We start from the raw sequence: 142980 nt of genomic DNA, 5'->3' as shown, positions 1-142980 counted from the left end.
TATTTTTAACTTGTATATATAATATGCATAATAACATAGATACATGATTTTATAAATATAAATTATATTTATATATATTACATATATAAACACACATATAAATATATATGTGTATGTATATATAAATATACATACACATATATATATGTATTTATATACATATACATATATATATGTATATATAAACACACATACACACTCTGAAAAAGGACTCAGAGAGAGAAAGTTTCTCTTCCTCCTGCCCTCACTTGTTTCTAATTGTGGATGATGGATTGCATTTATATGGTTTCCTCTAATCTCTTTTCTTTAATACAAATATATCTCTGTGAGAATTCCTTGGGAAGGACTGTGGGCAGAAAGCTAATTTAGCCTCGGTACTGATTCATATTCTCTCCGTGCCACAGACGTAACAGTGATGGGCTTGTGGAAGTCGGTGTTTGCAGAAAACCCCCACCTGTTTGAGGGAGCAGCTCTGGGGTGTCCCCTGAACCCCTGCCTTTCCCTGTTATCAGCAGGAGGGTGGATGTAAGAATAGAGCCTGTGTAACAGCCCGGGAACGGGGAACGAGGCGCAGCAGCCAAAACGGGAATGAAAGTCTCTTTTTAGCTGCTGAACAGAAGATAGGAGTTAAAATATGCAAGCCCATGACAGAGCCAGAAAAATGTGTGCTTTGTTAAAATTAACTGGTGAGGGCTGTTCTCCATCCTTCCTCCTCGGCCGAGGAGTAAACACCACGGCTCCTCTCCAAACAGGAGCTTATTTTTGGGATCACCCTGTGAGCTTCCACCCTTGTGTTGGAGGCACTGGGTGCTGCAAGCTGTAAAAAATCTAAAAACGTCCCCAAATATCCAGCCTGGTGTGATGTACATATCTATATATGTGTGTGTGCATACACATATATAAATATATATATGTGTGTGTGTGTACACGTATATAAAAATATATGTATGTATATACATATTTACAAGTCCTTAGCTGCTCTGTTTGCAAAATAAAGTTTGAGTCTAACTAAAAAAAGAAAAGCAGAAAAATCAACAGTGAGTAAACCTCGAGTTGTTTGGAGTGAAGTGGTGCTGCCTGTAAAATCAATATGATTTTAGGGCTCCCTTTGCTGGTACAGGTACAAGTCATGTCATGAATCACCTGCAGCACTCGTGGCAAATTCACTCTGTTGATTTAGACTGAGCTTACAGGGAGCCCAAGAGAGTAGCCCTGAATTTTAACCTGGTTCCTGCCACTGCTGCTTTAAAGAGGAGAATTGTTAACTATGACTTAGCTCATTAAAACAGGGATGAAAGGAGAGGGCAGCTCAGAGGGAGGGGAATTAACCCAGCAGGGAGCAAGGCAGGGGATGGAGATGAAGGGGGATGCAAAATCCAACACCAGGAGCTGGTTGGTATGAGACATTTACTGGTAGCCCTTAAAATTTTGGGAGATGTTTTTTCTACCCAGGCAGTGAGATTTTCGGGGGGGGGGGGCAGAGGCGGGGGATGGGGGATACCTGAGAGTAATTTGGGATAAGCTTCGTGCCACACAAGCCGCAAATCCCAATGGATTTCTTTCAAGCTCTTCACCAACTCTGGCACTAAATCTCCAGTAGTTATACTGGTTAATCTGGTGGTCTTGTAGAGACACGGAGCAGGCAGATAAGGATAAGGTGTTCCCTTTCCCTTTTGCATCCTTGAAGTCAAACTCCTGTAAGAAAGTATCCTCAGCTTTTGGGGCAGGAAAGGAGCAAGATCCATGCCTGTCCTACGAAACCAGGTCTGATTCCTGTCTGCTTTGGATGGGAGCAGGAGGGGGATTAGAGGATGCATGTAATGTAGTTATGTGATCAAAGTGAACATTTAGGTTTGCTGCACTGGGGTGTGACACACAGGGTGCTGTTTATCCCCCCACTGGGTTAAATCAGCATCATCACCCCTTTATGAGTGAATGGATATTACCCTGCTGCCTCTTAAAAAAAAAAAAAGCAATTACTGTGTCCATTGGGCAGTACATTAAATGACACCATTTAATTACAGCCTCATTTATCTCTGAATGAAATATATTTGATATTTCCATCCAGTATATTATTCCATTCAATTACTGCAAATCTCTGTCCGTTCCCTGCCACACATGAGCTCGTTTGGAAAGCTGGGCACACACACCACTGAGCACTTGGCTTTTTCCCTCCCATGCCTGGTGAATCAGCTCCAAACTCAGCCCCAGCAGCCTGATTCTGGCCTTTCCAAGCTTTAGTGAAGGTGAAATGTTTTCCAATCATCCCCAAATATCCAGTGCTGAGCTCAGCATCGCTGCTGAAGGTGCATTTCCTCAGGTGTCAGAGCCCTTTGGAAAGCTCATCCCAAATGGGATGCCTCACCCTTGGAAAAGCTGCCGTTGTATTTCCATAGTAGGTTTGGGGCTGTCAAAGGGCATCTCAAATCAAGCTGATATAGGATTTGGGAAGAGGTTGGAACATCTTTAAGGGATATGGGATGACATCCCGGCCCTACTGAGGTCAAAGAGGAGTTGATGACCACATCCCCGGGTTTAGGGTTTCTCCTGGAGCCTCTGGTGAGGTTTCCAAGCAAACCTGGAGAGAAGCCAAGCTGAAACTCAGCAGTGGCCTATCCTTTTAGTCCTTCCAGCAGAGCTGCATCATGGAATCCCAGAACTGTTTGGGTTGGAAGAGACCTTACAGCCCATCTCGTTCCAACCCCCTGCCACAGGGAGGGACATCTTCCACTAGGTGAGGTTACTCCAAGCCCCATTCTACCTGGCCTTGCCCCAAAAGCTTATGTTTCACAGAATTTCTTGTGTTTTCAGCCACAGAAGCTCAACAAATGAAATAATCACAGGGAGATTTGCCAATTTGGCATAAATTTGGGCAGAAAGAGCTGCTGCTGCTGGCCAAGGACAGACAATTTGCTGTCCGTTCTGCTAACCAGTCACAAGAAAACTGCCTGTTTTATGAGTGTGTGACTAATGGACCATTCAAATAGGGCTTCAAAATAAATAAATAAAATAGCTGCACCTCTGGCCATGTGCTCTTAAAGCCCATCTCGTTCCAACTTCCCTGTTGTGAGCAGGGACACCTTCCACTTGGAGGTTGCTCCAAGTCCTGTCCAACCTGGTCTTAAGCACTTCCAGGATGGGTCATCCACAGCTTCCTGGGTTTGTGGCTCACCCTTGGCTCTCCCTCTGCCTTGCCATAGCCCAGCAGAGGGGGAAAGTGCCTGCAGAGCACTTTTCCACCAGCTTTAGGGGCTGGCAGCAGAGCTAAGTGCCCTGATGACGGGATATTTGTGGCTGTCCTCCTGTTTGCACAGAGTGGTGGGAAGCGGGAGAAGAGGATTCCGTGGCTTTGGGAATACAAAGGGCAAACACTGTTGAAAGAATAACATTTCTGTGCAGCAAACCAGAAGACATACAGCTGCCCCCTGGAAGCCTTTTAAATATATGATGGCCATGGAACATACAGTCACAGCCTTGCAAAGTGCAGTGTGAGAGGGAGGTTACTCCTGTTATTATTATTTTCTGGCATTTTCTGAGCAGCCCAAAATTGGGCAGGGAAGGCTGGGAGGTGACACAGGCAGCATTCCCGCTGCTTTTGCCTTTAGCTACAAACCTGCCTGTGTTAAAGATGTTTTCTTTAAACACAGGTGCCCTCCCTTATTCATCCCGGGGCTATGAAATACTCAGGCATTGTGTTGTGAAGGGAAGGAAGACAATCCCCTTTCCAGGGACTCTCCAGCTCTGAGGCAGTGCAAGCTCCAGTTCCAGAGCATGGATTGGAGCACATACTGAAGTCCCAGAGATTTCAGTGCTTGAGAGCTTTGCTGAACAGATTTGCCTTAAATATATGTTTCAGGTTTGGCATTTTCCAGCCCTGGACCTGGCTGGTCACATCAGCACCTGGCAAAGGGCTTTTCTCGCCAGGGTCTCACAGTGCTTTGCAGAGGGGAATGAGATGCTGATCTGCTTCTAACAAAGGATGAAGAAAAGAAGAAAAAGCAAAAGAGAAAGGAGAAGGGTAAGATAAAAAAAAAAAATAGAAGAAAAAGTAAAGGTGAAAGTAAAAGAAGAAAGAGAAAAAGAAAAAAGAAAAAAGAAGAAGAAAAAGTAACAGTAAAAGAAAAACAAGAAAAAGGAAGAATGATGGTAAACCATACCCTTTTGCATGATGCTGCTTTCATGGTTAGTTGGCAGATATGAGAGGAGATGGTGATGCTGGTGATCAGACCCAAAGCCTTAGGGCTCATTTGACCTTACAAGCCAACTGGGAGTGTGGTCAGGTGGGAATCAGGAGCCCAGAAGCACACTCAGCTATTCAGAAACAGCCTGGAAATGCTCTTCTGGACCCCCAGTCCTTCTCCTGCTGCTGACATGATGTTGTACAGCCCCATGTGGGCTGAGGTCTGGTACCAACATCTCTGAAACATAGAATCCCAGGATGGTCTGAGTCGGAAGGAAGCTTACAGACCATCTCATTCCAACCCCCTGCTGTGGGCAGGGACACCTTCCACTATTCCAGGTTGCTCCAAGCCCCATCCAACCTGGCCTTGGACACTTCCAAGGATCCAGGGGCAGCCAGAGCTTCTCTGGGCAACCTGTGCCAGTGGCTCACCACCCTCACAGCCAAGAATTTCTTCCTAACATCTAATTTATTTGAACTACTCACCAAGTGCGCTTCCTTGCAAGGAAAAAATCACTTTTCTTTCTAGATTAAAGAACATTGTTCCTTTTTCTTCAGCCTCACAGTTTCTTTTTCATTATGTCTTGGGAGAAAGGAACACAAATAGAGACACGGGAGAAACCTGACAGGATTCAGCTTAATAGGGAATATGGGACAGTATTTTGCTTTTAGATCTGTGCTGCACCTCTCATCTTTATTAGAGAAGTTGACAACTGAGCTTATTTCTCTGTGTGATAAATCTACTGTAGTAAAAGGCTGTTCCCAGATGGCAATAGCTGGCACATGGGAGTACACACAGATATGAGCAAAACATCAGCACTCCCACCAGAAACCGTCGGCTGGTCAAAAATTCTTCAGTTTTAATGGTGTGTGAAACGCCACGTGAAACACATTCCCTCCGTAAAAATCATGGGGGATGTTATTTTCAAATGAACTCTTTAATTAAGAGGTTTTTTTTCTTTAGTCTTAAAGTTTCACTTGGTTCTGGAACAGCAAAAGAAACCAACGTGGCCAGTTCTTAGCAGGATGCCACGGGAGTATTGGAAAACTGTGGGGGGGGGGGAGTGTAAGAGATAATTTAGGTTGTAAAATGCTAATTAACTACTGGGATTGCCAGACCATTTGTTGGCTGCAAATACCTTTACTATGAGGACACACAACTGCATTCAGCCCTGGGGGACACCAGGCTGGCTGCAGAGGTTGTGCCTGTGGAGGAGGCGGGGTGGGAATAAGCTCTTTGCCCCCAAGGCACAGACACGAAGCTGTCACAGCTGTAACATGTCTTTCAAAGCAGGTTAAATCTCCTGCTCTCCATTACCTTATTATCTAGAGCCCATTTGTTTCCCACTGGGATGGTGTGGCTCCCATTCCCACCCTGGATGGGAGGTGGGCAGGGCCGGGGAAGTTGAGCTGTGTCTTCCCCTCCTTCCCTCTTGCCACGACTTTCTCCTGTTTCTGGCTGCAAATCTAATAAAACACAAACCCTGTGCATTTTGCAAAGCCTATAATTTAAAATGCTATCCATAAATCAAGTCAGCTTTACTTTGCCACAGATGTTTTTTTAGCTCTATTTGCTCTTTTGCCTTTTTTTTTTTTTTCCCCTGGGTTCTCCGCTCTCAATCCTCTTGGACCTGTGGTCAGGGTTTGCCCTGGGGAACATCTGCCCTCTCCCTCCTGCCTTGATACTCCTTCCCTCTGTAAATCCTTCCACCCAGCCACAGAAATGTGCTATATATTGTTTATGTGCTATATATTGTTTATGTGCTATATATTGTTTATGTGCTACATATGGCCTGTGTGTTATAAATGGTCTGCCTGCTATATATGATCTACATGCTGTATAGCTATATATTAGCATCCCAAATACATTTACATACCATAACTGTTATATAGAATCCCAGAATGGTTTGGGTTGGAAGGGAATTCAAAGACCATCTCATTCCAACATCCAGCCATGGGCAGGGACACCTTCGACTAGACCAGGTTGCTCCCAGCCCCATCCAACCTGGCCTGGAACAGTTCCAGGGATGCACCAGCTGTTTTTGCCCGGAATCCCCCAGTTTGCTTTGTTTTACAGAGGCAGCTCCCTCAGCAGGTCCTTTGGGATGCCCCAATCTCCTGCCTGCAGAGAGGCGAGTTGTTTTTCCGAGGGAAACAGCCCGATACCCGCGCTGGCTCCCGCTCAGAGCGTATTAGTGTATGGATTACATGTAATGCAACACATTATGCAAGGCAGCCGGGATTACAGCCCGATAACTCCGTGTAAGCGCCGGGCTTTGCGGATCCGACGCCGTCTTCAGCAGCCCTGGAGCGGGAGCTGCCGACGTGGGGCCGCTCACACGCGGCGTTCGACGCCTCGGGATCGAGCTTCCGCTTCAAACACCGGGAGGAACCGAGCCTCCAGCGTTCCCTCCCTGGGAACACCCCTCAGCAAAGGGTGTCCGAAACGCTGGAGAAGGCATTTGTGGTCTTTCCACTCCTGGGGCACATCCCAGCGGGGGTGGATGGGGGATGCATCCCCGCCGCGGGGTGCGATGCCTTTTCACAGCATCCTCAGGTCCTGGATGAATCCTCCCTCCACTCAGTCCAGAAGTACAGCTGGGACAGGGTTTGCTGTAAGGTTGTGATGCCTGTGTGACCTTTTTTCCCCATCCAATCCAAATCCACTGACTGTTTTTATCCCTGAGCTATCACAGCTCTGTCCTTTGCCTTTTTGGAGTATCATGCTAATTGGGTTGGAACAGAGGCTTTCATTACCAAAAGCAGTAGGTCACAGAGTGGCACCAATTATTTCCCTACCAAATGCAGGATTATTTAATCTGAGGCTGGATTTTGAAGCCGGTGGTACGGGGGGATGGGGATGCCCCAATGGCATGGCTACAGGGGCACAGGGATGGTGATAATCATCTGGGAGAGGGACATGGGCAGGGCATCCACTGCTTTTCTGGCAGGATTTTGGCAGATGAGGAGGTGTCAGATCTGATAAAAGGTGACCCACTGCAGCATCCAGCCAATGCATATATTTCCTGAGGCTGAGATATAACCTGTTCAAACCTGTGTGAGTCTGTCATGGAAAATGAGGGAGCCTAGAATTGCAATGGTCATAGGCAACAGAAGAGCTGGTGGGGATATAATCTTCCTGCTTTCATAGAATCAGAGAATCATGGAATGGTTTGGGTTGAAAGGGACATTAAAGATTATCCAGTTCCACCCCCTGCCACAGGCAGGGACACCTTCCACTAGACCACGGTGCTCCAAGCCCCATCCAACTTGGCCTTGGACACTTCCAGGGATGGGGCAGCCACAGCTTCTCTGGGCAACCTGTGCCGGGGCCTCACCACCCTCACAGCCAAGATTTTCCTCCCAACATCCCATCTAACCCTGCCCTCTAACAGTTAAGCCATTCCCCCTTTTTCTGTCTTTCCAGGCCCTTGTCCAAAATCCCTCTCCAGCTCTCTTGGAGCTTCTTAAGGCACTGGAAGGGCCTCTAAGATTTCCCTGGAGCCTTCTCCAGGCTGAACAAAGCCAGCTGTCCCAGCCTGTCTCCAGAGCAGAGGTGCTCCATCCCTCAGAACATCTTCATGGCCTCCTTTGGACTCACTCCAGCGGGTCCACATCCTTCTTATGTTTAGGGCCATGGAGTTAATTTTAGATTAAGCTTAATTAATCTCTCACTATTAGACTCCAGGATGAATCCTCTCAGGAAGGACAGAACACCTGTGGGTTGCCAGTTTCCACAGCTTCCAGCAACAGGGAATTTTCCCAGCCCTACCTACCCAGTCAGCCCAGCAACATTTGGGATCTCTGTCTTCCTTTTTCGAGTTGGACCAAAGGATGCAAATGGTAAAGCCACTGATGTGTATAGGAAAACCAAAATATCCTGGGGGTGGGGGAATGATTTGGTTGCCAGCATCTCTCCAGGTGGGCATGGAAGAGTGGAAGCTGCAGAGGACATGTAGAAAATGTGCTTGGTCCTGGAGAAACACTGCTCTGAGCTGTTGTAGGGTATTAGGACCACACAAAGGCAGGCTGTGGGATAGGGATGGAAGCCTCCAGGCTGCAGGACCTTTGCTAATCCCTGAGCTCCATGCAGCTCATGCAGAGGGTCAGGGCAGTGGGGACAGATGCTCCACTCCTGCAGGGACACCCAACACGGATGCTGTGCCACACGACTGGTTCTGTCCTCCTGGAGAGCTGCTGTTGGAGCTGGGGAGAGAGGGAAAGCAGCAAGGAATCGTCTCTGATTAATCAAATCAGAGCACACATGTCCACAGGGATCAGATCAGCCCCGGGTGGGAATGCTGAGTGCCGCTGTGCAGGATTAAGCCCTGTCTGTCTCCTTCGGTGTCTGGCACTGATACTGGACATCACCAGATGTTTCTGGGGAAGGTGTAAGAAGTCTGGAAGCAGTCAGACACCCCCCACCCCAATGTTTTCCCTCCTGTGGTGGAGGGGACTGTGGTGGGTGCTGTGCTCTGGGCTGAGGGGTGGGTTCCATGTGTGCTGGAGGATTTCTTTATCTCTTTTTGGTTTGGAGTTGCAAGTGGCAGAAGATGCTGCGTTTGCGGCTGGTGGCTGAGGTCACAATGTGACCCACGAGACCAGGGACATGGTGGGGACACAGCTGCCTGGGCTGTGCTCTGGGCTGTACTGCTCACTCCTGGGGACACCACCATGCCCCAGCCTCTTGTCCAGGAGCATGGACACAGAAAGTCCAACCAGCTCAGGGAAGGGAGCGAGGCAAGGGGTGGAAGCACTTTGCTGTGTTTATTTTGTATTTGAGGTTCTCCCTGTCCCCTGCCAGCTCATCCTCAGCAGGTTAAATCCCTTTCTCTCTTTCTCCCAGCACTAATCCTGCCGGAGGCAGAGCTGCAACACCAGCTCTGTCCCCAGCCATGGTCTCAGAGGACACGGACATGGATTTTTCCGAGCCGTTCCCTCCAGCAAAGGCAAATGACGGGTGAAGTCCAGGAGTGGGCAGCTGAGGACAGGCACTGTCTGCAATATGTGCTCCTGCCTTGGATAATTTCCACCCCTTCCCAGCATCAGGGCAGGATCTTGTCTGCCCTTGCCCTCCCTTTACTGCCTTCCTTGGCACCCGGATCCCTCTTTGCAGGGTGAAGGGCTGGTTGTTGAGCCTCCATGAGCACAAACGTGCTGTGGAGATGCTGATTTTTTTTTTTTTAATGGTCTAGAAATAAGATCCATCTTTTCTTAGATCTGCAAGGCTAATTGAGCGGAGGAATTGATTACCACGGGCATGAAAAATGTCTCATCTGTTTAAGTCCGTAAACGACTCGTGCTGATGGAGTTATGAAATCCCTGTGAAGCCCCTGAGGTGCGTTCTGCCAGGGAGCACAAATGCTCGTGGGGTCCCTTCCCTTGAGAAATGTGAAATCCAAGGAGCCATGCCCCATCTCCTGATGCCTCTCCAGCAGGAAGCTGTGATTTCTGCCTCAGCTGGCTCCATGTTTCTCCAATCAGCAGGATTTTCCCTTGGCCATAGCGATGGAGACCATGCAGGCAGCTTTCCATTTCCATCTCTGTTCACCAGTGCTGTTCATCCTTGCTTCACCACTACCCACTGGCCTGGAGCACAGGGAACTTGCCAATCCTAAATGTGCTGGAAGCACCGAGATACTTAGAATCACGGAGTGGTTTGGGTTGGAAGGGATCTTTAAAAGTCATCTCATTCCAACCCCCTCTGTCATGGGCAGGGACACCTTCCATTGGACCAGGTTGCTCCAAGCCCTGTCCAAGCTGGCCTGGAACACTTCCAGGGATGGGGCAACCACAGCTCCCCTTCTTCTTACAGGCATCAAGTGTTACAGTTCAAGCCAGACTTTGGGACACTCTCTGTGTTTGGGAGGAATCCTGAGCCATTAGCAATTGCTCCTTTATTTTTTTTTTTCCCTAGGATAATATCAGCAGCCCAAGTGGATGCTTTCTCTTTTTCTTTTTAGTGTATTCTCTGTGGTGAGAACCAAATAGTGAGCAATCTGTGTGCTCCAAACAAGATAATGTGGAGATGCAGCAGACCCCCTGCTTGGCTGGAGATTGCTGGATAATATATGGCATTCTGGTGAGATAATAACCCGAAATGGAGTGAGTATTTCTCCCTGCAGCGTTCACATGAAATACTTAAGGTAGCCCTTTGTGGACAGAGAAGTCAGAGGTGGCATCATCTGACTGGAGAACAGAAAAGACTTGAAAAAGGGGGATAAAAAGACCTAGTCATTGAGATGATTTTATTTTCTTGAGCTTGCAAGGCTTGGGAGGCTGTGGGATGAAAGAGGGATGGAGGGAATAATTGGAGTTATGAAGTGTGGGCAGCAAGCTTGCTGCTGGGTGAGTTAATGAGCTATATGAAAATTAAATCCCTGGCACAAGAACCCAGCATGGAGATGCTTTCCCTTGGGTTTTTTTCCTGCTGGCTGCCAGCAGGTACTAGAAAACGGGATGCAGGGCGGCATAGATTTTGCCATAGAGGATGCCAGGCCAACCTGCTGTCACCCAGTTTCTTTCTTTGTGAAAGGAGCAGACTTTCTAGGCCAGGAAAATACAGGAACTGCTGTCTGTCTGCCTCCCCTTAAGCATCAGCCGTGTGCTGACAGGAGATTACAGTGGGAGTTTGAGGGTCAGGGTGGCTCTTGTGGCCTGGGGAAGGGCTGTGAAGGCAAGGGCAGGGGTTAGAGGTGATATAAAATCAGGGCAAAATGGTGTACTGCAGAGGGTGAGCTCATGAATTTGGAAAATGAAGCAGATTTCCTGCTGAACTGTGGGCTCATGAGTGGAAACTAAAAAGGAGGAGAAAGACCTTGGTGCATTCCCTGTGTGCCATTTATATGTGATGCTGCTGGGGGAAAAGGAAAATGCGACCCTAAAGCGTAATAAGCAAAATAAAGATGAGGAAATATTTAAGCACCCTGTGAAATCTCTTTGGGAATGTGCCACGGAGCTCTGGTCTTTGCCCCCAAAAGTTTAAATCCAGCAGGTGCAGCAAAGGGTTGCCGGGAAGGGATGGGGAAAAGGGCCTATTTTAGGCCAGGAGCTGAAAAATATCATCTCTGTTTGGCCAAGGAGGTTGGGAGAGGACGTGATGCCTGTCTATAAATACAGCAGGAATGTAAACACCAGGGAGGGAAGCAAACTGATTTGACTGGAAGGGCCGTGTCAGCAGAAAAACAAATCACTGTGAGCTGGGCAGGAACAAATCTGAGAGGAGATCAGCACACGGCTGCAGGATCCTGGGACGGCTGGGGTAATAGGATTGTTGGGGGGGGAAAGGCCTCAAAACTAATTTTGAGGCAGAGCTTGTTAACCTGATGAAAGAGCTGACAGGGCCGTTTCTGCCAGCAGCAAACTGGGAGCTGAGCTGGGAAATCCCTTTGGGGGAGCATTACTGTGAGCTCCCTGACTTGCATCCACAACACCCCGGTGACCCTGAGCTTATGGTAATAGGAGTAGTGACTATTAATAGCACCACAACGATTCTTTATTTTTATTTATTTTCCGTGCCTGTCCCGTCATATTTGCAAAAAAATAATAATAAAAGGAATATTTGAAATTAGTATTGGAATATCTGAAAATGCCTCCTTGCATTGGAGGGGTGGAACTCAGGATTAGCACGGGGTCCTCCAGCAAGGTCTGTGCCATAAGTACAAAGGAGGGGCAGCAGTGCAAAGCCCCCCTAAATGAGCTCGTGAGGGTCCTGTGCTGAGCAGCAGAAGTGCTGTTAATAGTCCCTGAGTGCTCAGGGAAGTTAAGGAGCCTGTGCATAGGTCGGATGTTGTGCCTGAGCTGGCCCTTTCAGCGGGGCTGGGGAGATAAGCTGTGCCTAGTGACGCTGGGAGGTCCCAGGGCTGGTTTTAGGAGCGTGTAGAGGGGTGTTAAAACCAGCACAGCTTCACCTGGTGAGGCAGCACAGACTGATGAGGTCTGGACAGAGCAAAAGTGGGGCAAGTAGTGATGCAGGGAAAAATGAGGCAGCAGGAGCTCTGAGGGACCGGGATGAAGGATGCTCGTGGTGAGGGATGCTCAGAGAAGGGAGTGTGGGCACCGCAAAGCCACTCTGAGCTGCTGTGTGCTACTCCTGCACCACAGCATTGCATTGCTTCATATTGCAGGAGTGCTTCATGGCAGCAGCCCAGAAATAGGCAAAATTTACTTTTTTTCTCACTCAGTTTGAATACTTCCTGCAAGCTGAGAGATGCATCATAAAGCCCTCTTGCTGTTTTTTTGGGATAGGCCCCCACAGGGAGGTCTGTGGGCTACCAGCCGTGCTTGAGATTTTGGAAAGGGTCACAAGAGGGAAGCAGGAGAGGCTTCCCAGCAGGGGAAGGGTGTTTGTTCTGCAGCAGGAAGAGACCTAGGAATGATTTCCCTATCTTTTTTTTTTTTCCCCTAGGCATTTCAATTTTATTAATCAGACGGAGCCCACAGATCTGTTAATTTGTTGGACTGGAATATGCTTAACCTCGTGATGAGGGTGTCTGGATAAAGCATTTGGGAGGCTGTGCTGTTTGGGACACAAAGGGGTTTGAGGGAGCTTATGTGGGGTCACAGTGACCTAATTAGGATTTAGGGGAAATGGTGTTTTTGTAAAGGGACTGGGGTCTGGGTAAGGGAAGGAGGGAGCTGGAACATGCCGTCAGATGTGGAGTAAAGCGTTAAATGAGCATGGAAATTAGATGGCTCTCATTATAAAAGGGCAAGTTTGATGAACAGTTCCTGAGAGCTTTCCCCAGAACGATGCCTTTGACTTCTGCCACTTGCTTTATTACGGCAGGATGAGGAGGTTGGGTGGGTGGGAGGGATAATGAACTGCTGATAACGCTGTGCACTGGAAGAGCATGGCTTTGATGCTGGAAACAAAGAGTGATCATGTCCTCTCTGAGCCCAGCACTGGGAAATCTGAGCATTATCATAAAGTTTAGCTGCTCAGGAACACACCAAAATCACTGTCAGGCACAGAGGGATGAGGTTTGATGTCAATGTCAATGATGATGGAGGTTTTTGGCAGGACTCATGTCTGGTGTCCTGCTGGGGCTGGCATGGGCAGGTGAGTCTCTCCTGGGTGTATTTATGGTCAAGCCCAAGGTTGCATGTGAACTTCTTCTCAAGATCTCCCAAAATTCTCCCCAGAAGCATCCCAGCACGCAGGACTGCCACAAACCATGGCAGAGAACAAGTCAAGAGTCATCTCCTGCTCTTGGATAAGCCCTCAGGATGAAGCAGTGGTGGGTTTTACCTGCCTAAAATAATGTTGACTATTAAACATGAAGCCCCAGACCTTCTCAGCCCAACAATAGCACTTCAGAGGCACGAGATAATTCCCCCTGAGCTTTCTACTTGCTGAAACAACCTGTGTTTCACCTCAGCCTGTGTGTGCTGGCTGTGTGCTCCAGCCCAGCCGAGTGCAAAGGCTCCAGGGATGTAAACAAAATCCCATTTATCTTTCCTGAATGCGAACAGTTGGAGGATCAGAGATGTCCATCCCACTTAGAAGCAGGTTAGAGCAATTTTGAGGTGCAGGGGACAGATTTTGCTGAATAAGATAGTTTTTGTTGCCACTCTTGCAATTGAAGATGAAAATCCTGCTTCTCATCGGCTGCCTTCCCAAATTTGGTGATCACCTCCTTTGGTTTATTTGCAATAGAGTAACAGCCATGGGGAGAGGCTTGGAGGTTGATGGAGTGGACCTGTCTTTGTGGAATCTGTGCTGGATCCTCCCAAGTGAGGCTGCAAAGGGTTTCTGAACTCCTCAGCTCTCCTGAAGGAGGTGTTAGGTTCTGAGACACATCTCCAGTCAAATATCCCCAAGTGATGTAGATGTTCATGGTTCTCCTGGATAAGTTTTCTCAGAGACAAGGAGACTACCAGTCGGAGCATCTGTGAGTGCATCAGACTCCAAGAATTTTCCTTTGGGGCTCATGTTCTCCTGGACCAGAAGTGAAAGCTGCCCCATGCTCTCTCCATGCCGCTTTTCCTCATCCCTCCTGCACCTTTACCTATGGGTTTGTCAGGGCCAGGATTACCCCTCACAGTCAGGGTGGGTTTAGGCAACGAGGTCCTGGTGTTGGTTACACCCCTCAGCAGGAATTGACATTCCCTTACTCTGGAAACTCCACAAATCCACCCTTAAGTTGCAGCAGCCCCCGCGCTGCTTCCCCGACTGCGACTGCAGCCGCCGGCGGCCCTGGAATTGTCACTGTAATTGTAGGGGACTTTGAAACCCTGAGCCCTGCCAGGAACATAACTAAATCTTTTCTGAGCTGTAGCTTTTGAGGGCTGAGCGTGGGGATTTGCTCTCCTCGTGGTGGCAGGGGATCAGCCCTGAGCCCAGCACGGACAGGGAGGGTCTGGGTGTTGCTGCGCCCTCCCAGTGCATAACAAAGAGCCCAGGTAAGGGCAGCACATAAGCTCGTTACAGGGGCTTATTCAGCAGATGGACGAGCTGTTCCCAGGTAGATCTGATTGTTCATTAATATGCCATTGGCCTCCTTTGTGTGCCCTGCTCACCTCTGGCTGTGTCATTGTCTGGCACAGAGATTGTGTTTCCAGCCCAGCCTGCCCTTGGCATCCCGTTCCCGTCACTCCTCACCTTCCCAGCTGAAAATAAGCAGTGAGGGAGCTCAAATCACCTGGATACGGCCCTGCCAGCCTGCCTGAGGGTAGAGAGGGGTCTTGAATGTGGTACTGTGTCACGGTCCCAAGGCCATGGGGAAATGATGCCCCATCCTTGGAAGTGTTCAAGGCCAGGTTGGACGGGGCTGGGAGCAACCTGGTCTAGTGGAAGGTGTCCCTGCCCATGGCAGGGGGGTTGGAACAAGATTGTCTTGAAGGGACCTTCCAACTCAAACTATTCTGTGATTCCATGATTCTTGATTCTTGCACTTATCCCAGTGCAAGGCCATGGCTCTGCTGTCCCTCTCCCTGCATGAGCAGTGCCAGTGATATGCCATGGGGTAAGGAGAGACTCTGCACCAGAAGGGGCAAAGGATCTAGGGACAATCACCTCTTTCTTGCTTCCCCCACAGCTGAAATCAGTAGGTGACAAGGAGAGAGCGTAAAACCATCATTAAAAATGAACTGACTACATTGCCCAAAGGTGTGGTGGATGCCCTGTCCCTGGAAACATTCAAGGGCAGGTTGGACGGGGCTTGGAGCGACCTGGTCTATTGGAAGGTGTCCTTGCCCATGGCAGGGGGGTGGAACGAGATGAGCTTTAAGGTCCCTTCCAAGCCAAACCATCCTATGAATGTATGATTTGACTGCAAGAGGTGCCAAAGGTTTCTGCATCTTCTCCAGGTGCACTCCCCCAGCATTACAAAAACAACTGGGACCTCAGAGCCCCTGGGAGGGGTGTATTTGTGAGCTTCACGGAGTGTTGACACGAGGACAGGTGGGTGACACAAAACACCTCGACCTGCACCACAGCGGAGAGCGATTTAGGGCTGGGGACCCGCTGGGTTCGTCTGTAGCATCCATCAAACTCCTCTGAAAAACCAAAGCCTGGCAAAATCCCCCCTCCTGTGTCATTCTTTCTTAAGTGTTTGCTGTCAGTACATTTGGTTCTCCATTTTCCTGGGTATGTACTGAAGTGAGAGATTTTATAATGATTCACACTGTGTTCCGCCGAGCAGCTTCAAGCAGCAACTGGGGAGTCTGTTAAATAGGCATCCAGCCCGGAATATTTTGTACACTATCTAAATGCAGCTCTGTAATTAAAAGACATGCTTGAAATAAATGACAGAGGACTCGGGGTTTGGGGTTTGTTTTTTTTCCCCTCCTCTTTTTTTCCTTCCCCAAGGGAGACAGGAAGGCAGGTTGAAGTTGCACCGAGGTACCAAAAGGCACAACAAGCGTATTTGAACAAACAATATTCAACAATGTGGGCCGGCACAATCCCTTTCAAATGCTACATGTTCAGTTATCACCCAGGGAACTTTCTGTCTTATTAAAAATAATTATTGCTGGCATTAAATCTGTTTAGAATTACTCGGTGCAATTCATCTCCTCTCGCACGCCGCTACCATATGCCTCGTCTGTTGAGTGAAAAATGTCTCTTTCATTCGGATAAATAATGCTTTGTAAATATTTAGAGATGAATGTTCTGGATCAGTGAGCGGCTATTTTTTTCTGATGATAAATATGTGCAAATGAGCTCGTTTTTGGCGGCAGCTCCATTCGAGGCAGGCACTGTATGGGGCCAGATTAGTCCCTGTGCGAGCGTGCAGGGGCCATGCCAAGATGACTTACCCACGGGGACAGCAGAAGGGTCATGGAATCATGGAACTGTTTGGTTAAAGGTCATGTAGTCCAAAACCACTGTAATTACCAGAAACACCTTCCACTATCCCAGGTTGCTCCAAGCGCCGTCCAACCTGGCCTCGAACACTTCCAGGGATGGAGCAGCTGCAGCTTCTCTGGGCAGCCTGTGCCACGGCCTCACCACCCTCACAGCCAAGAATTTCTTCCCAATATCCCATCTAACCCTGCCCTCTGACAGTTTGAACCCATTCCTCCTTGTCCTGTCACTCCAGGCCCTTGTCCAAAGTCCCTCTCCAGCTCTCTGGGAGCCCCTTTAGGCACTGGAAGGGGCTCTAAGATCTCCTCGGAGCCTTCTCTTCTCCAGGCTGAACAACCTCAGCTCTCTCAGCCTGTCTCCACAGCAGAGGTGCTCCAGCCTCCTGAGCACCTCTGTGGCCTCCTCTGGATGCTCTCCAACAGGTCCATGTCCTTCTGACATTATGGGCCCGAGAGCTGGATGCAGCACTGGCAGCTGGGATCTCACCAGAGCCGAGTACAGGGGGACATTCCCTCTCTTGACTTGCTGCCCACTCTGCGTTTCATGCAGCCCAGGATGTGATTTGCTTTCTGGGCTGCCAGTGCACATTGCCAGGTCAGGTCCAGCCCCTCATCCACCAGCAACCCCAAGTCCTTCTTGGCTTCTCGACCCCTTCATCCCCCAACTTGTATCAAAATTGGGGTTGCCCCAGGGCAGGTGAAGAACCTTACACTTGGTCGCTGCTGAGCAAGTGAGGTGAAAACGACTTTAAAAGATTTAAAATCTATTAAGATATCCACAATGCCCTCCAGCCAGCCATAGTTGCAGGTACTCAGATGTTGGGGAAATCCCAGGGATTTCCCTTGTTCCTGCTGCCTAGTCCCAAGAGGACCTGAGGGACACGAGCGAGGGCACAGAGCTGGATTTTGCATTGTGTCTGGATCTGACCTTGTTACCCAGTGCCTGGAAGGAGAGTTTGCTCAAGAAGGGGGACATGTGAACCCCTTGGCATGCCCAGATCCCCCTCAGCTGCCCACACACACTCGTGGGACTGGATGGGATCGTGGGTTCTTGCTCCTGAATCCGTGTGACGGCAGCGGAGCTGACACTTTGCATCTTTCCCCTTTTGCACTTCAGAAGTGCTGCAAGGGAACTGCTCAGCTCGGTGCCAAAAAGTCTATTTACTGAACATATATAACCTCCAGGACATCTGCTCTTGGTGATTCACGGAGAGGGAATACGGCTGTCAGAGGGTGCACGGAATATTTAAAGAAATACAGTTTTCACATGTAGTGTTTTGTCCAGAGGCGTTAAATGAGATGAAATCTCTCCTCCCCGGTGAGACAACAGGCTCTGCAGGGATGGGAGTTCACCCAGACACATCCCTCCACTCCTGCAGTGCTTCCCATGGAGTAGAGGTGTCAGAGAGCCCGTCCAAAAGATGAATTTCTTTCCCTCAGGATATACACAGGAGGGGAGATGCAAGTCCCAAGCCTCCAGTCGTCTTCACCGAGGTCCTGCAGTCTCTTCATCTCCTCTTTCTCCCAGGCAAATTAAAAGTGGCAGGAGATCCTGGTCCAGCCTGACTCGTGCTGATGAACACTCCTCGGATGTATTTGCTTTGCATTCCATTAAAACACGGAGGCAAACAACGGGCATTAATGAATTCCATGGTTTATGATGACAATACGTTTTTGAGTCCTCCTATTGATTTGCAGAGCAAGCTGATAAAAAGAGCAAACCTTGCACTATTTACCAGCCCGAGTCCAAGAGCAATGTCTGAATCAACAGAGCCTGTCTGCTTCTTAAAATCCAAGTGAGGACAAAAATAATCTCCTTTTCTTGAGCCTGGCTGTCCCCTGCAGGAGGGGTTTTACCAGCCTCTCTAAAAAAAGGTGTTACAGCTTGAGGCCAACCTGGACGATCTGGTCGGTGTAACTGGGATTTCCCTGAGCTTCCAGGGGGCAGATGAAAGGTCAAGCTGTGGAAATGGGAAAGCAGAGCCAAAAAGCTTTTGACAGTCAGCTGAGTCATCAGCTCCTTACGGTTAATTAGGCATAGTTCCTAATCAAAGTCATTATTTACCTTGGAAAGAGGGAGACTGGGCTGCTCCAGCCCCTGCTGAGTGCAGGGGTTGGCTTTGATGTGTTTTCTAGGGATGATGAGGGAGGACGAGTGGGAAGCGGAGTCACACAGTTCCTCTGGGTGCAGGGAGACATGAAAAAACCCAAGAAATTAGGAAAATAGGACCCATGGAGAGGGTCAGTGTCACCTCTGGTGCTCTGGGGTTTCTTCCACACTGTCCCATGTGCAGTGGCAGCTGCAGGATGGAGGGGGATGAGTGGTAAGAGTCTGGTTGACCACAGGCTGGATCAAAACCACCCCTGCTCAGATTAATTAAAAAAAATAATAAAAAAGGAGGATTAAAGGCATTCCTTTCTTTCTCTGGAATATTGGAGACCACAGGCCATGCCTCTGCCTCCATGCTTGCCTTGAGAGTGGGTGGAGCAAACCCATCCTCTGCTTCCCACTCCAAAATGCAACAACGTGTTCAAGCCTTGACTGAAGGGACCATTACAAAAGCAAGTCAAAACCTTGATTTAAACCAGCTTGTTTAAATATTTTCATGCTCCCTGTGGTTAGATTCCAGACTTTTACTCCCTGACTACTTTAGCCTGGGAAAAAAAAGTGATATACAGAAGGGAGAAAAGAAAGGCCTGATTCACTGATGAGGGCAGGGTGCTACAGCTTCCCTGGGAATTCTTTCAGGACTTAAAATGCCCTGCAGTAAACAAAAACAACCAAAGTTTGCCAAGGAGTGGGGGAGATAATTTTGCTGGACCTATAGGATGTTTTTTGGGAGAGTGACACTTGGGGGATGCTTCATGGACACTATTAAGAGTTGTGGTTACTAATGAACAACCCAGGCTCTTGGCACCATCAGATTGCTTCTGTTCAGGATCCTGAAGGGACTTTGGGTTTCTGGACATCCCCTTCCCCACATGCCCATGGAGGGGGGTCGTTAGGACCCTTCCCACCCTGTTTGTCCCTCTGAAGTGGCAGCTGCAGGAGTGCTTTGGGGCTGTCTCCATGATCAGCTCCAGCTTCACTCACAAATTATTTACGGTCATTACTGGCTTCTCACTGCTGGTGTCTTCAGGGCATCTGGTGTCATGGAAATGCTTAGCAAGAAGAAACCTCCCAGTGTGCTCATCTTGATGTCCAGACCCATATTGTTTTTCTGTTTTTCCTGTGCTTGCAGGATCTCCTTCAAAAGCCACAAGCTCTGATATCCAGGGAAGAGACTGGAGAGGTCTCCCCCACACCCCACATGTGACAGGCACTTGTGTCCCCTTCCTCTTGATGTTGGAGACATCAGGCCTGGCTGAAAGCCCATCATGGGCATGGACCAGGCACAGGATCAATGTTTTCTTGCAGGAGATGATTTTTAAGGAGGAAGGAGGCAGCTGATGGTGGCGTGTGCTCTTCCCAAACAAAGATAAACAAGGGTGCTCCAAATAACTCCGTTCTTGCTGGCAAGGGGTATTTTTAACCAGCAACACAACACAAAAATAACACAGACAGCTGGAAAAAGAAGGAAAGGCTGCTCTGCTGGGAGAGGATTTTGCTGTGTTTCACAGGGAAAGCAAGAAACATCTTTTCTGCAGCCCTGTCCCAGCTCTCCATTAGCCACACCATTCCCAGGAGGTGTTACCCATGGTGTTTTCATGGACATGGTGGATGTTTATAAATGGCTACTATAAAGTACTTAAGGTTAAAAGGTCAGGCTTGGGTATAAACAGCCCCCAGGAGCCTGTTTTTACACCCTGGCCATGCCCTAAACCAAGAAAGAACTGGCCAACTTTATGGGTACCTTCCTCCAGAGATACCCTGGGCATCTGGGTGTTCTGGTTAACGGTGTCAGAAGGCAGAAAATGCAGCTCTGACTCAGTGCCAAAGCAAGAAATGACCTTTCTTCCAACACTCCTGCCTGCAGCCTGCCTTCCCCACTGTGTTGCACAGCCAAGGCTCCCCCGGACTGTGCTGGGAGCAGGGCTGAGCCTGCCCAAGGAAGGGAGAGAGCTCTGGTGTGTCCTTTAGGGTGCCTGGGGTTTTCTATCTGTGATAAGAGCCTTCATGGCTTTGGGGCAATTTATGTACATGCTTGACAGCTGGCTTTTCCCTTAGAAAAGAGCAGGAAATGAGCTGGGGTAAGGATGGGATGTGCAGTGTGTGGGGGAAGTTTTGGAAAGAGGCTTGGACCCCCAGGCTACGTGAGGCATGTGGAGACTGCCAGGGATGTTGATATCCAGGTGGAAAAGAAGGAGGATTCCCTTACAGGTACATGCACACACATGCAGGTGGGAAATTAGGGTTCTCTCGTGCTTGTCAGAGTTTAATTTGAGGAGAAAAAGTCGGGGAAAAAAGAGCAGTTATGGAGGAAAATCACAGTCTGTGCTCATACAGCAGCCCTGTGCCGGGGGAAAATCAGGGCTCCGGTCCTGCCAGCCCCTCTCCGTGTTGCCGTGATATGAGTCAGCTGCTTCCCTCTGCCTTCCCCTCCAGGATGAGTAACGGAGCCGTGATAACCTTTAAGGAGTCCTGGGGACTCTCCCAGCTCCTTATTTAAATGCAGCCTCGTGTTTTATTAGCACAGACCAGGATGGAGTAAGAGTGCCGGTGTGTGAAAGGTGGAGGTGCCTGCTGGGGGTTCCGAGGAGACCCCCCCAAGAAACGCTTCCAGTTCCTACAGCAGCATCTGCACTCCGTGGGGAGGAAGCCCAGAAACTCGGCCTTGCTGAAATTGCAGCAGCTCCCAGTAAATCTTGTTTGTGTTTGAACACTCAAAGGCTCCAGCAGCTCCGGGAGCTGCTGCCGCAGCGTTGCAGCACCTTGGAGCAAAGGCTCTGCCCAGCTGATCCTGATCCTTGCAGTGCCAAGGCTGTGCCTGGAAGGGGAAGGGGGTCTGGCTGCAGCCTGGCCCTGGAGCGACCCAAAGAAATTCAGTCAGAGTGGGGACCAAAATGCAGCTTTCTGACTCATAAGTGGCCCCTCGCTTTTCTCAGGCTGTGGGTGCTTTTGCAGGACAGGTTGCTTGCACAGAGCCATAGAATCATTTGGGTTGGAAAAGACCCTCAAGATCATCAAGTCAGCTGTTAACTCAGCATTGCCAACCCCACCACTCACCCATGACCCCAAGTGCCACGTTTCTGGCTCCATTTATTTGCACAATGGTTTGGAGAGGTGAGTCCTGGCCCATGAGTGGGACATTTTTTCCTTCTGAGGTGCAAGTAATGACCTCAATAATGGGCTGAGTCTGGTGGGTGTTGAGGGCAATGTCACTCATACCAAGCCCTCTCAGGCTCGCACATAAATCACATGGTGTGATTTTTGGGGGGCGTCCTGTGCAGAGCCAGGAGTTGGACTCGATGACCCTTGAGGGTCCCTTCCATCTCAGGGCATTTGAGGATTCTGTGATAAAGAATCTACTTCCCATAGCTGAGGTGCCATAATTGCACTCGGGTCGGTGAATCAGAGACAAGCAATTTATGTCAAGATTTCCCTCCGCTTGCAAATTATAATGTACTATATTGTCATTATAGGATTATGATTATGGCTAATAAGTAGGAATTTTGTGTGGTGGCAGCTCTTTAAACTTTACTGCAGCGATTTCTTTGCCTGTCCTGAGGCAGAGACAGGCAGCAAAGTCACGAGGACAGAGAGGGCTGTGTGGCCTCCCAAAATGAGATGGGTTTTGGAGGTCAGGATGAAAGGGGCCATTGTGAGTGCATGTCTGCTGTCTGGCACGGGGAGGGCTTGGTGGTCAGCAGGGCTCATCATGTGTCAGCTCTGAGCGCAGTTGCTGCCCTCTGATTTTGGGATTGAGGGGTTTGATCCCCTGGGGAAACGCTCAGCCCATCAAACAGCCCAGGGATGCTTCGGGCTTTGAAGTCATGGGGTTTTTCAGAGGAGTGTGATCAGTCAAGACAGTGCATTCCTGTGTCAGGGGAGGTTTAGGTTGGATGTTAGGGAAAGGTCCTTCATCCAGAGGGTGGTTGAGCACTGGAACAGGCTTCCCAGGGAAATGATCTGGCAGAGCTCAAGAAGTGTTTGTACAACACTCTGCTGATTTTTCTAGTGTCTGTCTAAAGATTTTGGGGGCCATGGCCTATACTTGAACAATTGCAGTTGTTAAGACTGGATTTGAAGGGCTGTTATCAGTATATTAAGTCTCTGGTATTCAGTTATGTGTCATTTGTATGAAAATTGAAGCCACCTTCCCCCTCAGATCTCCTGCTAATAGTGTTGTTTTAATTTAGCCTTGCTAATGGGCCGTGTAATTTAAGGACAAACCCCTGTGTTTGAAGCATTCCCAATCACTTCAAGTCACTCATCAGCACTCAGGACTTTCCTGCCTTTGCAGAATGAGGCAGCTGGAAAACACAGGGATCTCCAGAGGCAAACTGTAAGTGGATATCTCCACCTCAGTGAAAAGGTTATTTATGTGTACATTTGAGTGTCCAAGATATCAGGGGGCTGTTCTTGGCCCATCCCTGGAAGTGTTCAAGGACAGCTTGGATGGGGCTTAGAGCAACCTGGTCTAGTGTAAGGTGTCCCTGCCTATGGCAAGGGGGTGGAACTAGATGAACTTTAAAGTCACTTCCAACTCAAACCATTATGGGATTCTACGAAGACATGACATGTCTTTGGGAAGGTTCATCTTCTTTCTGGAACAGCCCTCAGAACCCACAGTGTTGGGGTAAATTGCTGGGACAAGGGATCAAGTTAGTCATGCCTAGTTCAGCACCTGATGCTCCAGGTAGGATTTCTTCCCTGAAGATCTCATCTCCTGGGCTTTTCCTTCCGTGCCTCCCTGATGGTCTGCTGGGCTCCTTTGGCAGCAGCAGGAGGAGGAGGAGGAAGGCTGTGGCACAGAGGGCTTGCTCTTCTGGGGATTTCACAGCACCTGTGTCTGCTCCCTAATCTTCCTACAACGTTCCCTTCTCCTCTGCAGAAGGATCTCGTGCTCCCTGCTGCTGTCCAGTCTCATTTTACCCCTTTGGCTCCCACCTCACTCCTGGAAGAAAGGCCCTACATCTCCCACAGCTTTAATTCACCCATCTCTCACCGTGCAAGACACAAGAGCACCGTTAAGCACATGAACACATCTCTGCTAATTTATGGCCCAGCTTGGGAACTCCCTGACTTCTGGATGTTGCTGAGCGGTTTTACAAGGGAAACAAATACCATCCCTCCAGGATTCTGGCCAATAGCTTTATTTTAATCATTTTTCCCAAGGGGAAAATGCAGAATCTATCCTTTAATTCTTTGCTGGTACCTGTTCCTTCTGAAAAATGTCATTCAGCTGAGTCACGGGGAGAAGAAATACGTCCAGTGGCAGAGTCAGTTCCTACCACTTGGGATTTATGTCGTGGAAAACATCATTCCATCAGGACATAGCTGCTGTGGGCACCTCATCAGCGTGATAGGAAGTTGCATTCATCCTCTTGTGAGGGTGCAGAACGGGTGTCTTCACGATAAATCCAGCGCCAGTGCCTCACTGGAGAATTTAGTTTCTGTGGTGGGAGGAATCTCATTAACACGAACTTCAGAGAGATCTGGCCCTGCCAGCCAGAAGACAAATGCAGCAGCGCTATCATCATCTATCAAATGGAGAATGACCTTTGCTATCCATTAGGATGAAACAAAAAGCTTTGGGCTTTAACTTTGTTAAAATGCACACGGCTGTCTTTTTAGATCTCGGAGCCGGCGCGTTGCTGAGATTAATCAAATTGTGCATTTTGCAAGTGCTTAAACAGTATTGTTATATAATTCGATCTCTGCGTGGTTTCAGGACAGCAGGCAGAATAATTACACTGCAAAATCATCCTGCTGTGGTCAACGGCTGAGGAGGCAGAAGGGGTTTGGAGCCAAGTGCCAACCTAATGTTCTTAAATCACGTCTCTCGAGTTCAGCTTTCTTTTGGTGAGAATTAAATACACGGGTCTGTAAAGCTTTGTGTGTGTGCTTGGGAGAGCTCAGCTAAAGGACATGGGTTCACCTCACTCTCGTCTGCTGTAAATCTCCCCAGGGGAAGGGGGTGTAGGGGTGGGTTTTTCTTGTATTTCACTCTGAAAAATGCCGGTGTGCCAAGGAAATGTGGCCACGCTGAAAAGAGGGAGAAGAGGGCATTGCTTTACTCACACTGGCCACCAGGGAGGGGGCCCACAGAGGGAAGCAGGGCAGGGTGTCTGTGCCTCTGTGCCCCTTCCACTCTCAGGCTGGGGAAGGGGCTGGCACACCAGTGCAGCACATGCCTGGAAAATCCTCTTTCCACCAGCTACTTAAATTAGATGTCTCAGGACATGGGGCCCTCCTCAAAGGCACTCATAGGTCCCTCTAAGTCATCTATTAAAACAAACTCAGCTGTTCCCTAGGAGAAGGAATTGCCCAGCCAACCATATCCAAAGTGTTGCAGTCAGTGGCTCAGTGTCCAAATGGAGATCATTTGGCGGTGTCCTCAAGGGACAATATTGGGACTGACTGGAACTAGATGGTCTTTAAAGGTCCCTCACAACTCAAACCATTCTTGATTCTAAACCCTCACAAATCCTCCTGAGCTCCTTGGCCACCATTGCATGTGGCCTGCACCCCACAGCTCCTTGTGTGAGTCTGGCAGCAATTCCTCTCTTTTCTCCCCACAAGCTCTCCCCTGCTTTTCTTCTGGCCAAAGTGAAGCCCACCTCCAGCCTGGTGGTCAAGTGGGCTGATAATTTGGGACCATCTGTGTCGAGGAAAACTCTTGGTGGTCTCACACCAAAGACAAATCTATTTTTATGCACAACCTCTCCAGTATTTCTGTTTTCTTGGCAATTCATAAGCTGAAGGCACTTCTGCCAAGAAATGCAGGCAAGGCAATCAGATGGTGGCTGATACCTTCTTGTCTTCACCGAGGAACTGCACCCAACTCTGCATCCCTGGATTTTCAGCCATTGTGCTCCTTGGGAAGTTGGATCCTGCCATACAGCCAAGTCCCATTCTCAGCTGACTTGAGCAAAATCAGGAAATGCTTGGAGCAAACAAAACAAACCCCAAAAGTCCACACAGCTGTGGGAAGGAGGTCTGGTAGAATCAGTCTGAGGTCTCACCTTACAGGCTTCTCCATGTGGTGGAACTAAAAGACTATGATTCGCTCTCTGGTTATAAAAACTATCATATTTATAGGTTGTAACCCAATCTGTATATATTTCAGCGTCAGTCTGAGCAGATGCTTCATGTAAGCCTATAAATACATTTTTTTCCCCCTGCTTAAAGTATCTGCTTATTTACAAACAGAAATTAAATCCAGTTTAGAGGATATGATGTAACAGGGTCTTGTATTGGAATAACGACAAGCTCTGGGCTCCAGCTGGTGTAGCTCAGCTGGCAGATAAGACCATAATACTTTTGCATATAGACAAGCCCAGAAGCAGAGACACATATACTTGTAGCTTCAATGCAAAAGGCAAGAAAAAGCAATGACAAGGAGTGCTGGAGCCTTGTTAATCAACTGAGCACCATTGGCTGCTCTGACAGCAGTTGAACAAAGAGGGGCTGATACCTCAGTGGAAATCAATCCATTAATGGACAGGTTCCCGTGTCTGTTCCTGGAGTTAATGAAGGTCTCTGAGAGGATCTAAAACGATTAGTTGGAAATACATCCTTGTTTGAGCAGTGTCTTTGGGAACGGCCTCTTTAACCAAAGTTATGTGAACTTCCAGTCTGATGGTGACATCGGAAAAATCACCTCTGAAGTTGACTCAGTCCTGGACTTTTGTTATACAAAATACGGAGGAATTTCTTCATGGAAAGGGTTGTTAGACACTGAAATGGGCTGCCAACGGAGGTGGTGGAATCACCACCCCTGGAGGTGTTCAGGAAAAGACTGGATGTGGCACTCAGTGCTCTGGTCCGGTTGACACGGTGGTGATCGGTCACAGGGTGGGCTCGATGATCTTGGAGGTCTTTTCCAACCTCAGTGACTCTGAGGTTGGAACCTCAGAGTCTGTGATTCCTCAGTGACTCTGTGGTTCCATGATATAGGATGCGGTGTTTATTTCTGGGTGCTCGTAATTAGCAAGTTTGCGTCGCTCAATTACAAACCCACATGTAAAAGCCATTTCCAGTGTGGACCGTGAATACCTGGAGGAGCTGCGTGGCACCGGATCCACGTCCTGCTCAGACCCTGGGAATGTCTCTGCTCTGAGAAACTGAGCTAGGAGGCTTGAACCAGGAACAAGTGACTAAATATTAACTCAGAAAAAACAAAGACCCCTTTTAGATGTAAATGGAAAATGAGCTGGGGGAAGGAGAAGGAGGAAGGAAACAGAAACACATAAAATAAGAGTCTACAAGCGGAATTATTTTGTTGCAGAATCCGTTTTCCAGACTTCCCTTGGTGAGTTATCGGCAACACTCCACATATTTGTGCAGCCCAATAGCTGTGAGGCACAAGCACATTCTCCAGTAGCAAATAATTCCCTTTCCTGATAACATCTTCAGCAGGGCTTGGCTGCCACGGCAAGGGTTTCGCTCTGAAGGTGGGTGGGATCCAGTGTGCTGCTTGTCAGGCCACTCAAATTCAAAGCAAAAGCAATAGATACACCCAGGAGGGGAAGCTGTCCAAGGCACTGAAGTTTTCCCATGAAAGACAGGCACATGGATGGCTGGGGGACCTGTAAACACCAGGTTTTATTCTTTCTATCTGTGTTAAAACAGCAAACATGACAACCAAGAGGTGACAGGAGTGTTTTGGTGCTTGGCAGGATGGTGACAGGGGACCAGCTCCAGACTCAGATTATTCTCTGTGAGGGTGGTGGGACAATGGTAAAGTTTGCCCAGAGAAGCTGTGGCTGCCCTACCCCTGGAAGTGTTCCAGGTCAGGTTGGACAGGGCTTGGAGCAACCTGGGCTAGTGGAAGGTGTCCCTGCCCATGGCAGGGGGTGGAACTGGATGATCTTTGTGGCCTCTTCCAACCCAAACCATCCTGTGATTTTGGGTTAGAGCAATGGGAGGGGAAACCCTGTGAATTTACCAGAGCAGTTTCTTCTTTGCCAATAACATGAGATACACCTTGCTGCGAAGTGTCAACACTTCAGCATTTGCAAAACAGGGTCTGTCAGCCCTCTCTGCACAAACACTAACTGCTTAAATGTGGTGAGGCTGCACAGCCCAACAGACAGACCTGTCTCAGGCCTCTGTGACCATCCAGTGTTTGAAAGGCAGGTTGCCCATCTCCTTTACTTTGGATGGGGAGTTGTCACCCCTGAGTCTTAGGAAAGGCTGCAGCAAGATAGAGATCAGACCTGGAAAGGCAGAGCTCATTTGCCTCTCTGACCAGCAGAATGAGCGCTCAGGATGTGCAAAATTAGGTTAAAACAATGTAATATTCATTGGTTCAGATTTTTTTTCCCCTCTTCTGTTGGTGTCACTGACAGGAACCGACCAAGACCAAGCAGAGAACTCAGAGAGAAGAGTAACTGTGCTCTCAAGGTCAGTGGTTTTTCTGAGCTCCAGCAGGATAATAGGGAGCAGAAGTCAAATCTCTGCTACAAAACCCCGAGCCCATGTTGCAAATTTACGCCACTAACAGAGGTTCCTCCACTGCTGCTCACATCAGTCAGAGTGTTGGCATCATGGCATCAAGCCCTGCGTGGACGTGCTTGCCCACATTGGCTTGGTTGCAGGCGTGAGGGGTTACCTGTGTCCTACCCTTGTCCAGCAGAAACACCTCTTTTCTCTTCTTTTAGTTTTCCTACTTGCTGGGAAAACGGGGGAAAATCCAAGAGACTGTCATCCAGGTATATGGGATTGAACAACTGCTCCACACTGGAGGCTCCACCACAGCAAAAACAGTGCAAAAGCTCTACTGAGGGACCCTGCTTTGTAAGGGCTCCCAGCAAACCTTGTTTATTCCTGCCTCGGATTTTCCTGCGGGCGAAGAGCGCGTTATCCTTGGAGACACAACCCAGAGCTGTGCTTGCAAGTTGAAATCTTGGGCCCCACACGCTTCCTGGGCGTCACATCAGCGGTGAACACTCTCAGCATGTTGTCCTTCACAGGGGCACAGCTCCAGGGGCTTCGCTGCTTGCGAAGGTTTCCCGCTCCACAGCGGGGAAAAACGTGATTTTCCTCTGCTGCTTTGTTATTTCTTTTTCGTGAAAGGCTTTACAGGCTGGGATTTGGAAGCTTTCCCAGTTTTTGCAAATAAAACCGTGAGTCTGTCTGTGGAGCGTTGGAAGAGGAATCTCAGGAACGTGGGAGCGTTCTCCCTGGAGCCGCTCCGGAGTTTCTCCTCTCCTTGCTTCAAAATATTCCTAAGGCAGTGGTTGTTCTGCACATCTCCAGGTGCTGGAAACAAAGGAAAAGTGGGACCTTACAGCAAGTGTGTTTGGCAGAAAATATAGGCAAAAAATAAAAGCAGGATTAGGCCCTGCTGTTACAGAACCAAAAGAAATAAATATCAAGCTCAGATTCTGCACGAGAGAGGCCAAGGTTGGAACAGGTCACCCAGAGAAGCTGTGGCTGCCCCATCCCTGGAAGTGTTCAAGGCCAGCTTGGATGGGGCTTGGAGTGACCTGGTCTAGTGGAAAGTGTCCCTGCCCATGACAGGGGTTTGGAATGAGATGATCCTTAAGGTTCCTTCCAAGCCAAACCATTCTGTTATTCTATGACAAAATACCAGCAGTGGTCCCTGCGTCAGTGACTGCAGTTTGTAAAAGACCTCAGTGCATCCTTGTGCCCCGTTTTTCATGTCCCCAACAGCTTCCAAGCTCTGATGGGACTTAAAGAAGCCAACAAATATTCAAGGAGCTGAGATAAAAGTTGTCTCCCAGGCTGTCTGTATTAAAACGAGGGATGTTCCTTGCTCATTGTTCCCCATCTACATGAAGAATATGATGACTAATCATAAAATTTTATGGAACAAAACTTACAGGCATTTTATTCCCTATTTTGTGAGTCAGAAGTTACAGGCAGTTCAGGAATGTGATGAACCCTGAAAAGAAGTAGTTTTATCTTCTTAACCAAGGACTGGAGCCACAGAGTACCACTGGTGGGATAATCTGTTTCCTCCAGGCTGCTGCCATAAAAATGTCAAAAAGTTAAAGGGATTTGAGTAAAAATAGAAAACAACATCCTGGATGATGGGGGAAGGCTTTGTGTCCAGTGGGAAGCCAGGGAAGGCAGGAAGTCACCAGTCAAGGCCCAGCACTGTCAGGGAGCCCAGCTCGCATAAGGACATGTGGGCTGGGGTGGGAAGGGAAAGGAAGGAAGAAACCCTGTGGAAAGTCAAAAATCCAATCTGGCTCTTGTTCTGGGGCAAAAATGTGGTTGTTCCTGCTTGCTCTTGCTACTTTGGCGTGCACATGGGACCAAAATGGGTACCAGGGCTTGACTGGCTCTTGGGGCTGGTGGGGTGGAGGTGGGGGATGAAACACCTTCTGCTTCCCATGGTGTGAATGGAAAACCCTGGGATCTATTGCACGTGGGCCATCCCAGCAAACAGGAGCTCCTGAAAATTCCTTTAGAGCAGCAGTGGATGGGATGGAGATGTGGAGTCATGGAGAGCTGAGCAGTGGCTTCTTTCCAGGGCTTGGTGCTGAAATATCATCTCGGTATAATGGAGTGAAGAAGATTCAGTCTGTCCTCTAACAGCAAATTAAACACAACGTTGTGGGTTTGGTGGTTTGCTGCCAAGGGCCAATGCAGCTCCATATTAATGGCTTATGACAGGATTATTCTCCCTGTTTTTGGCAGGAAGGAGCTCTTTGGCCTTAATCCTGCTTGTGGCTAAGGGAAGAAGCCCAGAGCATCCCACGTATTTACCCACATTGTAACTTTTCACTCCCAAATTTTCAGAGAGGAGCAGAGCAGAATGACCCTGCATCAATACAAAAATGCTCTGGGAGATAGAAGAGGTGAATACACATCCTATCATGAAGCTCAATCTTTTCCATGAACATGAATTACTCTGTGTGACTGTGGGCATCCATCTTCCCAATAAAAAATAATATATAAGCATTACAATAAATATAAAAGTATACAATATTTTATATCTATATAAATATAATATGTAAAAAATTATGTGTCAGGTTGCTAGATCAAGAGCTCTTTAAAAAAATTTTAATACCAGTAGTGAACTCAGTATTTAAATGCCTGAAAGGGGTTAAAAAACCCAAACCAATGGGGTTGGAAATAGAAAAGCAATAGGGATTTGAAGCAGTAGGTTTAGGAGGGCAAAGTACTCAGCACACAACCAGGTCAAAACCTCTTTGGGGGGCATCTGGATGAAGGCTCCCACAGCACTAATCCTTTTTAAAAATCACAGACTCCAGCCAGGGACCTCAGTGGTCACAGAGAATATATTTAAGTGAGAATCTCTAAATTACACATCCAGCATCCCACCCTTCCCTTTGCCTGCAGTGGTGAGGGACTGGCCAGAGAGGCTTCAAGGGCTTGATTTTGGGAAAAGCTGAGTTGTCAGAGCTGGCAACTGAGATTTGTTGAACTGAACTGGCAGCATCCCTGGAAATAAAAGCAAGGTTTTCTTCCAAGGAAGAACTTTCAAAATTTGTCCTTAATTGTCAAATTTTTGACTGGGTATGTCAGGATTTGCTGGTGTGGGCAGCAGGGCTGGGCTGTTGGACTGGCCAGCACTGGGGATGAGGGGAGGAGGACAAAGATACGTGTGTGCAAGCCACCAAAACCTCCAGGGAAAATGAGGACAGGCTTGAATTTTTATAAGGAGGTCAGCACAGCCATCGCTTTGTGCTTCCCACGGACCTGAGGACAATGTCCCTTCTCACTGTTACACATTTGCAAAGAGGAGGAGGGGAAAAAAACAAGAGTCAAACTTTGTCTCCTTCGCCTTGACCGTGTCAGCCAAGCCCTGTGGGCACAGAGGAGGTGACAGGGTGGCTGGGGTGGAGGTGACACCCTGCAGCACCAAGCTGCCATTGCTGCATCCATCAGTGAGGCACAGGGATGATGCAAATTTTGGGAGGTAGAAACTGGAAACTGTGTGGAGTAACCAGGAGTCAGAGCACGAAAAAATAACTACAGGGAGGAAAAAAAAAGAGAAACCCAAAGCCCCCAAGATGCTTGAGCCTGCTTTAAAGTTCTCATGTGGCATGAAACAGAGACATCTGCACTTTTTCTGTGTTTTTTTATCTCCCCCAAAACAGAGGAGCATTTACACAACATTTCTGAGGGGACCCAGGCAAGGACACGCTGAAATATTTAAATGTAGCACCACGCTCAGTCAACGACCTTTGCATAATTAGCAACTCTTTCTCTTTCTGATCATGGAAATGGCCCGTGGCTTCTGCCTTTGTGCTGCTTGCTATAGCCTCCATGTGCTCCATTTGCATCCTGGAATCATCGATCGGCCGCGGGCGTCTCAAATGTAAAGATTTATAAGCGGCCGTGGCAGGGTTAGGGGTCCCAGGTGGGGGGGTTGAGGTCACCGAGGCCTTGGCTGCTGCAGATGGGACAAGCAGAGGGTTTAGCTGTGTAGGGCCTCGCTAATGAGCTGCAAGTTGGGCCAGCTCTTGAACGAGGAGGCTTCCTATGGCTCCGTTCCCATCTGTTCCTGAAAACCAGGCGAACAAAACCCAGGATAACTTCCCGCTCTCGCGCAGGGCTGTCACAGCCTGTTCTTCCTCATAAAGATGTCAGCGTGTTCCTACCATGGGCTTCACCATGTGCCTGGACACCAGTGGGTTGAACAGCCCACGGAGAAGAACATGGGATGGGTCTCTTTGGGATGTTTGTTGTACGATCTAGCTTGGCAGGGGGGGTGAATGTGGTCACTGGACCACCTTGCTCTGCTTTCACCCTGTGGAGAACTGGAGTTGTAAGACCCTAAACCTCACCTATGGAGTCAATGAGGGTCGTGAGGCCCTGGCACAGGTTGCCCAGAGAAGCTGTGGCTGCCCCAAATCCCTGGAAGTGTTCAAGGCCAGGTTGGATGGGGCTTAGAGCAACCTGGGATAGTGGAAGGTGTCCCTGCCCATGGCAGGGGGTGGAACTGGGTGATCTTTAATGTCCCTTCCAACCCAAACCATTCTGTGATCCTGTGATTTTGCCACCAGCTCTACAGTTCCAGATGTGGATTTATAAGGTTGCATTTGCTTTCCCGGACGCTTTGATTTGACTAAAACATCTGAACCAAGGAGTCCTTCATTCCAGAAGGCAGATGATGATTTTTATTAGCAAGTGGTTTCCTGTCCTTTCTATTCCTTCAATAATGCATTTTCTGTTGCTGGAGTTGGATGTACACTATATACATGATACCTAACCCTTAGCAATGAATTCATGTTGATTTTCTTTCAGCTCAAAGGCTTTCCTCATTCATCTTCTCTCTTAATGGCAACAGCAGGTATGTGCGTGCTCTTTCTGTTCAAAAAAATGCCTCACAATCTTTTCGTAGATTCTCCTCGTGTTTCCACGCAAAATCTTGCCTCCTTTAACATAACTCAGCAGCATGAGTGCCTTTTCCCTGTCCAAAAAAGCAGAGAGCTCTCAACCTCTTCCAAGATAACTCGGCTCCTTTGTTAAGGAAAGACATTATCTGATGAGGTACAAGCCTTCTCCATCTCCTAACGATTCCAGCAGCAATGAGGGGCCCACCAGAACTGTGTTTCTCAGCCATTACCTTATTGCTGTGAAATACAGTTTGAGCCAGTCCATCTGCTAAAGAGCCCATAAGAATGACAACGGGACGGGAATCTCAGCCGATCCAGACAATAGAGAGCCTTTCAGCTCGCAGAGATAACGACTTACTAATTACCCAGAGCGAGCAGGCGGAGGAGAAGTGACCATCTGAAACCATCTATAAAGCAAATGCTCCCACGGCCCGGCAGGAAGGCAGCGCTCGGGATTTTAGGGATTTCGGGAGCTGCCGTTGCACGTTCATTTAACAGGATGTCACAGGATGTTGCTCCTTTTGCTACATCCTGCTGACATCTGTGCACGGATGGTGGTCGCTGGTTTTTGTTGTGGCTTTCCCTTCCCCCCCCCCCCATTTTTTTCCTCTTGCTCAGATTTCAAGGTTTCAGGGGCAGCAACAGCCTTTTTTTTTTTTCTCTTTTTTTTTTTTCCTGAGTTTATCCATATTCTGGCTGAAGGCAGCCTGGAAAGCTGCCAGGAGCACCTGGCAATGCATTTAGTAAATTATAGCAGTGAAAAGAATGTCAAATGCTAGGAGGTGGTTATAAGGCTTTACTGGTGTGTGTATACTTTGGAAGCCAAATGGTGCTTTTAACTTATCCAGATATGACCTGGCACCTTCTTACCCCAAGAAGAGGAACAAACTAATGAATTGCCAGGTCCTGCTGACCCTGAAGTCTGAACTCCCAAGCTGTTATTAACCACAGACCAGAATCACAGAATAGAATCATAGAGTAGTTTGGGTTTGGAGGGAGGTTTAAAGGTCACCTATCCAACCCCCCTGCAATAAGCATGACATTTTCAATTAGATTGGGTTGCCCAGAGCCCTGTCCAACCTGGTCTTGAATGTTTCCAGTGATGGGTCATCTACCACCTCTCTGGTCAACCTGTTCAGTGTTCCACCACCCTCATTGTAAAAAACCTCCTAAAAGAACACAAGGTCACACCGAAATCCCACAGTCCTTGGCAAAACAGCGTTTTCCTTCTCTTCCAAAATCATATGTATCAGTCCTGCAAAGATTGCAAAAGGCAGTGATGAGGAATTTGGGGAGACAAGGTGATGGGCCTCCACTGACTTTTGGCCATGGAGCTGAATCCTGCTTGGGAACAGCACAGGCTGGATCATGCTGGAGACGTGGGAGAAGTTTCTGTAACCTGCTGATTATCTGCTGCTTGAATGGGAGCCAGGGGACCATCCCTCACTTCTATTATGCAATAATTTCCAAAATTTCATTCTCTGTAGTGGAGAGATGTGAAAGTGATGTTTGAATTTAAGTGGCTTTGTGGGTGTTCACGCTTTGCTGGTGGGTGAAATATTTTGGCGCCTGCAAATTGGGGATGTTTTGGGACTGAGGTTCGCGCTGCTCAAACAGTGGGACTCCCATCATCCTGAAGTTCCTCGAGCATTCCCTAAAAAGTGGAATCCATTGTTAATAAATATTGGTTGTGTGATGCCAGCAGCTAGAGGAGGCTTTCAGGGACTGGTGCAATTAAGAGACAAAGTGACAAGCCCTTGCCATGGGAGCCTTTCACACCAGAGCCAGGCTGAGACCAGGGACCGGGGCTTTTCCAGAGCTTCAGTGCTCAGAAATCAGAGCTCCTTTCATATCCTGCAGTGATTTGGGTGTTTTCATTATGTTTGACTGGGGGAAGTCTGGTTGATTTATGGGATGGCTGGATATCTCTTTGTGGATGGGGACCCAGCCATCTGCTCTCAGAGCTGCTCTCCTGGGGGATGGGGACCATCACTGCCATGGATAGTTCCTGTAGTGAGATAATGTGGTCCAAGCCCGGGGAATCAGTCTCATCAGCTTTGTCTGCTGGAATAAAGGTCAGACTAACAGGATTTCCCCTAAATTAGGTGTAAGTAAATTACTGAAATTGTCCCCATCCTCTGCCTCCCACCACTGTGTTAGTGTTAACTTTCAAATGGAGACAAAATTTATGAGGAAAAAGGGATGAGCCTTGGGGAGAGAAATTCCATTCCCAGATGAGCAACTGGGGCAGGAGAGAGGAATCTGCAAAGAGGGATATGGTGATTTGAGAGGGGACTTGGCTGTGGGCTGCAGGACCCTGGCAGGGGTTGGAACTGTGGATGGACCTGGATCCTCCTGGGAAGAGTGCAATAAAGGCAACACTGAGGTTTGGGATGCCAGTGCTTCTGATTTTGGCAGACACATACAAAAGGTGTTTATTCCCCCTTAGCTCTCACAAGTCCTTCAGGAATCAAGCTGTGAAGTGAGTGCAAAGTGCTGGTGTTCCAGGGAAGGTGGGTGAGGTATGGGGCATAGAAAAAGCGATACAGACCATCCATCTGGGATAACTCATGTTGCTGGAAAAGACACACAGAAACATCTTGGCACATTTTACTTGTGTTTTACACTTAGATTGTTCTCTGAGCTGATCTTTGAAGAGAAGGACCTATAGTGCCTGTGAAACCTCAGGATGCCTTTCTGGAAGGATAATGGCTCAATTAGAGCCAGCCATTAGACAGATATGGCTAAGGTCATCTTGTATGTACTTGGACATTTTCTTGCTGGGTCCTTGCAGTCAGCTTAAAATTTTTGGCTAGTCAGCAAACTTTCCCATTAGAATTCAGCAGCCTGGCCAGGGCTCCACGACACCACAAAACCCCCAGCAACAGCCTCTCCCCGCTGTGAAAATGAGAACTTACCTCTAGCCTTTGGTTTCTCTTGCACTCAGCTGCTAATCCATGAAGGCCTCTCTTTATCTCATGCTACTTTTATCTCTTTGACAGCTCTTACAGTGGCAAAGCTTTCCTGAACCCCAGAAATGTGATACACATGCAATCACCTTCTCCAAGGTATTCATTGACTGCTTCAGGGGGTGTGAATGTGTTATAAACTTTGGCTTCTTTCTGCAAAAGCCTCCTATTGCACTTTCCCTGCTGTATCAGATCTTCCCAGTGCATTCCAGGGATCCATATTTACCTGAACTTGATTGTATTTTACACTCAAAGTCTTAAAGTTGAAGCTCTTAGACTTGTTTCTTCAGTGGCAAGTTTGTTATTTCTCATCCTGCAGACAAATACAATCCTTTATATAATTATACAAATAGATAATAATATATTTATACAAATACAATGTTTTGTAAAATATAATTATACAGATACAATTATTAATATATCTGAATCTCTTTCCAAGACTCGGGCCAGTGACATCTCACCCTGGAAATTTGCTCCTCTCTCAATTTAAATTTACCTGTTTATTCCAAAATCTTTTTTGGTGACACTTGTATTTAAGAAGCTTATCAGAGTCATTGCAGATAATGAGGGTTTTGTTGTGGGAATCTCCACCTCCAGCTCCTGGTGCAGACACATGTGGAGCTCATTTATTGAGCCACCAGCATTTTATTTCACCCAAAACTTCTTCCTCACTTTCACTCTTTGCTGGTCCCAGTGAGTCCCTGGTTGACTTTCTGTCTCTTCTGTGTTTTTATGTGCTTTTTTTATGCCTCTGGCAAACTGCTCTGCAATATTCTTTCCACTTGCCTTATTGTGGTTTTATATTTGCCAGTGTTTATGCTATATTCTATTTTCCTCATTTTTGACAGCTATCTTTTTTGTTCCTAATACCCTTCCTCACTCTGCTGCTTAACTTCTTTGTTTTTAAAAAATCCTTTAGGGTCTTTATTAAGGAGTGTTATGTGTTAAGCTGGAGCCTGTACCATATCTTTAAGCTGCTACTGGGGTATTTGGAAGTATTTTATGCTTTTAGCTCTTCCACTTATTTTTTAATGCAATTCTCCTTTCTAAATTTTAGATGTTACTGGGAATCAAGACAATCATACTCCATGGTGGAAAATTAGGCAACAGGAGGTTCAAATGATTCCCAAATGGTGTAAGAAAAAGCAAATCTCTTTCAGTCTGATCTATTTTAGGCACTGAACCTCTGAAACACAGGACTGAGAGGGTCCCTACACATATTATTATGAGCAATCACATCTTATTTTTCCTGTAGTTTATTTATCAAATCTAATTTTAAAACAGCTTTTTTTTTTTTTTTTTAAAACACAGCTCTTTCTTCTGCTGTTTCCACTCAGTGGCTGCTCGAGAGCCTCACTCACCTGCCAGCTGGAGACTTTCCAACCAGAAAGGTTTGCACTCACCCAGGTCATACCCCCTTAATCCTAACCTTGGAGCTGAGACAGTTTTGCTCCTTTCCTGGGGTTTATTCCCCTCCTGGAGTACCAAATCCAGGCTGCTGCAACCCCAGAGATCAACTTTCCAACCATCCACACCAATGGCTGAACACAGACTTGATCCCACTCCTGGAAACCTTTCTATGAACAGCAATAATACAGGGCTGGGAATGGAAACATTTATCCCTATTTCTGTGCTGATCCACACGAGTTCCATGTGCAGTGGAAGCTGCAGGTGTGATTCAGGGGCTATTAAGGCCCATAGAATCCCAGAATGGTTTGGGTTGGAAGGGACTTTAAAGATCATCCAGTTCCAACCCCCTGCCATGGGCAGGGACACCTTCCACTATCCCAAGTTGCTCCAAGCCCTGTCCAACCTGGCCTTGAACACTTCCAGGGATGGGGCAGCCACAACTTCTCTGGGCAACCTGTGCCAGGGCCTCACCACCCTCTTCCCAAAATCCAATCTCAACCTGCCCTCTTTTAGTTTAAAACCCTCTTTCAATACGTTCTCTGCATTTTAAGCCCCTTCCTTAAGCCCTGATTCATAAAGGCACTGAAGTACACCCGGAGTCCAGCACATCTGGAAGTACTTTGCTGAATTAGAGCCTTATTAATCTTCCTGCATTTAAAATAACTTTTTATTACATTTTAAAAATAAATGGGCATGCACTGTTTCTTCATGTTTGGGATTTTTTTCCAAACATTGATTTTAATGTTCGTCTGGCTTGGCTGGACAGCCCTCCATCCATCCAGGCAGCTGCTCCTGCTAAACCTGGGAGCAAACTCCCTCTCACAGCACTGATGCTGCTTGGAAGGTGATCCAAGCTATCTGTGATTCTCACTTCCAGTGGAAAACTACCAAACCTCCCTTCACAGCCCTCAAAAGCCACGCTGAGCCATCCTGAATCCGAAAGCACAAGATACTTTGAGCTGAAAAACAGCAGAATGCAGCTGTGGGGATATTTCTCAATTATTTCAATGGGGTTGGGGAAAAATGCCAGCCAAGTGTTGCTCGCACCAGTTGCAAAAGGAATGTTTGGAGCTGGAGGGAATAGCAGTGCTGGGATTTGGGGCTGTGGTCTGTGTGGGTCAGTGAGCTGTGCAACGTTCAGCAAAGCTGCTCCCTCCTCCTGGCTCTGCTTCATCAGCCAAAAATTTAAAAAATTTAAAAATCAAACAATTAAAAGCATGTTTCCAGCGCTGGGAGCAATTGGTCCTGTTGGAATTGAAATGAGAAAAGCTACGATTTGGGAGGAAAAGACCAGAAGTCCTTAAAACACCTTGTGGGGCTCATCTTCCCTCTTCACTTGTCAGCCTAAAACACCTCGTGGGGAGGTACAGAACGAAGGGGTTGGGCATGAACAAATGAAGCACTTTTCCAAGGAAAAAAACAGTGGATCAGCCCAGGCTCAGGGGTTATTTCACAGTCTCCCACCACAGGTACATGACAGGTGTGTGACTCCTTATCCCAGCACAGCTCATCCACCTCCTATGAATAAATCAGATGCAAATATTCCCCAGTGAATCCCGCTGGGCTCTTTTCCCTGCACATTTATTTTTCAGCAATGCAAAGAAGAGCATCTTCCCTATTTAATTTTTTTCCTCAGATTGCAAACGAGCACATTTTCGGAATTTATCTTTTTTTTCAGCAAAGCAAACCAGTGCATTTGCTGTATTTAATAATTTCTGCATTTCTGTGTTTAATGACAGCAAACATACTGGTTTGTGTGCAGAAAAAAGTAGCTTTGGCCAAAGGGTGCAGAACCTTGTGGTTGTGAACTTGGTGTGTAAAATTCTGTGCAGCTTTCCCCTCTTCTACAAAAAGCTCAATGTTAAAAAAATGAAAAAGTGGGAGAGAGAAGCAAAATCAGATCTTCCAGGTCCTTCCTCATCCCTCCATCCCCACACGGGGCCGGGGGAGCAGCAGAAGATGCTCCAAATCCAGCCACGTTTGACTTATGGAAGCCCAGCTGAGCTGTTTGGGAGCAGTTTTTGGAACAGTATTGGAAGTTTGTTTATGCCACGTGAAGGCCAAGCTACTCTGAAGGTCTTGCTTTCAGGGGAGAAATGGAGAAGTCGAAGAGGATGCAGCCAGGAGGTTTGTTTTTCACACTGTTTTCGGGGATGTATTTGTGTTCTCTGACAGTGACTTACAGCCCGGCTTTCTTTTCTATTTTGTTAGAGCAATAAAGAAGATAAATCTGCAATAATTCAGGTCCCTGTCTTTAATAAAATCTTGTCTTCTTCACACAGCCCCTGGGAAGATCTCCATCGTGTGGCCCTGCGAGATTGGTTGGGTTTTTCCATTTCACCTCTTCACCAGAACGACAGAAAAATAACATTACTGGGGAAAATTAATAGCTAAATACAATTTCGAGCGGAGGGAAAGCTTTCAGCAGGAGGAATGGGACTTGATCCTGGGTCTGACTGTGCCAGCTCAGACAATGCTCCTTGGGAAAGGCCAGGAGCAGCGTGGTGGATGCTGAGATTACTTTTGTCTTTGTTAGTGGCTTGGAGACCCCCAATACTGGCTAAAGAGGATTTCTATCCTCGACTTTGATCAATGTCAAGCCAATCTTTGTTGGTTTGGGGCTTTAGTCTGGTACAGAGGACAAAGGAGGAGAGAAGGGAGTGCTGGGGGAGACACTGGGGGGAGAAAATCCTTGGAAATCATAGAACGGTTTGGGTTGGAAAGAACCTTCAAGACCACTGAAGAACAAAGGGAGTGGGGGCATTTCTGTACCCCCAGAAGGAGACAGTGGACAGAAGGGGTTGGAAGGTGGGCTCTGTGGGTCCTGCCACATCCAGGGATGGGAGACAGGGTAGTGGCCCTTCCCCAGCCACAAGTGCAGAAGCTGATGGTGCCCCATTGCTGGAGACCACAGGGAAGGCACAGGAGATGGGGATGGTCCGAGCCCCCTCCCGCTGGGGCAGGAGGTGACCCAGGAGCTCCCCGGGGGAACCCAGAGCACCACAGATCTCCAAAGGCGCGGGGAGCTGATGTAGAACCCGCGGCACAGACGAGAAGAGACCCAGCCCGCAGGTGACCTAAACCCGGGTTAGGTGGGGGGGCTGGAGACACCCCTGGGATCTGGACACCCCCAGGTGATGTGGAACGTCACAGGTGATGTGGAACACATCGTGAGGTGACCTAGAACCCCCTCCATCCTCCGTCGGTGATCAGAGCCCCCGGTCCCGCCGGTCCCGCGGGTGCGCGGCCCCTTTAAGAGCGGCCGGGTCCCCTTTACTCTATGTTTACATAACACGGCCGGGCCGTACCACCGCTCGCTGTGCCGAGGGGGGGGGAGGCGCGCGGGAAGGGGGCGGTGCTCCGCGTGGTTCGCTCCGCCCCCTCCACCGGCCATTAATAGGCGTGAGGAGGGCGGGGCCACTCCCCGTGCCCCCCCCGCCTCCCCCGGCGCGGCGGGTTGGTCCGTGCCCGCGCTGGCCCCGCCCCCGTCCCCCCCGCGGTGTAGTGGCCGTTGCTGGCGGCCGCGGGCGCAGAGCGGAGCGGAGCCCGCTCGGGACGCGGCCCCGCGGCGGCGGCGGCTGCCTGGACGGGACGCGAAACGCGACGCGCGGTGGGGGGGCGGCCGTCGGTGCGACCGCAGCGGCGGCGGCCCCATGTTTTCGCCCAGCCAGGAGGAGCTGTGCGCGCTGAACAAGGAGCCCGTCAAGTACGGGGAGCTGGTGGTGCTGGGGTGAGCGCTGGGCAGGGGAGCCGGGGTTGCGGGAGCGGGGGGGGGATGGAGGGGCGAGCGCGGCGGTCCCGGGGCGGGGGGAGCGGCGGGGGCTTCCCCCCCTCTTTTCTCTCAGTGTCTCCCCCCCGCTCTTTCCCCTCGGGTGTCTCGGCGCTGTGAGGGAGCGCTCGGAGGTGGAAGGGTGGCGGGGGGTGGGAACGAGGGGGTGATTCCCGCCTTCCCACCGCCCGAGCGCGCGGAGCCGCCGTTGGGGGGCGAGGGGGGTCCCGCTGTGTGCGGGGAGCGGTCAGAGGAGGGGGGGGATCCCAGTGCCTAAGGGGATCGGGGAGGGATGAAGGGGGGGGGTCCAGGCTGCTGAGGGGATCGCGGGGGGATTGAGGGGGACTCGCGGTGCCCGAGGAGAGAAGGGGGTGTCCCGGTGCCCGAGGGCAGCGCGCGGCGCGGCCGTTGCCGGTCCCGGTGCCCGAGGGCGGAACGGGCGGAGCGGGGACCGGCGGCTCCCGGGGAGGGGGGGGGGGGGATGTCGCGGCGGGTCTGGGGAAGAAGAAGAAGAAGAAGAAACTTGGTGCGGGGCTCCGCGTTAAGACACACAGACACCCCCCCTCTCCCCGGCGCTGCCGCCGTGTGAGCTCGCCCGGCTCCGGGAGACGGCGTCCTCCTTGCAGATGGCAGGGGAGAGATGACTTTGGAACGAGGGGGAGAGGCGGGGGGGGAGGAGGAGGAGGAGGGTGAAGTGCTTATATTCAGATTCGTAGTGGAAATGTTTATTTTCTCGGCTTGATATGGATCTTAAAGTAATCCGCTTGGCATTACGCTGTTGCCCCGCTGTTATAGCTCGCCGAGCGCCGCGGAAGCAGATGAGGGAGAAGCGTCTAAGCCGCGCTGGCTGAGAGCCCTTCTGAACCCTTAGAAGAGAATCTTAATTCTGATACTTTAACGCGTGGAAACGTATGGTTAATGGGATAATTTTTATACATAAACACAGCAGAGAGGTTTCGAGCCAGCCGTGGAGGCAGAACAACCTCAGCCTTCCCCCCTCGCCCCCCCCCCCCAGAATCTGGTACATGTTTGCTGCAAGGTCGTGGGAAACCCTGTTCTGGCTTCTTAGGGATTTTTGTTTTGTTTTGGTCGAGTCGTTTCAAAAAGAGCTGCGTTCACCTCTGCGGAACAACTGTTTGGGAAAGAGCAGCCCAGGATAGGTACTCGTATCCAGCAGTGCACCTTTTTTTCCTTAAGGGATGCTGAATGTTTCCTGTCACGAGACTGGGTCAAGATGCAGTTACCGGGGAATAAAATACAGCTGCTCCCATGAACGTGGCGTAGCTGGTACTCGAAATCCTTGAATTTAAGTCACTCGATTCGTGAGAAATAACCATATCGCACTAAATTTAATAAAGAAATGTTCTTAGTGTTTCGGCTGTGGAAATGGAGGGGTGAGCTCAGCTGTGCAACACTGTCTCTGACAATAAAGTCATAGTATAATGCTGAATCTTTAATTAAATTAGAGTGCATAAATTGATGTTGTGCTGCAGAGGCTCTTTGTGCACAGCTGGAAGCATTTTCCTTTCTGTTGCCCTACTATTTTTAGCAGCAGTTGAAAGTACAGAAGTATGAAATGTTTTGGCTCTGATCTTAACCTGGCAAAGTCTGGTGTGCTCTGCCTTTAATATGGGAACCCATTGATCTCTGCTTATCGGTTCTCCCGGGGTCTTGATCTTCACTGTGTGTGTTGAAACATGCCAGTGAAATTTAAATAAACTTCATATGGCTGAGTTTAGGTCGTGTTTGTGTTTCAGCTGTTCTGTGGAACTGCTGAGGTTACATCTCCTGAGGTGTAACATGTCCTGGAAAAGCAAACAGACCCTCCTGTCCCTGCAGTGCAGTCGGGAACAAGAAGTCTGTGAACGGGGAGCTGAGTCTCTCTGGTCACTGCGCTGAAACAATGGGGCATTTGCTGTCACTGCTCGCACAACGTGCTTGGGAGCCGGGATGTGGGAATAGGGAGACATGATGGAAGCAGTCCAGGAAATTCCATGACTTCGGGAACGGTATTTTTTTCATTTTTGAACCGAAGACTTGGGATTTAAGATCCATTTGCCACTTCAGGAGCTGATTAGTGCGTGTCCTATCGGAGATATCTTGAATGTTGTCTGTAGTGCCATAAATAATGCAAACGTATCTCTCTCTCTTTGGTGACTCAACATTTGTGACTAGGAACTCTTGGAACGGCTTAAGCATCTGTTCGGCGCGCTAAAAAAACCTCTTAATACCTGTTTTGTATTAAAATCTTGTAATCTGGAGCTTGATTTAAATAAGACAGTGTAAGTCTGCTCTCCTCCCCGTAGTGAAACCGAGACCTGGGGACTGGCAGAGGCGAAGCAGCTCCTCTTACAACTGCCTGATTAAAATTGATAGCGCAGCCTCGCAGCTAGATTTGAAAAGAGGAGGGGGGGAAAAAAAGCTGTTTTGAGACACTGTGTGGGTTGTTGTTTTTCTGAAAAAAGCCTTGATTGTGATGTTGATGAATAACTTGTGTCTCGAGCTGCGAGACTTTTAAATTAGGTGGTGAAAAGGGTGACGAACAAAGGAATTGGCACACCTGGCAAGCTGCTGAGAGTCCTGTTTTTAAGATGACAAAACTTTCCCTTTATCTTTTGCTCTTACTCTGTCTCAGCAGTATTAAAGCGAGGTTGTTGACCTTTAAATCAAGGGGGGAGGCGTTTTTGGCTTTTTTTTTTGGCAGTAGGTGGTTCTCCCACCAGGACACGTTGCTGTGTTGTCTCGCAATAGTTGTGATTGCTCGTCTGCACCTTAACGTGAGCCCAAGTGAAGCCCAGGGCGTTTCACGCCGGTCCTTGCTGCAAACACATTTCCAACAACCTTCTCCCAGCAGCGCGTTGCGTGTCTGCCCCTCCAGTGATGTGGCGCTGCGTGTTTGGTCAAGATTTTGCCGAGTTTTACATAATCAATGTTGTAGTGAATAGACACAGTTTATGTAAATCGAGCCAGGCAGGTCAAGATGGCTGGTAAAGAAGAGATCATCTGCTCGATTGTGAATCTGCTTGTAGTACATCTGCTCGTAGCATCATCTGCTCACAAAAGGCTCTGGATTTCTTGGTGGAGCAGAAGCATTCATATTCTAATTTTTTTTTTGGGGGGGGGGAGAAAAAAAAAAGGCAGCTTTGTTTGAAGTCCTGTCAAAGTAATGGCTCATTATGTATTTCTTGGAACGCGTGGCTGGAGGGAGCTGAGGAGATGCTGAATGCGGTAACAAGTACCTGAACAGTGTCTCAGTGTCAGTGCATTGTTTGTCAGTAGCTTTTGTTTGACTTGTCTGGTATCTTGTTGACTTCTTGAGGTGTGTCCTGTCCCCTTCCTCCCGGTGCCCCTTTGTCCCCAGCTCTGAACTGTGCTATGATGACTTTATTCCACGTGTCCTTCAGGCCTGGCTTTGTTCCTGTGTGGAAGCTGGTCCCTGGTGCAGAAGGTGCTGTCACTGAAGGCAGGTGTCAGTGGCCTGGTGCCCTTAAATCCCCCTTCCTTTGGGACTGGGTGATGTCCGTGGGCAGCTGTGGCCTCACAGAAAACTCACTTGATTAAAAAGATGTAAGTTGAAGGAGGAACACCAAAGACATGAGTGTTTGCCAATGGCTGAGTTCTCCAGCACTGAAAGATTTCGTACCTGACATTGGATATTTTGACTGTTGTATTGCAGCCAGTTTTGAGGGGTTTGGATGGGGGTTCTAATAGCTGTGTGCACATAAATGGAATGTTCCTTACTAATCAAAGATTTCTGTTTGCTGCTCATTAGCAAGGAGGTGCAGCCTGATGCATCCTCAGCTGAGGAGCCCTCTGTCTTACAGGCTTAATGGGTTTTGCAATATATAATACTTTTTTTTATCTAACTAGACAAAATTCTAAAAGCTGTCCCTTAGTGTTGTTACAGTGGTCACTTTGGGATTGCTGTCAACATTTTGTATGTAAATTTTCCGTTGTCAACCATTAAAATAAATGAATTGGTAAACTGGGAGGCCTCAGGCCCAAAGGAGCTGCTGTGAATTATGTGAGTTTTGTTTAATGTGGACTGTTGAACAACCTCAAATAAACAGGCTGTAGTTCTGCTTAAATTTAACCTTTTGAGAAAAGCAGAATAAAAGGTTGGAGCTTGGAGCCATCTGGTCTAGTGGAAGATGTCCCTGCCCATGGCAGGGGAGTTGGAACTGGATGCTCTTTAATGTCCCAATGTTCCAACCCAACCCATTCAGGGATTCTATGAAAATTCTCACCTGTGTTTACAGTGATAAATTCTGTGGTAATTTTTGGGAAGCTGTTCTGATGGATGGACCACTTTATACTTGAAGCAATTTTAGATTTGAAACAGTCATTCTGTGTTAACCTGAAAGGACCTGAATTACTAAATTCCTGTTTCTAGTAGTGGCTTTTCTGACTGATTGAAGTTACTCCTTCACCATTACCTCCCTGACAGGGTAAACAAAGTTTCTGAAGAGTTTTCTGTTCATAAGCACATTTCCATTTTTTTTAAACTTACCTGTTTGGCTTTTCAGGTAACTGTTGTTGCTCTTTTGCTGTGCAGTTCACGAGGAAGCTGATGCAGCTTTGCAGTGGTGTTGACAAATGCAGACATAATGTGGTGTCTCTGCTTGTCCTTGACAGCTCTTTGCTGCTTCTTATGAACTGAAGGCAGAGGGATCCTGGCTGTGGAATTAAATTGGGGTCCTAGTTTGCACATGGATGGATTTGTTGCCTGATAGCAAGCTGAGGCTTTGCTTAACGATTTTTAAATTTTTATGCACTTAATGGTGTGGGTATATTGGTGAAGCTGCTTGGGTGACTCAGGTTCTGCTTTTAAGCCTTATTTAAAAATGTACTTTAGTTTCATTTAAAGGAGCAGCTGTAGAGATAAGGGGAGACACCCGTTAAATACCTTCAAGGTCAAGATTCTCTTGGAGAATCACTGGCTCCAGCAGTTGCTGCTGTTCTGGAGAAATGGATTTTTTTATTATTATTTGATATTGGCAATGGCTTCTTGGAGACCTTTATGCCTTGTGCTCAGTTTATGGTGGGTCTTACATGCTGCACATTGAGACTGTGTGGTCAGGGGCAGTTCAGAACTTGCAAGTAGATTAATCAAACACCAGAAGTATTGTGTCTGAATAGAACATTAACTGCAGTGTAGAAAAACATAGCAGAAAGGATTATATTTGAGGAAAGATTTGTGGATTTTTCAGTGAAAGCTTGTGCATGGCTGGATAGAGCAAAGGTTTTGCTTTTTTTAAGCTGAGAAAGAAAACATACTCAAGTTGGTTTTCTGCAACTCTCCTATTCCTTGGAGTACTTTTGACTTTCTCTGAGTGCAGATTTGTATCCAGCTGTAGGCTTTATTCACAGCATCTCAGTACCCATGTAGAATCAAGAGAGCAGAAACGTCAGACTCCAGAAGCTAAAATCTATATTTGTTGAAGCAAATCAGAGCATCAAACATCTGCATGTTTAATGTTTGTTCTAAAAAGGAAACTGAGTGCCTTCTGGAAGTTAAACTAATCCCCTTGGTGTGTACAGGCAGGAGGTCACACATGTGGAAATGGAAGACTAAGGGGATTTTTTTCTTAATATATGGAAAACAGACAGTTTACTCTGAGTAAACAAGTCTGAGAAATGTAAGACTTTGTTGCCTTTGATGCAGTTGTTGTGTAGAACCAAGTAGCTGCTCCTTTCCCATCGTGGCAGAATCAGGGATTCATAGTTTTCCATTTTCAGCTGAAATTTATAAGTGGGTAAATACTGTGGAAAGTCCACTTGGCTCTGCTTTAAAATATGCGTATAAACCTAGAAATGACTTTCTAGGCTGCTGAGATTTGTTTTTTGTTGCTGAAAGCAGTATCTTCCTTAAGCTATTTCACGCTCCTTCTTAACAACAAGCTGTTTTACAACTGTGATTACAAGGTTGCTTGGGAACAGATTTTCCCTAAGAATTCAGGAACTTTTTATTATCCAGTTCAAAACCAAGTTATGGCTGGTTTATTCCCATTTATTGTGGAGCTAATGCTGCTCTCTAACTTGCTCAGTGGTGATAACAGGTATCAGTGCAGTTTTGAGAAGATACAACCTTCTCCTGTACTCTCAGCTAACGGGGAGGTGTGTGAGTGTGGTACAGCTCTGAGCCTGGGTGCCTTGCTGAAGGTGTAGGGTTTGTTCACAAGTTCAAAGTGCCAGCAGAGAAGTTTTACAGCTGTTTGCAAAATACTACAGAGGTGCCTGTAGGCACCTGCTGTTTAGGGAGGCTTGTCTTGTGTTGTATTTCCTGTTGGTGTTGTCTGCACGTGCTTTGGCTCTGAGTTTGTCCTGGGTGGCTTTGGCTGATAGAGGTATGAAACCTTCCAAAGATGACTCCTCTAGGTTTTTACTTGCAGTTCTACTTTTTGTTTAGTAGAAATGCTTCTCATGATGTGATCTAGAGTTGTGTCTGGTTATTCTGCACTGTCACACTTGTGGCTTATTTGTCCTGTGGTCAGCAAGGCAAGTAAAGCAGAGGAGGATTTGGTCTGAGCTCCCAGCAGGATCTCTAGCTGGTTTCCAGTGTACTTTGTGCTGTCAAATCCTTTTTCACTTGTACTGTTTGATACCCTAAATCTCATTTGTGTTGAGGATGCTTTTCCTTTTACCAACAGAAATCCTTGTGTTTATTCTTGCTCTGTCCCAAGGTCGCCACTGAAAACCTTGCATGTGACTTGTGTTTGAACTCTGAGGGACAGGGATGGGAATGCTGGCATGGAAAGCATGCTTGCTTCCAGAGACTTCTAAAGGCAAAGCTGCTCATTTTGTTTGTTTTATAAAGACATCACTTGTGGTGCCCTTGCATTTTTCACTTGTCACGTGCATATTCTAATACCATGTTGAAGGGGCCTTGCTTTTTCTTTAGATGCCCTTTTTCCTTCTTGACAAGATGCAGTTCAGAGTTTTATGCCTCTTATTTTGGCATCATGGGTTTTTCTTAGCCATCTCCTGGTGTAGCTTTATGCAGGTCAGTCCTGGGGCTTGAGTTCACAGTGACATTCACGTACTTTGGGGGACCAGTTCGTGACTTGTGTGACAAACTGTAAGTAACAGCTGGGATTAGACTGTTTAAATCCTATTACTCGGTCGCCTGGAATAGTCTCGGTCCTCGTGTTAAACAAGGAGTACAGTGAGGAGCAGTGGGGGTTCCAAGGCACTGGATTAGTGTGCTCTGAGGGCAGGGCAGGAGTGGGGCAGCACTGCCCCAGCCCTTCAGCTCTGGTGCAGCATCCTGCGTCCTCCCTGGATGGCCAGATGTGCATTTAACCTTGTCATGTCACCTCTTTGCAGATAACTCTCTGGCTGGGTCTCTGTGGTGTTGATGGCTGTATAATGGGGCCCTTCTGGTTATGGGATTGAAAACCAAAGACAGACCAGGGAAGGACAGCAGGGAGTAAACTGTTTGTAGGGTTTTCTTGATGTCTGAGTAGGCATTGTGGTGCTGGGAGTTCAGCACTCAGACTAAGCCTTCTTTAGGTTTGACTAAGAAACACGAACAGCACTGTCTGGAGCTAACAGAGCTCAGGATACAAGAAGACAGTCCTTGCAGGAGACAAGTGAAGCTACAGCAGTTGTAATATAAATATTCAGTCTTTGAAGATGTTTTCCTGAGGGGCTGTGGGGCAGGAGGACACGGGGTTTTAGTGTGATTGGGCTGTGAGTGGTGTGTGAACAAGGTGACACTGGACTTGCATTGTCTACACGCTTAGACAATGCTTCTGCAATTACATTTTGTGACTAGTGTAACCTCTGTTCCTGAAAACAGCAAGTATCAGCTATCTTGCAATGAAGTTTTGTGCAGTTCTTCATATCCCAGTGTTGGAAGCCCTGGGAGGTCACTGGGAAGCACCTGTGCAGCTGAGTGGTACAGCAGCTGTTGGCTCATGGTGCAGATAGAGTAATTCAGCTAAAAGCTTTCCTCTGTTCCACAACAGAAATGTCATCTGGCTGAAAGGTATTATGAACAGCAGTTGTGCAAATGGATACAGATAACACCTCCAATGCTGGAGAGTTCCTTGTATTAGAAGCAAAGTGGTTTGGAGATGAGCTCTGTTTGATGAGGTGTGATAGGAAGGTGCTGATGGCTGAAGGACCTATCAGGCATTGCTGCTCTCTCAATAACAGTTTGTTCTTCCTGCAGGGAGGGAAAGCAGGCAGGCTCTGTTTTGTACTTCTGGAGGTAATTTGCTTTAGATGGGTTTTTTCCTCATTTAACAGTATAATTTTTAATACTGGACTTAGGCATAGTGACCTCACTGTAGATACAACTTGGGTGCTTCAAGGAGGGTGAAGTAGATGTGGACTGTTCCTAATCTATGTATAAGGTGGCTTCCTGTGCTAGGGAATGAGGAATGTGTCCTCACTAAGTGTTTGTCAATAAAGACCTAATGTTCTTGTGTCATATTTATTGGTTATGTTAACTGTGATATAGCTACACTGCTGTGCAGCAACTAATTGTATTTAACAGAGGTGCAAGCAGTCAGTGAGACAAATACTACTGTAAAATGTTAGTTTGCTGTGCTGCAAATTGTCCCAAGGAATGGGGACAGGCAGGAAAAAATAAGAAACAGCTGGCCCATAGTAGGTTAAAAGGAGAAAGCCAAGAAGCATTATGGTTGTCTCCTTGAGTATTGTAATATTAACTGATCCCTGCTGTTGCAAAATTCTCTTTTTACTCTCTTTACATTCAAGGAATTGAGGACAAAGTAGTGTTGGCAGAGTCCTTCTCTCTGATAAATGTTTTTTTTTTTAACTTATTGAAACACTTATTGAACTGTAGTGATGTGCTTAGTAGGCTTTCAAATTACTCTTCACCCACGAACGTGTGCTGTCTTTTTGAATCCAGTAAGTTCATAAACTGTCATGAAACAATTTTATTCTTCAAACTGGATGGCTTTAGTCATGCCTCAACCAACAGGTAGGCTTCAAACTTAGGAGGTGTATCCTCTTAGGACATGGGAATTTCATGGATGAAGGCAAAGTGGTACTGACTGTGAAGACAATTAGTCACTGTATGAAAGTAAACAAATTGAAGCTGTAAAAGCTTAAATCTCTGCTTGGGTATTACAAATAAACTGGAGACCAAATGTGCAAACCCTCCAGCACGTGCCCTGAGGAAGAGTGAAAGCACTGTTTAGTCTGGACACAGAAGTTAATGGGCTGAAACTTTGATATAAGCACAGCTGTATTTCTTCACGTGCAGCAGCATGATTGTTGGTGTCTGATTTAGGGATGGTGGAGCCACAGCCTTTGAAACAGGAGCAGTGTGTGTATGTCCTCCTTTGACAGGAAAGGCTGAGCTGTTGACAGATCCCAGGAGCTCCGTGGTTCCTGCTTCCAGGCACATCCTGTGGCAGGTTCAGTACCTTGCAGAGTGACTGTGGGGTTTTATGGAACACTGATTAATAAACCAAAGTGTTACTGTACTTCCAACTTGCCTTCCTCCTAGTCCGTGTTTGACCTCTGAGAGCAAATACTGTGCAGCTCAATACTTGGATTAAAAATCATTTTGATGTTGAAGAGAAATCTCTCAGACTAGATGGGATTCATTACCTTGTGCTTGCCCTAACCTTTCTGCTAACAGATGTGTAATACCCACTTGGAATTGCCTTCTGAATCTTAAAATTTGCTGGAGTAGTTTCCCAGTGCATCAGGAAGTGAGTTTTGATTCATGATTTTAGATTTTAGTGTGTGGCCTTTTGTCCTGGGCTGTGGGCATGAAGTCCCATTCCAGAACAACCAATGTGTGCTGGGAGAGGTTGCAGTGCTTTGCTGCAGGACTGCAGTGGAAACAGAGGATTTCTTCCCTCCTAAGAGTGTTCCCTCATCCAGCTCTGCCAGAAGGTTTAATTAAATGTGCTGTCAATACCTCGGTGGACTTTGCCAAAAAACTACCAGCAAATGAAGCAAATGGAACAATTTTCATAATTTTCACAAGTACTTTCTTAACTAACCTTTTTTGGTAGTGAATTCCTGCACTCATTTAAAGGCAGGGTATGTTCTGGGTATGTTCTTCCTTTTGCCTATGAAAGATAAATAAGCTGTATTTTCAGTATTTTCACAGGCTGCTTGCTGTCAGAGCAGAAGAGCTTTAACTTTTGACTTGTGTTTTGTGCCTTACTTCCAGTGTTTGAGCACAAAATGCTGCAGTTCCATTGCTGGCTCAGCTGTGCCTTATCTCTTGGGTTGCACAATCCCACTTCCAGCTGCAGTACTGGAGTGCCATACATTGAGTTTTATGGCAAGTTTTGAGTTTCCAGTGTGCAGAGACTGGTGTAATACAGCAAAAGAAATCCTTTCCATGTAAGGATGCAGGAAGACTACAAAAAATACAATTCCCTCTGTAAGCAAAGCTGGGGTTTAAATGATTAGCGGGATCTAAGTCAAGCTGAGTGCAATCTCCTAGTTTATTATGTGCAATGTGACTTTCAAATCAGGAATTGGCCTCTGGTCAGATATTGCTGTTTTGCACCTTAAACTCCTTGGAGGAGCCTGGTTTATGTTATGGCTTTGCCTACTGGAAATCTCTCAGCACAGAGAGAACAGTTGTAAAATAATACTTTGCTAAAGGGTAGGCAGATCTCTGAGGCAAAAGTGATTTGCTCTTTCACCTCTGGGCATGAAGGCAGGAAGGAAGGAACTGGATTTGGGGTTGGCTGGGTTCCAGTTGCAGGCTCTATTCAGACCCAAGCCAGAAGGAGTATGGGCTGATTTGTAAGTTTTGGGAGGAGATGACAGTTGAGAAAAACCAGCTGTCTCAGTTTTGCGAACCGATGAAATCAGTTCATAAAAGTGGGGTGCTTTGTGCTGTGCAGAGGTTGAGAAATGCATTAGAGATCAGTTTGTCATGCATAAGTCAAGAGAGCAAAACTCTTAGTTGGGTTAAACTAAGAGATAAGAATGTATGATGCTCTTTAATAGCCAGAAAATAAGTGTATCCATTTGTAAAAACAACAACTCATTCATTGAAACCAGATGTACAAAGGGATTTTCTCCACCCTCCTGCTGCCATTACTTGTGCATGAATTAAGTGGAGCCTCTGTAAGTGATTGTAAGCAGCCTTTGGTTTACTTAAATAAAGGTAACTTCCCACCTCTAGTCATTATTAAGTCTAAAGACCTGGTTGGGGATAATGCGTATTTTTTCTTTTCTTCTTCCTTCTACTCCTAGGCTTTACATATTCTGTTGCCTGTTTTTTGGAGAATGATGTGGTTTATTTGATGTACAGGCCTATTCAGACTGTGACAGCCATTGTCACAATTTAAATAAAAAGTGATCTATCGAGCAGAATTTGACAGGACCTTTTAGCTTCCTGTTATTTTTCTGTTTGTATTGTCCTCCTTCGCTTCGGAAGAACAAAAGTCCAGATAAGACTATTCAGATGGGCAGCTTTTCTTGGCATAAATAACAAAAAAAAAATTAGAGAATTAAAATCTAGAGAAGGTCTAAACAAGTACCTGTTTCAAACTGGTCATGGCAACTGCTGGTAGCCTGTGGGACTGCTGGGATTAACTGGTGTGGGATAATCTGTTTAAGGATCTGATGCCTCTTTGAGGCTGCAAAGAGCAGATGTAGGGGCAGAACGTGATGGTCAGTTTTGGGGTGAGGACCCAAAGGGCTGGAGTGGAGACAGGTGTGAGGTGGTTGCTCCTCCTGGCTGTCTGGGCAGTTGTCCTGCAGGAGGACACCACATCCTCACCCCTCCTGGCACTATTGGCTCCCTATCCCAGGCATTTTCCATCTGCCTCTGATGAACACGCCGTGATTTCCTGGGAGACGCGGTGACGGGTGAGGTTGTTCTCAGTAACTGGGAATGAAGTGTCACTGAGCTGATTTTGTTCCAGAGCCTCCCCAATGCTGCTTGAGCTCAGCTGAGGAGAGGCTGTAAGATGAATGAGCCCCCACCTCCTTAGGCATCGGGGAATCCCTGTGACTGTGATTCTCACCTCGGAGAAAAAGCTTCACTTGGATCTGTCACCGTAGTAGACAAAGAAAGAATCCAACTGTAAGACATGTACCCAGAGGAAATCATGCTTTGCTGGTTCTCTGACTTATGAAACTCCTTGTTTTTTGATTGTTCTCCTTGTCACTGCTGTTGCTTCCCCTCCACTGCCTGCAGGAGTAGTAACAACGGTGAGATGTCAGCTTTGAGTGAGTGGGAACAGACACAACCATTCTGCCACCCCAAATAACTCGGGGGTGGATGTAGAAGAGTGTTGTAATGGCCAGCAGCAGCCTGGGCCACACCATAAGGTCTGTCACAGGTGTTTGTGAAGCTGAAAACTTCAATACAGCAAATGTTCCTTGTGTTGTGTGTGCAAGTCAGCGCAGTGCCTCGGGATGAGAACTGCTGTGGGGTCCTGGAGAAGCCCTAAGTGGCCTTCATGAACTACAGGGCAAGGGTCTGGTGGTGGTCTGTACTTTTGCTTTGGATCAGTTCTTCTCTGCCTTTTCAGTGGAAAAAGATGTCCCTGAAGAATAGCTCCAAGTGTCTGCTTTTCTTGGAAAACCGGCTTTTTGGAGTCATTCTGAACAACACAACCTGAAACTTTTTATTGGGAGTTGCAAACAATGTCCCGTGTAGTTCAGCAGCCTCATACTTTTGCCTCATGAATGAGCTTGCTGCAGAACTAGGGCTAGTATTCTGTGTTACTCAAAATTAAACTTTCTGGATGTGGAAAGTCTCCCTTTCCAAGTGGTTGTAAAATAGCCCGGTGGAGGATTTTTTTTGTCCTTGGCCAAAAGGAGAAGTTTGGGGTTTGTCCAGACGTGAATGCCTCTCTCCCATGGACTTCAGGCTTGTTCCTTTATAAAGGACAGTTCCAGAAGACTTAGTCTGAGTTTTACAGGCAAAGGTACTGAAACAAACTGATGGGGTGTGAGTGTTTCTGGACTTCATTCTTATCTTCTGCACCCCCTCAAGGTGGTAGAGCCTGAGAGATTTCTACATACCAGAAGCAAATGCTGCAGCTCTTTCCTCTGCTTTTTTAGGGCTGTAGGAGGAAGGTAAAACACTTGTGGGAGACCCTTAGAGATATTCCTATGGATATATTGCCAAAGTATTGACAGAGTAGCAAGGGAATGTGCTGTTCATATTCTGAAATGCGTGTCCAGAACCTTTAGCTGGGAGAAGGAAGACAGGTAAGAATTTGAGTATCTGCAAAACCCACAGAAAAAGGAGACATTATATCTGTACTTGCACATCCTCCTGCACTGCAGTGAGATGCAAAATTCCTTAGCATCCTACTACTGCTGAAAACAGTGCAGCATGGCCAAGGTGCCCTTATGGAGAGTGATGTCAGATATAAAAACTTGAGGGCAGAAGGGAATCTCTGGAGCCAGGCAGCTGCAATCAATTACTTGATTTCTGCGCCTCTGAACTGGCTCCTCCAGTTATGGGTTGCTGGGCAGTGCACTTCCAATTTCAGTCTCAGGCTCATGAGCTTTATTTCTACAGCTGAATTTCCATTTGGCTTGCAAATGCTACTTCTAATCCTGCAATGCTGTTTGAAATTACAGCCTGTACTTTGGGAAACATTGCTTTAAACAAATCCTCTGTTTTCTTGGTCTGCTTTGCCCCATAGGGCATCCTTGCCTTTAAAATCAAAGGAATACAGTCAAATAGAGGGAAACATATGGAGTGGTTTGTTTTTTTTGAAAGTTAGTGAACAAAAATAGTAATAGTATGCTGACAGTCTTTGTGGGTGTTGGCAAAGAAAAAGAGCTGTATTTCCAAAGGAAAAAAAAAATTGAGGGAGAACTAACCGTGGTTTTAAACTTGTTTTCTGTTCTCCAAAGCATTGTCCCACTTGGGCACGTTACTTAACATCTGTTGGAATGAAGCTCCAGTTTGCAGAGCGTAACCAGGGGTGGGCAGGCTGGAGTAGCCCTGAAAACAAGTGAAAATTTTGGTCTTCCAAGAAACTCAGCTGCTGGAGAGCCTTCAGTGTGACTTCAGTGGTGGCATCTGTGTGCCAACACGAGCCCTGTGTTGTTGTCTTGCACAAAACCACATCTTGCTGCATCACTGAGGATGTGCAGACAACAGCAGTGCAAGGTCTCCTGTCCCAGCAGCCACTGCCAGAAGTTGTGTAGGGAGATTCTGCTGGAGATCAGCATCTCTGAGCTTTTAGAAATTAAAAAACCCCAAACATTAGGAATTCAGCACCTCTGTGACTTTGATTCATTCTTAGTATGTGCATGCAGATACCTCACAATTCTTAAATATCTGTGGTGGTGTTCGGAGGCCTCTGAAGGATCAACGTTTGATGTAACATTTTGGAAAGCCCTCTTAAGGGAAGAAAAACCTCAGAGTTCTGTGTGTTAAAGGGTGAAGCTGAAAGACTTTGTGTCACAAAGCTGTGTAGATCAGAATTCATTTTGCTGATCAGCAGTAAACACTTCACAGCCTTGCAAAAAATCTTTTCCTGGCTAGAGATGTCTGATTAACTTTGTTATGGATTATGATAAAAGCAAACACCCAAGGTTGCTGTGAATTAGGGAGCTGTCAGAGTGTTTTTAGTCTGAAGAAGATACATTGAAGTCTAGTTCTCTGCACTGCTGCACTGTTAATTTCTGGGTTATTAAGACTTTTAAAAAAACCCCCAAAGCTTCAGCAGTGCTGTGATGACTCTGTGCTTATGGTACATGCAGTGATCCAGGAGGTTTCAGGTAGCTCTTTGAAACGGGGTATGAAGAATAATTTATCCTGGGTGGGTTTTAGGGCACAGAACACTCTTGTTACCCAAGAGCAGGTGTTGCTTGGCTCCCTTGCAGGCTGTTGTAGGTGTAATTCTGCATTGCCTCGTGGTGCTTGTGCAGTTCTTCCAGGCTGGTGTGTGCTCTTTGTCTCACTGCTTTGATTTCTGCAGCTACCTCAGACAATGCCCATTCTTCTCTTTTTTTCTTTATATTGTTTGGAGAATAAGAGCTAAAAGCAGGAACCTCTGACAGTAACTCACCCTCAGTAATTCCTGCTGAATGTAACCACAGAAGGATTCTCAGCCGGGCTGGGACATCTGCTCCAGCAGGGTGGTAGTGCAGGAGCCCTCTAAAATAACCTGCACATGGGAGCTTTAACCTCTGGATCTTGCTGAGTGCAGAAGACAGGAAGGTAATTCTTTGTGTTTTCTCCTTGCTTACCCCCTCTGACTGTGCTTGGAGCAGGGAATGCTGGAAATTCTCTTCCCTTGGACTGCTGGTGCCACAGAGCAGTGGATGATAATGCAGCACCAGTGGTATTGAGGAAGCTGCTGTGTTTGAGAGGCAGCAATTCTTGCAAGTGCTACAAAGAAGGAAACCTAATTCTTTATTTTCTCTTTCCGAGGCAAACATTTGAGATGCTGTTGAACCCTTGGGGTTGAACTGGGAGCTGTGGAATTTCTAAGGGTGTCTTTTCCCTGGGAAACTCAAAGGAATGTTTAAATTGATAGGGGTTGACTCAGATGTTGCAGGTCAGGATGCAGTAGTTGTGCCTCACTCTCTATGCAGCAACACTGCTGGTGAGATCACCCATATTCACAAAATGGATGCAAATTTTAGGTCTTCCTCTGTGCTAAATGATACAGAAACCAAGCTAAGAAGATTCTTGTCATGCTTGAGTGTTTGAACAAGCTGTAAGTAACAGACATCCTGGAACTTCTTGTCTGTGGAATCACAAAAATGACATTGCAACTGCTGGTATTTGAAGGAGAACTGAAGTTATAAGAAAGCCATCACTTTTTCTTATGAAAATGTGAACTGTCAAATAGTCCTTGATAGGGTTTTAGGGAAAGCATTTGATGTCTTAGGAAATGACTTGTTGGGATTGTGCTTTTATTTTCAATGGCCCTGTGAGTGAAATGTAGTTTCTCCCATAATGTTTAATGTAGTGAAGTTTCAGATGTAACATGGTGTTATTGCTGTTCATTCCTCAGGCTAAAACTTGGAACAGCTTCCTTTTGCACCTTCCAGCACGTATGGAGCACAAATAGGTTGGGAGCACATTTAGAATATCAGGAAAGGTGGTTTCGAGGTCTCCTGTCCCCTGGCGTGTTATGAAGTGTAATTTATCTTAATTTTGAAACTTGCAGCCTTTTTTTGATCTATCATTAAGGAGCAGGTTGTAAATTGTTTCCAAACAAAGCTGTGTGGTGCCTGAGCCTCTGGTGTTTGGGATCAACACTCTTCCTCCTTCACTTCTTTCTCTTGTGCATGGAAACCCAGCTGTGCACAGTACTTCTCTTTGAAAGGGATTTTGTGTTTGTCTGACTTGTTTTGAATGCAGTAAAAGCAGGATCTCACTTTCTACTGTCTGTATTTAATTTAACCAAATGCTGTATCAAACAATTCCAGTGGCATTTGGCTGGATTATAGATCCTTCTCAGATGAGTAGCATTTCCTCTCTACTATGAGAGGTTTAGGGCTGGAAAGAGGATTCTCTAAACATGGTGCTTTGCCCACCTCTTGTGCTCTTTCAGCTGGAATAAAAACCAGGTTTTTGAAATGAACTTGATTAGTTTATACCCTGTATTTTGCTGTGCACTAACATTGCTGGTTTTATGCAGTGGTGAATGGTTTTAGCTGACAGCTTTAGAGATGGGCTTAAAGCACTGAATAAAATTGCCTCCGTGTTAAATGAATGCTGGGGGGAGCAGTAAAATGTTGGAAATAAGGATTGTTAAGGAAGTCATTATGTGAAAGAGCAGGTTCCCTTACCCTTTGCTTTCTTAAAGGAAAACCTCTTGCATTCTAGTGCTCTGCTGGCATATTACTTATATTGGAATTGGTATAATAGTATCTTAAATGTGGTTTTTTTTTTTTTTTCCTGTTTAAGTTTCTACCTTTCTTTTCCCTTGCTAATACCATGGTTATGGATGACTTCTAAGAAATCTGTGTTGTGAGGCTGTAGCCACCCCTTCCTCTGGCTATAGTGCTTAACTGGGCTGCCTACAGATAGTTTGCAGCAATTAAGTTGTTTGGAACTGTCATGTTATTTGACTGCTTTAATGGAAGCTTTATCCTGATGCTCTAGAAGTCTGCATCAGCGTGGTCCTGTAGGTTCTTCTGGAATACCAGCTCTTCCTTAGGTTCTTCTGGAACACCGGCTTTTAATCAAACTCTTGTGCTGCTCATGCAGCAGCCTTTGGTTTCAGAAAAGCAGAAGCAACAAACTATTTAAACAAAATAATCTGGGGCAAGTAACAAACCACTTGGTAAGAAAAATAAAAGGGATTTATATGAAGCTTCTACAGAAAGTCCCTCCCATCCCAGAAGGAATAGCAGCTACTTTATACTCCTGGCTGGATCTCTGTCTTATGTTACAGGTAGTTGGAGTAATAAAGTCCTGGCTCCTGTGCCCCTCACTTGGAGACTGTTCCCTTCTACTTCTCTGTTTTCTTACTCTGTAATTTCTTTTCCCTCACATCAGCGAGGGGGAGAATATCAAGATAGCAGAGAGATTTGGGAATTTGGACAGAAACTGGATGTGTAGCGTAACATAAAGCTGATTAAAAGCAGTTCTTGCACAATCCTTTTGGTATTTACAAGCCAAATAGCATCCTTTAGCTTTTTGTGTAGGGTGAAGTTAACATACATCAGGTGCATAATTTCTTGAAGTGCTTGTACTGCATAAGCTAAACATGCATGAGGATCAGTCAGCTGTATCTTCTAGAAATATTCTCCCTGAAACAAACTTGATTTTTTTATTACTCTTATGTTACAGTTGTTTCAATAGCAGTGTAGTGCTGCTGGTGGTGGAGGGAATGTGGGAGGTGGAACAGTTCACAGGGAATTACCCTGATCTGTACCAGATCCTTTCATCACTTGGCAGGTGGAGGTGGAGGGAACAGGAGGAGGGCACAGCAGCCAGAAACAGGCTTTTCCCCCACAAACCAGAAGGGCAACCACTTCTGTCCCAGAACACCAGGGAGAAATTAAGGTCACCCTGGAGAAGCCCAGCTCCTGCACATGTGACTGCTTGTGGTGTTGTCAGTAGATAAGGTTCTCCTTAATTTATACACCCTGTCTAAAGTAGGTTCCAGCTTATCTGATCCGCTGTAGGTGCCTCTGAAAGATTTGTATGTTGGTTTTTGTCGGGGTGTGCATAACCTTTTAGAATCCCACTTGTGATTCCAATCAGGAAAGCACCACCTGCATGTGAACAGAAAACAGGTTCTGGGCAAACTGACTGCTGGTTTCCTGATGGGAGCAGAGCAACTTTTGAAGGGTAGCTAAAAAAAAAAAAAAATAATTAAAAATAACCCGTAATCATGAGCCAGTGATGCAAATCAGCCTTCTCTGAGAAATCTGGGGTTATGGGGTCAGACTGCATTTTACTGAACCCCTGCAGCCTCTTTGAAGGTTCTTAGACTGCACAGGTAGCAGTAAACTAGGCAGGCAGTGCTAAAATTTGGGAAGAGAAGGCTTGTGGTGAACACAGTGCACTGATCACTATGCCCCTGAGTATTCCAAAAGTATTGGATGAGGGAATGCTTCCTGAAGTGCTTTATGATAGTAAAGTTACATAAGAGATGCAAGTTCTAAGAACAAACACTTGCCTCAAAAGCAAAAAAAAAAAAACAAACCCCACCAAACTGACTATAGCCACAATTAATGACTCCAACATACCTTTCTCGGGGATAATCAAGTTCACAGATGCAAAAACATTGCTCTTAATTGGGGAAAGAGATGAGATTATTTGGGACTTTGGAACTTGCTGGTTTGGATTTTCTTGCTCTGCAGGAAGACTGGCTTTGTTAAGCTGTACAACTGGTAGTGATTAGGAAGTGTTTGTACCTCTGGAGATGTCTGAGCCAGCAGAGTCTGAGGTGGGACTGTCTTTCATCCAGGACTTCCTCCAAGGTTACAGAAACCAAAGGTCTTGGTTCAGTGGCTTTTGCTGATCAAAGGATGGAAGCCCTTTGCTTACCCATGAGTTGCTCATTGCTGTAGTAATTGTAGTAACAAAAACTCTACTTAATACTACTTTGGTTTGCTGCTCTAGCTACTTAAATTGTTTTCCTTCAGAAGGAAAGAAAAATCAGGCAGGAATTAAATCTTGTAGCACATGAGCCTGCTGTGAAAAAGAGGAGGGAACAGGTTGTTTAAGCTCTTAGGTGGATTTGGCAGGAAGTGGAGGAGACCTGCTTTGACCTGAGTCTCCCCTGCTGTGTGCAGGGGAGAAGTTTTTACTCTATAGGTGATGGGGGGGCCTGGATCTTCCAGACTGACTAAGACACAAGTGTCATGGATGGACTGGATCAAGCCTTTGAGTTGGGGATGGACAAGGTAACTCCAAGTTCTGCCCAGCTCTGCTTTGTGTCACTCTGTGGTCAGGAAGCAACTCTGTTTTGCCAGAGGTCCATGTGATTCAGTGGGAAAAGGGCACCTTGAGAAAAGAGAAAGGAATCTTTGGGCAATCCAGGCTTTTTGAGTACCAGGGAATGACAACAAGGATAATAGAATCCTCCTTCCAACCTCCAAAAAAATTCAGCGTTGAAAGTGTTTGTCGTAACCTGTTGTAGTCATCTGTAGCACTCCATTTTTCAAGGAGCAGCCTTATGTTCACTGCCAAAAATTCCTGACAGGAACAGGACTAGCAATACCTCTGGTGGTGGAGGTGCTTCTGAGACAGACACTGATGCCTGTAATCAGCTGGAGACAAGCTTAGACTGAAATTCATACTGAGTTAATGCCTCTGACACTGATCCACAGGAACAGGGAATAGAGTTCAAAGGAAGCAATGAACCAGGAGTATCCTGGTGGTACAAAACTACTACTTAGCTTTGCTTTTCCTATTTGGCAGCTCTTCCCCATGAGATTAAGTTTGAGAATAACTTCACTGTTCTGTCTCACTGGAATTCTCAGATAACTGGCAGGCAGCACCTGCTTGTTTTCTGAAGCTCTGGTGCAGAAAAATGTATTTGAAATAATTCTTGGTTTTTTCTGAAAAAGTAAGAAAATCCATAACCGTTCAAGTTATTGTGCTGAGACAGTCCATCAGTTCTGGATACAAAATGAGTTGTTCAGTGTGATACAAGGGGAGAGGGTGTGTGTGAAGAAGTGAAGTCCTGGCAGTGATACTGCACAGAAGGAAACACAAGGTCACTCACTTCGTTGTCAGTGTTGCATATGTTGAAGCTTTCTGTGTTTTGCTGTAAACTATAAACATGTGGCTTTTTTTCCCTTTTAATGTGTGTCCAAAGAAGGAAGGGCTGGATGCTTCAGCACAAAAGGGTTTCCCAGTTAGTCAGGACCTGAGTGTACAGCCTTGAAAAGCTCTGGAGCTGGGGATTGCAAAGGTGATTAATATCTGATGTTGTAGATGCCTTGAGAGCTGGAGACTCTCAGTTCTTCCAAGGGAATCTCCCCTGCCCTCTGTGCTGTTTTCCCATGTTGCTGATATAAATGGTTCTATGGCTTTATATGGCTTAAAACTAAATTTAAAGCACAAATCTAGTTTTGCTTCCCCTTCATGTGAACCAGGGAGGGATGTAGCAGGAACAAACAGATGAAAGGTGAGACTGCTGCTTTGGGCAGTGGGGTTGGACCAGGCTGGGTCAGGGATGGTAAAAACACACAAACTGAAATCTGGTATGTGTGTGGAGTGTGTACTGCAGCATTATACCAAATATGGGATCAAAATGTACTTAAAAGGGAAAATTCCCTCAAGTCTGAATTCACTTCTGCAGTTTTATTGTTAAGTAAGCAAAGATGTGCTGTTTGACTCATCAGAGCTGTGGTAACAACTGAACTGTGGCACATCACCTCTTTACAGTGAAGTCTGAAACGGGATGGTTTTCGTCTAAAAATGTCAAGGTGTGCAGTAGATCTGCTAGTGGTGGACAAGGAAAGCAAAGTAAAATTACTCCTTTTTGTCCAGGGGCTTTATTACCTGTGAAAATTAGGAATTGTTCAGCTTTTAGTCTTTCAGGAGATAGATGGAAAGTATTTAAGTTTTATGATAGTTTGTATTTTGATAGCGTTGTTAAAAAGATAGGCTTCATGCAGCACTTTCTCTGTCAGGTAGTAGATATTCACCTTAATTTTTAGGGTAACTTCTCTAAGTTGAAGTTGAACTTCTCAAGGTGCAGGTCAAGATTTAGAGCTCTTGTCCCAAATAACAGAGGTCTTGTTTACTCTTTATCACTGTCTAGGCCAGATTCTTTTTTTAAAAACAACCCCAAAATAAACATAAACCAAAAAAGCTTGTGTAACAAGCCATCTGACAAACAGTTCAAAGCTCGATCTCTGAAGTAGTCAAGTACTTCCAGTAGTAGTACAAGTAGTACAAGACTTGTGGAAAACAGGAACTTGCCACAGTGGACTGTGGGAGAGAACATGTGTGGTCTTGCTTTCCAGACAGCCATGAATCCGTGTGGAGGAGAGGCTTTCCTTACATATCCCAACCATGGGAAAAGCTTAACTGGAGTTTGCAGTTCATTATGTACCAAAGTCCTCAAGTGTTTGATGTAAATCTGTAGGAAACTGGCTTTGGTAATGAGGGTGCCCATGGCCTCTGCCAGCACCACTCCCTTATTTGCAAGGAATGGTGCTATCAACGGAGGTGATTATCCCAGGAGGTTTCATAATGCAAGTTGTCCTGGAATTGCTGTCACTGAGAGGTATTTGAAAGAAGTACAGGACTGTTCCTTCCACATGTGTTGGTCAGATGAACTCCTGGAGAACTTCAGCAGTGCCCACGTGAGAGCGGGATGGTCTCGGAAATGGTTGTTCTGTCTCTGTGAAATTTGATTTTTTTTTTTCCCCTGGTTTATTAGTTGGAAACAACATTTGTTCTGGGCTTTTTGGTGGGCCAGAGGAGAGTTCCACCTGCAGATTTTCTGGAACAAGAGGGGCAGCACTGGCCTTCTTGTGAAGCAAAAAGTTGGTGTGCTCATGTGCTGGTCCCTAAACTGCTTCTGGAATTATTGGAAGGCTGCAGGGGGAAGGGAAGTGGGCTCATGCTTGTTGAGAGGAGTTGTGAGAGGAAGCTTGTTGGCTGTGGGGAAGCTTGGAGTCTCCCAGTGTCTGGGGAATTTGTGGCCTCAGTGCTTGTCCCTTCTCTTCCTGTGCCATTCCATCCTGTGGGTGCTCCGAAGGAGGAAGTTGTTGCTGCTCAGAAGAGCTGAGGGAAGTGAAGGAGAGGAGGGGGCTGGAGGCTGCTTTGGCTGCAGTTCCTTGTGCCTGTGCTTAGGAAAGCTGACTCAGCAAAGGTGTGGGCAGCCATGCTTGTATTCCTGCAGAATCCAGTGGGACAGCTCCTTTTGGAAAAGCAAAGGGATGGGCCAAGACGATGGGGCTGTGCCTCAGGAGCAGGGCAGGTGCTGCCCTGGCTGGGAAGATCCCGTGGCATTACTGGGTCACTGGGCATGTGGGTTGTTGAAGAAGTGGGAAGCAAAAGTGTGGCCCCAGTGCCACGGGGAGGGTTGGTTTGTGGAGAACAAGCTGAGAGTCCTGGCATAGGAAAAATGCAGGAATGTGCCAGCTGTGGAAAGAGGCAAGTTCTCTGACACCCTTTTTTTTTTTTTTTTCCCCTTCCTCTAAAACATGTGTGCCTACTAATTGTCCCAGCTCTTTCTGTCAGATCAAAATAAAACCTGCAGGTCTATAATTAAAGCATAAAAAAATCATAAAACCACCACTCAGTTCCTCTTGCCCTTTTGTGGAAAGGAAATTCAGAAATTGGCAGGAGGAGAGAACCCTCCTGAAAATTTGTCGGTGCTAATCAGGATGAATGAATTCAACTTTCGCTTTGCTTGGATTTCTTTCCTATTTAAAGTTTCCAAAAGATCTTTTAACCTTGAGCAGCTTCTTTCTCTCTCCTAAAAGTAACTAAATCCCACAGAGACTGAAATGAAATGGAGTAGCCTTTCCCAGTTGAAATTGTTTTGTGAACATGAGAATAAAACCCCACTTGCTTGGTTTTAACTGGAACTACTTTAATTCAGTGTCACTTAACAGTTACACAAATATTAAAAAACAATAATAATTACAGAATGTAAAGCTAGCAGTGGTAATATATAGTCACTACACATTATTTCTGAGGGAATTATTGCTTTCTTAGGTTTTCAGATAAAAATACTTGTAGAAGGAATGTTGTCTTCAGGCAAGTTAAAACTTGCTGGCATATTCCTGGTAATACAGTGCCTTTGAAAGAAAACATGTGTGTATATCCGGGCAGATTGAAGTTGGAGAATCAAATAACTCCTATTTTAAGTGCTGGTATTTAAGCTGCCTGTGGATCATATTGATGTATCTTTGTAGGGGTTGGGCTCTTGTGATGAGGATCTGCTGTGCCACTCTCGTCTGGTGTAGGGTTGATAACAAGTTTCCAAGGTACACGTAGGTCTGGCGTGAAATAATAGTGATTTACTCCTGTTGTTTTCCTGCTGTGTCAGGGAATCCCCTTTAATATTCCAGAGAGATTCTGTAGTCTCCCTATGAAAGTGGGAATGAGAGGACAAGTCCAATTTCAGCCCAGCTGAAAGTCTCTCAACTTTCTGTCTGGCTTTAGCATCATGTAATAAATGCATATTTTTAAAAGGTCCGGGTTTTATGTCCTGGACTGCTTAGATTTGAGATTATTTTTTCATCTTACATCTGTTCTTGCTTGTGCTCAAACATTCAGCTGTCCTGCATTTGGGATCCCCGCACGTGAAGTTGGGAGCTGTTTCCCTGTGTGCCAGCAGGTGATCCTTGCCTGGAGTGAGCACTGAGCCTTCTGCAGAGCCTCAGCAATGACACCTCGTGCTTTCATCCACTCCCTGTTCCCTGTTTGTTTGCAGAAGGAGAAAAGCTCTCCAAGTGCATTCTCCTGTTACACAAACCGCTTAGTTACATATTCAGGATGTTATGATAAGAAAATAAAAGATTCTGTGTTTCTGCCTTGCTGCCTTTTGCTTCTCCTTTCCATATTCCACCCTGAGAGCTGTTCCCAGACCAGATGGGAGTTGGCAGGAATGTCACAGGTGACAGTGCTGTGGGGGGAAGCATCAACCTGACCTAAATCTTGGGGTGAGGTGGAGGTGAATTCCGTGCTTATGCATTGCAAAGAAGTTTCCAGTTGATCCCGTCCCTGGAGAAGGAGCTGTGTCCCCTTGAGGCTTAAGACTTCTCTGAATAATTAATCCTCTGGGTCTTGTGTCCTCAGGGACAGATGAAAGAACTGTGGAAGGCTACTGTGTTACACCTGATAAAGGAAGTCATTAGTGAGGCTTCAGATAGTCACATAAATTAAAAACACTTGCATCCTCTTCCCTTAATAATAGATGAAGCCTTTAGGATTAGAGTTTTTAAAAAAAAAGGGAGGGGGAGAAACAATGAGGAAAAGCTTTTTTGTGTGAGTAAAATTCCTTTTCACACAGTTTTACTTGCCCCTAAATTACTTTATTTTTCTGGATTGGCCCCATTCCTGTATGAGATGTCTGAAGAGGGCTGATAGGGTAAAAAAACATTGCAAAACTCTCCTTGTTCTGAATTACTGAAGATGTAGGGTGTTATTCCAAATTTCTTTGATTCTAGAGGCAAAGAAGTATTTCTGTGGCTGAACAGCTCAGTAGTTCATTTGTAGTTAATTACCTTTTTAATGAGAACAAAATTTCAACCGTTGGTAGGTAAAGAATGTTCGAACACTCATAATTCAGGAAACAAAACTTAGCAGGGCTGGGACTTGTTTTGTTTTGCCCGTGCATTTGATGACACCAGAATTACCACTCTCTCCTTCTCTGTGGCCACACGTCCATTTCCATGTTCCAGACTGGTGGTGGTTTGTGCTCAGCTGTTGTGGTTTCTTTCCAGGTACAATGGATCCCTCCCGAACGGTGACAGAGGACGCAGGAAAAGCAGATTTGCCCTTTATAAGCGACCCAAGGCCAATGGAGTTAAACCCAGCACTGTTCATGTCATCTCTACTCCTCAAGCTTCAAAGGTATGGCACAGGGGGGACAAATCCTGGTTTTCTGATGATCCTGAGTGGAGAATTCCTCCTGTGTTACTGCTGATTTGCCTTGCTGCCAGTTTGTTCTGTGGTAGTAGGATACATTTGTTTTGATGAAGAGGCTGCAGTGGGTTTTCTTTCTGAGGGTATATGGCTTTAATTTTAATCCAGTTACCGGTTTAAAATAGCCTGTAAGCTCAGGTGTGAGATAATCTGACCTTCCTGCCCCTGTTCAGAAAGCTGTCACTGCTTTTGTGATAAAAACAGAAAAAGTATTTTAATGTCTTTCTCCCTGGAGTGATATCTCTTTCCTCCTCAGGAAGATAACTGACATGCTATAAAACAATGTCATGATCCCTCGGGGCCTTTCATTTTTGTTGCTAATAATGATACTGTGGAAGTTTTTACCTGAAGTTTAGTGTGGGTGAAGGAGGAAAAGCAGTAAATATATTAACACAGTAATATATTAATGTATAGAGTTGTCCAGGTCAAAGTTCTGGTGGTGGAATATATTTCAAGCTTCAAAAAGTCATGGATCTTCACACTGCTCAGAAATGTGTTGTCTAACTTGGACCAAGAGAAGAATGTTGTTTAATACATAGTGTGGGATTATGTTTTCTAATGCTCGGTATACACCTAAACTTATCAAAATATACAATATCAGAGCTTGTTTTCTTTGCAGAATCCTTTGTGTAGCACCTGCCTAGTGCAGATAAATGGGGAGTCTTTTGGATTAAAAGTTTCTGTGCATATTTTTCAGTGAAAGCTTTTGTGAGCTAATAAACTCAACCTTCAAAATAGACCTGTAGTGTGATGTTTATGTGTTGGTAACTCCAGTCTGCTGCTTAAAATGTAACAAATGGGGAAAAAATGTGTTTTACATAGTGGCTGGAAACGTACCCATGTTCTCACTGGATAATCTGAAGCATTTAGACTGCAGTATTTGAGTTGCCAAATATTTAAACACCTGGCAGACAGCACAAGGAATCTGGTTAATGTTCATCTGTGGTGTTTTTGCAGAGCAGATAAAATATGTGTGCTGTACAAATTAGTGCCCTTATAAAGATAGCACAGGGGCTGGGACGTGAAAGCCCTTCCTCCCAGGATTTGGATTCAGGTAGATATGTCAAGTTGAATGGATTCTTCTGCACTTTCTCTGAACCCTTATAAAAGAGCTTTTATGTGTATATACTGCTGTCTGGGGCAAGGCTGGTGGGTGTGTGCCAGAACAGGGGTGCAGAGGAACCTCAGTGAGAGCTCTTTCCACGCACAGAGAGGACTCTTCTATTTTTAAGATGCTGTCATAGGCTTTTCTCACATCTTAGGCACCAGAGCCTAAATAATTTTACTGGGCATGGTTTCTGCACACGACTTGTGTCAATGACTGCAGAAACACAGGCTGATAAAGAGTGAGCTGCTTGGTTCTTAGAAAATAACAACTTGATCTCAAAAGTTTAGTTCTGCTCTCAGTCTTTCAGTCTAACTCGTATTTAAGGAAGGTAAAATGGTGGGAAGTTGTGCTGCACAGGATATTAACAAGTTTTCTCCCTTTATATCCTTCCTTCTAAATTTTCAGATACCAATTTTCTCTTTTGCTCTGCTTGTCTGTCACTGCAAGCTGAACCTGGAGTGGGAAGACAACGTTGTGTTTAGAGCACTGGTGCTTCTTGGGTGGTGGATTTAGCAGAGGTGGGCGAGGCACTGACTGTCTCCATTGGTTTTGTCTCTGATGTGGATACTGGAATAAGGTGCAGGGCTGGTTTTGTGCTAATTGTGTTAATGCAGCAGCTCAGGAACTGTATTTGTCATCAATTCTAAGCCTGAAAACTGCAGTAAATGGCAGGAGGCTGCTTGTCACGTCCCATTGTCCCTGCTGTGCAGGTGTCAAGGACAGCTGGGGTAGCAATGGCTTCAGTAGTAAATTTAGCTGAGCTAATTGCATATGAATCAGGGCCTTTTGTTTCTTCCACTGAAAGCTTGTTTTTTTGCCACTCTGCCTTCCGAGGTGCTGGAGAAAACTTAGGATTGTTTGGGTATATGGGTGTGTTTGGGGGGAAAGCACTGCATGGGGTAATGAGTCTCAAGTTTTTTCAGAGTATTGTTAAAATATGGATGCACCTCTTCAACATTATTCACTTCACTTTAAAACCTGTTTTATTAACTCTGTGCTTAGGCAGCGGTCAGGAAATTTTCTGGTATCCCCTATTTCACAGAAGTCACACTGTTTAAGACAGACTTTTTCCAGCATTCTCAGAATTGGGTTTGCTGTGAGAAAGGAAGCTTAAAACTCTTATGCTGTTTTGAGTTTCTTTGTGTACATGTCAGGGGTGGGGAGTGAGGGACTGTGAGTCTTCATTAACTGTGTATGAATCCAAGATTTTAATAATCTCCTTTGCTGAACTAGAGAGTTTGTTTCAAAATCATCACGTCACAGGGTCACCTGGGAGTGCTGGGATGCTGAACTGGAGTTTACTAGGTTTTGGGAGGGATATGAGAGGTTTGTTTAAGGGATTTTTATATTTTGGGGGTTTGTGGTGGTTTTTTTTTTTTTTGGTTGGGGGTACATGTCTGACAGGGAAATAGGTGTCTGTGAGTGAAAGCTAAACCAGGTTAATATCACTGTGGAATAATATTTAAGGACAGTATATCTTTCTTACACATCTTAAGTAGGTGAATAATATGCCATCTAAAGAAAAGTGTATGATTCCAGTTTCTGCTGAGCAGAGGTGTTCATGTTCCAGTACACATCCAGTCTTTTTGATTCAGTGGACCATTAGGTTTACACAGGTGGATCTTCACTCCTCTTTCTTTCTTCTCAGCCATCACTAACTCCTTGTTGGATGTTGTTAGTTGGAGTTCTTTTTGTGGAACAGTGGGAGAAAGCCCCCCCCTCCCTAGTCCCATATGAGGGGGGTGCTGGCAGCTGGCACTAACACTGAGGTTACTGGTTTTACTGGACACTCTAATCATGTAATCCCCCGTGACTTCAGGTCTGTGTGCATTCAGATTTCCTTATTGGTTTCTAATGCTTTGGAATTACTTCCATGGGTGTATGGTTTAGAGAAATGAAGAAGGAGCTTTGTGTGCATCTGAATTACTTGAAGTATGGCATTAGGAAGCATGAACTGTTGACAGTAGCCCTCCAGAATTCCCTAGGATTACTCTGGAAGCACGACTGCAACAGTGTGTATGGGATTTGAGACCTTCCAAAGTATTAAGTCAGTGGGCAAGGGAATCAAGCACTGGAAGTACTCCTTTCTAACAAGGAATGTTTTGCTTTGGTGCCTGAGTGATTCCATTCTTACTACTGACCCCACAGAAGGTTGCAAATGCCTTTTGAATTGCTGCAGACTACAAAACCCCCCACCTTTATCACCTTTTTATGGTGGTGTGGTTTGGTATTTATTATGTCTGTCTGTCTTAGGATCAAAGTTTTCCTTTGGTAACCTGTGGTGGATAAAGCCAACCTATTTTCTCCCCTATGAAATTACTATTTCAAGCTGCCTGGGGAAGATCTTTCTGACTTCAAGTCCAATTACCTGACGAGTTGGCTTCTGCTTTGTGCTATCACAACAGCAGCTTGTGCAGTCACTGCCTGGGTTCCTGCAGCTCCAATCAAGTTTCCTGCTGCTGCTGGAAGAGAACAAAATGCAGCCATACCAATAATTATTAGGTTGGGGACAGAGCTGCAATTTGTGCTTTGAGTGACGAGAGAAAATGAAAGTACAGGATTCTTGTGATCAGATACTGCATCTGCTTTGACATCCTTTGAATGGGGGAGTAAAAGGACCAGAGATCCCTTTGGCACTGACAGCTTTGTGGTGTTCATTGAGTGAGAGCTGTAGAGCTCAGCTGCTGTGCCTGTCAGTGGCTTCCCTCTTTCCTACTGGGCTTATTTATGGTCTAATCAGTTCGTGGAGCACTAATTTGTTCTGAAGTAACTTAATGGCACAGGTATCTCCAGAGTCCTGGGCTGTGCAGGAACAGCTTTTTCTTGGCTCATCACACTGAGTCTGCTTGAATGATAGTTTCCTGGGTGTATTGTCCTTTTCTCTATTAAATGAGCATCACCTTAACATGCTGACTCTCTATCCCTGTGCCCTTCAGTAGCAGGGAATGGTCAGACAGAAGGATTAGACCAATTTCACCAGTAAGGCTTCATAAATAACAACCTTTACTTGGTTTGAAGCTCTCCTTCCTGAGCTTTTGGGACCTATTGAGCAGAATGCATGTCAAAGGTTTTGGAAAATCATTTTATAGTGTTTTCTAACAAAACCCAGATGTTTAGTGAAGGAAGGGGAATTAAAAAATTGCTGAGGACTACAACAATTATTTTTTTATGACTTAATGTTGCTTTTTGTTTTCACGCTCTCCCTGCAGAGGGTAAAAAGAAAAAGGATCAAAAAATGCTTTCCTTTTAAGCTCTCTTTAAACTACATCTGCTCTAAAGCAATATTTTAGAGCTGGTTCTGCTTGAACGTGGGTGCCCTCTGAAAGCAGAGGAAGGTGCAGGGATCACCAGGACTGGTGTTAAACTTGGGAATGTTGCATTTCCCTGTGTGCTTCCACTTGGCTTCCCACAGGGATCCAGGCTGTGCAGTGTCTCAGTTTGCAGCTTCCTTGACTGTGTCAGGAATAACCTGGGGGGTTTGGGCTTGTGATAATGGAGAGCTGTGGAAAGGAGGGGCTGGATGTCAGCTGAGCTTTAAGTGCTGTAGTGTGAGGTCAGACAGTGCAAACCTTGCTGCCCATCGTGGAATGTCTTCAGTTGTTTGTGCCACCGGAAAAGCAACAAGTAGGATTTGTACTGGAGATGGTTTCACTGGAACATAAAATTTTCACAGCTTGAGCTTAAGAGGTAGCATGACTTGTTTAAAGCTCTCTTGTTCCAGTTTGACTGGTTTCTGCATCTTCCTCACCGTTCCCAGCAATTTGGGGTGGAAATTTTGGACCACCATTGCAGTGGTGAAGCTCTGTCCTGTCTCATATTTATTCTAATTGGGCTGTTAATTGGCTAGAATGGATCTGGTCTTAGAAGTGCATTTCTCCTGAGAGCTGTGCTGCTCTTGGCTTCCTAAAAATGGTGAAAACACCCAAAACTGGTTTTGGATCAAATGAAGCCACATGAGCCAAACATACTGTTTCTGCCTGTGTGGTGGTACTGCCTTTTGAACTTGCTGTTGGGGATAACTCATCCCTGCAAGTTGGGATTTTACCAAGGGAGATTCTCTCTAGAACATTAAAAAGTGATCTGCTGTGGTGTTCCAGGGGTTTGTGCTGGAGCAAAGTTAGGAACAGCCTGATGACTACGAGGGCTTTTATGCAACTATTGGAGTCTGGGGCTGTCAGCATCTATAATACAGGAATTCCTCTTCTGTGTATGGGTTGTTCCATGCTCAGAAGAAAATGTAGCAAGAGGAACATGCAGCTGATGATGGATATACTTTTCCTGTTCTCTCAAACTCGTGTCCAAATGAAATGGTCTTAAATGGATGGAATGTTGTGTTTTGGAAAAATCAAGCAGCATATGCTCAGTCATAGCAGCTCTGCTGGAACAGAGGAGCTGGAACTGAATCAAAGAGGAGATGAGACTCCTCTGCTCCAAGGCTTTGTTGAGAGGAGCAGTTATTTTGAAAACACAGAAAGCAATTTGAGTTTCACGGGCCAACAGTAACTTTTCGAAGAAACAAACAACTGCTACTCCTGTTTTACAAATTGGAAAATGCTTGTTTTCCAGAGTGCCTTGAGATTTTGTTGATGGAAAGAAGAAAATCTAAATATATAAAATGAGTAATGTTATCTGTTTTCCAAGTGACCGACTCGAGGGGTGACTCTTGTGACACCAGGACATTCCTTTTCCCACTGTCTGTGGGTCTCTTGTCTGAGACATGTTTATGCTTTCTTTTAGATGCCAGGATTACTTTGTTTTGGGATCCTGCTGGTTTGCTCCTACTCAACACCAAACACCCCACAAACATTTTGGAAGAAAACAGGGAGAACTTTATCCTGATAATCCCTTCTGAAGGGGTGTATCCCCAGCAAAGTGCTTGTGGTGAGGCTTCATGTGCTGAATGCTCCAACCTCTTCTGCTCATGTAGAGATACTCTGGCAGTCACAAAGCAGTTCAGAGTTCTTTAGCACTATGGGTTTGCTCCTACAAGATGATTTTTTTTTTTATCATCTCCTGAGCTGTCCTTCCATGAAAACAAAGGAGTTTGGCCACTGGGCTTTCATCAGAGCTTGTACTTAGGTGACCTCCCACGTGAGGCTGTGTGTGTTGTGTACAGACTTGCCTTTAAATTCTGCCTGTCTCTTGTCCACAGTGATTCTGCCAGTCCTTCAGGAAGTTCTGGGCTCTGCAGATACCTGAAGTGAGGTAATGTGTGTGGTAATATATGCTTTGGCCTTCTAATTTCAGCAGCAGCAGATGCAATCACTGGGACTTCAGGAAGCTCATTAGAGGCCCAGCACTGCCAACTTGCTCTGTTGTTCAGTTCTCTGTCCTCTTCCAGCTCCATCTCACTGTGAGCTCTGAGATCTTCCTACATTAAGTTTACCACAGCCAAGGAATGATGGATCTCCTCTGCTTTTTGGTACCAGGGGGAGCACTCCCAGTCAAGCTGAAAAACTGTGGGACTTGGTGCACTGAGGTCAGGTTTGCACATTCCCTGGAACTCTCCCTCTGGGGACTGCTGGCCTGGCATTTGCACTGAGAAAAGACCAGTGTCTTCCAGTGATCTGTGTCACACTGGGATCATCCAGAAGTGTTGTGGATGTTGACAGCTACCACTTCTGTGGTTCCAGAGATTTTCCTGAGAACCTCTCCTGTTTTCTAAGTTTAAGACACTGATACTTTTCTTTCTTTTGCCCTAACCCAGGGTAAGAAAAGGGGGGGAAGCAAGTACAGGTTTGGTTTCTGTGTGTTTGGTTTTTGCTCGTGGGTCACATGTGACCAAAGAAACTTTGGTTCCTGTCCCTGTAGCTGCACAAGGTTTTCTCCTCCCAGATTTTGCAGTGATTGAAGGCTTAGATGACAAAGCACCCCCTATTTGCAGCTTGGACAGCTCTTGTGTCTAAAACAGCACTGCTCAGCTTGCTGAGGGATGTTGTTCTTGAGCAGAGGAACCTGAAGAGAACCTGGAACTTTCCTGGTGAGATCAAGGACATTTTATACTTGCTCTGCAGCAAGGCAGATTTCTGGGGTTTATTGCTAATCTCAAATCTCAGTTAAGTTTGACTGCAGAGATGCTTTCTTTTGTAGGATCAGACTTCTGAGAACCAGGACTTTCTGGGATCAGAGCATCCACATTGACGCTCTGGATGATCAGGGAATTTCTGAACCTGTAGCAGCTTGTTTGTTCTCCAGCTCTTTGGGAAATGATGTGTGGAAAGTTTTCTTTGGGTAGGAGGTTACAGCCTCCAAGGATTAGAGCTTGTTCCTTTCCCCAGGCTGTGCTTTCCTCAGCAGCTGCTGTTGTGAAGCTTCATTTTATCTGAATGAGGTTATTCCACCTTTTCTCTCCCTGTCTTTATAAGGTGTGTTCATTCTTGAATGAGTTGTCTTCTCATATTAACACAACTAAATTTGTAGGACCAGTAACTCTCCATTTCTACCAAAAAGTGGCCAAAGGTTTGGTGAACTTCTCTCAGCTGAGGTTCAGCCACCTGAAGATGTACCTCTGTTTGGGTGGACCTGAGCTGGTCACACAGATAACAGCCACCATCTCTCTTTAAAGCTCTTGCCTTCACAGTATTTTGGCTCTGCATCTGTTTAACATAATCCAGAATTCCAGAAGAGGTAATTAAAGAGATCATGTGGTTGAGAGCAGGTGAGGGAGAGATGCTTTTTTATGCTTAAGGTTTTAGAGTGTTTGGTGAGTGTTATTAAAGCAAAACTTATTATGTGCTTCATGAATGCAAAAAAATTGTGAGATTGATCAAATAAAGCTTTAGTTGTGGGCTGATTTCTCTGGTTTGCACACTTGAGACACTGTATAGAGACAAACCTTACAAGCTTTGAATTTTCTACAAAGGTTTGGAGGAAATGCTGAATAGGACAGTGATAGCAAACCCACAAAAACTGGAAGGAGGCCTGAAAGGAACTTCGGGGAGGCTTTGGGTTCATTTTGACTTCTGACCTTTGTGTAATGACATTTACCATCATAAACTTCAGACAATGGGCTACTGTGTAAAGCAGAAATTTTTCCTCCTCCCTGTTTCCTTACAGAAAGAAATTTTTCTTCCCCTCTGTCAGCATTTGGTTTTCCACAGCGCTGTGTCCCCCCTTCAGCCCACCAAAGAATCTGCCACTGCCGAGGGTCAGGGATGAGGCAGTGCCTTGGTGGTCCAGGTGGGAGGCAGGAACAAAGCTGACCTCGCCTCAGCTGCTCCTCCTCTGCTGCAAAGGAGAAGCTGGCCTTGGAAAGCTGGATTGTGAAACTTGTAATAGCACAGAAAGTGCTCTTCCCAGCTCAGCCCTCCCCCTCCAAGCTTTCTCAAATCTTCCTGTTTGGTGTTTTGTCACAGAGATTGACTCTGTTGCTGCCTGAGTGTAATAAATAAACTGTGCAAGTCAAAACAAAGTGTTTGCAATTCTGTGCAGGAGACAGCCCTTGCTAAATATCTTAAAATATCACTCTGCTATGCTCTTGACTGTTACTGGGAAGGTTTAACTCTCTTTTGCTTGGTTAAAAATATCTTGGTTATTTAATGTTGCCTCTTAGTATCTGTGTCCTGTACCCAGACACTGCTGGGGTTGAGAGTGTTGCTGTGTCACTGTGATGTGTATAAAAACAGGGCTCTTTCTGAGGAAGTTTTTTTCCCCTAGAAATAATAGAAAAGGATTTTATAAAGGAAAAAAGTTGCATATCTATTAAATTCCTTTGGGTTGTGTGTGAATTTACTCAGGGTCTCACACAGACTGAAACAATCAGGACATTGAGTTCAGGTAGCCCCATTCATTGCTTCAATTCAAAACTTTGCCAGAAGTGTTTTTGTCAGATGCCTATGTAAATGTACAAATTTAGATGGTGCAGTGTAGGTTTTACAGATGTTTTTCTTAACTGGTTTTATGGGTTTTGCATGGAAGTACTTTAGGAACTGGGGGGGGGAATGGACGACAGCAAGTGTTCCAGTCTTTATTTAAGAATATTGAAATTTTTTGAGAGAATTTGTAGCTTTAGATGTGAAACTTGTTACAATAAACAGAGTTCATTCAGGGATATATATTCTATACCTTTGTTCCAGTATTGGGTGTTGGACAACCACTAGTTCTCTACAGTCCATTTTTTAAACCCTTTGGCAGAGTCCTCAGTGCTGTAGGATTAATCTGCTTACACCAGTACCTGCAGAATTCCTGCTGTCCTCTCTGCTGTTGATTTAGTTCCAGTTTTCCTCATTTTATAAATTCCTTATATGGAACACAGCCTAGTGCTTTGGAAAGTCACTGTTTGTGTGACGGGGAAGCACTTGCATTGCACTGCTTGATTCTATTGCCTTCAGGAGGGATTCTCTTTCCTGCAATCTCTTCCTATCTCCAGATAAAAATGTACTTGCTCAGATGTAAGGGGAGGGCCCTGATTTTTTTTCCTCTTGACTGCTCAGGAGTTCTGTGCAGAAAACCCTCTGATTAAAATTTAGCCAGAATGATAAATAAAAATCTACGTATGCATAGCAAAGAGAGGTGACAAGAGGGAACACCACCATACAGTGTGATTGTGTGGATGCACTGAGGCTTTTCCAGGCTGAAGTAATAATTAATTGATTTTCGCTTGGTGGCAGTGAAAGTTACCACATTTAGTCTTAAAAAAACACTAAACCACTTTGAAACAGGAGTGTGGAGGCACCCTCCTAGGTCAGAGGCTTGGATGGCTTCAGAGGCATCTATAGAAAAAAGATTTTGGAATGTGACAAGGGGTATTTCTGCCTCAGGTAGGATTGCAGGCTCTGCAATGCTGGGAGGGGGTGGTTCTGCCTCTGCTGCTCCGTGGGAGCTGTTTGTTGTCATTTGTGTTCGAGTGTTTGCCACGTTGATGGTGCAGCAATAACAGAATTGGATGATCTCTGATACCCAAACAGTCCTGCTCCCAGCTGTAAGTGTAACAGTCCTGCCTAGAATTGCTCTGAATAAGGCACTTTGTACAGGATGAACCCCCCAACAGTGCTCAGAAGTAGATAAGGTAGAGGCAGCCCATCCCTTGGGCAGCCCGGCTCTTCCAGCAGCTCCTTGTGGAGAAAGGAGTGTCAGGGCCATGAAAGGCTGGGTTTGAGGCTGAGTGGTACCTCTGTTGGCACATTTGCTCCACGTGGGAAGATGCTGAAGCCTTGGCTGTGCAGGCTTGGGCTCTGCAGAGCCAGTGGAGTCTCAACTCCAGCTGAGCAGCACGTGCTGGTTTTAGGGCAAGGGCTGTGTCCAGGAGGTCATTCCCACTTTGGTATCTTAATTGCTGATTTAGCCCTGGCTGAAGGTTGCTCCAGAAGGACCTTTAACAAGTTTGTGTACAGAGGATGTTTGACATCTTGGGAGCCTCATGGAATCTGTTGTCCTTCAGTAATTTTTCTGCCAAAACCTAGAGTGTCTGCAGAGTCATTTTTTTTCTGTGCTCTTGCCAAGATTGGGATACTTCTTGTTTTGAAGTCAAGGAAGTTGTGTTCAAGGAAATGTCATGCTCAGAATCGTTTGTTAATTGTGCATAGGCAGTCTTTAAAGCAATACTTACTTGGCTTTCAGTTGCCAACTGGTGAATTGTGTTGTTAACACCAGTAAAAGTCCATAAATCACAGATACCTCAACTGTATCTAATCAGCCTGTTCAGTGTTCCAGGATTGTTTCAGCCTCCCGTTTCTCAGGCTTGATTAACAGGAAGGAGAGAGCACTTAGGACACTTGTTACAGGTACATAATGTCTCTTCTTTATCACTTGTGTGATTTTTCTTTTCCTCTTGTGTATCAATGTGTATTTGAAGGACAGTGAAGATAAAAAGTAGGTTTCCTCTAAAATGGAAATCTTTCTTATTCGAATATTATGTTCTCAGTCTTATCAGCCTGGGCAAAGTCTGCACATTAATTTGCCAGGATGGTTTGCTGCTTCTGTGCTTTCTTTTTGTCTTTTGTTTTTGGTTTTTTTTTAATGCATTGATCCAGATACCACGTTCTTCTTGTTACAGTTGCAACCCTTGCTCATGAAGCATCTCACTGCTTTTCACTCTGTTTGTTTAGTGCCTGCTGACTATAGCTAGTATGATGATGGAATGCTTTTTCATACAGACCACTGCAAGTCTTGGAGTGGGATAAGATTCACCTTTGATGGAATTTGCTAAGATGACTTTGTCAGCAGCAAGAAATTGTGTGCAAAGTGGAAAGGCCAAAAATGTGCTAAATGTTTTGGCATTGTGTTAATCTAATTTATGATTGACTTGCTGTACTAGTTCTCTGTTCATAGTTTCTTGTACTGACTGTATGTTTTGCTTCACATTGAGGGAAAACACTTTGCCTTTAAAGTAATGATTGTGGTTATATTAAAGTGCTTTTGGCAGAAACTAAGATTGATACCTGTGTGGGGCAGGTTGTCTCCTTGTCAGGTGCAGGTTGGTCAGTTGTGTGTGTAAACAGAGGGAAGATTTGCTCTTTGGTTTGGTGTTTGGGGGAATTGCTGCAAAAGATCCAATTTCCCCAAGATTTTAAAGCATCAAAGATTTGGGCTGAAGGGGTTGCACTGAACTCTTAAATAATTGTCATACAGGATGAGGCTGTGATATAGTTGTGGAAGAATGTGTTGTATAAACCTTTTATGAGAAAATGATACATAATGTGGAAATAAACTGATACGAAAGCTTATGCTTTGTCTTCCTCCCCTTGTGCATCATCTCCTGTGGATCTTATGAATGCAGACATAATACAGAGCATAAAGAAGGGGGAATTTGATGTAATGAATTGGTTTGAAATGATGGATTAAAGTATTTTTGCTGTTATTTTCCTTCCCATCACACCTCCCCCCTCCCATCCCCTGCCACTGACCCACCTTGTGCTGCTCCTCCACCCACTGTTTTTGTCACTGGGAAGTGAGGGACACCAGGAGTCTTGAGTTGATTTTTCTTCTTCCACTTGGCCTATCAGTGAGATGCTTTTGAGCTTTTCAAGAAAACGTTGCTGAACATTTTCTTTTTGGAAAGAAAAATGTTAAAACTGTACTCATGGGGTTTTAAAAGAGAATTTTCCATCTCATTTTGCATTTAATATATAAACCATGTATGCCCTGTGCTCAGCACTCAGTGCTGGTGTAGAGCCTTGCTCCTGCTGGAATATATAAAGTAAAAATAGTCGAGGATGCACAGGAATTGTGAGGGGTTTTGTGTCCCGGTTTTCACTTGTAACAATAACACTTGCACTGGTGTTGATCCACTGTTCCATGTTGGTAAATTTGATTATTTTTTTTTTCCTTCTCTCCTGAGCTGGCAAAATGAGAAACTTGTTTTTGCCACAGCAAGTTTCTTTAGTCTCTGAACACCAATTGTGACAGTGCAGCAACAGAAGAGGAGGGGTTGTGTTGGCAGAAGATTCCATATAACTTTAGGTCTGGAAAAGGTTTTTTAATGATCTAAAATGTAGAACTACAAATTGTTCTCTTAATCGTTTGTTTTGAGTGCCCGTGTTCATGGAGGTCGTTCAGAGCCCTGATGGTTCTGGCTTAAATCCTAAAGTCTTCACCTCCTAGTTGTGAATCTTCACGAATAAGTAGATCTTAACTTTGTAAAGCAGGAAATAGTAGTGTTTTGTTGCATTGCTGTTTGTTCACGTTTCTGTGAAAGGGGAATCCTGGAGTAATAAACATGATTCTGTAATTAGAATATTAGTTACAGTAGATTAGCCCTGCCTTTTAGTGAAAATCAGTGCTTTATCTGCCTTGCCAAGTGAGATGCACAGAGACAAGCACTAAAAATTACATGTTACAGTTCCCTTCAAACTCTTCTGCTGTCTTTCTATTTTCCTTGGTACTGAGGCCTTTTGGTACTGAAAGGAAAAATGTAGGATACATGCTGTTCTTTCAGAGCTGTGGTTTCCTCGAAACTATTATTACTTTCCTTGGAAGCTTGTCTGGGCTGAAGGTGTCAGTCATGTATCTGAACACTGATTTGTGATGAAATGAATCTTTTCCAGAATTTCAACTCGTTTTTCCCCGTAGTGTTTGCACTGGAGAAGCTTCATAGTAACAGCTCAGCCTTTTTTTTTTTCCTGCAGGAGGAATGTCTGCCTTTTGTTCTTACAACTCGAGCCGGTTGTTCTTCCCTCAGTGCCTTCCCCCCTCCAAGCACCCGTGTGAGTTTTTTGTTTGTTTTGAACCGAAAACAAAAATCTCGAATTAATTTGTGAGGCGGCGTTTGAACTTCCTCACAGAAGTTGCTGGGGTTGATGTGCGGAGAGACAAAGCTGCAATTATCTCCAGCTTTGTCCTCCCGAGGGGCTTCATTACAGCGGCTCCTCTCTCCCCGCTGCCGTGTCCCAGCAAGGTGAAGTTCAGGATTCAACAGACACAACAAATTATTATTTTCTCTGTGTGTGCCGTTTCATCCCTGCTGATGGAACATTTAACCACCCCCCCCTTTTTTTTTTTTTTTTTTTTTTTGGTGTTGTTGTAGCAACAGGAGAATCCGTGCAGTTCTGCCAGACCTTCTGGTGTTCAAACCGACCCGTTTGATAGTGATGTGGCAAAAGCATTGACTTTGTGCTGCATCAGCTCGTTCCCCCACTATCAGCCAAAGGCAGGGACACTTCCAGCTCTGAAGCGGCTTTAAACTGCTCTGTTTCTAATATTGCTTAATGTCATTTGACAGGCACCTAATACTTTAACTCTTAAAGCCTGCTGCTCTAACAATTCCATGATGGATTTAAGCAGGGCTTTCCTCAAGTTTTAGGTTTGCTGATCCAACCCTGAGGGCAAGTAAGTAGTGCTTCAGACCCTCCAGACTGTTACACTTTGGAGTAACATTTTCCTCTTCAAGGTAGTGCTTTGTCTTTTCCTAACACTTAAACCCTGTTTCATTTGGCGATTTTAGCTCTCAAATCTGAAGTTTGAGCTGAAGACACGTTTGGTTACAGACACAAAACCTTACATTCATACTTTCCCTTCATAAGATTGTCTCAGTTGAGCACCTGATATTTCAAGACCCTTTAAATGATTTTTTTTTTAAACAAATACATGCTCTTTCTTTTGCTTGTGTATTTTAGTAGGGCATAGTTCTTTTTCCACAGTGTGTATAGTGATATATTTGCCAGCATTTGAGTATTGAGTTCAAGTCAGGGGAGCTGAATGCATTTGGATCTCCTTGTTAAGGGAATTTCTGTAATATTTTGAGAAGAATGTACTTAAGTAGCTGTCTGCAATTCACGGTGCTCTGTGCCCGGAAAGTGAGCCTTAACCATTGTTCAGTGTTTATTTTTAGAAATGAGGTGATATGGAGAGGTCCATTCAGAATGTTTTACTTCAAAGAGAGTACACCAATATATAGATTTGGCGCCTCGTAAATCCTGACTTTTTCATCTCGTCCCTGAAAGGAGGAAGGGGAAAAAAAATGTACCAGTGAGAATTAAATGTTCTGGTGTTGTGCATTGTTGGGTTCCGTTTCAGTGGAAGATGGGATTATATATGAAGGATGATCCTAACATTTTGCATTTGGGATTATCATCTGGGTTGAGGGGAACAGTCTGTGGTGAGCGTGTTGAGAGAAACTCATTTAGCAGGTTCTAGTCCCAAGCAATTCCTTGCTTGGCTGGGTAATAACGTAAGGAATCTCCAAGTCGTCACTTGAGAAGAAATCTTCTTTGACACTTCTGTGACTTGCTGAGTGTAAATGAGATGTTGGTTTGTAGAAGACACTTTGAGCAAGCACATGGGGCAGCAGTGAGGAGGAATGTGGAATTCTGAACTCTCACCCTCCCGTTCCTGAGGAAGGCGTTGGGAGCTGAGTGCCATGAGTTCCTCTTCCATTTGGGTTGGATTGGGCCCCTTTCCTGCAGTTAAAGTACCAAAGCATCCTTGTGTTTGCTGGGAATGCAGGGCAGCCTGGCTGTTCCCTTCCCAAAGGGAGGTGGGCACAGTAAAGCCTGCACAGCACCTCTCCAGAACCTTTTCATCTGGGGGAAAAGCAGAGCAGTGTGTGTGTCTGTTCACTGCAGGGTTAGAAGGTGAGTCCTGGTTTATTGAGTACTAACTAGGAGGAATGTTTTCTAAATGAGTGTTTCCAAGAATCCTGAGTGGCTGAAGAGAGGGGGAGAGAGCACACGCTGGCTTGGGAATTGATGGCTGGAGAGAGAGCAGTGGGGAATTCCTGAAGAGTTCCAAGAGCCTGGAGGGGCAAACTGGATGATGAGGGACCAGAGCTGAGTTTCTGTGTCTCCTGTGCATGGTGGGAATACGGTGCTGGTGAACACAATTCTGTGGATAATGTCCTTTTGTCAATAATCTGCTGATTTATGCAGGGTCTCAGCATGGAATTTGTCTGATTATGTGCAGTGGGTATGGATACAGTTAATCCTAAACACCTTATCCTGGTTCATCTGCCCGGTGATAAGTCTGACTGGGCTGTTACTATGGTGAATGTGAGGCATCTTCCTGGTTTTAGCTGAGAGGGATCAAATAACTGCTGGTGTCCCACAGTATTGTGGGATGCTGGGAAGTCGATGAGGATGCTGAGCTGATGGATAATAACTTGTGCGCTGTATTTTCCTTACTATTTATTTTTTTAGTTAATTATATCCTGGTATGAGAAGTCAAAAAGAGAGAAATGGAAAGGAGCTTTGTGTGATATTATCTTAACCATTGTCAGCTGGCTATTAATTAATTTAAATCCCAGTAAATTATTTGTGAAATCTGAATTCCTGAGCTGATTACTAATGGGATTCCATAGTGGCAAGCAATTTTCCAGCATTAAATGCATCAAGTGAAAGAAAATTTTTAAAAGACAACAAAGAAAACTCCAAATAACAAACCCCACAAACTCCATTTGAGAAAATTGGTAGCAGTTCAACTGTCAGAAGGGTAAATAAAATGCAACAGCTGCCTGGGGTTGTCTTGGCGATAAGGGGTTTTTAAAAGAGGCATGTTATTTATAATTAACTATAACCAAAATACCAGCAAAACTAAATAGTTGGAGAGATTCAGTAGGGTCTGTAGCTATTGCAGCAGGGACTGTGTCTTGGAAATCAAAGTTTTCTGCAATCAGTAAGAGAGTTACAGATTTCCTGGCTTGGATGAGAAGGGAATGGTGGAATTGCACAGTCTGTGTTGATGAGCTGCATTATACAACACTCTGCAGCTCTGCTGTCGAGCGTCCTAGAGGAGTTTGAAAAGCTGGAGAGGATTCAAACAGGAGTCACAAAACTGATTTGAAGGAGGGAATGGAGAGACTCTGCCTTGTAGAGCAGCAAATGAAAACTGGCAGCTTAAATGAGCTATTCCACGAGTTACTCACCACAGATAGTCGAAAACTGCCACTTATGTGGCAGAAAGTGGCTCAGGAATTTGCTTCTGAACTGCAGCAACTGCCTAGAAATTCTCATTTGTTGCCGTATGAAAGCTGAAGCTCTTTGAAGAAGCCCGGTTTGCTTTTAATTTAATATATTTACACTTAATATATTGATGGTATCAAATCAGCATGAAGCAGATTGAAGTGTTTTAGCCAAGGGTGATGCACTTAAATCCATGTAGGAGACAATGGGATGACTTTGAGAGATCCCTGGGATGGGGAAAATTTGACCCGATGAAGTAATGGAGAGTTCAAAAATCTTCATTATTTCTCTAAGTGCTCTTTTGGAGAAAATATTATAATGAAGTATGCAAAAGTAGGTGGTTATTCTGAAACAGGTGCTGACTGTTGTCTTTCAAATCCCTGTTTGGAGAACGATGGAACATTTCTGTGTGTTGCAGTAGCCACTGAATTGCAGTGAAATGGGATGTGGAGGTTAGTGGATGTTACAAAAACAAATTAGGGCTGTTTGGGAGTAAATGCCAAAATGGAGTCTCTCTTTTTTTTTTTCTTTTAGGTGTAGAAAATGACAGTGCTTATAGTGAGAGGATAATATCTGTGTATGTATGTGGGTAGAAAGCCTGGGAAGCATCAGTCTGGGAAGATTAAAGGAAGATAACATCTTTTATAGCCCATGTGTGATTTGTAGCTCCAGCTCTGCCTGCAGAGCCCTCAGGTTGCAGGGAAGGAGGTGGAAGCCTTTTCCTTCCTGGATCCAGGGAAAAACCCTCTCAGCTGTCAGGGCTTTGTGTTCCTGGTGCCTCATTAGACAAAGCAGGTGCTGCAGATCCACCTGCAACAGAGCAGAGATTTAAGGGATTATTTGCTGTTCTTACAGAGGCTCAGCAACAAAATCCAACACCAAAAAAAACACCCCTCAAACTGAAGTTTGTGTTTCATCTGGGGAATTGTAAATTTGGATTGATACTGTGTGAAGTGTAAAGTGTAGCTTGTAATCAGCCACAAATTCTGGTTTACAGCTCCTGCCATAATTTTAAATCCTTGTTATCCACGTTTCCTGACCCAACTTAACAATCAGAGGGCAAATCTCTTGAGTAGAAATAATTTTACATCAGTTGCCACCTACAGAAATGAAAAGGTCAGGATGAGATGGCTGTGATAAAAGGGGTTCTAAATTACATATTATGTGCCAGAGCCACATTAGTAATAATGGTAGAGGGTGACAGAGCAGGGTAGGTTAATGTAGCTGAAAATACCCTTTTGGTTGTGAGGTATTTTCTACATATTACCTCACTTGTTAATGAGTAAATGCCATTATCCCAGAGATTTAATAAAGCATTGGAGGGTCAAGGCAAAAATGGATGTTTTGATAGGACATTGTTGGAAGTGATGTTGGAGGTGGGAGTGCATTCAGTTATTGAGACACTCAGACCCTTCCTTATGTGTTTGTAGAACTGAATAGAGGTTCCTCTGCAATTTTCTGAAAGTAATTCTCTAAGTAAAGCCAACTATTTGTGTACAATCTGTAAGTAAAAAGAGTTTATGTTGGCTCTGTGCTCTGCATTTCTTCAGCGTTGCTCTGTTATTTAGTTCTTGTTTTTAATCAGTGTATCTGAACCAGCTTCTTGGGTGGTTGTGGCAAGAACTGGTAAGTTTTTAAAGTTATAATTATATTAAATGTGAATTTGAATACGCTTTTCAGTTATATTGACTTTGAGGAGATTATCTTTTTGAATTTCCATTTATTATATTTGCTCTAAAAATATGTAAGCTCTTAATTATTTTTTTTTATCTGGCATTTGATCTGGATTGCCATTTTCATCTGTTGCCATTAATTAGGCTTCCTGCTGGGTTTTGTAGCTTTACTTTTCATACCTTGTGAAAGAATCAATTGGTGTCAGTGCAGGTTCCCACATTAACTATTCTTAAATTATTTTCTGAGCTCAGCAGAGTGGTGGCAGAGCTTCTGCAATTTCATCTTCACAGTCACTGCTGTTTATTTTTTTTTTTTTTAAAAAGCCTATTCATGATTTTTTTTCCTGCCTGCATGAGATGATCTGAAAATTTACTTGTAGACAGTGTTTGCTCCAAGGAGTCACTGGAGCTGCTTCTTAATTCACTCACCCGTGGTTGACTTCACTTGCCATTTGCACATCCAGTGTCTTGGGGATTCCTTTGGATACCATCCAGATATTCCAAAAGTGTGCAGGAATTTGACTAACATTCAACCCAGAGCTGTGTGATTTCCATATTTTTAGTTACATATAGATAGATAGATATTTATGTGTGTGTGTATATATATATATTTCGAAAGTTGACATGGGGCTTTTCGGCAGAGGGGTTGCAGAGGGGAAACTTTTGCTCTCTGACTCTGAAACCTGTCAAATGTTGCTTTTAAAGCTCTCAGAAACATATATTTAAATTAATGAATTTTTTTCTTAAATATAAGCAATAATATTGAGCACACTTATCATCTTTATCATCTTTATTCATCATCTCTGTTATGGGCAGCCTGACAGTGCTGTGTGTTCAACACTCGAAGCTCTGCCAGGAGAAGAATCAACACAGCAAAGATTTTCCTACTTGTTAAAAACCCAATTTAATCAACTGATTTAAGAAGTCAAGTAGTTTAAGGCAACCAAATTAAAAACATGATTTAAATCAGTTAATACTGGGAAACACAAGTAATTTTTGATGTAAGGAGCTTCCACCCAGGCCTGCTGAGGGGTAAAAAAAGGACCTTGAAGTGCTTTTTGCTGTGTGTAATTTCATAAGGCTTCTGTATTCTCCACATAAACGTGGGCTGCTTTGTTCTGGGAAGCACTGGGTACTCTATAACCCTAATTAAAACTGTGCCTTATTTACACTGTGGGCCCGCTATGTGCATTGTGTCCCTGTTTAATGCTGTTTCTCAGTTTGTTTCATTCAGTATAAAACCCCAAATCCCATCCGTCACTGGGAACTGGTCTGCGTTTGTCATAGAAATAGTGACATATCCCCATAATTTTGCTATTACTGCTCTAGTCTTGTGCTGTATATTTTTATTTTTAAAAAGAATCTTTTTGACTGTGTGTTCAGACAGTTCAGGTCTTATTACTGAAGGGACATGTGGAGAAAATGCGTTACTATGGGATGGAGTTGTGCTTGCTCTCGGTCTGAGAGAGCCTGTTTGGGGGAGGGAGGGCAGCAGGTCCTGTCAGTGGTAAAATCATGTGTGAAGTGCAGAGCTTCTGGTGAGCCCGTTCTCTTATCTGACATTACATATGAATGGAAAGCAAGTTGCCTGTAAAGCTTGCCTTTAAATTTTAATAAACTGCAGAAAAGATAAGTGGTGACTCCTGGGTGTGGATGCGCCAGCGCAGCCTGCCAGGACCAAACTCCAGGATTATGCATTTTTTAAAACGAGTTCTTTGTGGCTTGAATTTTTAAGCTGGCACGAGAGATTTAAATTTCAGGGAAATAAATTTTCTCTTCCTCTCCTCTGTCCGAATCAATCTGACTGAAAAACGACAGAAGATTTGAATTCGAGAACACAATGAAAATAACAGGAGCGGGGACCAATAGAGGCGACTAATCCTCTAATTACTTTCTCTGAACACTGGGAATTGGGCTGCAGACTATCCCTCAGTACAATCTGGAGTAAGCTAAATTTATTCCATTCCAAAGCTATAAAGGGAGGGAATTTGCTACCAGCTCGGAATAGTAATGGGCTCTGGTGGGCTTTATCTGATGGGAGGGAAGCAGATGTGGCTGCTCTTGTCGAATGCCCGTCTCCAGGCTCGGATTTTCCTGGGCCTTAATTGCCCCGAGCTCACCCTTTTCACACCCTGGGCTTTGAAATGTCGCTGAAGGGTTCCCCGGGTCTGTGAATGAGGAGGTGAAGCACTCCGGGCACGGGGGCTGAGGATGTGGCACATTTACAACAGCGACTGTTTGGGTTGGACTGAGCTCTAAAAGTCCTGTTTGGCTCTGCTCTGATCCCAGTTTAGTGGCAGACATGACCTGTATTTTGGCTCAAGTGCGCTCAGACAGTTCTTTTGTACTTGCTTTGCTCTGTAATGCGCTGTTGATACTGGAATTTCCCCCAGTCCCTTATTCCACGCCGAAGCTGGTAAATACACAGAGGTGCAGAAGTCAAATACGTGGCTTTCAGCTGAACCTCCCTGTTCTAGTGTGGGATGTGTTTTGTGAACCTGGATGGCAGAAGTTTTGGAGCGACACTCAGGGACAAAACATTGTGTTAAAGAGTCCTAAATTTGGTTGTAAACACTTTGTTTACTCAGGTGAGTGACTGAGAGCGGCCTTTGTACTTGTTGCTTTCTCACTGTCCTTCTTAATTTTCAAGGTGGAATTGCAGTACTGGTTACCACGTGTTCCCAGAGCCATGCCTTCTCCTGAGGGAAGAGATTTTTTTTTTTATTATTATTTTTTAGCTTGGATAATTGGGATAAAAAAAGAGTTGGGAATTGGGACCAGCCTTGTTTTCAGTTCTACACAGATTCAGAGTTTACAGTCACTTATGTTTTGAAATGAGCTTGGCAAGTGCACTTGTAGAGAAGCTCCCACTTGTTAGCAAGTTGATTTTTCAGCTCCTGTGCAGCAGTGTAAATCAGGATTGCATTTTGACTGCTGTTTAGGGTATTATCTTGTTGACTTAAATCACTTAAGTACCTCAGTTAAACACAGTTCAAACAGAGTGTGTGTGTATTTTTAAATGTACTAAGTTGTGTGTAAGGAATGTGAGTAAGCCCCGAGCTTTACACGGGAAGATTCTTGGTGACCTGTATCAATAAGAACTGGGAAGTTAGAAATATTTTGTTTACTGCATACTCACAGGAGTGTAAAGAAACCCAAAGTGATCGTTTTCCACAGAGAGATGTGTGGTATTAACATATGCTATTTCTTTTACTGGAGTATTAAGGGTACCGACAGGTCACATCTGTCCTTTTCATCCTTGTAGGAGACAGATCCTACACACATCCCCTGCTCTGCCTTCTCCCCTCGGATCTCTTGCAGTGAGGATGCTCTTTGAAACGTGGACTTAACTTGCTTGTCAGTCATGTTTGTCCAGCTTGGTTCAAGTACCAGTTGAACTATTCTGCAGTTTATTTATTTATTTTTGTTGCAAGTCCCCATGAAAGAGATTTGCTCCAAAGTCCAGTTTTCAGTGACTCGGTGCAGTTCCTGTAGGAATCCCAGACCAGTAGAAAAGATCCTGGTTGCTTCTGAGTTTGTTCTGTCCAAGAGTGCCTTCTACCAGGACAATATTCTATAGTGTGATGTGTAGAAAGGAGCTTCTGCCCCTTGCTGGGTTTTATAAAATGCAACTGCTTTCTAGAAGCACTGAATGGCTTTTTGGCAAGAGGAAGTTTCCTTTTTTTCCCCTCCTGAGAGAGTTTTGTGCAGCTGCTTTAACAGGTCTGTTAAGGTAACTGTCTGGAGAGCCTCTGGCTGCCTTAATGTAAAATTGACTTGTGTCAGATGCAGTTTATGGTTCCTGGGAGCTGTAGGATGATCTGCAGCCTCTCCTGGTGTTTTTATGTGCTCTCCTTTGGCAGGCAGGCCCAGATTGGTGCTCAGGGGTGCTTTGATTCACAGGAGCATTCACTGCTGATGAGCAGAGTGTACAAATCTTTCAGGATGTGGATTGATAGAAGCCCTTGAGGGGACTTTTATCACTATATTTTTTTTTGTCTGGTTTTTAGTTAAGGATTCTAATTTGTGGGTATTTTGTGTGCTTGGCATATCTAAATACAGAAGCGTAGCCAGGCATCTGCTGCTTTTGTTCCTGATGTGTATAAATGAATTGTAGACTGTTGGCACCAGAATGTTCAGTTACAAACACTGTTGCATCCTCCTCTAATTACTGATATTTTTGTGGGTGTGTCAAGAGTTTTGGGGGATGTGATCCAGCTGCAGTGACAAAATCATGTTTATGCCTTCATGTTTAAATCTATAGGCTTGTGGTCTTCCAGGAGAAATCCTTACCCTTAGTGAATAATGCTGGGAGTTTTGGGGTCAGAAGTTTTGTTTTCCAGAAGGTCACACATCGGGGAAGGTTTCGCTGGTCTCCGAAGAAGTATCTTAAGTCATTTGGTTGCAATTTGTGTGGACAAGTACATGGAAATCTAACCTGTAACACAGTGGGGGGGATCCAGAGCAATTGTGATAAAGTGTAGCAGCAAAGTGTTTTGTCCAGAGGAGCATTCTGGATTTTGGGATAGATGGTTTATGCTTGGGGTAGTTGGTGTGTCTGACACTCTGTGCCTCTGAGCTGTCTGTAGCTCTGGTCTGCTCAGGGGAGAAAATTCAGCAAGCTGACTGAAGGAGGAAGAATGCAGATGATTTCAAAGATGGACGAAAGATCACTTGTAATATAATGTTACTGAACACGGACAGGAGAAAATGGAAGGAGAGGAGAAAGAATTCAAGGGTTAGAAAAGCAAAAAGGTGATACTGGGAGGAAAATGATTCACAGGTTGGTGAGGCAAAGTGTTGGTTCACAACCACCAAAGGTTTGTGATTTACAAAGCAGCTCCTGAGCTGCTGCATCACGTAGTGATGCCTGTTATGTGAACTGGTGTCTGCTTTGAGCTGCTTTTACTTATTAAGGGGAACAACTTGGGTTGTTTTACCGGAGCTGGCCAGCAGTCCTAGGTATGAATGAGATAGGACTCTGCACTGTGGCTGCAACAATGAGGATTTGGCCCCCTAAACTTCAATCTGTGCAATTTAACCAACACCCACTATGTGTTCTGAAGATGTTTTGAATGTTCATTTTTGTCTGAGGAGTAGCCTGCTCCACATTCTTCTCTGGAAGGTGTCTGTCAGCCCTGACCTGGCTTTACAGGATCTTATCTAATCTAGAAAAGCGTCTGAGAGTTTTGCCTCCTTACTTGCTCCAGTCCCCAAACCAGAGAGAATGGCCCATTTTGATGCTGCTTCTGGAGAACACACGTGTGGTGTTGGCTGGTTGTCTAAAACTGCACACCCAGGCAGGTTCAGCAAATGCAGACAATGGTTTGACATCTGCCTGTTGAGTCCATAAATGGTGAATTGCTCAAGTGGTGGCACAGCCCCACGTGTGCACTCGGAGCAGATGGCTCTGATGTGCCCCAGACAAATGTGCTGTCCCTTCTGCCCCCTCCAGGCACCCAGCTCGGCAGCAAAGGGTACATGGAGCAAGCTTGGGAATGCTCAGAAAGCCATAAAAACTTGGAGTGCAAATAAACCAGACTATGTTGAATTTGTTTCTGTGTAGGCACTGAGCCTTGAATTTTAGGGGATGATCTGCATTCAGTAAGTTGAAGAGAGGTGGGTGACTTGCAAATCACACGTGTCAACTCCTTTATTGTGACAGGGATTGCAGACAGTGCACAGTTTTAAAGTGACAAAATTTAATTTCTTTGTGGTGGCACATTTCTTTCCTCACCTGCAGCTACTGACTCTTGCTCTCTTTTGACCATTTCCTAACACTCATTTAATTGTCAAGAGAATATTGACAATAATTGATGAGAATGAGAATAATATCTGAAATATTAGAGACAGACAAGGTGTTAACTGGTATTCCAAAATGTTGTTCCAGTTGTAATGTAGACAGTTTTTATAAGGGAAGGAAGGGAGAACATGGAAGAATGGGCTTGTATGGAGCTGTGCAGGAGGCAAATGCAGAATTAAAGAGCTGTGATTCTGGTTGGTACAGATATTTCAGCCTCTCCTGGAGGACACGAAACCCATAAGGTTTCCCTAATAGTCTCTTATTTTCGTTGCAAAAGGCTAGAGGCAAATGACGTGTAATAGCTGTATTAGCAGCAGCCAGAGGTCAATGTGAATTTAGTGAAATGCAGTGCTAGAGGAGCAGTGATTCTGGACAATTACTGTTGGGTTCAAGTTGAGACAGAGTAAAACTGCAAACGTCTTCTAGTTAATGTTACATGAATTGACATTTGTCTTGATTTGCTGGGAAGCTTCCCAAGTGGGCGCACTTTTCTGATGTGGGTAAAATATCAGTGTCTCATGATCATGAGCTTCTGTTGTGTTTTCTTTATGGTAACTCAATGTCTGCTGATTCTGGCAGCCAGTCTGTCCAAAAATCCAGTGGGAATGTGATGTGTTCTTTGCTTTTAAAGGCTTCCTTCCTTGCTGGCTAAAGCTCCCTTTTAAGTTGCAAGATCTTTTGTCTGACATCCCTGAGTGTTTCTTGTGTTCTCTCTTTGTAAAAGAAATCGAAGGCCGGCAGCCAAGTCCGGGAGCATTTAACTCATGAAGGCTCTGCTGTCATTAATTTTGGACACGTCAGTGTGGTGTGGGTCAGCCCGACTGCCAACAAAGAGAACTAAAGTGTTCCCATAAATCACTTGATTGTCCTAATCCAACCTAATTAACTAAACTAAAACTCCCATTCTGACGGAGCGGCCCTTCCTGTGAGACATCTGCCTCTTTCTTAATGGATTTTAGCCTTTATTTCTGCACGAGAGTTGGGAGCCATAATAACATTAAGTCCCTCTCCTGATCTTTGGGGAGTTTGCCTGGCACAAGGGAATGGTTTAATTTTAAATTTCCAAATGCATAGATTTTTTTTTTTCCCCTCCCCTCTTCTTTCCTTGGAAACATGGTTTGCAAGCCAGAAGGAAGCAATAAAATCTCTATTTCTAGAAGTGGATTAAACTTGTTCCCTGGAAGCCTTGTAAGCAGCAGCCTGAAGGCTGTGAGAATTTTGGGATGTGCTTCTCTGGTTCGTTGACACGCTCCTTCCACGGGAGGTTTGACTTAATAGTGTTAAGTTGATGTAATCGTGCTGTGAGCTCCTGACCTGCTCTTGAACTCTGGGGCTGGGGTTGACTCAGGGAAATGAGCCACGTTGTCAGCGTGCAGGAGTTTGCTGGATACACCGGGAGATGCTCTTGGATAGGGAACATCTGGCTGAGGGCAGAGGTGAAGTCTGTGTAGGAGCTAAAGGTGGACATTCTGATAAAACAGCCACCTCTGCTGTCAGGGTTAGGAGAGAGGGGACACTGGTGCCACTCAGTTGGTCACGCAGCCAATCTGCTGAAGATTTATTAGTTTTATTATTTTAATATTATTATTATTGTTACTTTATTATTATTTTTATTTTTGTTCCCTCCTTTTTTTATACTCACGCTAAAAAAAGAAACCCCAACCACTAGGAAATACTGTTTTTAAATATAACCATTGTAAATTCTTACTACCTTTATCTACAAGGTGTTTTTATACTTGGGGGTGAGGTTATTCTTCTTTCTCCCTTCTTGGAATGAAGGCACCCACCTTCCCACCAGTGCAGAGCACAGATTTGGGGTGGGCTGTGATATTCCAGGGTTTCACAGCGTTGCTGCTGGGAAAGCAGGTTGTGTTTGATCTCTGTTTGATCTTGGCTCCTCCGAGACCCGGCAGATTTGTAAGTCGTAGCCTTTGGCTGCTGCTTTGATTGCCGGGGCAAAGGGCTGCCACGAGGTTTTTGTTCTCAAAACGCAGAGAAAAGGGCAAGAATGGAAAAGTGTGTGTAAGGAGGCAGGGGAAAAACCAGGGCCCAGTGTACTTCCAGCCAGCAAGGAAGGATATAAATGCAAACTTGAAAACTAGCGAACTTGAAAAGCGAAAGAAATCAAGAGTAATGTTTGCTTAGGCCATGTTGTTGTTGTTGTTGGGGGGTGGGCTGGGGGCCTTCTCCTTTCAGTCTCTGGTGACATGTGGCAGTTTGGACCCGGAATCACCAGAACACAAATCTGGAGGCAGTGGGGGAGCTGTGTGGGGTTTGCCTTGGGCAGGGGGAGGAGAGGAGTCTTCCTACTTGGCTTAACTGTCCCCCAGCTGGAAAACCTCGTGGAGAGGGATGGATTGCTGTGCAAACATCAGCTCTGTCTTGGAAAGATGCTGGGGAGATCTGTCTCTTCAAAGTATGGCACCTCAGGATTCCCTGTTCCTTTTCTTTGGCATTTGGACTTTTTTAAATCCCTCAGTGCCAGTGTGGACATGGAGTCACTAACAGTGGAATTATTCTGGAGGAATCTCTTTATCTGTTCCCTCTATTCCTGCACAGGGTTTTTGTCAGTTAATCTCCACTTTCCTATCTGTTTCCTCCAAAGGGAATTGCTTGAATTCAGCAGCTTGAGACAGTTCACCATATAAAACAATCTGTCGTTTTATGGCTGAATTAATCCAGCAGCTGAATAATTCCAGCCTGTATCTCCCCGCCAGCATTCCTAAAACACAAGAGGTGACATGTGCTTTGGATTTGCTTGCCAGGCTCAGGCTATATATATTAGTGAGGCTTTTCCAGAATTTGGGAACTAAGGGTGGTTTTGTTTTGGTTTTTTTTCCTGAATTTAATGTATAATTTTCATGAAATCTTAAAGAACCTAAAAGACAGGAGCAAACTGATCTCAAATTAAGCACATGGCAGAGTAAAGGAGCCCAAAATGCTGGAAGTGTGTCTGAAGGAAGTGTTGTCTTCCACAGCCACTTGAGTGGAACCACAGCCCTGGGATTTATGGTTGGATATGATGATTTTAAAGGTCTTTTAGAACATAAATGATTTTACAGTTCCACACACCCAAGAGTTACAAGCTTTAAAAATACTCACTGTTGCTGCGGTGGATTTTGGCAGCCTAGGGGTGGAGGTGAAAAGGCAGAGGTAAAGTTTAGTGCCAGATGTGTTGGTTCTTTTGTGTCTTAATTCCTGCCAGAAAGTTGGATATGGTGTTGTCCAGCCTGGACCTCTGAAGTTTTCTCCTAAAACCTGTGATGCTGCTCTAGATCCTGAAGGGTCAGGGCTCTTCTCACTACTTCAGTGACCACAGCAGGGCAATTACATGACAAGATCGGGGGTTTGGGGAGGGAAATCCTGCTGCCAGGAAAAAAAAAAAGTCTGGAAATTTGACTGCTAAAAGCAGTTAAAAAGGCAAACTCACTATTGGTTGCTACAAACCAGTTTTAAGGGGGTTGGTGCAATCAGGCTGTTTTGGGACTTGCAGTCGTGTGGTTCTGTTGTACCTCAAGCTGTCAAAAATCCTTCAGGATTTGCCTGTGTCTGCATTCCACTCAATACTGTTTTATTAGGATACTAAACTTTCACTGCTTTGTGTAGTTCCTGAAATACTGGTTTTTTGGTTGTTTTTTTTTTTTTTTTACTATAAGTGGCCAATTGCTTTGAGACCAGCACTTAAACTGCCTGTAAAGTGTCTTTTGAATTGGTGCTGAGCAGACTGTGAGAGCACACAAATTGAAACATTTCTCATAACGTTCTTGGGATGGTTTTTTTCCTCAAAATGATTACACAATTCCAGGAAGTTAAATGTAGCATTTCTCACTGAAAGTAACTGGGTTTAAATAGTGGAAAACAAAGAGGAGAGGAAGTAGATGAAGGAAGAAAGTCGAGAGGGGAAAGGAGCACACAGAGAAAAGATTGTCCTACCCTGGAATTTCAGAGGACATGCTGACCCAGGTCAGTATTATTAACATACCTAAGTTTTAGGCTCTGCAGGCTTAGGACATGACCTTACTAAGGAATTCTGGTTGTCTTACTATTTCCCTCTGTGTTTATTTCCATCAGACCTTAAAACTTTGAGTTTTGGGTCTTGCCAGAGCTTCCATTTGATACAGGAGCTTCTCTGACAAGCTTAAGGCACACATCCCTGCCTGGGAATTTTGTCCTTCATTGTATCCCAGCTGTAGCACATTTCTGTGGGAATGAAGGAAATCTTGTGCGTGAAAGTTCTTCCTTTCTGATGTTTGAAATGGTGATATCTGGTAATACAAATATAGATTGATTATTGCCATGTTAAGCTGAAAACATAAGGTGTGTAAGGGTCTCCTGTTTATCACTTTATTTCCTTTATATTCTAGGAACACCTGAGGGCTTGAGATCCCCTTGATAGTTGTCAAGTGTGCATAGAGAATAAAAACTTTCCATACACACTCCAGAGTGTCCCAGCAGGTCACAGCAACTGTGACTCCATCCAAATTGCATCTTGATGCTGTTTGTTCTTGCAGCATGCTGTGTGTGCCAGCATAATGGTCATTGCAAAACACTATAAATAGGCTGGGAAATTCGGAATCTGCATATCACCGATTGCCAAATATGTTTGCATGACTTTTCAGCTGTTACAAGTCTTGGAACAAAATCAGGGAAGCTATGTCTTGAAAGTTTTAAGAAAAGAAAATACTGGGAAGGGACTGGAAAAGGATGTCTTGCCTAATCACAGAATGGTTTGGGTGGGAAGGAACCTTAAATATTGTGCAGCTCCAACGTCCTACCGTGGGCAGGGACACCTTCCACTAGACCAGGTTGCTCCAAGCCCTGCCCAAGCTGGCCTTGAACACTCATCCTGTCTCCATAGCAGAGCTGCTCCAGCCCTCTGATCATCTTTGTGGTCTCCTCTGGACTCTCTCCAGCAGCTCCATGTCCTCCTTATGCTGGGGACCCAGAGCTGGAGGTGACACTGCAGGAGGGGTCTGACCAGAGTGGAGTAGAGGGGCACAATCCCCTCCCTCTCCTGCTGCCCACACTGTGGGATGAGCTCAGGACACATTTGACTTTCTGAGCTGCCAGTGCACATTGCTGGGTCACACTGAGCTTGTTGTTCAACAAACACCTCCAATCCTTCTCCTCAGGGCTGCTCCCAATCCGTTCTACCCCTAGCCTGTGTTTGTGCCTGGGATTGCCCTGATCCAGGTTCAGGTGCCCTTGGCCTTGTTGAACTTCATGAGGTTTGCATGGTTCCACCTCTCCAGCCTGTCCCAGGTCCCTCTGGATGCCATCCCTTCCCTCACCACACAGCTCGGCATCACCAGCGAACTCGCTGTGACTCCATCAATCCCACTGTCCCCGTCTCCCACAAAGATGGTAAATCCTTTTCCTCCAGGTGTTATCACCTAAGCCCAACTCTTTAGCAAGTGTTGGAGCTGCTGAGAGCTTTCAGCAGGAGGTGTGTTGTAAAAGCACCTCTGGTGTTGTAAATGCGGGAGGTTTGCAAGAGAACAATCCTTCCATTATGTGTTTTCAATAATTCTGTCTCAAATTACCCTTGCTAACCCTTGGTAGGCTTTTAGTATGCACATAGATGTTTTTAATACCTCCAGCATTCAGAAAGATTTTTAATGATTTGTTCAATAATTGATGTGGCTTTGGCATAATTTAGGCTTTTGTGAGAGATGGCAGACAGATGAGTGGAATATATTTAGTTGTTTAGTTTAATCATCCCTGTCTGTGAATTCCTTAGGTGAAAAGCAGTATGAAGGAATGGAGCAAGTGAGAACCTCTTGGAGAAAATTATCCCCTCAGATGAAAGCTGCAGAAAGCCTTAATTAACCTATTAATTCACTGCTTAAGTGTCTGCAAAGTGTTTTCTGAGCAGTAGCACTCATTACCTTTCAGAATTGTGTGCAGTTATATGGACCTTATATTTACATCTGTATCCCTGTTAGCCAATAGATTTAGTTTCTCAGCTCTTTTCCCTTAATCTTGGTAAGATACAGCAGAAAATAGGAGTTGTCCTGTTCTAGTCTTCTTTTAAATATTGAAATACTATTTAGTCTTTGATGCTAAATCCATATCTATAACTAGTTTACTTTCACAGGTAGTAAGAAGTAATGTTCCTTTAATGAGGAAAAAACCCCTTGCAAGTGCTTGGGTTTTGTCACCATTTATATAAAATTGTTGGGCTGTTTCTCATATAACCAGAAATTTACTTAATGGTAATGATATCCCAGAAATCCTGACACTTTTAACTGGAAATCAGTTGGGTTGCTCACTTACCTTAAAAACAAACCAACCAAAACTCCCTAAACCCCAAGTCTGTCCTAGGTTACAAATTGATATAAAGGTTAGGAACTGAATATAATTTCAGAGGGAGAAGGTGTTTGGAGTCTAAACTATAAAAATGGTAAGTATTGGGTCCTTCTGAACTAGAAACAAACAAGTGCAGCTTGGGCTTTTCCATTAAAAACAAACCAGAAAGATCCCATTGTGTGTGTTTACCCAGCCTTGTAATAACATGTCACGATACACTGCTCTTCCTGATCGCAGCAAAGGTGTTTATGCAGCAAAATGAATTTGATTACAGTATTTTTGTGTGTAATGGACATCTCTTTTTATTGTTGTTGTTGTTGTTTTATTCACCAGGCAATCAGCTCTAAAGGTCAGCACAGTATCTCTTTCACATTGTCCAGGAATCAGACAGTTATAGTGGAATATACTCATGATAAGGACACAGACATGTTCCAGGTAAGACTCTGCAGTGCATGGATTGTTGTTTTAAAAGCACAATTCTGGGCATTCTCTGTGATCTGTGGGTTTTCCATGGTCTAACCCACCTGCTTTAATATGAGAGCACTTTGAAATTTTGCTTTATTTTGCTCTTCTCAAACCCACACCAGCATCTGTTAATGTCCTTACTGACTTACTGCTCCCACTGTACTCTGCTTTTCCTCCAAAGACAAATAGTACTGCCTAGAAATGTGTGCTTGTTTGGATTCATGAATAAGCACAAAAATACACCCACCACCCTCCCATGAATCAAGTAGCTGGAGTGAAAAGGAGGTAGATATGAGAAGGACATGGGATGGGAAGTAGGAAGGTAAAAGAATGTGGGAGCTGTGCCCTAAAGGAGACAAAGCAGTGATAGAAGGATAAACTGTTCCTGAGGGGTGTGCAAATGTCTCAGGTGGTGTAGGGGGCTGTGCTGAGTTTCTCTGACCTACCATCTCTTATCCAACACGTGTTCACTCTCCCCTGTTTGCATTTGGGGTTTTCTGCAGCATTTAACATCTGGTAACCTGAGTTATTTCCTTGGGCAATGATTATTTTTATATATAATAAGGGAGCAGAAATCCTGTACGAACTTAGACTTCAAACTTGGGGAAACCCAAACACACACACACAACCTTTTCTGTTCTGGGCTGATCAGATCTGTCTTGTCTGTGACTTCTAATTAGGGCATCTCCTCAGGAATCATTATCCCTTCTCCTCCAGCCTTTCATATTTAGGGGGGTCAGCCCTCGAGTGCTGTTGACAGAAGAAGAAATAGCTCTTTCGGGGTGTCTTTGCCTCTCATGGCTTCTGTGTTTTGCTCTATATTAAATTTTCCCAATGTGACTGGAACTGTTAGGTCCAAATAGGAATTGATTAAAACCCCTCTTGTTCATTTGGTGCAGGATGAAGGATCACACACTCAGGGTGAACTGAAATAGCTTTTTTTTTTTCTATGTTTTCTAGTAAAAGAAAAATGTCCCCCATCCTTTTGGGTTACTGTGTGATACTCCTTTATTTCTTGAGTGGCTCCAATGAAATTTTTTCCTGTGTGTGAATTTTAAAAAACCATTTTTGAAAGCTGGAATTTTTTACACTAAAATAATTAATAAAGAGTTGCAGAACAGCTGCTTTTCTGGGTGTATTGTACATAGACAGCTCTTCTCTTGATTGCAGACTGTCCTGGTGGTGGTTACAGCTTTTATTGAGGGGGTTAAATCACAGATATTGATAAGGGTTAAGGCTTCTGTATTGTTATAAGTCCTCTTTTCAGTGCAGTCTGTTTCTTCTGTCTTGGGATGTGTATGTTGTAACTTCCAAGTGCTGTTTCCTGGTTCATATTTCCACTCCCTGCAGCTGTTCCCTGAGGATTGCACTCCTTGCACTGGCCTGGAGGGGCTGGTGAGACGGGAAACAGGAATTCTCTGGTCGACTGTGGCAATGACTGGCTGCTGAAGTGATGCCAGACAGCAGCTTGGAGAGGTTTCCATTATAAAAACAAGCCATTAGATTTTAATTATTCCCAGTAATCTGATTGTGGGCAGTTGGAGAGAAGTTACTTGAGGAGTGTTTTGTGCAGCCCTGTGGGATGTGATGATAAGTTACATGTCTGTTGATCCACAGAGTGAAGTTTTGTTGTTGATCAAGCATCACTTGGATAGTCAGTCTTAGGAATTCACTGTTTTCTTTGCAAATGTGTGTTTTCCTGGATTGTGTGGCACACTAAGGATGCAGAAGTTGAAGAGGGAAGGATAATGCCTGGACCACAGGATTATCCTGAGCATGGAGGCCCCACTTTGATGCTGTTAACATGTATTATCTTGGGCAAATCACTTGGCTTTTTTCAAATCTCCACTGCTTCCCCCTGTGCAATGGGATGGTTGCACTGCAGGAGTTCCCCAGAGTAACCCCAGGAAGGATTGTGAGAAGCTTGGAATGGTGGTTGTAACATTTTAGTCAGGGAGATCCAAAATGGGCAAAAGGAATGCGGAAAGTCAGGTACCATTTCTAACCTGTGTGGACTGAATCCATAGAGTTAAAGCTGATTTCCTGTGAAAATGAGGGAGATTCACAGTTCACAAAAAAGCTGTCACCTTTTTTCCTTCATCCACTTTAAGGGTCTGTTATCAGTCCTTTTCTTTGAAGGAAAATGTGAGAAGTGTTGTGTTGGTAACTTGTAGTCTGCGGTTTTACCGGAAACAAACAGGAAAACTTGGAAGATTGGAAACTCACAACAGCTTGTTTTATGCTTTCCAATCTTAAAACCAGGAAGAAGCAAGAGTAGGTGCTTATCTAAAGTGAGCCATGCATTGAAAATATGGGACACTATACAAGGGACAGGAAGGAAATTCAGAAGACACTGAAGAGCAGTGTTCAGGCTGTCTAAATACCATTTTTCTTGACATTTTTCCATAATAAAAGGAAAATGACCATATTTTTGATGGGATGAGAATGGGTTGATTAAACCAGGAACCAAAATGTGTAGCTTCTACCCTAAGTAACTTACCCAAGGAGCAGGGACATTCCATATGAAACGTGGGTTTCTTGCTGAAGAACAGCCCTTCAGAAGATGCACGGCCCAATTCTCCCTCTCCTCACAGTGAAATTCTGTTGAAGACCAAGAATGTGCAGCTGTTAAATTATCTGCTGGCAGGTTTTCTGCTTCTGCCTCGTCTCAGGAGGGAGTGTTTTTAATAGAACTGCTGTGATTGACAGTAGACACGAGCAAACTGATGGACTGCCTGGCTCCTACGCAGCCTTCAACAATCACCTGCAGTGGAGACAACAGGCCCTGTCTTAGGCATCACTTGGAAGATTTATGGGTTGTTATTGGAAGCAGCTTTGTGAAATAATATGTAATATGACACGGTTAACAAGAAGAGTCCCAAAACACAGCCTGAAATTGGTAGAAAGAAGAAAGTCTTCTGTGCTGCAGAAGGAAAATGAGTAATGAAGTGTGTAAAAAGGTAGCTCTGAATAATGGAACTGGGTGTGTAGTGACTGTGGTCTGACTGCAGCAGCAGATGAGTTCAAGTTTTTGATGGGTAATTTTGATAACATCAGGTTCTTCATTTATTCCCTACAGAGCTTCTTGTCAGATGATCTCAAACCCAAATTCTTGATTTGATACAGAGCATGAAGAAATTGCCGGATTTTGAAGACCACTTCTTAAAATTAAGTTCTGATGTTGAAAAGTAGCACAATACATGACTGATCCTCTAGAAGGCTTTCTCACCAAGGGAAAAAAGGGAATAAAACCAAATATTTGAATTATTTGATGTTGCATAGACATACTTGTGACACAAATGAGATCAGTAAAGTACTTACTGTATTTATATAAACTGTTACTTGCCATTTCAGAGATTTTAAAAACCACATAAAAGCTTTGTTTATAGATTTTAATGGTTACGTCCAAACATATTTGTATTTCACGTTACCAATTAGTGTGATGTGAGGAAGACTGGGAGCAAGCCCTTGTGTGTTTTGTCATCCTTTAAGGAAAAATGAGGCAGGTTTTTCTCTAATTGCATCTAAAAGCTTTGGTGGAATGATCTATTTCAGAGCCTGCAACAGGCAGAAACTTGTTATGAACAAACTAATTTCATGTTTGTTGTTGATTATCCTTTAAGAAACTCCACACAGAGAATAGTCAAAAGTTATTCATAAGATTCCCGGTGCTGACTCTTAACAGGAATTGCATTGGATGGGAAATAGAAGCCTGTTAGAAATAATACTGTAAAAAGAAGAAGAATATTGCTTTGTGAATTTTAGCTTCAAGTTGTCAAGTTCTATAAATCAGAAGTGTCCCGTATTAAACAGTTTCTAAACTCCATCTCTAGGGTATTCTAGAAGTGAAAAATTGAAATGTACACTTTTGATTAGGCCTTTTTGAGTGTTTCCTCTGCAGCAAACTCATCACATTTTCTACTTGGGCTGAGACCTGGGAGATGGAGAAAATAACTGGATGTGTCACATCAGATGGGAATTTTGACATGTGTTGGAGTGTAACCCTGCAAAGTAGAGCTTGAAGCAGAAGAGAAGTACAGGAGAGATCCCTGTACTATTTCTGTCAGTTCAGTTAGGCCAAGAGTTTAGGTATTAATAATATTACTTTCCTTGACTCCTGAATAACGTGTCTTTGCAGCAGATTTAGTTTGCAGAGATGTTTGTTAGTGATGGAACCACACACATCTCCTCATATTGCTTTGAAGAGCAGGAACTAAGCAAATGTAACTTCCTGGGGGACAGTGAGATCCTGTGCAGTGAGGAGGCTATTTTATATAAATGTAGATGCCTGATACTGAAGGTGGTTTCATGTGAGGAATATTCCTAATTCTGTTTGATCACAAGTTGTCTTTAAAATTAATATTCTGTTCCACTCCTTGTTCCTCAGCTCCCCTTCCCAGTTATGCTCAAAATTGGTGTAACACTAATTTGCCTGTAGAAATATTGATAAAGCCTCACTGTACGTTTGGTTGGCAGTCAGATTCCCTCTATCCATGTGTCATGAAGTGTTCCAGCTGCCTGGATGTTCCCAGTTTTAGAATTAAAACTCATAGATGGCAAAATAGAAAAATATTCTTGTCTGCTGATCAAGTGTGTTTCATTTCTGCTGGAGAAAGTTTATTAATTCTGTTAATCATGTGGTGGGTTTTGCCTGAAAACTCTTCTTTCTGGGACTACCAATTCTGCAAACGTGAAGGTGGGTAGCTTTTTGTTATGATGTGTCTAAAAAAAGTCCTTTATTTTCATGGCAAATTGCCTTGGAACTGGAAATGTGAATAAAACTTGTCAATCCAAGCCAGTGTTTCCTTCACTGACAGAATATAAGTAATTTGCTGTGGTTGGATGAGGAAATACAAGGTGATAATACTTTTTTTGTTGACAATACTTTCGTCAAAGCAATCAGCTCTGTTGATTTGTTTCAAGCAAACATGAACATCAGTTGTGGTAAGTGAAAATTTGCCATTCCATGTCAGTGAGGTGTTTCTGCCTGTAACAAATACAGGTGAGTCTCTGGTTGCATCTTGCCATCCAAAAATTGAGGAGACAGGAGTTTACTGATGCCATCAATATTAACTTATCAGAACTGTGTCCTCAGTGCTTCACATTTCCATGGGTATTTATATTTATATTTTTATCTTAATTTTGTTTGCAGGTTGGGAGATCCACAGAAAGCCCCATAGACTTTGTAGTAACAGATACTATTTCTGGAAGTCAAAATAATGATGAAACCCAGATCACCCAGAGCACCATATCCCGCTTTGCCTGCAGGATAGTTTGTGACAGGAGCCCACCTTACACAGCAAGGATCTTTGCAGCTGGCTTTGACTCGTCTAAAAACATATTTCTTGGTGTAAGTACTACTAATAATTGTTATGAGCAAGCTCTGGGTTTTATTCTCTGTTATTTTCAAGCCCCGAAATCTCCTTGTACTACTTGATAACTTACACTGTCATTAGGCTTTTATTACCTCAAAGTACCAGCTGCAGTGTTAAGGAGGAACTGCAGTTTTATGTGCCTGAGTTATGAGCAGCAGAGACTCGTGGTCATAATTGTCTTTAACGGTGGAGCTCCACTTTAGTAACTGCTGGTGGGTTTTCTTCAGGTTGGTTTGATGTGTCTTGATGGTCACTGTGACTGTCCCACGCAGGAAAAAGCAGCAAAGTGGAAAAATCCCGATGGCCACATGGATGGATTGACAACCAACGGGGTGCTGGTGATGCATCCCAAAGGAGGGTTCACGGAGGAGTCCAAGCCCGGAGTGTGGCGGGAGATCTCGGTCTGTGGGGATGTCTACACGCTCCGGGAAACCAGGTCTGCCCAGCAGAGGGGGAAACTGGTGAGTTGGAAGTGACTGGTGATTAAAACAAAACAAGGGATGCTTGTTTTCCTGGCGCTGAGTGGAGGCAGTTGTGAGGTGACTGCAGTCATAGTGTTGTCCCTGGGTGGTGGGCACTGAAAGCATTTAAATATCTGTGTGTTACGGCAGGTTCTGCACCGCACTTCTGTTTCTGATATACAGAACACTCTAAATTTGCTGCTGAAGCCACTTTCCCAAGTGAAACAGCACAGAGTGTAAAAGCTAAATAAACTCTGCTCTTGAATCTCCATCTCTGCAATGTTCTCCTGGGATCTGGGGCTGTCTGGAGGTTACTGCACAGGGAGCTGTCTTTTGCAGTGCTGTCTGAAGGGTCCACTTGCACGCAGAAGCAGTTTGGACAACACACCTTCTGTTTGATTTACCTGCCAATAGGAAGATAAGAGAAGCCCTGAAAGTATATTCCTGTTTTATCCTGTGAAGCAGGATGGGCTTTGCCTTTACCAGAAGTGAGAGATTTCAGCAGCCAAAGTCCTGTGACATTCATAACAAGAAGTTCCATGAAAGCACATGCGCACTTTTCAATACAAGATGGGAGAGAATTTCCATAGCTTTTGTTCTTTCCTCTTCCCAAGACCTGTAGAGCCTACAAAGGAGAATGCATTTTATTTTTTCCTTTGGGGGCGGAAGGAAAAGGGACAAGAAATGATAGCAGTCAAACACCACCATGTAGACTGGGGGAATATCCTCCTCTTCTTCATGCTGAAGTTACTTTTGTGTTGCTACCCTGAGCTCCCATCAGCTCGATGGTGTTGGAGGCATCCCACACACTCACACTGAACTGACTTTCCAGCTCTGCCCTTGGCTTTGCAGAAAACTGACTGCTCAGGGAGTTATGGAAATGGAGTTGGACTGTTCTGCTTTCAGCAGACACCCTGCAGGACATAAATTGCTTTGTCACTTTTAGCAGTGGCAGGCGAACGTCGCCCGGGGACTGGGACAGATGATGTGGCAATTGCACCCTTTGTACGTGGGTAGCAAAACACCTTTTTAGTGCTGCTGAAGAAAGGCACAGCAAAACAAATGAATTCCCCTTCCCTGCATCCAAAATGACTCGAATTCTCATTTCAATAAAATTACATGGCACACTGGTATTGATGTGATCAGTATTCGTTGATTGGGTTCATAAAACCAAATGCAGGCTTGTGTAATGAATTGAACACGTTGCATATGAGGGAGCTTTTTGCTTTGCTGTTTGTGAAGGAATTATCTGAAAAGAGCATCAAATCCAGGCTTCTCTCATCTCTACTTGAGCCACTGAATTTTTCTGCTGGAAGTATTTTGCACTGGTGACCTCTTATCTGTGGTCTGCATTGTGCCATCGAGGTGTTCTGTGCAAGGATGATCCACAGTTAAGCTGTGAATTTAAACTGGATTAAAATGTAAATGCCAAATTGGTTGTCATTCGTAGTATTCTGAGGCAGACATGATGATTTCATGTGACCTACTTAATGTGTTTGTTTGTATTTGGGTGTTTGTTTTGCATTAGTGGTATTTTCTACATACTTTGCTTGTATAAAACCAGGCAGTGGGTCTGTTTTCCTCTTTAATTTCATAAAGAACTTTTTAAATACATATTCATCATTACTGAACTGATAGGAAAAGCACAAATTGCTTATATGTTTGTGACATTAAAATCAGGAATATTTCAGTGAAGTACAATGTGGTTTTGTCATAATCCCTTGAAAATGTTTCAGATAACTGCTTTTAATCAGACAAGAGAAGCCTTTAGGCAGTGCACACTGGGGCTGTATTTGCATGGAATACCTGAACTGTCCTGGATAGCAGTTTTCAGTCCAAAAAGGATTTTTTACTGAGTGAGCAGCCTCTGTCAGTCTCTGTGGGCAAAGAATTCCAGGAGAGAACCTGCTAATGCAACCCTTAGGGAATGGCAAGTCTCCTCTTCAGTCTGACATGAGTTACTGAACTGTGACAAAGGCACACAGAGAATCAATATTAGAGAGGGAAAGTGCATGCTCAGGGGTGGGGGGGTATATCCTTTCCCAAGGAATTGCAGGCAGGAAGGCTCTTTATAATAATTAGTGTTGCTGTTGGAAATGCTGAACCTCCTGTACGAGCACAGAATAAGAAACCAATGCTTATTAGGACAAGAGGGCACAGTCTTAAGCTGTGCCAGGGAAGGTTTAGGTTAGACATCAGTAAGAAATTTCTTACAAAGGGAGTGATCAGCCATTGGAACGGGCTGCCCAGGGAGGTGGTGGATTCACTGTCCCTGGAGGTGTTTAAGAAAAGACTGGATGTGGCATCAGTGCCATGGTCTGGGTGACGAGGTTATGTTGGGCCAAAGGTTGGACTTGATGATCTCAGAGGTCTTTTCCAACCTAGCTGATTCTGTGGTCCTGTTCTTATAGTCTTAAATACAGAGTTGAGGTGGATTCAGTCAGAGGAGGAACCACAAGGCACCAGTAAGACCAAATGAAGTGACATGTAGGGATGGTGATGCTTTGGTGAGCAAGACGATGCATTCGCAGAACTAACTTGGTTGTCTGTAAAAGCTCTCAGGCTGAACTTCACCTCCCCTTGTGTCCCACCACCAGGTAGAAAATGAGACCAACATCCTCCAGGACGGCTCCCTGATCGACCTGTGCGGGGCCACCCTGCTGTGGAGGACGGCGGACGGACTGCTGCACACCCCGACGCAGAAGCACATCGAGGCCCTGCGGCAGGAGATCAACGCCGCCAGGCCGCAGTGCCCCGTGGGCTTGAACACTCTGGCCTTTCCCAGCATCAACAGGAAGGATGTGGTGGAGGAGAAGCAGCCCTGGGCCTACCTCAGCTGCGGCCACGTGCACGGCTACCACAACTGGGGGCACCGCAGCGACACGGAGGCCAACGAGCGCGAGTGCCCCATGTGCAGAACCGTGGGCCCCTACGTGCCGCTCTGGCTGGGCTGCGAGGCCGGTTTTTACGTGGACGCGGGGCCCCCCACCCACGCCTTCACCCCCTGCGGACACGTGTGCTCGGAGAAGTCCGCCAAGTACTGGTCCCAGATCCCGCTGCCCCACGGGACTCACGCGTTCCACGCCGCCTGCCCGTTCTGCGCCACGCAGCTCTCCGGGGAGCACAACTGCGTCAAGCTCATCTTCCAGGGCCCCATCGACTGATATTGACCACAATAAAAAGTTTCCTTTCATGATTTACTGTGAAGATTTTTGCCACTAACTTCTAGATTTTACCCCTTTTTTTATAATGTTATTAATGGGGGGGGTGGTCTGGGTGGGGCTGGAGGGACCGGGGTGGAGTTGGGATACATTGATACCTGGAACTCGACAGATATCAGTGGTTGTTGCATGCTCAAAAGCAGCATATTCATGAAGTCTTCTTGGTCAAATTGTAGTATATTTGTAATCTTTTTATTAGTACCCTGGATCAGAAAAAGGTGTCTTAAAAATGATTTTTTTAAGCTAAGATTTTTTAATGGAAAGGTTTTCTCTTCTAAACTTTGACAAGCCTTTAAAACCTATTTTTCAAATCTAGAAGGAACATACGGAATGTAACTTGTCTTTAATTTGCAATATAATTTAACTTGAATAGTTTCTCAAGGAGCTAATACAGAATGTGTGGACAACCAGAGGTGAATGTTCACTAGAGATAATTGGGTATGTAAGAGAAAAATTAGCTGCCTAAAGTGTAGAGGATAAAAGCTATTAAAATATCTATTATGGTATAACGCAGCTGGCCAAAAAGGCATCAAAGATTACTTGAAACTGAGGAAATCCTGTTTGTATTGATTTCCTTTCAGTGTAATAGATATCCACTGGCCATTAGGTGTGGGAGATGGCTGATTTTTTTTCTGTCTTTTTTTTTTTTCTGCATCTGGTAAAACCACTTTGCTCTTTTGAATACTTAAGTTTTAAGCCAGTGTTTTCTGTGTCTGTGTAGTCTGGCCTTTTTATTTCTGCTTAACTTAGCTTGGCACGTCCAGGACCCTTGGGTGTGTGGAGGTCATGGAATCACAGAGTGGTTTGAGTTGGAAGGAACCTTAAAATCATCCACTTCCACCCCCTGCTGTGGGCAGGGACACCTTCCACTACACCAGGTTGCTCCAAGCCTCATCCAACTGGGAACAATTCCATGGATGGGGCAGCCACAGCTTCTCTGAGGTATCCAGGGATGCAGCCAGGCTTTACTGCAGGGATGGAGGGGGTGGTGCTGCAGCACAACACAAGGTTTAGGTACAGCTTACACAGAACTGATTTGCATAAACCTGAATTCAGGAGAGCACTTAGTCCAGGTTTAAATATAAACCCACGGCTGGGAGTGTTTAGTTTCTCAAGTGCTTCAGTGCATTGTGGCTGCGTGTTGTTACGTTTAAAATAAAAAAAAAAAACAATTTAAAATAAGTTATTTTTTAAGCTCACTGTAAAGCATTTTGGCTGGAAGGGGAGCATCATTTCCAGTTCAGCTGAGAATTTTTGTTCACTTTTCAACTTGCTGCCATCTGTCACCATTTTTTTTCTTTTTTTTTTTTTGTTTTGCAGATTGAGTTGTGTTTGTATCTTTCTTTTTTCCCCCCCAAATGTTTGCAAATCAAACAACATTCAAATGCAATCAAATATATGCACCAGGGTGGTACATCTGAAGTGGATCACTTGAAATTCCTGACTTTTTAAGAGAGGTGATAAATGTTTACTATGGAAATAATTAAATCAGAATTTCATATGAGATGTACCCTGCCCACTGTTAGGTTCATTTCATGCAGCATAACAATTCTTTGATTTTTGGCTGGTTTTCCCTTATGCTTTCTGTATTCTTGGTATCTGAGGTATCAATCTATCCAGGTTAAATAAAAAAAAAAGATAATTTGGGAGAAATTTATAACATCTCTAGATGAAAATTGGTCATTCAAGCTCACTTCTGTTTAATCAACTATAGCTTTTTGCTATATTTGTGCCCTTTGTATAAATATATAATTTATATGATTTTAATATATTCTGTATATATATACTTGAATTGGCCTGTTCATATTTTGGTTGTAAAATTGTTTTATAGTTAACCTTATAAACATTTTACATGTCCCTTGCCAGTGGTGATGGGATGGACTTTTGTCTGCTGCTGTTTTTAATATAATTTTGCTGTATGCCTGTTCAGCATTTTAATAATTTGAAAAGAGCTTTACTTTTCTTTTTACGCTTTTGCTGTTTAAAAAAAAAACAAAACACCACGACAACTCTGCAGCATTTTTTTCCTAGAAATCCCAAACTGTACAGCTTTTTTTGTCCCACTCAGTCACTGGAAATAGGATGAATCTTGTTAACCTAAAACTATATGCTTCTTCCTAGTGCCTTTTCAATGAGATCCTCTTGTGATTCCGTATATTCCGAGTCCTTGCTCCCACAGGACAACCTTGTGGCTGAACTTCACCAGGAGCATTGGGAAGAAACGCCTCTGGCCTCCCATTCCTGGTGGTGGCTCCATCCCAGACGTGAAGGTGCCTCTTCCTTGTTCTCTCCAGCCCAGGTTCCTCAGGTCCCACATTGTCCCTGTTTAGCAGATACCTCATCTGGGAGAGGCAGCCTCGTCTCCACCTCCTCCTGCTGGACTCGGGAATGCTTCACCTTGTTCCTCACAAGAGACACTTCGGAAACACACTTTCAGGAATGGTTCCTGGGTGGACTAAGGCTGGGAGCTGTGTGCTCCAGAGGTTGGGAGCTCCAACACTTCCCGGGTCTGCCTGGCATCCTGAGCTGAGCAGGATGTGCTCGTGTTTTGTCTCTGAGCCTGAATGGATTGTAAACACTCTGGCTCCCAGGATCCCACCTCTGCTATCCAGCTGCTTTCCTCCTTTCCTTCGCTGTTGCAGTTTAACTGCTGCTTCAGGGCTCCACGGAGCTGTGCCCTGTGGGAAATGAATGTACAGTGTTGGAGGGATCCTCCCTGGAAGCACTGGCACATCATCAGTGTGTTTGGCTTGTGTGGAGCAGAGCACTGGATAATGGTTTGTATCCACGGGAAGGGTCCCTTTGGAACTGTTTAAACAGGAGTTTTTGCTTTCACTGTCTGCAGTTCTGTATAACACTGGGAATGCTGCAGGAAGGAAATCTTTCAGAATTCCAGAGTGCTTCAGGTTGGAAGGAACCACAGTGGGTCATCTGGTCCTGTCTATCTGCTCAAGCAGGGCTGTCCTAGAGCACATGGCACAGGATTGTGTCCAGATGGTTCTGGAATATCTCCAGTGGGGCAGACTCCAGGCCCTCTCAGGGCAATCTGTTCCAGTGCTTGGGAAATAAGTTCTTCCTCATGTTCAGGTGGAACTCCCTGTGCATCAGTTTCTACCTGTTCCCTCTTGTCCCACTGCTCTGCACCCCCAAGCAGAGCCTGGTCCATCCTCTTGGCACCTCCCAGTTAGATATTTATACACATGGATGAGGTCCCCTCTCAGTGTCTTGAGGCTGAACAAGCCCAGCTCCCTCAGCCTTTCCTTGGAAGGGAGGCTCCAGTCCCTTGATCCTCTTTGTTCCCTGCACTGGACCCGCTCTGGGAGCTCCACGTCACTCTGGTCCTGAGGAGCCCAGAACTGGACACATCACTCTGGATGTGCCCTGACCAGGGCTGAGTAGAGGGGCAGGATTCTTGTCTGGGGAGCAATTTTCCATGGCTTATGTAGAATCCAGGGACTTCACCATTAGCCAGTGTTCAAATCCGGGATGAGCCCTGCAGAGCTGGATTTACTGGGGAGGCTGAAGAGTTTGTAGCATTATTTATCTCAAAACCTGCTGCCACAAGTCCTGATCCAGGGAAATGATGGACTGTTGGCCCTCACCTTCCCTCGTCTCTATAAACACCTCCTTCCTCTGCTCTGGTAATGACAGGAAAAAGGAGTTGTGGATAAATAAGACTGGAGCGAGTAAACTTGAGAACCACCCTCAAACTTTGTTTTAGAAGTTTATTTCATGATTTCAGTGTTCCTTGCATCCCATTTCCAATGCTGGCAATGTATTCCATAAAGATCTTTTTTTTTTTCACCTGTTACTGTTGATTTGATTTGAATGCTTCAAAACCAGCTTTAACTGCATAACTTAGAGCTCGAAAGTATTTTTCTAGTCTGATCTTTTTTCTAAAGAAATACATCTGTCATATCCGTGCACACTGGAGCTGGAACACTTTCCCTTTTCCTGGCAGCTTTTTGGTAAAGCACTGAAGTCTAAATAGGCAAACTGAGTGGTGAGCCTGGTTCCTACTGGGAATTGTGGTCCAGTTGTACAGGAATGTTCCTAGAGGTCATAGTACTGTACTAGGTAGTAATGTACATAGGCCAAGTAATTAAGGCAGGATTTTATTTCTTTCCATTGTGAGGGTGGGAATGGGGATGGGAAGAAATGAAAGCCATGGTTGGGCTGCTTCCAGTAAGGATAGAGCCACCTTGAAGCAAAGGCATGCCAGGAACCAGTCAAATGTGATGGGAGCTGTTCCTGCTCTCAGACCCCATCCTTGCCCTGAAAAGGTTTCTCCTCAGTTTGTTAGGAAGCTCTGGGATGCCATGGAAAGGGTGTAATCTTCCCAACAAAACACTTTGGTGTTCTAATGGCAGTTCCTGGAATTCAAGGGTTTGGCTTCAGAGCCTGAGCAAGGAATGGAGGTGCTGAGTGTATCATAGCGAGAAACTGCAATAGGATCGAACAGAAATTAGGTTTTTAAGTGCTCACAGCACTCAAAGGAGATTTGGGGTCAGCTGTGGTAACTCTCCCTTTAGTGCTGTCACAGCAGCTGATCATCTCACCCTTCTTTCATACTTCTGGAAGTGGAAGGAAACTTCTCCAAAACCATCACGATTCTGTTCATCCACCTCACAGTCTTGGCACTTCCCTGGCATTGGAGAACCATTGGTAGGGATCTGGCCGTGGTGAGGAAAACTGACCTGGCTGGACTCCTCCTCCTGCTTAATGCTGAGATGCAAATGCACCTCTGGAATGAGCTGGGCTTGTGTGTTCCTACAGGAACTCCCTGTTTTCCCTGTGACTGTTGTCACATGCCATGTTGGATGCAAAGTGAATCCATAGGTAGAGCTGTTGATTGAGGAGGTGGGAACAGAAGCCTGTCAGGTGCTTGAGCCCAATGCCAAGGATTCCTCCTCCTTTTTTCCTCAGTTTTCGGCCTCTTGTGAGTTCTTGGCTCCTCATTTCCTATTTATCCATGTAGCTGCAGGTAAACAAGTAAATACAGCTTGGAAGGAAAACAAGCAAGGAAGAGAATTACACAGATCCCTTCAGGCTTGCTTTGCTCATGGAGGAAAACACAAACTGGAGTTGCAAGTGTCTTTTTTTTTTTCCCCCTTCATCATTCTGGTTTTTCTGAGCACCTATCACAAGTCTGCACACTTGGTGTTGTGAGTTTAAAGGACAAACTTAGAAGGTAAGGCTGGTTTTTGGGGGGTGGGGGGTGGAGAGGGGGCTGTTTCTAGGATGTGGTGGTGCAGTGGTTCTGTGGGCCCCGTGCAAACTACATCCCACTGACTGCAGCAGGCACTTGGATCTTGGAAGGGCAGTGGAGTCACCCTGGACAGGCAGCGGAGGTGGAGCTTTGCTTTCTGTGCTGATCAGAGTTTATTGGCAGCAGAACAAAAATAGGAATTGCTCGGACACCCAAACTCCAGGTGGAACCGGTGTCTGTCGAGATTCCCTTGGTTGGGGCATATTTCCACTTTCCTGGTGGACAAACCAGCCTTTGAGTCACCTGGAAGTCCCTCGTGCTGGTGTTAGGGATGGGTATCACTGTCCTCTTGGATTGGATATGTGATGGAGAGCCCCTGGAAGGCTCCTTATTGGAAGAGTCCCTCCCACAGCGAGCCCTGTGCAGTGGAGGAGGAATGTTTACCTTCAAACAGTGTTAGCAGCTATTAAACTTCTGGGTATATTTGTAAAATCGGTCTTTTTATACACCGTGTGAAATGGACTGAAATAATTTCTTTGCTGTTGTACCTGTGGAAGTACAAGCCATTTTATAGGAAAAAAAAAATTATAACAAAAAAAATTAAAATGTTATCTCAGTATTGTCACTGACTCCTTCCGTTTATTTTCCCTGCTGGTTGGTTGTCAGGTTTTAACAAAAAAACTCCATACAAATAACTTCCAAAATAAACAGTTTCCTTTACTCTTTTATCCAGTTTCTACTCAGCAAACAAAACCAGAAGCCTTTGATTGAGGATTCTTAAATATTTGAGGTAGTAGAGCGTATTTCAGGTGTGAGTGCCCTGAAATTCACGTCCCTGATTTTTCAGTTGAACTGTTTGTTTTCAATGCCAAACTGCCTTCTTGGGGTGTTAACATAATTGCTAAAGAAAAGCAATTTCCAGGAATAATAATGCTTTGTGACTCTTAGAAATTAATTTCCGTAGTGGGAATCCAGTGTTTTGTTTCCACCTGTGTGTTCTGTGTCCCTTTCTGTGGGGGGCCCCTGTGAGCACACGAGCTTCCTTTTTTAAAAGGAGCTGAAATGAATTGTCAGCCTTTTTTTGGTACTTAGGAAAAGAAAAATGTTGGCTTGAGCACAGGGAAGGGAAATAAGGATATCTGCAATGTTTTCTAGGTGTGGTCATCTGCCAGCTGGCTCCAAGGCTTCCATGTAATTGAGGAGAGCTAAATTATTTCCAGGGAAGGTGCTCCCAGGCGAATGGGTTGTTTGTGTGTAACTGTGTCCACCTCCTAACAGAAGAGTAAACCCTCTTTTCTCTGGGATTGCTGCCTCTGTAGGGACCAGGTTCCTTTGGGACACTCAGGGTGATGTGGATGTGGTCAGAGCAGGCTCTGCCTGGTGGATTCCTGAACAGGAATTCTGTGGTTGGAGAAATGCAGGGCACAGGTTTGCACTGGAGCAAAGACAGGCAGGGACCTGGCTGGTTTAAAAAAACAGTTGAAGGCTGTTGGTTGGGTTTGGAGTTGGAATGAGATGATCTTTGAGGTCCTTTCCTACCCAAACCATTCTAGGATTCTAAGGCAGCCTTGGAGTAGTAGTTCTGCTGGGAACACTGGTGGTGGAGAGGTTTCTGCTAATCCTTAGAGGAGGTGAGAGCCTCAAGGCAGGAGTAAGGACAGAGAGGGAGGAAGAAGGAGAGTCCAGAGCTGAGGTTGGTGCTGTACCCCAACAGCCTGGGGAGAGCAGTCATGGAATCACAGACTGGTTTGGGTTGGAAGACACTATGAAGACCATGTCATTCCAACCCCCTGCCATGGGCAGGGGCACCTTCCACTATCCCAGGTTGCTCCAAGCCCTGTCCAACCTGGCCTTGGACACTTCCAGGGATGGGGCAGCCACAGCTTCTCTGGGCAACCTGTGCCAGGGCCTCCCCACCCTCACAGCCAAGAATTTCTTCCAATATCTGATTTTTAAATTGACCTCCCTGCAACTTAAAGCAGTTCCTCCTTGTCCTGTCATTCCATGTCTGTGTCCACAGTCCCTTCCAGCTCCCTTGGAGCCCCTTTAGGCACTGGAAGAGGCTCTGAGGTCTCCCTGGAGCCTTCTCTTCTCCAGGCTGAACACCCCCAGCTGTCCCAGCCTGGCTCCGGAGCAGAGGGCAGCAGCAGTGTCCCAGCTGGTATCCTAAAAGAACCCTGGGCACCCCTCAGGATTAACCTTCTGTGAGTTTGTTATGCAAATTGTGTGGCTTTTGTATCAATTCTGTTACAAATTTGTTTTTTAATTTAAACCTTTGGCTTTCAGCCTATTTTTCATTCATTTGATGCAAGACAGCAGGACCACACATCATCCTAATGATTCCATTCCCTTGCTGCTTTTCTCCTCATCCTTCCAGCTCCCTGATTAAAGATGCTGTGGCCTTTTTTTCACTCCTGCCTCTCTGTTACCTGGCTGTAAAATTTCACTCCTTAGTTACTGCAGCATGTGCTGCTGGGAAATCATCTTTGTGAGGGGTTTCCAGAGCATTTGTGACTCCTGCTTTTCTTTCCCTTTCAAGGCATGGCTGTATGGATGCATATTTTTAGGAGGAACTTAAGAAATCTCTTTCATGTAAAACTAAGGCAGACAGAAGTTTGACAGAGGAGTCTGAGCCTGATAGTTCTGTTCTTTTCAACTCACTGAAAACTCGTGTCTGAAGACAGGCTGGAGATGAGAAAATACTTCACAGCAGAAAGGAATTCAGTAGAACCTCAATTACATCAGTGCTTAAAATTATAGACGTGCCTGTAAATAATTATATATGTAAAGAAATACATTTTGGGGAGAAGTTGCCTTAAATGCTGCGTTCTTAAAGCTCCAGCTGAATCAGACTGCAGGGGCCTGGCCTTTGAGCTGAGCTAATCCTGGTAGGAATTGTCCTCTGCGAGGACAGAAAGGGGACCAGAAATGGGATGCTGTGGGTTTCCTCAGGGAAACCTGTGTCCCTTCCAGGAGGGTGTGCCAGGGGCAGCTCCCAGGCTGCTGGAATCCAGCTGTGGCTCCACGGAGCAGCTGCACAGCCAGGTGTGCTGGGAAGGAGAGGGGTCAGGGCTTGGCCTCAGCCCCAAGGGTGATTTAGGATTTGGGCCAAGGTGCCTGTTGAGCAAAGGCCGCAAATCCAGCTCAGCTCCGGGGAGAGCAGGGAGGAACATCTGGCAAATCTCAGGGCTGTGGAGCCTCCCATCTTTATTCCTCTCTGATTAAATGGAGGTGAGGAGCCAGGGAAGGGGAGGAAGAAGGGAGAATGGGCCAGAGTAATTCCCCTCATGAGAGGGTCCAGATGAGGATTAAGCTGAGCTTGGTCCAAGCAGTGTCTGTACAAGGTGGAGTCTCCTCTGGCATTAGATGTGGTTCAGCAAACCTTACCTGTGTGTGGGCCAGGAGGAGTCATGGAATGGTTTGGGTTGGAAGGGACATTAAAGATCACCTCATTCCACCCCCCTGCCATGGGCAGGGACACCTTCCACTATCCCAGGTGGCTCCAAGCCCCGTCCAACCTGGCCTTGAACACTTCCAGGGATGGGGCAGCCACAGCTTCTCTGGACAACCTGTGCCAGGGCCTCACCACACTCACAAGGAAGAATTTCTTCCCATTATCCAATCTAACCCTGTCCTCTGGCAGTGGGAAGCCATTCCCCCTTGTCCTGTGCCTCCAGACCCTTGTCCAAAGTCCCTCTCCAGCTCTCAGTGGCAGAAAGGCACTAAGTGCTGCCTCAGCCACCCCATGCCATGGGGGCTGCATGGGCACCTAAAGCCAAAAAAACAATTCCCAAGGGAAGGCAGAAGCCAACGAGGAGGGCAGGGTTGGCTTCTGGCTTTTCCCTGCTCTGCCCTTAGGTTGTTTTGGTTTTCCTTTCCCCTTTCCTAAAGAGTAGGAACTCCAGGGCTACCCAGCCCTGCTTGGAGGGCTGAAACAGCAATTTGAGGTTTTTCTGAAAGAAATCTGGCTTTTGACTAAAGGGTTTTATCCCCTCCCTGCAAGCTGATAATAAACATTTCCCTTTTTTTCAATAAGAACATTCCCTTCAGAAACCAGTGTCTTCCCTGAGGTGTTTATTCTTCCTTCACCCTCCGTGGGCTCCCTGGAGCGTTGTCACTTTGGTGAGGTCTGTTTTCTCCCTCCCTTCCCTTCCCATCAGGATACACCACCCCAACCCTGGAGTCCTCTGGCTGGGCCCTCCATATCAAGATCCTCCTGCCTTTCCCTTGGCTGGGAGAGCTGTGCTGGCGGGGAGAGTCGACCCCTCCTTGGGAGCAGAGCCAGAGGGTCACTCCGGGCTGGATCAGGAGCGACTGGGGATTTGATTCCATGTTACTGAGTGTGTCTAGACAGCCAGGAGCCTCCAGTGGAGAGAACAGCGAGTTTTCCAGGTGTTCCCTGGTGTGCAAGGAGAAATCTTCCCTGCCCAGCACACACGTGGGCCGGATGTTCATCCTCACTGTCTGGGATGATCCACAAACCCCGGAGCTGTGTGAGCAGCGAGCAGGAAAGGTGGGCTCCTGCTCTCCTTCCCACGGTGACATCCCTCAGGCAGGGATAGTTGTGTGCCCAGCAAATGCAGAAAGCACTTGGATACGTGTGGAGCAGCAAGGACCTAAACCTGAACCTGAGGAACTCCAGGTTTGCTCCTTCCATGCAGGCTCCGCTTGGCAGCTCCGGTCTGGTGTGTCCCACCTAAGGGTGGACTCACTGCAAGCCTGGGATTTCCAGCATATGGAAGCACACAAATATCCAACCCCTTTTTTTTTTTTATCTTCATTTGGATGGAGTTTTCAGGCAGAGGAAGAGGATGGTTCTATTTAAATTTAAATAATTCATGGCCCTCCAGTCAAGAGGCAGGATCTGTAGCCTCAGTGCCATGGTGTTGTATTTAAGGCAGGGGAGCAAGTTGCTTGTCTTCATCCTGTTAATTAACCCATCCAGCTTCCAGGGAAGGTGATTTTTGTTGGTCTTTGCTTGCAAACACAAAGCTCCACTGCTGCAGATTGCTGTAAACAGAAAAACTTCTGATCTGGATCAAGTTTTCCCCACTCAGAAAACTTCCACCTGTTTGGTGTGAGTAAACCCCATAATGAGCATCATCCCTCCTCCGTCAGCTTCCAAACACAAGTGTTGGGAGTGGTTTGTTCTGCAGCAACCTGTGGCATTTTCAACTTTATCTCCAGCAATGAAATCAGTTAAAATACCCAAAATATCCTTAAGGTGACATTCCCAGAGAGATTCAGGGGTTCCAGGCAGTGACTCCACAGTGCTTCTGATTACTGGAGCCATCGTTTGTTGTGCCAGCAAACACACCAGGAATTTCCTTGAAAGTCTTTTCAAGTGACTCACGGTGCCAGACTGGCTGGGAGGAGAATCCAGACACTCTGCAGATTTGGAGGATTTGGCATAGTTTGTATTTGAGGTCTGCAATTAATAAACACGGAGCCTGGGAGGAGAGAAAGCCCTGGCCCTTCACCTCAGCACAGTGAGCCCATCCCCTGCTGCAGGGGAGGATGGAGCTGCTGCCCTACACTGCCCTGGCTCTGCCTTTTTTTTTTTTTAAGGGAAGGTTCTGGGAACAGATCTGGGGGGTTTGGCAGTTCTGTGCAGCAGGGCTGTGTTTAGTCTGGGAGGACAAAGCACCATCACTGTCACTACGAGGAGCTCCTGTGCTCTGCAAGGAAGGATCAAAGCAGCAGGTCCTGCCCGTCTGACCTGACAACAGACTCACCCCGACGGATTTCTTTGAAAAGAACAAACATCCTGGCTTTGAAGCAAATAAATTCACGATGGGAAAACCAAAGCATCTGATGATGCTGTAGGCCAGGGTTCACTTTGGAGCCCTGCCCTAAGCACAGGTTTCCTTTTGGACCCTGAGCTGCAGAGCATCCAGCAGCACTAACTAACAGCTTCCAGCCCCGGGGCTTGTTTAAACTCTTCTTTCAAGAGGGATGTGATGAGGGTTGAGCTCTCACATCTTCACCTGCTTGTGAAGCTCTATCAGGCTGTAACAGGGGCAGCTTATGTCTCTCGATTTTATTTATTTATTTTTTACTAGAATCAGCAGTTTCTGCTGTGTTTTTGCTCCTGTTGGCACTTAAAGTGCCACTGAAGTTGAGTTGCCTTCTGCTTCTTCATGAACTGTCCTGAGCCTCCCCGTGGCAAAAACCCCAAACACCCTCAAACAATTGGTGTACATGTTTCTGGTGATCTACTGGTTTCCCCAAAAAAACCCCCCAGCCTGGGGGCTGTGTTGAGGGGCTGTATGGAAAGGAATGGGGAGTAGCTGTCCCAGTGAGGGTGGCCAGGCACAGTGGGATGCTGCAGGCAGAGGGGATGAGGGGAGATGGACACATGGATGGGAACTCAGATGGGATAAACCACTGTCATCAGGCTTTTGCTGGGGGTTTTTAGAGGCTTGTGAGACTGAGGACACAGACAGAGTCTTGCTGGTGTGTCTTATTAAGCTGCTCTGGGTAACTGAGTGCATTAATTAGTGCTGAAGGGCGAAGGAAAATGAGGGATCAGAAGTTCATGGAATGGTTTGAGTTGGAAGGGACCTTAAAGGCCATCTCATTCCAACCCCCTGCCATGGGCAGGGACACCTTCCACTAGACCAAGTTGCTCCAAGACCCATCCAACCTGGCCTGGAACACTTCCAGGGATGAGGCAGCCACAGCTTCTCTGGGCAACCTGTGCCAGGGCCTCACCACCCTCACAGCCAAGAATCTCTTCCCAATATTCCATCTAACCCTGCTGAGATCGTGTCTCATCTTCATTTTTGAGCCATTTGGAGAAGAATATCCCTGACCTCCCTAGGAGACCATTCTGCTGTTTCTCACCCTCCCTGTGAATGGTTAAGTCTGTCCTGGCTTTTCAACCATCCTCTTCCAAAACAGGCCACGAGCCCTTCAATTCCCAGCTTTTCCTTCCCATGCAGGTGCACGGACATAGTTGGGCCACTCTCAATCTTCTTTCCTATGAACTTAAGCAGGATGAGATCCTCATGGTCCTTTCTGCCTTTAAGACCCTTTTTGTGCTTTTCCAGTGCCTTTTCAGGTTCCCTTACTAGACCTGTGCATGTGGCTTTCCCGCTGAGCTCCTCAGTGGGATACTGGCATGTGAGATCACATCCTATCCTTCCAACTGCCCTGTTCATGCCCACAAGGCTCTGGGCAGCTGGTAAATCATGGGAATTGCTGGTTTTCCTGAGCTGAATGGGGTGGGATTGGGACTCCCCTGGCTGCAGCCCCCCTGCCGTGAGGCTGGAAGCTCATCCCACATCCCAAAGCCCCCCTGCTGCCATCAGCCCCATTCCCTCATAGAATTATTAAGGCTGGAAAAGACCTCTAAGGTCATCGAGCTCAACCAGTTTTCTGGTCCTGCTTTATGAAGTCAGGGTTTTCCTGCTCAAAATCCTCCTGGAATTCTCTCTGCATTCCCTGCAGTGTGCTGGGCTGTTGGCAGACCTGAGCATCAGCTCGTTAGGAACGAGAACACCCGTGTTTGATGCTTGTTTCCTGCACAAACACCCAGTGGAACCAGTTGATTTTGCATTTCTTTATTCTTTGAGCTGAATCCTGCACAAATACATGGGGTTTTCCACCTGGGACAGACATCTGGTGGGAAGCAGCCTGGCTTACCTCCCTTTGCCTTGTTTGATCCTGGATCCACACTAAACAATCTTTCCATTTTTCCGGCGTTTCCTTGCTATCCATGATTAATTAGACACCAGCAGTGTGTTGGCTGTCCCTTGGCTCTGGGAGGTTTCTCACTCTGCACACCCAGGCCTTTGCTTTTCACTTCTTTATTTTTTCCCTTCCCCCTTTTTTTTTTTATTTTTTTTTTTTTTTTTTTTTTTAAATTTTTTTTGGTTGTTTCCCCCGGCGATAACATCAAACCGTACTCCAGGATTTACAAGGTAAAAGCTGCTCCTCGGAGGATTCCGCAGCAGCGATCAAAGTCCCCGTGGCTTTTATTCCCTGGTGATTAGCTGGGGGGCTCCCACCGGCCCCGCTCCGTGCCAGGGAACACATCCATTTGATTTAATCGGATTATGCAAAGCGTTTTGTGCCGTGCAGCGGCAGGAGGAGGCAGACACCTGGCACGGCGGCTGGGATTAGCTCCGGCGGCGGCGGCGCTCGGATTTGGGGATGGAGAAACCCGTGGGCTGGGCTGGATGCTGGCGGTGGCGGGGGAGGCACTGGTGTGATCCCTGGGGATGCTCGTCAGGGGTTTTCCTTTAATTCCTTCGGCAGGAGCAGGAAGTGGAGTGGTTTCCCCCTGCCTCGTCCTGGGTGCAGGATGCAGCTGCGGGAAACAGGGACTCGCCCTGTCCCCTTATCCAGCTCCTGGGATACTGACTCATTCCACAGACATCCCTGTCACCTCAAAGGACGTTTTAATAGGATTTTCCCTGCAGGTTTATGGCCATCTTCTGCTTTTCCAGAAAATCCAGATCCAGCAGAACGAGGTACCTCACACACCCCACTTCAGTCCCTGTCACTGCTCCCGAGCACAGGACGTGGACCTCCAAAGCAACCCGGGCTCCAGGCAGGATTTCAGATGCATAGACAGATTCCTGGAGCTTCCCATCAGCTATTGAGGCATCATCCTGATTTTTTTTCCCCTTCCACTATCTGCTTTGTTTTAAGGATTAATATCTAGAGCTGTGTGAATGCAGCTATCTTTTATTTTTTGTTTCTTAAAGCCCACATGGTTGCAGGGGGAAACAGAAACCCAAAGAGAAGGCACATCAAAAGAAAGCCAAATATAGAACATTAAAAAAAAAATTAAGACAATTTTGAATAATAACAAAGTATGAGTGAGATTTTTTACAAAATCTGCCGACTTTGAAGCCAGTCTCATGACTTATGAATATTTAGAGCTGACAGTCCTGGATACAGTCTTTTCCTTGAGCTGATTTGGGAAAGTGGTGCTAAACTCCAGTGTGTGATGAGCTCAAAGCAACTCAGCATGTCAGAGTTCTGTGAGTGAAGTTTCTTTAGTTTTGGGGGTTTAGCAGGAGGGTGATGTTAGAATCTTGGAATCATGGAATGGTTTGGGTCGGAGGGAAACTTTAAGATCATCTCATTCCAACTCCCTGCCATGGGCAGGGGCGCCTTCCACTATCCCAGGTTGCTCCAAGACCCATCCAGCCTGGCCTTGAACACTGCCAGGGATGGAGCAGTCACAACCTGTGCCAGGGCCTCACCACCAGATGCACTGGGCTTTTGGGAAGGACCCACTTTATGAAACCTGATCCTTTGAGCATTTTGGATGATGCTCCTGAGCTTGGAAAGGGAATGCTGGGCATGGTTTTGCCTCCTGTGCCCCTGTCTGCCCCAGGAGACCCATATGGTATTCCTAACATGCTGTGAGAAGTGAGGAAGTAGTAATTTAGGGGTTCATTTTCCTTTCAGAGCATGGGAGAATCCCTGAATGGTTTGAGTTACAAGGGACCTTAAAGACCAACTAATTCCAACCCCCTGCCATGGGCAGGGTCACCTTTCACTAGACCAGGTTCCTCAGAGCTCCTGAGGGGAGAACGATGCTGCTGCTGCTGCTTCCAAAGGGTTTGATGTTTTGAAAATCTAAAACTGGAGGCAGGTCTTAATAAAAAAGAAGGACTGAGGGAGACTGCTGCTGAACCACCTGGATTTCCCTGTCTCCTTGTTTATCTCCAGCTTTAGGGTCTGGCACGTGTCCCGGGGCTGGTGTGGGATAGAGTGGTGGGTGTCACCCACGGGTATGATGTTTGCCATGCGAACTCCATCACCTTTAAGCTGTTGGTGGGAATCCCCAGAGCTGGCTGGGGATGGGATGAGATGCTGCCAGACCATCAGAGCACTGTGGCTTGGCTGGAGCCACCACCCTACCTGTGAGCAACACTCAGCCCCAGCATTTGGGCATCCCCAGCTCTGCAGATCCCACCAGCCCAGGCACAGAGAGACTCACCAGTTATTTCCATCAGGGATTTAGTGTTTTCCTCCCCTCTCCAAAGCCACTTTGCTTTTACAGGGAGGGCTTTGCCACGGCCCTGCTGTAACTCACGGGAGAGCATCAGCACGATGGAGACAGTGGCCAAACCCACTGAGCTTTCAGATGTTCAGCTCCTGCAATATTTAGCACTGGGTGGGCACAGGAGATGCTCTTGCTGTCTGGCACCAGCCAACACACTGAAAAATATCATGGAATCACAGAATAGTTTGGGTTGGAAGGGACCTTAAAGCTCATCTCGTTCCAACCCGCTGCCATGGGCAGGGACACCTTCCACCAGACCAGGTTGCTCAGAGCCCACTCCAAAAAAAGAATCTGAAGGGTTTTTCCTGGTGACTTTGGCAGGAGGAAAAGTGAAGCTCAACAAATAATGGGCTGAAACCTCAGCTCAAAATCTTGCTGGAGGTTTTGTGATAAAGGTCCCAGGGTGCTGTGTGAGGGCTCTATTCTCAAGGAAATACTTGCTGTAATAAATAAAGAGATGATACGTTTTTCCAGATGTATTTAGGGCTAGGAGGCTAAGAGGAAATTCCTAGCTGGATTCCTGTCTGTGGGATAATGCTGTTTCCAAGATCTTCCCTGCCAAGAATCACTTAATTATGAGTAATTAAAAAAAATAACCCGACCTAAAACAGGGCTTTCATTTGGCTTAAAAATGCCGAGGGATTTGGGGACAGGAAAATAGAATAAGGGAATAAAGAACAAAAAACATGGACTGAGTGACCTTCTGTGCAGATGGGACTTGGCAGAGAGGGAGATGCTGGGGGGAAAAGGGATGTGGTGGAGCAAGGGGATGCTCTTTATCAGGGCAGGGATTTTGGCCACAGGCGAGCAGTGTCCCACACCCAAGCTGGAGCCAGGGATGCTGTTTGGTTCCTGAAATAAGCACAGCTCCTTCTCACCAGAGAGTTGTTAATTGTGTAATTTCCCTCTTTATTCTGCCTGGCAGACAAAAAATCTCTGTTTTCTGCAGGGATTTGGGATTGCTGTGATGGACCCGGGGCCGTTGGCTCGCCGGTGTGTGGAAAGATGCAGCTTTCCCAGGAAAACCTGATGTGTTTGGACAGGGGCTGGCTCTCAGATGAGGTGAAAAACCTGAGCCCTGGAGCGCTCGTGGTCAAAATTTCAGGGGATTCGTTTAATTTTCCCTTCCCTGCCAGGGATTTGAGTATGGACCCTCCAAAACGCAACACTTGAAGCAGCAAAATGATTCCAACACGTAACTTGATCCCTGAGAAATTAAAAGTTATGCTCAACCCTCATCTTACAGAAAATTAAGGGGGGAGCAGTTTTGAGATTTACATCCCTCAGCTGCAATCCACTGAGGAAAGCCTGGGCAGCTTGCAAAGCTGAGTTGAAAACAGTCCTCTGCTAATCGTTTGCCCTGGAAATGGGCAGAAAATGGTTTTATTTTTCAAAGTGCTCCAAACCACACCCAGATTTGGGGCTGGTACACACCTGTGCTGGGTTTTGGGGAGTGATTCCCTTGTTCAGTGGTGTATTCAGAGATGCTTTAGTGAAGCATAAACCCAAGTGGGTCTGTCTGTGTTATCCTGTAACTCAGAGACCCCCCCAGCACCAACAGGACAGGGAGGGTTGGCACAGGTACATTTAACCCTGCCAGGGTTGTGGGTTTTGGGTCCTGGCAATAACTGCTCCTGTGTCACATTGGGGTGGGTGCCCTGAGCCCTGGACATGGGCGGATTTGCGCTTGCAGGGGTTGGATGTGTTGAAATGAGATACATCAAACCCACTGAGGACAAATTCCTGGGCTGATCACTTTGGAAACACTCCTTGTTTTGTGGCAGAAGGGGAGAGAGCTGGAAGGGATGGAGGGAAAATATGATGCTGAGGGAAATGGGCGGGGGAGGATGGAAAAGGAGGGCCAGGCTGACCCTTTAGCATGTTTGGGTTATGATAGCCACGAGGGCAGTAAAACAAGTGTGAGGCTGGGATGGAGCCTGTGCCTGTAATCTCTTTCCCCAGGTGTTGATCCATCCGTTTGCCTGTGGGGCCTGGATTCCATCCAGCCAGAGGAAAGGTGGGAGGGGGTAATAAAAGTGCTTGCACTGATTGCACCTCTCCAAACTCAGTCACAGAATCACACAAGCTTAGAGTCACAGAGTGCTTTGGGTTGGAAGGGACCTTAAATACCACCTCATTCCAACCCCCTGCCATGGGCAGGGACACCTTCCACCACACCAGGTTGCTCCAAGCCCTGGCCTGGAACACTTCCAGGGATGGAGCAGCCACAGCTTCTCTGGGCAACCTGTGCCAGGGCCTCACCACCCTCACAGTCAGAAATTCCTTCCCAATATCCCACCTAACCCTACCCTCTGGCAGTGGGAAGCCATTCCTCCTTGTCCTGTCCTTCCAGGCCCTTGTCCAAAGTCCCTCTCCAGCAGAGACCCAAACCCAACATAATGAGGATTTTTGTGGTCAATGCAAGGTACTTAGTGCTTCCATTTAATTAAAATTTGGGCAGGGGTGGGAATGCAAGGAACCAGGCTGGGATAACTGGGTGGGGAAGGTGTACCCATCTACCTGGCACTGAGGGGACAGGACCTCCATGCACCCACCAAATGTGTTTGGTCAAAGGCTGGACTCGATGATCTTGGAGTTCTTTTCCAACCTTAATGATTCTGTGATTCTGGGAAATGCTTCCTTAGCAAACTCACTGTAGGGACCTGTATGGGATGCCCAAATCCCAGAGACCGGGGCAGGACACAGCCAAATGCCTCCTCTTTGTTCAAACCAGTTGCCAAGGCAGGGAAATTTTGGGAAATCCAAGAGTTTGGTGGCCTGATGGGAGCCACCGGTTGCAGTCTGTGCTCCAGGATGACCAGGAATAGCAATCCATATCTTCACTCCAGGGCTGGAAAATCCTTTTAAACCTTTTACAAAAAGCCTGTAGGTTTTGACAGCACTCTCCTTGTGAAAAAAAGGCACAGTGACCATCTCGGGAAGCCCTGGCTGTGATCTTTGGCTGCCTGGGAGAGAGCCATGGGCTCGGACACCGGATGAATACTAAGGACTCCCGTGGCTGCAGAGGACAGGACAATCTATTTGTGCAGGGCAATAAAACCTGCTCAGTGCCAGGCTCTGGCAGGGCTCTGGTCTGTTCCTTCCCCCTTCAGGTATGGTTTTCCAGGGCTTCATCCCTGTGCTGTGGCTCGGCACAGCACATCCTTGATATCCCATCCTGACTGATGCTGATCAGAGGCTCGCCTGGACCCCGCAGTTTTTGGGCAGCTGTTGAGAAAGATTCCATCCCAGGGCCCCTCAATTTGTGTTTAATCCTCCCCCAACATCCATCTAAATCACGGGAGAAGGGTTTACATGGAGCTCTGACAGCACTGAACGGCTCTGCCGGAGCGGGATGTGGGAATTTATAGCACTCCAACTGCTGCCAGTTAATATTCAGGCAGGGCTCTGAGCAGCGAAGGATTTCTGGATTTATCGGAAAGGGAGTACAAATGTACGGCAGGAGCCAGCTGGGGATATTCCCAGATCAAGCAGTTTAACCTGCAGGACCTAAGGCTTTCAGGGCTGATGTGGGAGTGCAGGGAATGCCATGAGGGATGGCTGGACAGCCCATCCTGTCCTGGGAACCAGGGAGGGCATGTCCAGGGGAAAAGCACAATTTTCCAATGCCAGGCAGCTGCACAGGGAAGGAGGTGAGAGATGAACTGGGTTTTGGGGGTGGGCTTTGATGCACAGCAATCAAGAGCTGAATCCCAACCCTGAGTAAGGCTGGAAGAAGGTGCAGGACAGGAGCAGAGGGCACCTGCATTTCCCTCTTGCCATCCCAGGCTCTTCAATGGCATCAGCAGAGCTCTGGGTGCTGTGGTCCATCACCCTAAGCCAAAGCAGCAGCCCATTTTTGAGCCCAGCTGGGGTTTTGCAGGTGGGAAGAAAGGGTGATCGTATCCTGAGCTGTTCTCTCCCAGGATTAACCTTTTCCCACTGACCACAGTGAAACCCTGGTGTGCTGCTTTAGTTAGTGCTGGTGGGGATTTCCTGCAGCAATCCTGGCTCTGCGCCTCATCCTCAAACTCCCCACGAGTCCTGCACCCAGATCTTGCCTCTTCTTTTCCATTTTAATCTCTTGTAGTTTTAGTATCTTCGCTGGCTTGGAAATGTCTTCTTTTTTATTCTCTCTCTGTCTCTCTCACCCTTCATGCTACCATCAGCTTCCTGACACGGGAGTTCTATTGGAATAAAAGTAGATTTTTATCTCCCGAGCCTGTTTATTAAACTCTCTCCCTTCTTTCCCAGCGAGCTCCCACCCACCCTCCCGGACGTTTGTCGATTCAAATCAGGTTTAATCAACTCACAATATTGGACACAGTAAAATTGGATTTCTGAAAGCCCAATAAAGTTGTGCCACTGCTCTGCACCGGGGCTCGAGGAGCTCAGATTTCATCACATCGTGTCGGCAGCCGCGAGAAACAGCCCATGAGAAACTCATCTGCTGTGAGCAGCAAGCTGCTAAAAATGGATGGAGCCTCTCCCGAAGAAATATTGACTATTAGTATTCTTATTAACATTCTGCTGTCAGAAATGACCAGTGGTAATAAATATGGCTGTATCTTTTCATTGTCCTGCCCATTCATCACTGTCTGCCTGAGCTTCCCTCGGTGCAGGGTGTGCTCCCCCTCCCTTTGCCCCATCTCCTTGCCCAAAAGGAGCTGTTTGCCATCATGCTGGGACCTTGATATTACTATTATTATTATTATTATCATCAGTATCATTATTAAATAATAATAATAATAATAATAATAATAATAATAATAATAATAATAATAATAATAATAATAAAATGGTTTGGGTTGGAAGGGACCTTAAAGATCATCTCATTCCACCACCTGCCATGGGCAGGGACACCTTCCACTAGACCAGGTGGCTCCAACCTGGCCTTGAACACTTCCAGGGATGTGGATTATTATTTTCTCTTTCCTTTTTGAGGAAGCAAAGAGCAGAGCGAGAAGGAAGCCCTCAGAACACCTCACTGCACCCTCCCGTGGCAGGAGGTCCCACAGAGATGGTGAAGGGCAGGATGTCGTCCAGGTACCTGTGATGTTCCTGCTTAACTGCACTTAGGTTTCCACAGTTATAATTAGAAATGTTTGTGGACTTGGATTGTCCTCACATGTTATTTCTTCCCTCATCTTGTGTGAGTTTCAGTGCTACAATAAATCAAGCTGCGTTTTTGCAATTTCTCTGCCTCCCTTTCATTACTCTAATGGGACTCCAGGAGAAGTGGGGAGGGACTTTGGACAAGGACCTGGAGTGACAGAACAAGGGGAATGGCTTCCCACTGTCAGAGGGTAGGGTTAGGTGGGATATTGAGAAGGAATTGTTGGCTGTGAGGGTGGTGAGGCCCTGGCACAGGTTGCCCAGAGAAGCCGTGGCTGCCCCATCCCTGGAAGTGTTCCAGACCAGGTTGGAATGGGGTTGGAGCAACCTGGGATAGTGGAAGGTACCCCTGCCCGTGGCATGGGGTTGAAACAAGATGATCTTTAAAGGTTCTTTCCAATCCAGACCATCCCAGGATTTGGTGATTCTATGAACTAAACCTGGCTGTGTCCTGTGCCTCTGCCCAGCACCAGCCTCCTCCTTCCACTGCAAACCTTCCCAGGGCCACACTGTAAACCTGATCCAGGAACTGATCCGAGTTAAACCAACCCTTTTCTCTCTTCTTGGCAGACTGATTTTAATCCTGACAAGCTCCCTGTTCTGGCATTGGTGGTGTACAGGAGGGGAATAAGCAATCCTGGGAGCAGAGGGAGGAAAACTGCTCTTTTTGGGAATTAAAGGGACAGCGATGGTGGTATGAGACAGCAGGTCTGGGCTTGATTCTTTGCCTGGAAGCATTATCTGGATGAGGGCAAATGTCAGCAAAATCCCTGTTTGCAAACTCATTTCATTCTGGCAAGGACGTGGTTCCCTCGTTCGCTGCAAAACCAGTCACCGAGGAGGAGTGGGAGATAATGATGGAATTGAAGTCGAGGGGGACACAATTCACATACTAATAAACCTTGTTTCACAGGGGGGAAAGGGAGGGCGAGTTTGCTGCTGCAGACCTGGCAGTTTCTTTCCTCCCAAATTTTCGCCAGTGCTTCGTTTTGCTGCTCATTTTCATGCGGATCACAGAATCACAGAATGGTTTGGGTTGGAAGGGACCTTTAAAGATCATCTTGTTCCAATCCCTTGCCATGGGTAGGGACACCTTCCACTATCCCAGGTGGCTCCAAGCCCCATCCAGCCTGGACTTGGCCACTTCCAGAGATGAGGCAGCCACAGCTTCTCTGGGCAACCTGTGCCAGTGCCCCAGCAACCTCACAGCCAAGAGTTTCTTCCAAATATCCCATCTAACACTGCCCTCTGGCAGTGGGAAGCCATTCCCCCTTGTCCTGTCTCTCCAGGCCCTTGTCCAAAGTCCCTCTCCAGCTCTCTTGGAGCCCGTTTAGGCACTGGAAGGAGCTCTAAAGTCTCCCTGGAGCCTTCCCTTCTCCAGACTGAACAACCCCAGCTGTCCCAGCCTGTCTCCAGAGCAGAGATGTAGAAAGCCCCCATGTCCCCTCCTCAGGGACCTGCTGTGCTGTCCTAGATGATCTTTGAAGTCCCTTCCAACCCAAACCAATCCATGATTATTTGTATAGTTCCAGAGGAGGCAGCATCCCCCAGTGCCATGCCCTCCACCTTCTACTGGGCTGGGAATGGAGGCCCATAATCACCTGTGGATTCAAAGATGAGTTTTGTGGGTCTGTGCCTGTGGAACCAAACCTCAGGAAGGTTTGGGCTGGGGATTTGGTATCAATTGTGCATTATGTGGGGTTATGGCATCCCTATCCCAATACCCCAATGTATCCCGTGGCCAACAGGACCAGCTTGGAAGGGACTTTGCTGCTCTGGAGGAATTAAATGTTCACCAAGCAGTGAGTGAGCTGCCTCTGTTGCTGGAAAGCAGCATTTTAATGGCTGGGAACCATTGCTGACAGGGCACTTTGGGGTAAAGAAATGCCATAAAAGCAAAGCTGGCTGTTTTGGTGGGCAGCTTAAATCCAAACAGGGGGTTTAGAGCAGGTTTTGCCCCAAAGCAGCAATGGTCATAAATTATCCACAAGCAAAAGCACGGGAACATGGCTGAGGTCCCCATTTCCCCCTCGTGGTCTGTCTCAGTGGGGCTCATGGAGTGATTCCTGCTGGACAACTCCAGCAAACCCCCCCTTGCTCCCCTCACAGGTCTGGAAATTAAATCTGAGCCAATTTCTAGGTGTCCCAGCCCAGCAGAAACCGGCTGCTCCGAAATCAATCAACCGTGGAGCGGAGGCAAGGTGAGGGGAGAGGGGAGATTGGACTGAGGAGTGAGGGTGGACAAGACAGATGGTGGGGTGGGAAGGGATGAAATGGGCTGGTGGAAATCGAAGGGGAAAAGATGACAAGGACTCCGGGCTCACTAAAAAAGACAAAGTGCTGGGATTTTCCTGCAGGGAGAAAAACAAAACGCTGAGGGACGTGTTCCACTGCCACTGATGTGGGACACTTTTGGGATGAGATGGGCTTCGCTGGGCACAGCACAGCAGGGCTTGGCCCTCCTGTGGTCCCAGCCCAGCAGGAATAGTTTTTATTTTTAATTAAGAAGCACTGCAGCCCATCTATTAAGTATGTTCCAAAGGGCTCCGTCATAAATTAAGGTCAAAATACGATTTCTAAATTCTCAGGCTGTGACGTAGGATTTGCTTTATTGATCTTCTGCATGATTTGCAGGAGCTCCCATCATTATTTTGACAGCTTTATCACAGAGCAATAGACTTCCTTTCAGATAATTACAGTTCCTGCATTAAATTTCAATCTTCTGTCGGACCTGGATAATCACACTTGGATCGTGCTTCTTTCTTTAGTCGTAGATACGCAATAAACTTCGGATAACAGCACTAATTGTTTCAACACTGTAATTTCATGGCTTACAGAGACAAGTTCAAGGGTTAATTATGCAAGGAAAATTCCATCTCCGACACCGGTTGCAGCACTCTTCTTGTAAGTAATGAACATCTATTTTAGGGAAACAAAAAGCCAGCTGGGTGATGTTGGTGCATAACAGAAGTTATTTAAAGCTGGTGAGTTTTACGTGTCTTGTTTACCCGTGTCTCATCCTTGCACATCCCTGGTGGGGCACGGAGGGTCCCCAAGGGCTGCCAGGGAAGTGTTACCACTTCTTTGCCCTGGGCCAGCACCGTGGGTGTTTGAGGTTGTTAATTAGCCTTTATCATGAGTAACAAAGGCAGATTCCCCCTCCAGAACAAGCAGGGGCAGGTGCTTACAGCCAGTGCTCCGACCACCTCCGCATCAGAGATATCTTGGCATCTCCCGGGCCGGAGCGATCTCTCCCTCCAGCCCCTGGTCATTAAAAGGAAATTAATTTCTCCAGGCACTGACGTAAGTAAACTCTCTGATTTCTGCCCTGTTATGACTGTTAACCAGCTAGATCTCACTTTAATAGCTTATTTAAAGCACTGGGCTCCTGACAGCCGGGGTGATGGATGGAGCTGTCAGCGTCCGCTTCGTTTGGAGAGGAGAGGAACATCTCTTAAACCAGGAGCTCTATAAATCAAAAGGATGAAAACCAGAGAGTGCATTTTTCTGGACAGGAGCGTCCTTCTCCCTGCAGAGCAGAACAGGCACTAAATTGAGGTTGGATTTATCGGGTCTGAAACCACTTTCGACAGGTGCGTTCCCAGCTGGAATGGAAGGGAACGGGCATGGAGCGGCACAGAGCTCTGTCTCCTCACAAACCCTGGGGACCCCAACCACGTTCCCCAGCAGCCCTTCCATGGAAATTTCAGAGCAACTGCTTGTGGACACAAGGAACTGCTGCTTTTCCTCATGGCCAAAGCTCCCAAAACCCCATGTGCTCCCTGGAGATGCCGGGTTCCATCCTGCCTGGAGGTTTGGCAGTGCTGGCCCTGCCAATCTCGTGCCAGTGGGAAAAGAGCAGTGTGGATTTGCACAGGGAAGTGGTTCTGCATCCTCCCTCTCTGGGGGAAACACAGCACCCTCGTGCAGCCCATGGGCCTCCAGCAGAAAACAAACTCTTGGGCTCTTCCGGCCTCAAACCCACCATCCTATGGCACGAGGTGGAGCCAAATTGAGTCACCTCCCCCCTGGAGGGATTTAAAAGACCTGTAGATGTGACACCTGGGGACAAGGCTTAGGGGTGGGCTTGTCAGTGCTGGGCTAATGGTTGAATTCGATCTTAGAGGTGTTTTCCAACCTTAATGATTCTATAATTCTAATCTGTCAAATATTAGCAGGGAGGATTGTTACTGCTTTGGGCTCTGCCAGGTTTGAGACCCTGGTAGCACTACAGCCTTTTATCCATATTTTTTCAAGGCTGCCTTTCCCACAGAGCTGACGGATGGGAGCAGAACCCACCCCCACCCCCCTGCAGATGAGTTATTGCAGCGCCTCAGTTTTGTTTAATATTGAAAGACGTACAAAGCACAGCTCTGACCTACATTGGGAGCTCTTTGGGGGGAGGCTGCCGGCGGGGTGGGGAGCAGCCGGTGGAGGCAGAGCCCTTGGAACGCTGCTGCCGTGATAAAATAATCATTTAGGGATGGGAATTAACCCACTTAATCAGTGACACTCTCGGTTTGCTCCTCCGTGAGTGCTCGGAGGTGACTGGAGGTGCACAGACCCTGCTGGACCCCAGCAGTTCCTGGGGCTGCTCCCATCCTCTCCTTGCTTCCAGGACTGCAAAATGTTTGAACCTTTCTTCTTTTCCTTTTCCTTTCTCTTCTCTTTTTATACGTTTTTCCTTTTCTTTTCCCTTTTCCATTTTTCCTTCTCCTTTTTCATTTTTTCTTTTTCTTCCTCTTCTCTTCTCCTTCCTCTCTGCCTTCCTCTTCTTCTTTTCTCCTTTTCCCCTTCTCCTTCTCCTTCTCCTTCTCCTTCTCCTTCTCCTTCTCCTTCTCCTTCTCCTTCTCCTTCTCCTTCTCCTTCTCCTTCTCCTTCTCCTTCTCCTTCTCCTTCTCCTCCTTCTCCTTCTCTTTCTCCTTCTCCTTCTCCTTCTCTTTCTCCTTCTCCTTCTCCTTCTCCTTCTCCTTCTCCTTCTCCTTCTCCTTCTCCTTCTCCTTCTCCTTCTCCTTCTCCTTCTCCTTCTCCTTCTCCTTCTCCTTCTCCTTCTCCTTCTCCTTCTCCTTCTCCTTCTCCTTCTCCTTCTCCTTCTCCTTCTCCTTCTCCTTCTCCTTCTCCTTCTCCTTCTCCTCCTTCTCCTTCTCCTTCTCCTTCTCTTTCTCCTTCTCCTTCTCCTTCTCCTTCTCCTTCTCCTTCTCCTTCTCCTTCTCCTTCTCCTTCTCCTTCTCCTTCTCCTTCTCCTTCTTCTCCTTCTCTTTCCTCTTTCCCCTCTTCTCCCTCTCCCTCTCCCTCTCTCTCTCCCTCTCTTTCTCCTCCTCTTTCCTTCTTCTTCTTTTCTCTTTTTCCTTTCCTCATTTTTCTTTCCTTTTCCCATTTTTCCCTGTCTGTTGCTTTGCTGGGGCTTCACCTCAGCAGCCCCCAGCTCCTCTGGGAGCACCTGCCCCGCCACGCCAGGGAAGCAGAGGGTCCTTTGAACTCAAAGGATGAATGTTTCTTGAAAACACACCCGAGGAGCTCTTTTTAGGTCAAAATATGCATTTTTAAACACTTCCCAACAACCCAGTCATTCACAGAGAGGTTTGAGTTTGACATAAAAACCGCGGAATGCTCCCACAGCTCCTCCAGGCTCATCCTAAATCCTCCAGTCCTTCCCTTTTTGGAAGGGGGAGGCATTTTGTGCCGTGGCAATGGCAGAGCTCATCAAGTCCAGGGGATTCAAGGCAGAGCTGTCGAAGGAAAAGGGAAAACTAGTGAACCACATAATTAGTTTTTGCTCCAGTGATTAATATCACTTGCAAACAGGTAATCGCAGCCCGAGCAGGCTCTTCCATGATGCTCTTCCTAATGAATGAGTGTCACTGGCTGCTCCTTTGCCTTTTAATGGGAACACAAACACAGGGAGCTGCCACTGGAACAAACAGAGGATCTTACAACAAGAGTGGAGCCCTTCACTCGGGATCAGAGACTCCCTGATATTCCCCAGCAGCATTTTGCTGCTGCCTGATCTCACACCATCCCCTCGCAAACCCCCAGCCCAGCACCCTCCCACCACCATCTGGCAGCGACGTTGGCCCTTCCAGCCTTCCCAGTGAGTTGATAATTCCGGTTTGCTTTCCACGGGCAGCAGTCAGCCTGCAGAATTGTATCTGCTGGTAGGACCAGGGGCTGCAATCCAACGGGGGGGAGAGGCATTTGTGCCTAAGTAATTGGATCGTGGCAGTGTATGGAGCCGGGATGGCTCTGTAATCTTGTCCTACAATAATCCTGAGCGCGGCTCCCCCCGACCCCCGAGCTGAGAGCTGCCCTCGTTTGAAATGGGATTTAACGAGGCTGGGAGAGCACGCTCTGATTGCTCTGGGTTTTACAGGCAGGCATTGTGGAATAATAATAATTTGGGGGAATGTTGCTTCAGGGGCTCAGTGGAGGAGCTCGGTGTCAGGATGAGCCCCAGGGGCGGCTCCGGTGCATCCCCAGGTGGGATGGAGGGGTTGCAGCTCCATAGTCCCCGTGCCAGGAGCCTGGGACTTCTTTTTACTCCTTTTCCCCCCTCTTTCTTCTTACAGGCCAGTTCTCCTTGGGGGGATGAAGAACTGCCTTTTCCCATCGATATTTTAGGTGCCAAATTTTCGTGGATGGGCTGTGCCTCTCCTTACACACCCTGGTCGTGGACAATGGGGGTCACAGCTCAGTGAATCCAGGGATGCAGATGACCCTATTGCAACAATATCCAGGCTCTTCCCGGCTATTTAAAAATAGCAACACCAATAACTATCTGTCTCTCTATCAAGCCTGGAGGGGAAGTAGCTTGATTAGCTTATGGATCTCCTCATTTACGTGCGGGTGACCACACGGTGTCCAGGGAAGGGGATGGAGGAGGTGGGGATGTGCAGGGAGAAACTGGGAAGGAGAGACTCCCTGGCCACATCCATGGGTTGTGGTGTGAGTGTCTGGACAGTGCTGGCATCTCGAGGTTTTTGTCCCCAAAATGCCCTCAGAGGCTGGTTTTTGGCACAGAGCTGATGGACGAGTGGGAGCCTTTGGGGCGCTGGGCTGTGTGATCGATAGCGGGGAGACAGGCACATAGGGACAGGGAGAAGGATAAAAAATGCAGGATTTTGTGAGCTGTGACTGCTCAGTGCCTGCTTGTGATGTGTGATCCGTGATGTGGATCCGCCTGCAACGCTCCCACCCTCATGTCTCTGCACCCAAACCCGAATCCCCAGGGAAACCCTGTGGGGTAAGGCTGGGGTCTACTCCCAGCTCTCGGCTCTTTTATGTGCCAGGGGAAAGCTGCTTGGTCTTCCTTCCCAAAATCCAAGTTGATAACATGGAGCAGATGATTTCAGAGCCAGCAAAGTCCAAATAAACCACCAAATGGGTGGAACTAGGAAAGGAAGAAGGGAAGGTGTCGGGGCCTGTCCAGTTGGCGAGCGGGAGGTCGTGTTGGGGCACGTCCTGCTCGGCGTGGAGGTCTCAGGCATTTGCTGGCACGGACTGAATGCATGGATTAACTGCTGCTCCGTGCATTCTGCTGGTGAGAGTCAACCCTACGGAAAGCAGGAGCAGAGCAGGGCAGCAGCACTGTCCCCCAGCCCATCCGGCAGCTGCCGGGAAGCGCGTGGGATCCCGCAAACGCGTCTCCCGATGGCCGGGGAGGGCCTGGCTATGTTCTAAAAAAGTGATTTATGCTCTAATCGCTCTTGAAGCTTCATTATTCCGAGCATTAGCGTGTCTGAGCCACTGGCCTTATTTGTTAATGTACTGAAAGCGGCAGCAGATGCGCTATTTTTCATCTGTGACCCCATCAGCTCGCTGATTCACACACTTCCATTTTCATCTGCCTGTCATTGATTTATTAATGATGTCTTACTTATCTGGGGCTCCTCTGGAGGGCTCCCATAGCCCAGCCCCCAGAGAGGTGCTGGAGGAGCCCTCTCTCCTCCCCAAATATCCCGTTTTTCAAGCCATATTTGTCCTCATGGCTCCAGAGATTAGATATTTTAATCATTTAGTCACTGAAACAACCTCAGTGGCTTGTACAATTTGTGGATAATTTGTCTGCTGAGAGAATAACATCCCTCTTTTCCACAGCTGACAGGGTACCCCATCCTCCAGGGATGTATTTGGGCATGGGAGGACATACAGGTTTCCATACAGGAACTTCAGGGGATGAAGAGAGAGGATGTCCAGGCTGAAAAAATTGGCTGTTTTTCTCACTTTTCTCTCCTCTCTGCGTTGGTCCAGCCTGGAATAATCCCAGAGGCAGAATTTGTGCAAGAAGCTCAATTTCCTCCCTACTTTGAAAAGCTGGTGAGGTGTTTGTTCAAGCTGTGGGGAGCTTATATGGATTTCCTTGGACAAGCAAGCCCTTTCTACACTTCCTATTTAACCTGAGCTGTGCTGGATTAATGAGAAATTATTTATTTTATACAACCTATTAAAAAACCCCAAGTCTTTGTTCCCACATCTCTCCTAACAGTGAGCCCAGTGTAGATTATTGGTTTGCCTTTTCATTGTAAGGGGATTTTCCTCCTGCCTCTGTCCCAGTGATGAATCTCTTCTGGACAAGCCCTCAAAAGAGGGAGCTGCAGTGATAAAGGAAAAAGCTATGGCCAGCCCTATCCCATGGGATATCTACCCATGGCTCCTGCCAGGCTCTTGGCATCCAGCATCTCTTGACCTTTTTTCCTCCTGACCCTTTTTTTTCTCTTGGAATCACACTCTGCTTTAGCTGTCCAGAGTAAACCCTGCTCCTTCTTGCTGAAAAGCACTTTTTTACTGAACAACTCTGACCTAACACCTTCTGGGCTTCTCAGAAACCTAATTCTGCCACTAAACACACACATAAAACCATTGGATTTGGGGCAGGTCATTCCAAGTTTGTTCACAGATCCTATGTGTTTTTATTCACCAGCCCTAAAGCATCATCCCTCACCCCTATAAATTGCTCCTTGCTCCCATCTTTCCTGCTCAGAAATACTATCTGTTTCCAGCAGCTCAGCTGGATCCCTGGGGAAACTGTCTTTGCTTCTGGGGATATTTGAGGGATTTATGGTGTTGTTCAAGTAACTGATCCCTGAGCCTCAGATGTGCCAGAGATCTCGCTGCTCCATCCGATTGTCTCTTTGATTCCCAGCCTAGTTAACTCCTTGGCTCTTTGCAGGATAGTTGGCTCATGGTACAGTATCTCAGCCTTTGCTGGAAGGTTTGACCTCCTTATTTTTTTGCAGGAAAAATAAAGTTTCCTGTTTTTCTTTTCCCTTTGCATCTTTCTCTCCTGATGAATTTTACACGCTGATAAGGGACTTGCCAGACTGGAGCCATCAGGTCTGTGTTACATTATTGGCACTATAGACAAGCCCTTGCTGTTTTATAAATGTAAGTACCTCTCCAAATCAATAAATCAACATTAACATTGCTTTAAATTGCCACGACACGGCGAGGGAATTTGCAGGGTAATTCTTTTCCTTCCTGGTTAATTTGCCTTGTCCATGTAAAATTCAGACACGTGGGGGGCAGATCCTCACCTCAGCATCTTGGATTTTCACCAGTGTCATCTCCAAACACTTGCTTGGATGTAGAGTCACAGAAAATGGTTTGGGTTGGAAGGGACCTTAAATATCATCTTGTTCCAACCCTCTTTCAATGTCCTTCATCTGGGCACTGTGAGAGGGGAGCCCACATGATCTTGTAGTTTTATTCTCTTTCAGAAAGGAAAATATCCAGGCATAAAACCCTTCTCAAAGCCTCTGGGAGCCCTAGTTCTGTAGGTGCTATTCTCTTCCCCTAAGCCACAAATACCTGCTTTCTAAGATTGTCCAAATCTGCACTGAAAGGAGTTCAGTGTTTGGGTCAGGGCTGGGAATAATGCACAGGAGCCAGGAATAATGCACAGGGACTGGGAATAATGTCCATTTTGAATGGCCTGGGGAGCAGGGTGAACCCCACCTGCCTCTCCCCCACTGTTAGGGCCCCTGAGCTAAAGCTGCCAACTTGGAAATTCCCTGAAGACACATTTGCACATTGGCACAGCTCTATCCCAGCTGTTTTTGCTGTCACTGGTTATTAAAGACTCTGGAAATGTGCAAATCTGCTTCTTTCTGCAAGGAAGGGGCTTGTTATGGGCTTGGGAGAGACCAAAATCTCAATGACCTGCGTGAGTAACCCCTGCCCTGCTCTGAGGAAGACAAGACCTGCTCCTGAGAGCTCACAAATCAGATTTAAGCCCTGGGTGGGAAACTTTCCCAGCTTCTTGTTTTCCTCTAACATCTTGAAGACAAAGCATCCAAGTCCCTCAGGCCCTGGGAGCACCTCAGGCTCACCTTCCCTCTCACGGAGTGAAGGGCACCTCGGGCACTTCACTGCACCTCATAGTCCTTCAGGATTGGGGTATGGATTAACCTCACACCTTTTTACTATTTTCTTGCCCACAGGCAGTTCCTCCCTCCCTCCAAAACTGAGGTCTCCTTTTGGCTTCCCCTCCATGTTTTCTCTCCCACCATTTCGGCAGCTGTGATTTGGACTGGAAACGCCTTTAAATTTTTTTCCTCCTTTTTTTTTTTATTTTCCTTTCTTTTCTTTCCCACCTTTTTTCCCCCCCTTTTTTTTTCTTCTTGTTTCCTCACAGCATCCTAACATCTTGGTGTACAAGTTTGGGAAAAGCCGGACGGTGATGTGGAGGCTTGGGCTGCCCTCTCTTGGCATTGCTGAATGTTGCACGGAGCAAAATCCTCAGCCGGAAAAAAACCCCCCACGTTTCTTGACAGCACCTTCCCTGCTCCAGCTCCCTCCTTGCTGGATAAGAAGGGCTTCTTTAAAGCTCTTCCACCTCCGCTTTCATTATCCCGTGGTCAGGTTCCCTGCTCGGAGGTCAGGGACCGTATTGCGGCTCCGCGATTCGGGCGCATCTGTCTGCACAACTTCCCTAATGAACCTTTTCAATCTCGCTTTCGGCCCCGACAGCAGCTCGGGAACGGCCCTTGGGGGAGTGATTAAGGATTTTTTTTTTTTTTGTGAATGTGACCTCCTGCTCCCCCCGCTGACGGCGGGAATGGCTGCAGCGCACATTTGATAAGGCACGAAATCCCCCCGAGCCGGGGGGCTCCGATAGCGCCTTGGCACGTCCTGCGACTCCTTCTTGGCAGGTTGGGGCTGCTGGGTCCCGTCAACCAGACGGAGCAAGGGTACGGCAGAAGGTTATGAGCAAGCTTTTTTTTTTTAAAAAAAAAAAAAAAAAAAAAAATTTGGTTTGCATTGATCTGGTTTAACTCCTCTGCAGCCTGTTGGTTTTTCACTCTGCGAGGTGTGGCATTGGGTGGGGGCTCACGATGTCAGGTCCCCTGGGCTGTCTCCCAGGTTTGGAGGCTGTGGTTTTCTCTGCCAGATCTCCAGTCTCTTGTAGGTTGTTTGTTTTTGTTTTTTTTTTTCTTTTGCTGTGAGAGCTTTGTATTTGCAGGGAGGAAGTTTGGGGGATGCTGTTCGCAGGGAGCATCTGGGTCACCCCACGTGCTGCCACGCTTGGAGCAACCTGGTCTGGTGGAAGGTGTCCCTGCCCATGGCAGGGGGGTTGGAACTGGGTGATCTTTAAGATCCCTTCCAACCCAAACAATACTCTGCTGGTAAAATGGTGGTCATCGAGGATCAGCATCTTTCCTTGGGTTCTGGAGCAAAACCAGCTCTGTAAAAACTATGTTTTTTTGCTGAAGCAAAGACTTTCTCTTTGCTTTCTCACTCCATGACCAGGCACTTTCCAGTATCCAGGTCTTGAACCTGCTGCTCCCAACGGGTGTGGGTTTGGGTGCATCAGATGTTTGCAGAAGTGGTACCAGGAAAAATAAAACCAAAAGCCACGTCATCTTTCTGACTTGTTTTGGAAACAGCCATGAGGTTTCCAGGCACCCCTATCTCCAAGGGGCCAAAGGACACACTGCTCCCTGTCCCTGTGTTTGTCACGCAGACCTGACAAAATAGCACTTGATTGCTAATTTCTCTGCTGGGTTTTTCTCTGGGGCCCTTATCGGGATGGCAGATAAGATAATGTGAGGCTGAAAGAGTGAGTATGTCAGATAAAAAGAAAAAAATACTGTTCCTTACAAGTCTCCTCCTGCATTCATGAATTTGCTGCAGCAACTGCCAGGATGCCTTTTTCCCTTCTGCAGTTTTTTTTTTTACAAAGTAATGATCTGTTCCTGATGGGAACAAAACCAGAAAGCTGGGGCTGAAAACACTGTTGTTTATGAAAATACCCATCAAACAGCTGCTCTCTGGCTCCTGCCCAGCAGGGTCAGGCATGGGGCTGAAGGCACTCCTTGGCTCAGGACTGCATTGCAGTTCCCAGCCGGCTCCCAGCACTGGGAACACGCTCCAGTGATTCCGATGGAGCAGTGGCTGCACATCGACCCGCTGCCACCCCGAGCTGATGCTCACGTCCCCTCTGCCGTGGACTGTGCACCTGGACCTGTGGAAAAGGACCCCCAGAGTTTCCTGAACACCATGAAGCTGAAAAGCTGGGGGGGTTCCTTAGCTCAGGGCTGAGACTTCACAGCACATCCCCCTTTGGCTGTTGGTTTGTGGAAATTTCCTGTTTTACTCCACCACTGCCCTGGACACCCTGTTCTAATGCCTGACCACCCTTTCAGTGAAGAAATCTTTCCTAATATCCCATCTCAACCTCCCCTGGAGCAACCTGAGGCTGTTTCCTGTTATCTTGTCACTTGTTCCCAGGGAGCAGAGCCTGACTCCCACTTGGCTCCCCCCTCCTGTCAGGGAGTTGCAGAGCCAGAAGGTCCCCCCTGAGCCTCCTTTTCTCCAGGCTGAGCCCCCTCACTCCCTCAGCAGCTCCTGGTGCTCCAGCCCTTTCCCCAGCTTCATTCCCTTCCCTGGACACTCTCTGGCCCCTCAATGTCTTGTCGTGAGGGGCCCAGAACTGCCCCCAGGATTCGAGGTGTGGCTTTACCAGTGCCCAGCACAGGGGGATGATCCCAATCCCGGTCCTTCTGGCCACACTATTGCTGATACAGAAGATGCTCCGGAGGCCACAGTCAGCAACGTGTCTGGGATAACACGTCCGGGATAACACGCCCGGGATAACGCTGCCAACCCACAGCTCTTCCCGAAACACTTTGCTCTCTCCTGCCAGAGCCCGACCTTCGCTGCCGCCCTGCGATGCCCAACGCGAGCAAACCCCTCTGCTCTGCGGCGATGAGCTGAAGCCGTGACAGGGCCCTCGGCTGGTGCAGGGGAAGGGGCGGGGGGGTTGCGCTGCGGCTGCCCGGGCTCCTCCATCCCTGAGCGCTGCTGCCATCTAATGCCCACGGCTGGCGTCTCGGGCACCGAGGATCACCCGGGAGAAAATACATAAAACACTTTTTTGGGGAGCTAAGCGAGGAAAAAGAATAACGCCTTTCCTCTAAAGAGTGTTTTTTCTGCAGGTAAATGATGCTCCTTTCCCAAGCAGCAGCCTGGGGAGCCTTAGAGAACCTTACAGTGGGAGCATCCGAGCAGGGATGAAGGATACCCTGGAATGATTTTAGTTACAGGCTGGTCCTTTGGGCTGAGCACACCTAAAATTGCAGGAAAACCACTCCCCAGCTCACCACGACCAGGACTTCACTCCTGCAGAAACTTCTCCTCCCTGGCCTTTTTCTGCTGTGGAAATAGAGTGTTTTTTCTTGGATGGAATGGGATCATGGAATCCCAGAATGGTTTGGGTTGGAAGGGACCTTAAAGAACATCTCATTCCAGCCCCCTGCCACAGGCAGGGACACCTTCCACTAGATGGTGGCTGGGATGATGGGCTGGGTGGAAATGGAGGTCTGCATATGGAGAGGGGAGTTTTTTCAAGTCAGATGTCCACTAGTCTCTGTTTTGAAGTTTCTTTGTTTCTGCCTGTAATAACTTTTTGTTTATTTGGCACTCACCGAAGTGCTTGGGGCAGATTCCCTCCTCTGTGTCACTTCTTCAGAGCGTTATTTTTTCCACATTTTTTTATATCCACAATTATCACTCACCACAACGAGTGTGAGTGTATGTGAAATGGATTAAAAAGCAGGTGTTGTCCTGCCCCAAAAGACCCTCAAAATGGGGTCTATTTAATCTCCTGAGGATCGTCCAAGGGATTTTGGTGGTTTTACCAGCAGTGACCTTATGTTTCCATGAAGGATGCAGAGGGCGTGGGATCTGGACACAGGGAAATGCTGGACACAAGGAAATGCAGTGTTTGGAGGGCACAGCTTTTGGGATGGCCTCTGTCTTTTGAAAAGGTGCTGCTCAGTGCTGGGGCAGAGGTGCTGGGGGTGAGGAGGGCAGGGATGAAGGTGCTGATGGGCCACGTGCTCGTGTGACCCAACCAAGGAGCTTCCTAATGACTGTGCCGAAAATCAAGGCTTGGTTTTCTTTATTTACCACAAAGATTTTCACCTCTGTGCAGGTCATGCTGCTCCTGGTGGGAGCTCCTGGGCCTCCTGCCAGACAGCATGACCTCAGTTTGATGGTGAAGCTCATGCAATTGGTCATCAAAGCAGTTTGTGGCCTCCAGGCTTTGTCCCAGGTAGAAGAAACCCTTTTTTCCTTTATTTTTCCTTTACTACTCCAAAGACCTCATCTGCACACACTTGTTTGGTGGTCACAGGACACTCATCCTGCCTCTGGCTCTTCTTTTGCACCTCCTACGAGGAAACCATATTTTTGTCTTTGCCTATTATTTGAAACAGCCCAATGTAAGCAGTTTTCTCCAAAATTTGATGAGCTGGTTCTTATAATTTGAGGAGGAAGGCTCATTTCAAAGTGATAGGGAACTGGAGATCCCTCTCCTCTGCAAGGGCATGTCATACCATGTAAAGGTGACCTTTGAGAGGGGACAACTGTGTTTGCAGAGAGCTGTAGGGGTCAAATTGGGGAACTCTCTGCCCTGGTGCTCAACACCAGAGCCTGGCCAAGGCTCCCTGGTGCCTTCTCCTCTCCCAGGAGGCTCCTGGCCACAGCCACTGCTCTGTGCAGAGAGATTAGGTAACACCAGCTCTGTGTTTGGGGTCTGAGTGCTTCTTTCAATTTAGCTTAACTCGCTGAGGAATTGACTTAAACTAGATTGATATAAGCCACTCTTAAAAGATTTAAGCCCCATCGTAAGAGGATGTGCTCATGGGTTTACACTGTATTAACCCAGGCTTTTAAATAACAGCTCCAGGCTAGGTCTATACTTGGTTTCTACACCAAATTGTTGCAGCTCAGGCCTGCCTGGTTTTTTAACTGAATCAGTGAAAATTGTTCATGTGGATTCACTTGCACTGATGGTGGGTTTGTCTTACAGTGGGATAACTCTGGGAGTCATGCAGCTCTCCCAGGAGTAGGGATGAGGAGAGTTGGATGCTCAAAGGGAAAGGGTTGGTAAACCCACGTAGTGCTTGATATATTTTAATGTGTGAAGAAAATAGGAATGAAAATTTCAATTAAAAAAAAAAATAACCCCCTTCACTTCTTCTTGTAGCCTCTGGAAAGGAGGGAGGGCAGAGATATCCCTGTTCAAGGGGCAGAAACAGGACATTTGGCTGGGCTCGAGCAGCAAACCCTGGGGGGGTTGGTTTCCCCATGGTTTGCCATTCTAAACCCAGTGATTTTGGCTAACACTCGTTATTTAACAACATTCCCATCACTGTGCCAGCACCTTGCCCTGCTCACAGCTCTGGCTGAGGGAGAAGTTGGTCCCACATCGAGGGAAAGCAGCTCTCAGCTGCAAAACAGCAAGTTTTGGCTAATCCCTCTCTGAGCACAGAATATCCCTTGCACGAAAACGCTGCTGCTTTCTAATAGTATTAATAATTCTCCCTTTATTTCTCACTCAAACACTCTTGAAAGGATCATCCAATTTAAATCACAGCTTCTCTAGTTAGCGTGTGTCACCACGAGAGGGCAATAAATCATCTAATTACAGTGATGGAGCCGGTGTCCTTTCGCAAAGCCACCCATGATGAACTTAAATGGATTTTAAACATTAATATAATAGGCATTTAGTAAAGAATGGGAAGGAAAAAGAACATTTTAAACAAGCCAGCAGGTTCCCCTGAATGTATTTGGGATGCGGGGCTTGGATTGGCCACCAAAACCGTCCTGATGTGCAGCTCGACGCTGGAATTAGAAGCGGGGAGGGGAGTCCTGCCTCTTTGAGATGCTAATTCAGGTAAAAGCTCATTCTGAGGAGTGCAGACGTACTGACCCTAATGATTCGCAGCTATTTGGAGAGCTAATGAAGGGTTACTAATTTCAAAGCATATCAACCTCATAAAAAGTGAAAGGAGATGCTTCCTTACTCCACCGTCCTGAGGGGTGTCTGGGGGCTCCCCGGTCCCATCCCGAGCCATCCGCTGGCTCCACGTGCCAAAATGCTCTGCTACATCCATCCCTAAGGCTTGGCCCTATAAAAGCCAAGGAAAAGCCACTTTATCCCCCAGGCTGATGCTGTCAGGAACAGGGATGGAAAGTCTGGTGCTCTAACCCACGGCCACTCTAACCCAGGGGGGTATTTTTGCTGTGAAAGGGTCCCACTGTTTGATTTATCTCCCAGGGTGAGGCAGCAGGGTCCTGGGGAGTGTTTTGTGGCTCCTGCCACGTCAAGTCCCCACATGGGGCCACCAGTGGTGGCGTGAGAGATGGTTCCCACCTCCTGTGGGATGAGTGCTTGGGGTGACCTTGGCTGGTTGCTGGTCGGGATCTGCTCGAGGGACAAAGACAGAAGATATCCCTGAGTCACCCAGCTTCGGTGAAATCTTGTCTTGGCATTCACTGGT

The 142980-nt window shown here is 46.2% G+C and overlaps 1 protein-coding gene across 1 annotated transcript; it reads left to right on the top strand.

The window, feature by feature from the left end:
- The first annotated feature begins 40852 nt into the window (after positions 1-40852).
- On the top strand, positions 40853-111679 carry PELI2 (pellino E3 ubiquitin protein ligase family member 2). The gene is made up of 6 exons (XM_064659552.1): positions 40853-41044; positions 65897-66026; positions 96657-96758; positions 101941-102138; positions 102436-102624; positions 105222-111679. The coding sequence occupies exons 1-6, from the start codon at positions 40968-40970 to the stop codon at positions 105786-105788; spliced, it is 1263 nt and encodes a 420-aa protein (XP_064515622.1). The 5' UTR covers positions 40853-40967; the 3' UTR covers positions 105789-111679.
- The last annotated feature ends 31301 nt before the right edge of the window (positions 111680-142980 follow it).

This window comes from Pseudopipra pipra, chromosome 6 (assembly GCF_036250125.1).
Source record: "Pseudopipra pipra isolate bDixPip1 chromosome 6, bDixPip1.hap1, whole genome shotgun sequence".
In the NCBI taxonomy this organism is placed as follows: Eukaryota; Metazoa; Chordata; class Aves; order Passeriformes; family Pipridae; genus Pseudopipra; species Pseudopipra pipra.
The sequence above is the reverse complement of the archived record's forward strand: the minus strand, read 5'-3'. Positions and strand labels throughout refer to the sequence as shown.

What these genes read in the sequence shown, in the direction of transcription:
- PELI2 (XM_064659552.1), top strand. Translation starts at nt 40,968, where the DNA reads ATGTTTTCGCCCAGCCAGGAGGAGCTGTGCGCGCTGAACAAGGAGCCC. An exon ending in GGGGAGCTGGTGGTGCTGGG is followed by an intron (nt 41,045 to 65,896) that starts GTGAGCGCTGGG and finishes GTTTCTTTCCAG; the next exon opens with GTACAATGGATCCCTCCCGA. An exon ending in CTACTCCTCAAGCTTCAAAG is followed by an intron (nt 66,027 to 96,656) that starts GTATGGCACAGG and finishes TTTATTCACCAG; the next exon opens with GCAATCAGCTCTAAAGGTCA.